The sequence below is a fragment of the Myodes glareolus genome, chromosome 25, assembly GCF_982192425.1.
Source record: "Myodes glareolus chromosome 25, mMyoGla1.1, whole genome shotgun sequence".
NCBI classification, from domain to species: domain Eukaryota; kingdom Metazoa; phylum Chordata; class Mammalia; order Rodentia; family Cricetidae; genus Myodes; species Myodes glareolus.
The window spans coordinates 39825583-39968072 of NC_142050.1; the positions used below are offsets into that span (position 1 = coordinate 39825583).

Here is a 142490-nt window from a genome sequence, read left to right on the forward strand (position 1 = left end):
GGAGAGAAATCATTTAAGGCAGGGAATATTCCTTTTGGTTCATGCATTCAGACCACGGCCAACTCTCACTGTTGCTTTTGGTTGAGTTGGCAGAACATGGCGGTGAAGAAGATTTGAGGGACCTCAGAGTGGCTAGGAGAAAGGAGGGGCAATGACGAGACACTCTTCAAAGGCATGTCCCTAGTGACCATTTTCTCTTTTTAAAAAATATCATTTATTGTTATTCTCATTATTTTATGTGTATAGATGTTTTGCCTGCATGTTTATCTGTGTACTACATGAGTGCTGAGTATTCACAGGGGCCAGAAAAGGGTGTCTCGTACTCTGAGACTGGAGTTGTGGATAGTTGTGAACCACCATTCTGGTGCCGGGGATCAAACCATGATGGAGAAGGGTCATGTTACTTTCATTGGTTAATAAAGAGACTGCCTTGGCCTTTTTGATAGACCAGCCCTTAGGTGGGTGGAGTAGACAGAACAGAATTATGGGAGAAAGAAAGCAGAGGCAGGCAGCCACCATGATTCTCCTCTCCGAGACAGCTGCAGGTTAGAATCCTCCTGGTAAGCCACCACCTCGTGGTGCTACACAGATTATTAGAAATGGGTTAGATCAATATGTAAGAGTTAGCTAATAAGAGGCTACAGATAATGGGCCAAGCAGCGTTTAAAAGAATATAGTTTCCATATAATTATTTCAGGGGTAAAGCTAGCTGGGAGGCGGGCAGCGGGAAGCGGCCCACCGCTCCTTTTACAAAACCGTAGTCCCCTGGAAAAGCAGCCACTGCTCTTGACTGCCAAACCGTCTCTCTAATCCCTGTACTTCCTCTAACCCCATCAAATTATAAACTTTTCAATGCATTGATTCTCTGGTTAGATCATATCCTTCATGATCCAGTCGCTTCTCAGTGATTAGGCCTACAAGCTGGGGGCCAGTTGTTTAAAGATGCTGCATGTACAAACCCTAGCATTAGCTTTGGAGATTTATCTATGCAAATGTCCTGACCATGTTTGAAGTGAGTCATTCGTCACTTGTCGTGGTTGGGTTTTCGAGTTCTTTATGCATTCTGACCATCAGTCGGTTAGAAGGGACATAATCTGCAAATATTCTTCTAATTCTCTAGATTGTGATTTTGTGTCTTTGATAACTTCCTGTGACGCACAGAAGTTCTTAAGCTTTGAAGTCCAACATAACTGCATTAGTTATTTTCTTCAGTGTGTCTTATCTGTTGCATTTTCCCTAATCCAATACATGAAAGCTTTCTCAAATGCTTTCTTCTAACAGTTTTTGTAGTTTAAGCTTTAGGTTTAGATCATTGATCCATTTTGAACTCACGTTGGTATTCAGTGTACAGTGAGGCCCCAACTTCAGTCTTTAACAGATCAATATCCAAGGACCATTTGTTGAAAAGACTTTTTTTTTCCCCATTAAAGCGACTTGGCACTTGTTGAAAATCAATTGGCCACTTATGTGAGGGGTATTTCTGGGCTCTCTGCTGATATTTTAAGGATGGACAGGAATTAAGTCATGGACAAAAGAGAGAAAGAGCTGTCAGGGAGGAGAGATTGATTTGCACAACAGTAAGCCCTGACTTCCAGTTCTAGGTGTGGAGGAATGCCACACTGATGAGTCTCCTTCCCCAGTGCATCTCATACGTAATTAACTAAATTATCCTGGCATGAACGTCCCCTGGGAGAGATTTGCTTTGGTGTCTCCGGCAGGGCAGGGTGGTACTTAATCCATTCTTCTCTGTCTCACAACCACTGTGTCACGTGCATGCCTCTTTTTTCTTTCTAGGAGCCAGCAGGTATCAGAATTCAGGAGAGCACATAAACTGGTTGGTTCTCATATATAGTGTCCAGCAACACTGCAAGGAGGAAGAGCTCAGGTGTCTTAGAATAGCCACATTGCCAGTATTAAAAGTATTGTGCTACTGTGACAAGTACAGCTAGAAAAATTTCCTCCAGGTAATTACATGTTTAAGGTGATAAAGGGAGGGTTATATCATGAGTGGGAATTTAACAAGTTGTTGATATCAGAAATTTCCACAATTTAAAGCAATTATATTTATGATTCTATATTTTTGTCAAGTATCTCTTGCCCATTAATTTGTTTTGAACAGAATTAATGAATAATAGACCTAGTTAAGAAATGCGCTGTTTTCTGATATAGAAATAAACAATTTCACCTCATTTAGTTAAAATATTTTGAGTATCTAAGTATATAGTGTTTTTATTTGAATGTGTTTAGCCACGATTTAAAAAATTATCTCCTACTTCCTCTTAGCTTTATAATAAAGAAAACAACAGTTAATATCTAAGAGAAGGGGCCTTTTCATTATTGCTAACATAGCTACTCAAAGGCTCAGATGAAGCTTTGAGTATATTACTTATAGGCATCTCCTCAGTTCTGTAGACAATTCACTATCATCCTCCTGTAGCTCCTGGAGATGTGGATGCACGGAAAGAGATGGAGAAAAGAAGGAAAGGAGGAGAGGAAATGAGGTGGCAGAGGAAGAGAGGAGGTGGTGGAAAAATACAAAAGATGAAGCTGCTGTTTTACCAAATGTGTACCTGTTACATGCACATGTATGTCTCCAAATCTTAGGCTCAACTGGTTCAACTTATACACTTAATTTCAACAAGAATTCATTTATCCTGTTACTGAAGTTTCCATTGTTATTTGAGAAATTAAAGGGACATGTACCTAAAAAATATTGTCTTGTTTTTTTACATATTTCCAAAAATGTAAGACAACAGCAATTCATTGGTATAGATAATAAAATAAGAAATAGCTTTTCTTACTCACTACATGAAATTTGACAATGCACTGATTTCACCAACTTCCCATAGAAATTATTCTAGAATATTATGCTCCTTAGACATTGCACTGTGCTTGGCAGCTGTCACAATTATGCTCTTTGTATTTTGGGGCTTCTTTGTTACCTCTTATCTATTTTGCCTTTAGATGAATGAATTGTGTCCACTTGTCTTTATCTTTTATCTATGACTTGAAAGGTTAACACCCTATTTTAGAGACAATCTTACATGATTATCTTAAGGCATTAAAATTCTTTTACCCTAATTATGCCAACAGTAACTCCTAGCTTCCTCTGATGGATGTCAAGGAAGTCAGCACTTATGACATCCCGTCTCTGCTATTTCGCTTTCATGTTTTACATTATATTAACCTGGAGTCTAAGATCTTTCTTAAAAAACAAAAATTTCTAAGGCTATAGAGATTGTAACTAGGTGGGAACAAGGATTTCTTGAACAACTGTGAGGACTTGAATTCAGGTCTCCAGCACCCACTTAAAAAACTGTGTGTGACCCTGTGTGCCTCTAACCCTAGTGCTGTGGAGGGAGGAGATGGGAAAATACATGGGACTTGCTGGCCAGCCAGCTTAGTCAAAAGGAGCATGCTCAGAGTTCAGTTAGAGACACTGCCTCAAGGCACAAGGTAAAGCTTAATAGAACAAGATATTTCACATCCTCCTCTGGCCTCCATGTATGTACATACACCAGACATCACACGTGACACATTAGTGCATGCCATTGTGCATGCACATGCGTGCACATGTGTACACACACACACACACACACACAATTTCATTTTTATATTGACATTTGGGTTGTTGCAATTACCATCGTTAAAGTATTTTTCTTCCAAGTATGGGACAGTGATTTTCTGACCTATATTTTGTTTGTGTTTATTTATCCTGTGAGTTTAGATGATTTGAAGCACTTCTTCATAAGCACCTCTTCTTAATCACTACTTCCCTAACGAATATTATGGCCATTCGTCTCCTAGTTTTTCATAGTGTACCTATAGTCCACATTGTTAGAAAATGGTCTTAAGTAGCAAGTTTTTTAAATACTGAAGTTTGAAAAATAACCTTATTGCCTTTTAAAAATAATAATCCTGTATCTGGAGACAAACTATTTGAGTCTGCATACATTAGTAATCTTCTATGTTTTGTTCAACAAAAATTTTAATTACTGTGGGAGAATTGTCTGTATTCTGTCAATCATGTATTTTAATAAAATGCTGATTGGCCAGGCAGGAAGTATAGGCGGGTCAACCAGACAGGAAGTAGAGGCAGGGCAATGAGAATAGCAGAAGGCTAGGGAGGAGGAAGTTCCCTTCGCCATTCCTGCGCACACCACTGAAGAGGCAGCATGTAACCTGCCCAGCTGAGAAAGGTACTGAGTCGTGTGGCTAATGTAGATAAGGATAATGGGGTAACATAAGTTATAAGAGCTAATAAGTATCCTGACCAAATGGGCCAATCAGCTTTATAACTTATAGAGATCTCTGTGTGGTTGATTCTCTCTGGGACTTGCTGGCTGTGGGGTACCGGGCGGAAACAGATACCTCAACAAGCCGGCCGTCATGTTACAAATTACAGGCAGGTCATTCCTCACATTGTGTGTGTGTGTTGTTGTTGTTGGCTTTTTCTCTTAACAGAATAAGTCTGCAGGCATGCAGTTGCTAGTTTTGACTGAGATACCAAAATTGTGCTTCAGCATCTGCCTCCAGGTCTCTGACAGGCAGAATAATAGTCCCCAAGGATGTTCAGACCATATATTCTCAAGCACTTGCTAAACCATTTTTCATGAAAGAGAATTGAAACTTGCTAATTAGCAAACCAGAGGAAGGGAGGTTTTCCTGGATTATTCTGGTAGGTTCATTATACTCACAAGGGTCCTTAAAAACAGAAAAGGGTAAGAGTCAGAGAGACAGCAGGATATAAAGGTTCATACTCAGGAACATCACATCCCTGGCTTTGAAGATACAGGACAAGCCCATAAGGCAATGTCCCTTCTAGAAGCCACACTGGGAAGGGCAAGGAAACAGGCTTTCCTCATAAACTATAGACCACAGGTCCTGCCCACACCTTACTGTCAGTGCCAAGAGAAAGGCTCCAGACTTCTGACCTTCTGAAGCATGGGATAACAGATTTGTGCCGTTTTCAGCTGCTAAGTTCATTGTGACATTGACAGGAACCAATATGATGTCCAAGTAATTACCTAAAAAACAGAAAGAATCTGCCCAGTCAGTGAGGCCTTCTGCCAGAGATTAAATCCTTTCTCAGAAATGCCCCTGGCAGGATTCTGTTTTCTTCTCGTAGACCACAATCAGGCCTTATAACTACTCTTAATCAAGGGAGAACTAGAGAGGACGATTATTTAGCTTTTCAGCTTCAGCATTAGGATTGCCCACCAGAGAGTTGGAAATGGCTTGTCAGCTCCTTGATTGTGCCAATTGCTCTTTTCTGATGAGGACTCTGCAGGCAAAACCCCTTCGTTTCTCGTTCTTCAGTGTCCCCCAAAAGGAATATGTCACAGCTAAATGAAATCTGTGTGTGTGCAATGTTACCAGGTAGAGATAAGAAAGTATTCTCTGGAATGTATCTTAGATATCTACTTATCCATTTTATTTTAGATGATGGGCACAATCTCATGTCTCTTTTCAGTTAGTTCAACTATTTATTAAATATGTGTTAAGAATTTAATAATACACTTCAATTATACTAGTGATTTTCTTACGTTTTCCTTTTCTCTTCCCTTGTGTATTTGACCTTTTTTCTCATGCTTAAATTATTATCTCTCATATTATAATAGAAATTATTATCTCTTATAAATTACATCCCCATCACAGTTTTCCCCTTCTTTCTCCTCCCAGGACCTCGTCTCGAACTCCCATTTCCCTCAGAGCCACTCCTCCTCCATCTTTCTTCAAAAGAAGAGTAGACCTCCCAGGATTACAAGCACAGCATAACAAGTTACAATAAGACTAGGCACAAACCATGATATCGAGGCTGGGCAAGGCAATCCAGTAGGAGAAAAAGAGTCACAAGAGCAGGCAAAAGAATTAGAGACACCCCCACTCCCACAGTTAGGAGTCCCACAAGAACACCAAGCTACACAACCATAGCATATAGTCAGAGGTTCTAGCTCAGACCCGTACAGGTTTTATTGCCTCTTCAGTCTCTGAGAGCCACTATGAGTCCTGCTCATTTGATCCTATGGACTCTGTTCTTTCGGTGTCCTTGGCCTCTCTGGCTCCTAAAATCCTTCCTTCCCTTCTTAATGTTAGACAATGTTAGACATTTATTGTATCTATTATTTAATAAAGAACATGTTTCACATCCTTTTGAGTGGGGTCTCACTATAGTGGTCTCAACTTTAGTCTTGGATTTGAGATCTGCCTGCCTCATGCTAGGATTGCAGATATGTATCACCATGCCTTGCTTTAATATCTCACACACTGAACGTCTTCCAGATTCATTGTATATTTCAGTGGCTTGCTTTTCCTAGAATTTTGAATTCCTTTTCCCCCTGCATGGCAGAGTTTATTTTCATTAATCTGTTTCCTTTTTTCTTTCATGTCTTCTTCATGTTCGCATCTTTGAAAACAGCTTCTGCATCTGCCCGTAACTCATTAAAAAATGAATAAAGACCTTTTCATTCTTTTTCTATTATTTTTAAATTCATTATACATACCAGCTACAATTCCCTCTCCCGCCCCCTCCTCCAGCTCTCCCTCATCTCCCCCACACCCACCCCTCCACCTTTGTCTCCTCCTCATAAAGGATAAGGTCTCCCATAGGGAGTCAACAAAGGCTGGCATATTAAGTTGAGGCAGGACCAATCCCCTCCCCCCTGTATCAAGACCAAGCAAGGCATCCCACCATAGGGAATAGGTTCCAAAAAGCCAGCTCATGCACCAGGGACAGATCCAGTTCCACTGTCAGGACAGAGTCTCACAAACACACCAAATCACACAATTGTCACTCACATTCAGAAGGCCTAGTTCGGTTCCATACATGCTCCCCAGCTGTCAATCTAGAGTCCTTGAGCTCCCAAGACCTTAGGTCAGCTGTCTCTGTGGGTTCTCAGTCATGATCTTGATTTCCCCCCCCCACACCAGGTCATATAATCCCTCCTCCTTCTCTGAGACAGGACTACTGAAGCTCTGCTTGGTGCTTGACTGTGGATCTCTGCATCTGTTTCCATCAGGCACTGGATGAAGGCTCTATGATGTCAATAGAAGTAGTCACCAGTCTGATTACAGGAGAATGTTAGTTCAGGGACCCTTTCCACTATTGCTAGGAGACTTAGGGGTTGTCCTTGTGGATTCCTGGAAATGTCCCTAGATTCAGGTTTCTCCCTAATCCCATAATGGCTTCCTCTATCAAGCTATCTCTTTCGTTGCTTTCCCATTCTGCCCTCTGTCCCTCCCCCAACTTGAAAATCCAGTTTCCTCGTGTTCTCATCCCATCCCCTCTACACCCCCCTCCCCGTTTACCCAGGAGATCTCATCTATTTCCCCTTTCCAGGGCGATTCATGGATGACCTTTTCTTTTAACTTTTTTATCTCTGCTCATTGTTCACTTTATCTTCCAGATTCTTTAATGATGGGCAGTTCTGTTGTTTACTCATTCCTGGTAGTGAATAACTCCACTTAGCTCTTGGTGCTTAAAGTAGTGATACAGTGGATTCTGGTACCCTATGTGAATGCCGAGAGATATTTTACCATTCGGGATGAAGAGGAACTCAGAAGGCTGAAGAAGAATTTCCACCATATCTAGATCCTGAATGTAGATCCCACGGTAATGCAGGCCCGCCTTCTTGCTATGCATTGTGGACATGCTCAGAGGGCACTTACCAAAGCTGCAGGAAGAGGCTGCATCTGCCTGGAGGAGCAGAACTTTCGACCACCTGTTCCACGGGAGCTAGTATCCTACCTCCTGAGTGGACCTGATGTGAAGCCTTCATCAGTCCTGATCTGCACTTGGAGCACGCCCATAATATTGCTAACTGCTATGGTGCTTTCAACTCTAATTGTGTGCATGAGGAATTGCCAAGGATTTTCTGTTTCTCTTCTAACATGGTGTCTTATATACTGATTTTAGTGAGAGGGAGCTCCCAGTACTTCCATTCACTCTATTTACTAACTTTCAGGGGACCACTCTGGATGATATATTGATATATAATGCACTGTTATTAATTTGAGGGGAAATTGTGAGTAAGGATGCCCCGTGAAAGCCCCTACGCTTGCCAATTGTGGGGAAACACATCTATTATTGTGAACATGTGTTTCTTTGTGAGAGAGTTGTTGGTTACTTGACAAATATTCTTTATCTCTTCCTCTCTCCCTATCAGACCTTTAGTTTTACTCGGTGCACCATGAATTTTTCTGCTTCTTACAAGAAGGAATAGCCAGGGAATACAATCCAAGACAGCGGTGTGTAAGCAGTTAGTGAGCGGAGCCCTGGAAAGCTGGAACAGTGATGACACAACTGTGTGTATCTTTGTAATTCTGTTAACTTTTTTTCTGGCTCAGAATTAATGGGCATTGGGAACAGAGCTCTGGCTAATATCATGAGGCCTTAAAAGCAAGCTTGTACCCTAAAGGAGTTCTACTGAGCTGAGAACTTCCTGACATTCCTATCTAACTTGATTACACTGTTGATTTGTGTAGCTAACGTCAACCTCTGAGATAGTGTCCAGTTATTAAAGAAGAACCATTCTCCTTGTCTTTGCACAAACACATCAGCCTTGTTACTATTGTTTAGTGAAAAGCAATATCAAAGTGTAAGACTGTGGTGGGTAAACATTGGAGATCAACAATCAAGAAGTCAGTCAATCAGCTTTAATTTACGAATCAGTTGTCATGTAAGTTTGTCTTTTAAACAAATCAGTACCTTGGTAGAATGCTGTGAAACTCAGCAGTTTTTCTTTGTATAAATGGGCATTTGGCAGGTTTATTAGCAAAATGTTTAGAAGGAACAAACTTCAGCTCTGGAGAAGCAAGAGTGTAGCTTGGGGCCATGGGCTCTCAAGATGATCCCTTGAAGAGCCAAGCATTGGGAGCTATAACTTCTGTCTTCAAATAAAAGATCTGGAAGCTTACAAAGTTCTTTTATTGCTTTTTGCTAGATTTCTTATCACTGAAATTACTCGTAAAGCTGTTTGTTTATAATAACATCAACTTGCATCAGCTTTTCTAAGGGGAAATAAGGAAGTGGAAAATTGCACATCTTTGGGGAGTGATAGATATTGAAGAAAGAAAAGTATAAGAAGGAAGAAAAACATCAGCACAAAAGTGGCGGAGCCAGCCAAGAAGTCATGCCATCTTGCTTGGAGTTTTCTACTCAGGAGACCTTTTAGGCTCCACATTTCCATTAGAGCTTGTGTGTGCCAGAGATAATGAATTCTATGAGGCATATGCTTTATTAAGTTCTGCCTTTCAGCTTAAAAAGTTTAAGTATTGCTCTTCTTTTTTAAAACACCTCTAAACACCTAATTTGTGCCAGGTATTGAGCAAATTACAGCAAAGATTTATAATAACTTTAAATGGAACCCATTGCTCTGCTTTTCTGCGGCTGCAGACTACAGCATCATTTAGCAGATGCAGCCTGTGCTTTCTACCCACTACTGACACCTGGTTGGGGACTGGAGAGATGGCTCAGGGGTTAAAAGCACTGGCCGCTCCTACCGAGGACCCAGGTTTGATTCCTGGCATCCGCATGATGGCTCACAATCTTCTGTAACTCCAGTTCCAGACAATCTGATGCCCTCTTCTGGCTTCTGGGACCAAGCATACATACACGGAGGCAAAACACTCTTACACAATAAAATGTAGAAAAGCCTGGTTTGAAAATATGTAGATTGGGAGATAAGACCAGTTGTGATAATAAATTTAATCTTCTATGCATCCTGCTGGTGTTTTCTTTGAAAACTAGATTCCCTCAGATTTTCTTAAGAAGAAAAAGTAACTAATTGCATAAGTCTGAATAAAAGAAAATGGCATTTGTAATATGTTATAAATAAAAAGAGAACAAATATTTTATTATTTTATTTTAATAGCAATGTGTGGTGTGATGCAAATTTATACTGGAATTGCTAGGCTTCATAAAGAATTAGCTACATTTTAGATTTGTGACTATATTTAAACATACTTTAATTATGCACTTTATTACTCTTTCAATTTTCCAGGCATATTGTTAGTACATCTATGGGGGACTTGAGGTATAGGGTATATGTTTAGTGGGAACATAAGCAGCATGCTAGATGGATAAAAGAAAATACATAGATGTCTGGATGATATGATGATAGATACATGATAGAATTATCTCTTAATGCATATAATAAGGATTTAGGGTTTTTTTTTTCAGTCGTTGAAAGCTTTGGGAAGAGCTGACCACAGCCCTTTATCAGAGAGCTTCAAAACAAATGGAAGAATCAAGCATTATAGACACACCAGTGTAATTGGAGTTTTAATGAGGTCCAAACGCAGGTCATTAAATTTAATCAGGCTTATTAATTGACCTTCGATATTATGAGCGAACAACCGCCTGTCCAAGTGGGGACTCGTTATTTATCTTTATCTTTCTATCACTCATTCAGCCAATTCATTAAAGCCTGTTTCTCTCTCAGTGCCTCAACGAGTTCCATTGTTTGGTTTCTTGTGCATGTTGGCTCATAGTCTATTTCACAATTTTCATTAGTTTCTAAATGCTCTTTAAGTACCAGTTGCGATCAGCCCATATGCAGCTACTGCTTTCATAAGCATGCTTTTGAATAAATGAAGGGGGGCGGGGAGAAGATGGGACAGGGTGATGAGGGGGAGAAGAAAATGGGCCCGAGGAATTTACCAGGTGCCTGTGCTCCCTAAAAGAACCAGCAGGTGGTAGCAACACTTCGTGCGAAGGCTGCAGCCCAGTTCGGCGGGACCTAAACAATAGACCCCCCAATCCAGTCCTCCAGTTTAGAATTGGTTAGGGGTGGGCAGAAACGTTTCTCCCTAGAAGCGCGCCCGCTCTGTTCTGCCCCTGCTTCCAGGCACCGACTGAGTACACCTTCCACCGCCTCTCATCGCTGTGGGGAGATTCTCTGCGGAGCGCGCGCCAGGGAGGTGGCACCCAGAGGTGCAGGGACTTGTCCAAGCCATATCTGAGCCAAGCAAAGACATCAGACTTCTCGGACTCCGCCCCAGGCTCCCCTGTCTTTGAGGAGGATGGAGCGAGGGAGGGAGGTTGGAGTCAGAGGCCCTAACGCTGACCCAGATGCAGGCACAGAAAGAGATACAAGTTTGAAGCCAGCACGGGGACAATTTCCTCCTCAGACGCCCGCACTCTCTCTGGCTGTCCTGCCCTCCCGTGACCCGAGATTCGTTTCTTCGTCTACCTCCTCCTTTTTCGCTTTTCTCTGCTCACGCCCACCTCGGTTCACCCCTGAGTAGGAGCCCCACTGGTTGAGTTCCTAGAGTTAAAGAGGAGGGGAGGAGGAGCCAGGGGCGCTGCGCTTGGGCTTCTGCCCGGCCCTAGCCATCAGCCGCCAGCCAGTAGCGCTTTGCTCCGCCGATGCTCCAGTGCGAGCACCAGGGTTTTAAACACGCCTCGCAGCAGCGCCCACTGATTGCCTCCTCCCGTGGACCCTAACGCGTGCCATCCTCCGGCCCACGTCTCCTCCCCTGGCCAGGACCTGTAGGAGGAGGCCGACCCTGCCCAGCACACGGGCGGGCCCAGGGCGCGCCTGGCGTCTCCACCGCTCGCCACGTAGGGGTGCGGGTACAGGGTACCGTGCACTCGGGTCCTAGGCCCAGAGGGCGGGCTCGGCTCCCGGAAGAGGAGAGAGAGAGGGCGGCCGAAGGGGCCGGAGAGGGGCGGGCCAGGCTGGGAGGGACGAGAGGGGGCGGGCCGGCTGCGTTTGCCCAGCCAGCGCTCCAAAGCAGCGGGCGTCCGAACCCGAGATCAGAGCTCGGCGACTCCGATTGTGACACCGGCCCCAGCACGATTCCTTGGGGGCCCCGTCTCGGGAGCAGCCCCTGCCTGCAGCCTCGGGTCCTCCCCAGAATCCCAGAGACTCCAAGCGACAAGGAGACGCCGGTTCCAAGGAAGCGAGGTCCTCAGACCCGAGAGGACACGCACGACGCTGGGAGAGAGCTGCTAGCTGCAGGTCCAACACGGGGGCCTCAGGGGCGCAGACCTGCAGAGCTGGAGGCCGGCGGGAAGGTGAGCCAGGGATTTGGGAGGTCGAAGGATACTGTGTCTGGAGACTGAGGGATGAAGGTTTGCAAAGTAGAGGATTGCTCTAACCTGGGCCTATGCACAGCGAAGGTTGGGGGAGTCTTCTAGGGGAGTACTGAGTATACCTCTCCAAGGCAAGAGTAGGTTCCAGAAGAACTGTCCCTTCTCTAGCCTTCATCGATGCCCGCTATTCTGGGTATCCTGGGTGTTAGAATTCTTTCATCACATTTTCAGCGACCCTCCTCTGCCTCTGGCTTGGGGTGGGTGTGTGTGTGTGGTAACCTCGCAAAGGTCAGGCTCCGGGCGTTCAGAAAAGGTTTGCCCATGCCTCGGACTCCTGTGGCATCTCTCCAATCTCTTCGCTGCTGGAAGGTGCCAGGGGGCCAATTTACATATCCACCAATATCCCCCACCCCTTAAACCTGGAGATAGAGGCTTGGATTTTGAGCCCCAACCATAAGCACCCCCCTCCAGTTGCAAACAAAGTCTCCTGCCTGCTCCTGCCCCAGCTCCACCCCCTCTATGCATCTGGGTGCTTGGCCCAGCCTGCCTCTGCCCCTGCCCACTGATCTTGGCCGTCTGGCACCCTCTCTCCTCCCATCCCTGGGGGAGCTGGCAGGGGACCAGCATAGCTGATGTTGTAATGTCCCTGGCAGTGCCCATGTAGAGGAGCTGCCCGGCCTGTTCCCAATCAGTTAACCCAGGCCCTCCCTCCGCCCGTCAGGGGAATTTGACTTCGGTGGTTCTAGAAGGGGAGATGATGCTTCTCAACTGAAAGGTCAGTGGGAGTGACTGGTAGCACCGTGGACTGCCCTTGGAAGCTGACCCAGTAATAGGACAGTGAGAGACACTTGCTCATAACAGCTATGGACACTTGAAAGCCATGGGCCTTTTGTCCTGAAGGAAGATTGCCACGAATGCCCCCACTGTACATACCTAATGCCATATAGAAGATTCCTTTTGAGTCTATTGGTCCACTCATCGTACAAGCATATGATTGGTAAAGACCGTGGAGTTGCCAGCTTGCTGGGAATAACATGCTTGGATGACAGAGCATGGGAAAGGCAGGGTTTTCTTCCGGGATAGCATTTCTCCAGCGCATCACCGCCTCCTGAACCTGGCCAGAAGGTTTCCTTGCCACTCTGCCATTCCTCACTGCAGGTGGGAGGACTGTGGTAACATCTGAGGGTGCTGGAAGCTTTGGCTCCCCTTTCTCTGCCCCACGCTTGCTCACTAAGGCACTTCTGCAGAATCTTCTTCCTGGAGAGCAGTGAGGATGGATCAGGGCTCACAGCAAGGACAGCAACTCCTACGGCCCCTGCCACTCATTCCCCAGCTCTTTGTGGCTGCCCACCCCCATCTCATGTACCTTCCCTTTTACCTCTACCAGCCATCCACTGATACATCCACTGGTACTACTCTTGGACCTCTGGGCTTTCTCCCATTACCGTTCAGGACTCCTTGCTCTTGTTCATCCGTGTTTGTCCCCAAACACTCCATTATAAGCTTTTCCAGTGCCATCATCACCCCAGCCAGTGAACAGCCAGCATGCTTCATTCTCAATGGCTGTCTGGCTAGACCTAGACATTGCTTGCATCTTAAATGCCTCTCCTGTCTGCAAAGACTGGGAGTGGGAGGCACAAGTGCTTCAGCGAGCTGCTTCTGGGGGACATTTTTGGAGACTGGAGAACTCCGGGGACATCGAACTATCCTCAGCTAGATGGTCCACAAATTGGCTACTCTGGGCTGGCCAGCAAAAGATCAAGAGTCAGAGGACAGCCATCCCCTCCCTGTCTGTCCTGGAGGTTGCCTTGAAGCCTCCTGGAATCCTTTTCAAGGCACAAGGCCAGAGCACGGACAGCACTCACCAGAGGATCTCCAGGGTGCCGATTAAAGGGTAGAGACTGCAGCAGTAAGCTGAGCAAGGATTATATTGGAATTTCCGGGGCGTTTAACAGCTGCAGAACAGGACAGAGGGCCAGCCTATGGTGCTGACCCCTCCCACGCTGACCCTGCAGCTAACAGGTGTGAAAACCAGCTCAGCAGCCGCAAGAGACCTAAAGCCATTGGCCCTTAGCTTTGGGAATGCTCCCCGTCCCTGCTGGACAGCAGCTGGCCACACCTCATGAAAATCTCTCAAGCCAGGGAGCCCCTCCTGACATGTTGCAAGTACCCAGTTCTCTACGTTCCTCTTACCCGGTCTCCTCTTTCCCTTGGTAGACATAGTCCTTAGCCCAGCATGGGGACAGAGAAGCATGATGACAAGGTCTACTTCTTGGGAGAGAAGCTTAAAGAACTCCCAGGAAGAAAAGTTACTTTGCCTTTGTTGCCGACATCCTCTGCTCTTTTCATTCTCAGCCTTTTCCCTCGTGTCTCATAGCTGAAAATTCCTATATGTTCTGAAAACTGGCAGGTATAAAAGGGAAAACTAAGTACACATAGACGCACATGCTCTATGTGTTTAGTTTCAAAAGCATCCTTTCATATATCCCAGCTTTGCTTAGGCTGTAACTATAAAATTAAGGTGTGCTTATTATAATAAGAACAAAACACTTCAGGTATGTGTAAGAGATAATTATCCCTACTTTGGGTTCTCCATCCCTAGTACCCTCCTACAGTAACCACGTTTAATGATCCATATATCTCCGTCATACCTTGCTTTAAGCTGACTTCTCTTATGTTATTTTTTTAAATTTAGAGTGTGGTGCATAAACTATCAAATAAGCTGGATTTGTTCATGAAGCTATCACATTTAGCATTTCATTTAAGCATAGTTAATTTTTTAAAGCTCTTACAGATTTGCTGATTTAATGTACTTTCCATCCTTTCATTCTCATAGAAAACAGAATTCACAATCGATATCTAATGAGCTTAAATGCTACACATCTCTAGAATTTTACCATTTTCTAAGAGAAGATACAGCCTCGATGCCTAAGACCTGCTTTATTTTCTTATAAAATAAAGCAAGTGTGTCAGGCTTATGATCTAGTGTCTCCATCACATCAAAAAGGAGGAAGTGATAGACCCTAGGAAAGGGCTGAGGAAAAGAAAAATGCAAGTCATATAGAATGTGATTTTTGTCACATGAAGCTGCCCTGTTGGCCCTTTTCTGAGTTAGCGTTTACGTCCACATTTCTGCTGCTTTGGGTATTTTATATTTTTAAGACCTCATGTACTTCTGAAATACAAATGTTTTTCTGATTGGGATCAGTTTATTGCCCTTGCTGAAGTCTGAGGATTTCCAAACCCTGGCCAGTTCTTTTCTTGAGCTGCAGCAGAAATAGGAATCGCAGATAGTCTAGGAGGGAGGGGCTCAAAGAGACTTGAAGCTGATCTCTTCCCCTTCAGCCTCAGGATGCTTGTCTGTGCCCAAGCTGCTCCTCTGTGCCAAATGAGGGGGATGTTGTGGCTACAAGCTGCAAAGCAACCTTTGAAAGTCAGGTGCTAAGCCCTGCCTCCTTAGTATTCCAGACATGAGGAACACTCCTGTCTTGTCTCTTGTTTTTCTACCTTTGGAACTTGCTTCAGAAGAATCTGCAGTGGTATGACACAGTTGACAGCAATTACTCCATATCTCAAGGTTTCTTCTTTCTTTATTTTTATTCTAGCAATGGAGAAACACTGTGAATCTTTATGTATAGATAGGAGACTTGGTTGGTTGGTTTAGCAAAAATTGATCTAACTTTTTACTCTGACTCAGCAACCATTTTCCCCCTGAATACACTTGTTTTCTGTCTTCAATATTCTGGGTCTGAATGTGAAGATTCATTGCCAGCATCAGAATATACTGCTGACTACTGTAAGATTGTCAAGCATTTTTTTAAAACATGAATGTCTTCGCTCTTAGTAAAATTATAAAAGGGGGAAAAAAAGCAAGTGCTCGGATAACAATCTACATTCGGTGTCTATATTTTACTCTTTTGGATTCCTGATGACAGGAGTTCTGTGGCTTTAACATATTTCATCATTGCTTTTGCTATTTTCTGGATCATCTAGAGATAGACCAGCTCTGTGTTATCATCAAGACGCATACTAAGGCTCTACCCTAGCACACCTTATCCAAGCAATTATTTTATTATTCTTCATCTTTTAGAATGTTCCATATTGCACAACTGATATTCTCTGTTTTTTTTGTCTGTCTCGCTTTTCTCTTTCAAACAAAATGATCTATCAACAATGCTAGCAAAATATCAATTATTCCTTCTCCGTGATTGTGTGCTTGTGAGTGTAAGAAGGCTTATTTTTTTTTACTATTTCTTCTTTGTACCCACTCATGCTCTGCCTGAAAGAGAGTATTTTGAGGAGTATCTCCTAGGCATAGTGTAAAGTAGCCTTCACTGTTTAAAAGCCTGCCTCTGGCATCTTCTGATCGCGATATCAAAGTACCCAAACACCGGGGCTCTGGATGGAACCTGGGCCCTTCTGACAAGCCACCTTGTCAGATTACATCTCCAACATGTTTTACTTTGCAGCGTTCACGAAGCAGATATTGATGCTGGAGCAAGCATCACAAAGATTTAGACAGCTGCATAAGCTCTGAAGTTCTTCGCAAGATTTGCTTAATCTGGGAGAGATCCTGGCATCACCCTGAACAGTGCTTTCAGAGATCTCTGCTTCTTACAAACTGTTTTCCTACGTGGAAATGTTCAGTACCTGGCTCTTGATATAGGCCGTGGATTGTCTGTTTCACATGTAGGGCATTAGTGGTGATAAGGAGAAGAATTCGCTGGCTACTTGTTGCTACTCCTCAGTCCCCAGGTGTGTACAGAAAGTGTTCCTCCAGGATGGCTTCATAGATTGACACTAAAGGCCTTATCTTGTCACACACATAGCATCTTTGCCAGAAAAGAAACTCAGATGAGCAGGAATTAAATTATATGTGTGTTTCTGCAGACCACAGTCAAGTACAGCTTCCATTTAGCTTTGCCTTCATTGGAAAATATGACTTTTTCTATCACTAGATGATCAGGCCACGTGCACTCAGGGTGAGGTTGCCCTTCCAATTGGCTTTGGGTTTTGATGTTTGTTTTGCTTGCTTGTTTCCTTCTATGTTCTCTCAGTATTGAGAGCAACATGCCTTTCATTTTTTCCTCAGCAGAAGTGAATGAATCTTGCTATTCTTGTTTGTGTGCCACATGAACGTTTGAGACCAAGTGACAGAGACAGGCAGAAGTACCACCAGTGGTGGGGCTGGTCTTCACCATGGAAGCAGCCATGCCTTGGCAAGCTAGTGGGTATAGAACTGTACTTACCAATGGCTACAGAAGTTTCCTGTAGGAGCTGGAAATTAGGTAAAGCATAGAAATCACTCAGAGGGCATAAGCACTGTCTTGATTCATTTTACTAAACAGTTACTAGTCTCTTTAGTCTTAAAAAGAAATCTTAATTCATCAAGTTCAAAAGATAATAAATACTTATGAAAGGTTATTTTACCATAAAAATTATACATTATTTTACTATAAAAATGAAATAACAATGAAAATATCTCCCCAGTCCCCTTCGTTTTCTTTCTTCCCAAATTTTCTGTATCTAATATTTTTCCACATGCATAGGTATTTATTTGCTTTTTATTTCTAGTGATGGGATTGAACCAAGGGCCTCACATATGCTAAGCAAATGCTCTGCCACTAAGCTAAATATCCAGCCCAGAACCTATTCTCAAGTTAACAAGTAGGAGCTTACTCTACCATTCTGCACATACCGCTTTCACTTGGAAATCGTTTTCAGGTTATTACATACACAGCTCATATTTGCGCTTAGGATGTACCATAATTTCCCAACCCTCTTCCTACTGGTGTTCAGTCACCTTACATTCCTTTCCCTTTACAAACAGTTCACAGTGGCTAAGGACAAAACTTGGAGCATCGCCCCACCCACAGGCTCATGAATATCCACCCTTGTTCAAACAAGTACATGCAAATTCATGATACCTGCAGGACTTCCAGAAGTCAATTTATTAGGCAGATATTGCCAGTTATGCCCCACATGCTGTATACAATATGTGTTCTTCAGAACAATATAGAGAAAAGACCCGTACCATAGCTTGTTGGACTGTGTGTTGTCAATCTCATAGGTTAAAGTGATATTTTAGGCATTTCAGCCTACAGCAACAGAGGACCACCAGTTGAGGAATGACAGCTAATAAGCAAAGGAAGTGTGTTCCTCACCATTCAAAGGATATTCAGAGATGAGGGTACCAGCATGGCTGGGTTGTGGTGAGGACCACCTTTTTCGCTTCAGACTCTCCTCTATTCATTGTGACTTTACAACTTGGAGAGAGAGGGCTACAGGGGTCTCTTCTGAGGACACTAATATATTGGTGTAAATCTTCCTTGCATCACTACCTCCCAAAGGCTCCACCTCTTAAAACTATCACACTGGGGAATAGGAGGGTAACATGCATGCATGGTAAAGGCACCAACATCCCTCTGTAACGAATGGCTTGTCACTGCGGTTTCAACATGCCTTCCTTCAATTATGAGCAAATAAGAAGCATCCTTCCATATGTTCACGCTACGTGCTCCGTTTGCTGTAAGCTGCAAGGGAAAACATGCCCCTTGGGGGAAGAGAACCTTTGTTCCGTGTGAGTGTCAGACCTACATAGCTCTGTCCTCTTCTAACCCAGCCTCATTTATCTTTCAGGGCCCTGATGCCTGTGTTCTTTTTACATCTGTTCCTCCACCTCCCCTCCCTTTCAGACCCCACGGCCATCTTTCTTTGTCCCCTTTGCTTCCCTGTCTCTGTCAAGCAATCTAGAGTCGTCGGGGCAGAACTGCTGGGGCCTAGTGAGAACCCCACATGTCCATAGGGGAAAACTGCTCTTAATGAGAAGAGACTTTTAACTACCATTCAGGTCGGCTGCTGGAGGAAAGGTGCAGAGTAAATGAAGAGAACAGACTGGAATAACTCCGTCCAGACGCAAAGGGTAAGGCTGGGTTAACACTCTGCTGTCCACCCTTTCTACGAATGAGGTCTTTGAGATAGTCACTTAAAGAGGAGAGTACAGGGGCATGGCATGTGTCTCTACAGCATAGTGGAATGTGCATAGCAAACTCACCTGAGTCAGTGTTTACAGGTTCATGCCCACGGTTGGTTTGGGGTCAGTTTGAGACCCATAGAGCAGGCGTGATATGAAGTCTGGGCACCAATACCGCGACTGAACATGACGTCTCCTCTCTGCCTCTTTTCATCCCGAATTCTCCCTAGGAAGCAAGATTGGCTGCAGACCCGGGGTTTTGCAAAAGCTGCAGCCCCGCCCCAGAGCAGGGTGGCAGCCGAGGCGATGGTGGGAGTGCTGAAGATACCTCATGGCTACTGAGGACACTGCTGGGCCAGGGAGCAGAGTGGCGGGCGTAGTGTGCAGTCTGTGGGTCTTGGTTCTGGGGCCCTCAGTTCTGGCCCTGGAAGGTAGGAAGGAAGGGAGGCAGGAGAGGTGTCCAGTGGGAGGGGGTGGGGTACAAGAGTGGCAATATTAAGGATGCTTGTAGAAACAGTGAACAGTACTTGCATCGAGTATTTGAGACTCGGGATCCTCACAGCCACTGAACTCCTGCTGGCAAATTAAATGGATCCGGGAGGGACAGTATTTGGTTTTCCATGGAAGGGAGTGGGAGTAGGTCTTGCCTGCTGGAGGCTTTTTACAGTGTGTCCCATTATGTCTGAACAGAGGTACTGCTGGATACCACAGGAGAGACCTCGGAGATTGGCTGGCTTACCTACCCACCAGGCGGGGTGAGTACCACTGCTCCCTAGAAAGTGGAATTGGGGGAGGAAACCCTGGGTAAAAGCTGTGAGTTAAGACTCCCATCCATTGTGGGGAACAAAATTTCAGGGTACCTTTTCTTGCTTTGCTTGGCATTAATGGTATACCTCAGTAGAACAGACACAGCCCCACCATGTGCCGCAGTCACTTCCCTCTGCAAACTAGCAGTCAATTGTTTCTCCTGGTCCCCTTGCAGTGGGACGAGGTGAGTGTTCTAGATGACCAGCGCCGGCTGACTCGGACCTTCGAAGCATGCCATGTGGCAGGGGTCCCTCCAGGTGCTGGGCAGGACAACTGGCTGCAGACACACTTTGTGGAGCGGCGAGGGGCCCAGAGGGCGCACATCCGCCTTCACTTCTCTGTGCGAGCGTGTTCCAGCCTGGGTGTCAGCGGGGGCACTTGCCGGGAGACCTTCACGCTTTACTATCGGCAGGCTGAGGAGCCTGACAGCCCCGACAGCGTTTCAGCCTGGCACCTCAAACGCTGGACCAAAGTGGACACAATTGCTGCGGACGAGAGCTTCCCTGCCTCTTCTTCCTCTTCCTCGTGGGCTGTGGGACCCCACAGGACTGGTCAGCGGGTGGGGCTACAGCTGAATGTCAAAGAGCGCAGCTTTGGCCCTCTCACTCAGCGGGGCTTCTATGTGGCCTTCCAGGACACGGGGGCCTGCCTGGCCCTTGTGGCGGTCAAACTCTTCTCCTACACCTGTCCTTCCATTCTGCGTGCCTTTGCGTCCTTTCCTGAGACGCAGGCCAGTGGAGCTGGAGGGGCCTCCCTGGTGGCGGCGGTGGGCACCTGTGTAGCTCATGCGGAACCAGAGGAGGATGGAGTAGGAGGTCAAGCAGGGGGCAGCCCCCCACGGCTCCACTGCAACGGGGAAGGCAGGTGGATGGTAGCGGTGGGAGGCTGCCGCTGCCAGCCTGGATACCAGCCTGCACGTGGAGACAAGCTCTGCCAAGGTGAGAGCCTTTCCCACACCCCCTTGGCCTTGTTTTTCTCTCCTGAAAACCACAAAGTTGATTTTGTCCGTAAAATATCTCAAGCCTCCTGAGGAAAGGACCCATTTTTCCCCCAGTTTTACTTTCTAAAGATTACAACAGACTTACTCGTTGAACTCATCTGTAATTTACAGAAATTGCCACACCATGTTTTGAACCTAAGACCATGGACCCAAGAAGTGACACAGAGCAGAAATTGCTCCGTTCTTGGGTTATCTTGTGTGGGTTCTTCTGTGCCCATAGGTAGCTGGCAGGGAAGGGTTTGCTGTGAAGCTGATAGCTAAAGGCAGGTAGGATGTCGTAGTGGATGAGCTAAGAAAAATAATTACATGGAGTTAAGGTATCCTCACCAGGAACGCCTACTTCTGGGCTTGCACTGTCCCCAGCCCCCAATATACCTAGCTATTGATACGTGGAAATGAGTTCTGTCCCCTGACCGACTGAATAGATCTGTGAGCCAGGGAACAGCAGGTGGAGGCTGGGTCTCAGGACCGAGAACCCACTCTGGGGGATGGAGGAATTCTTGTGCACATGGCTAGGAACCTGGGCTGGGTATTTCAAGTAGACGTGACACAACTTTCTCGCCTCTGCCTCCTTAGCCTGCCCGGAAGATTCCTATAAGGCCCTGCCTGGGAATGTCCCTTGCTCACCATGTCCAGCCCGAAGTCACTCCCCTGACCCTGCAGCCCCAGTGTGCCCTTGTCTCCCGGGCTTCTACAGGGCCAGTTCCGACCCACCAGAGGCTCCTTGCACTGGTGAGTCCTGAACTCAGCTCAACACAGTAAATCTGGGAATGGGTAAGGATTTGGGGGACCTAATTTATCAATGGGGAATGAAAGGGCTTTGGAGTTCACTTGAAATGACTTTGTATTTTTTGTTTTTTGTTTTGTTTTGGTTTTGTTCATTTGTTTGTTTTGTTTCCTCCCCTACACGTTCCTCTTTTCCCACCCTCCTTTCTGGCCCCACTTTCTGCCCTCTTGGCCACACCCTCTGACCTTCTTCCTCCCTTAACCACCTTGACCTCACTTTCCCACCCCTGTCCACCCCTTTCAGGCCCTCCATCTGCTCCCAGGGAGCTTTGGTTTGAGGTGCAAGGCTCCGCACTCATGTTGCACTGGCGTTTGCCTCAGGAGCTGGGTGGCCGAGGAGACCTGCTCTTCAATGTCGTGTGCAAGGAGTGTGGAGGCCACCGGGAGCCCAGCAGTGGGGGGGCATGTCGTCGCTGCAGGGATGAGGTGCATTTCGACCCCCGCCAGAGGGGCCTGACTGAGAGTCGAGTGTTAGTTGGGGGGCTCCGAGCACATGTGCCATACATCTTGGAGGTGCAGGCTGTCAATGGGGTGTCTGAGCTCAGCCCCGACCCTCCCCAGGCTGCGGCCATCAATGTCAGCACCAGCCATGAAGGTGAGCCCTTTTCCTTCTCAGCTCCTCAGCTCCCCTCTCCCCATCCCTGCTTTCCAGTCACCCTGCATTAGACATCACATTCTCGAGTCTGTTCTCTCCCCCTTTGGGTGCTGCTGCTCCCAGAGGCTCCAGTGCCCCCCAACAATTTTTCTCCACTCTGCCCCTCAGTCCCGTCTGCAGTACCTGTGATGCACCAGGTGAGCCGGGCAGCCAACAGCATCACAGTGTCCTGGCCACAGCCTGAGCAGACAAACGGGAACATCCTTGATTACCAGCTGCGCTACTATGACCAGGTGAGTCAGGCGCTTCCGCAGGGCTCCCAGGGTTCTCAGCCACCACAACCCCAACCCTGCATGGGCGTTGCTATGGAGTGGGACAAGAAGTACCAAGACACCAGGGAGATCTCAGAGGAAAATGGGGCATAAAATCAGGGACAAAGTGATGAGTGATTGTTGTCCCTAGGCAGAAGACGAATCCCACTCCTTCACCATGACCAGTGAGACTAACACTGCCACTGTGACGCGGTTGAGCCCTGGCCACATCTATGGCTTCCAGGTGCGCGCACGGACCGCAGCTGGCCATGGCCCATATGGGGGCAAAGTCTATTTCCAGACCCTACCTCAAGGTGAGAGGAAGTTTAGGTGGGCATTTGGGTTCCAAGACTGTCTAAGCCACATATCTTGGCTCATTTCCTCAGACCGGAGTCTCTAGGAAAGAAGGATACTGTGGGTGACCCCTGACTTTAGAGGTTGTATGGGTACAGTGGGAGACAGTGAATTAATACAAGTGTGTCTGCAGGAATGGATGTGTATAATGCGAGGCTGTGTGGACAGTTCTTGAATATGCAGGGTTGGAAGGATGCTCAGAAGGATGAGGGTATGTGTGAGGGTGTGCATGTGGTGCTGTCGATGTCCAGAGAGCATCGGAGGCATGTAGACCCGCCTAGCTCACCCCTGTGACTCTGCCACTGATCCCTCAGGTGAGGTGTCCTCCCAGCTTCCAGAGAAGCTGTCCTTGGTGATTGGTTCCATCCTGGGGGCCTTGGCCTTCCTTCTACTGGCAGCCATCACTGTTCTGGCTGTCATCTTCCAGCGGTGAGACCCCTGCCACTCCTACCCACCTTGTCCTAGTACCACTCAAGCCCTGGGCATCCCAAGAATCCTTCAGCCCCTTGCGTGTCCTTCTGCTAGTTCATTGCTAGGGTGGGAAGGAGGGTCCTGGTCGAGCCCCCTCAGTCCTCAGACCCGTGGCTGGGAAGTTGTCTGCTGGGCCAGGGTGGTTGGGGCAGACACAGGCCGACAGAAACAGGCTATTGGTTTGCCTCTCAGGAAGCGGCGTGGGACCGGCTACACGGAACAATTGCAGCAGTACAGCAGCCCAGGTTGGGAAAGGGAGAGGGATTGTGACGGGGATTGCGGGCTTGGAGTGAGGCACATGCCTAGTGAGGGAGAGCCCCTTTCTCACCATCTTCCAGAAGTAGATAGATGGGTGGGGTGTGCCTTGGGTATTTGGGTGCCCATGCTTATAGCACGCGCTCATAACACACTGTATTCTTCAGGGCTTGGAGTAAAATATTACATTGATCCATCCACATATGAGGACCCCTGCCAGGCCATCAGAGAGCTTGCTCGAGAAGTTGACCCTACGTATATCAAGATTGAGGAAGTCATTGGGGCAGGTATTGGAAGCACAAGGGATGCCTGGGAGGGCCCGGCGATGCCTTGTAAGCACAGCTGAACACTTCCTGACTTCTTTCCATACTGGTAACTATTCTTCCAGGTTCCTTTGGAGAAGTGCGTCGGGGCCGACTACAACCACGGGGAAGGCGGGAACAGGCTGTGGCTATCCAGGCCCTGTGGGCGGGGGGTGCTGAGAGCCTGAAGATGACCTTCCTGGGCCGAGCGGCACTGCTGGGCCAGTTCCAGCACCCCAATATCCTGAGACTGGAAGGTGTAGTCACCAAGAGCCGGCCTATCATGGTGCTGACGGAACTCATGGAGCTCGGTCCCCTGGACAGCTTCCTTAGGGTCAGTGTTTCTCGGGTGAAGGAGGGGAGTCTTGGGTTGAGGAAAGCTTACAACTCTCACGTTTTTCCGAAGACAGTCTTGGCTCTGCTCCTTCCCAACCAATCCTCACTCATGGTCTTCATCCTTCATTTCCAGGCCATTTTGATTCCCAAATTTGTTCCCAACTGCCCTCTTGCACCAATATGTGTTTTGCAGTGCGCCTGCCCTACTGATGACCTTTGTCCTTTGTCCTTCAGCAGCGGGAGGGTCAGTTCAGCAGCCTGCAGCTGGTGGCCATGCAGCGGGGTGTGGCTGCGGCCATGCAGTACCTGTCCAGCTTTGCCTTTGTGCATCGAGCACTCTCTGCCCGGAGTGTGCTGGTCAACAGCCACCTGGTGTGCAAGGTGGCCCGACTTGGCCACAGTCCTCAGGTGAGTTCAGGGTCTGGGTGGCTCAGTGCTCTTCAGCATGCTGGAGGAAAATCTAGAATATGGGAACTGCTGGTGGGATATCATGGTGCCTGGAGTTAAAGGCTCAGTCTCATAGCGAGGAGAAGGAAGCCTGGGTTTAGAGCAATTGAGGGTCTGAAGGAAGCAAGGAAAAGCAAGGGAGGACAGGAAGACAAGAGAACTGCAAAACCAGTACCAGCTCCTCCTTACCATCAGCACAGGCGTCATAATGGGCTGAAGAGTCAGCACGGCAGTATAAAAATCCTAAATGCTCCACCCTCAAGCCCCAGGACCTTGTGCAGTTTCATAGGCATGAAGCCTTGATTCCATATCTTTTATCTATTCTGCACAATGGTCAAGGGGATGGAATGAGATGCTGGATGTGCGACTCCTGAGACATTTAAGCATCTAAGTTGCCCAGGGAATGTGACTCTTACTGTGGTTATCACTAGTTTACCTCTGCCTCTCTCTTCCCTTCAGGGTTCAAGTTCCTTGCTTCGCTGGGCAGCCCCAGAGGTCATTACACACGGGAAGTATACATCAGCCAGCGACATCTGGAGCTTTGGAATACTTATGTGGGAAGTGATGAGCTATGGAGAACGGCCCTACTGGGACATGAGCGAGCAGGAGGTGAACTTGACCTAGACCCCACCTGTGCAGTCATATCCTGAACCCACCCTCTTCTGAGCCGTTCCTATTCTAAGATCTTACGATCAGAACATTCCAAACCTTATAGTTCCCTTGCCATCTCAGCCTCGCGCTACACCTGAATTCAGCCCATCCCCACCCCCTTCCTAACACCCTTACTATAGGTAAGGTTCTCATCACGTGTTCCTCTTGACCGGCAGGTGCTAAATGCAATAGAGCAAGAGTTCCGGCTGCCCCCACCTCCAGGGTGCCCCACTGGACTCCATCTACTGATGCTAGATACTTGGCAGAAGGACCGTTCCCGTCGGCCTCACTTTGACCAGCTTGTGGCCGCATTTGACAAGATGATCCGCAAGCCAGATACCCTACAGGCTGAAGGGGGCCCCGGGGACAGGTCTGAAGCTTGGGGCTGTAGCCTGGGAAAGCCAGGGAGGGTAGATATAAACCAAAGAGAAAATTGAGCAGAGAGAGTAAGACGAAGAAGAAACCTGTTTTGCTTGCCCCTCCCCCACCTTAGGCCTTCCCAGGCTCTTCTGAACCCTGTGGCCTTGGCCTTCCCTTGCCTGGACTCTCCCCAGGCCTGGCTTTCAGCCATTGGTCTCGAATGCTACAAGGACAACTTCTCCAAGTTTGGCCTCTCCACCTTCAGTGATGTGGCTCAGCTGAGCCTGGAGTAAGTGGGGTTGATGATGTGGGAGGGGAGACACTCTGATCCCCAGGCCAGGGAGTAGATCCGGGATATTGAAGGAGAGGGCCCAACTCCAAGTCTGATCCCCTCCTTCCTCACCAGAGACCTGCCGGGTCTGGGCATCACCCTGGCTGGCCACCAGAAGAAGCTACTGCACAACATTCAACTCCTCCAGCAGCACCTGAGGCAACCAGGCTCAGTGGAGGTGTAAAGTCCGGTTGAGAATCTGTGAGCCACCAATGCCCAACCCGGTCCCGGACACAGGGCGGAAGAAGTACGCGTGAGACTGAGTCAGGCTTTATTCTGGCCTCCATGTCTCCCACATTAAACCCAGCCCACTGGATACCGCAGCCCCAAATCCCACCTTTCCAACAGCCTCCCCCATATTAAAGGAAAAGAAGGGAATTTACAAGTTTAGGTGTGTCAATGCCTCAGTCGGCAAGGAAGAGATAGGGAGGCCTTGTGGGAGGAGCAGAGCTGCAAGGCAGGGTGGGCCAGGGGTTAAGTTCACTGAAACAGAGGGGGAGCTGGGTGGGGATCGGGAATGACTTTATCGGAAGGTGGCAAGGCTGGTCCCAGCTTCTCCACCCCCACACTGGTGCCTGCATCTCTCCATCACACACCTTCCTAGAAGCTCAGTGTTCTCCATCAGTTGTCTGGAGCACCCTGGGAAGAGTTCCATCCCCTCCCACTTACAAGACCTGGGTGGAGACAGGTGCCCAAGATGGCAAGCCTGTAGTTAAAGTGCTCTCTGGTGTGCAGTGGAGTTTTTGCAAGAGCACAAGGAATGCTTGGTTACGGCAAAGACCCCAGAGTCGTCTCTCCCTTTGCCCCAAGCTGAAGGAGTTGTGGAGACCTGGGACATTTATTCCTAGTGTGCATTCCTCCGCATGCTCCCCCCGCTTCCCCTTGGACTTGGGGGATGACTTCTACTTTTTGACGTTCTCTTTCTTTCTGACTTGACGCTTGGTGAGAGCCAACCTTCAGATCTGGTACTCCCAGCCCTCCCCATCTTCTAGGCCCCTGTTGATTATCCCTCGAAGGTCCCTCCTTAGAGTCCCTTGCCGTAGCCTTTCCCAGTTGATGCTGCTCCTCCGGGAGGTGCTTCGAGACACTGAGGGTGTGGGAAAGGACAGGTAGGCACCAAAGGAACGTGCTATCTCCAGTTTCTCTCCAGAGTCTTTTTCCAAGTCCTCTGAATAGAGGTCGTCGGGTTGCTGGAAGGCCCGGGCATAGCGGCGGATGCGTTGCCTGTTGAGATCTTGCCTGTCTTCCACCCTGGAGGGAGTGGGGAGAGGGATTCAGAGAGGGTGGAGCTACAAATAAGACCTAGAATCAACACTTCTCATTCTGCCCCATTATCGTTGGAGGTTCTGTGCAGCCACCATGGGGACGTGGAACAGCCCCTTAGCAACCAGGTACCAGGAAGCTATAGGCTCTGCTCTGAGGATGCTTAGGAGCCCAAGTTCAAAATGGAGTCCCGTCCTCAGTAACCACACTTAAGACAATTAAGCCTGGGACCTAGGAAGCATACAGACCTCCATACGGCTTCTCGGAGCAAGACACCATGCAAAATGACGGCTTAGGGAATATCACCAATGGCCTACGTCACTTACCGCAGGAACCAGCGGTCTCCAAGCCCATACTCGCGCCCACAGATCCCAGAGCGAGGCCACAGACAGCGAGGCAGCTTCCGTTCCAGCATCAAAGTGGTGGCTACAACCTGTATTTAGGGACAGAAAGCGAAGTCAGAGAAGTCGGGTGCAAACTGAGAAGGGCAGGGAGAGGAGAAGAAGCCAGGTGAAGGGAGGATGAATCAGTAATAAACTCTGGGGTTGTGGCTCTCTAGAAATGGAAAGAAGACCCCAAACCAAGATGGCAGTGTGAACGTGGTAGATCCCCTTCCGTGGGAGCGCATGAATGGAGCTTGAGCCTCACAGTTCTTTATCCTGTGACTTGAAAGCCACGCAAACCCAAGTGTGGTGCAGGTGACCTGTAAGAGTTTTCCCTCAGGAGAGACCTTGACCAAAGGTATAGGCAAGAGTGTGGAAAACATAGATGAGGTTCACAGGTCTCAGAATGCTTTGAGCCTGCATAAATACTGTGATTTGAAAACAAAAGCATCCCACTTGGAAACCTAATATCAAGATATCTTCAAAATTTTTCTCCCAGCCGACCCTTCTTAGCCAGCTTAGATTTTACTCCTTTTCCACACATCTCAGTTAAATGCTTTCCAGGGTTTCATTGTTCCATTTTTATTTTACCTAAATTATTTTTGTTAAGCTAAATTCTTTTCCAGGTATATTTTTAAATGAGGACTTGATTCATCTCATTGTCCTTTATGCCCATCATAATAATATTCTGACTGAAGATAGCTTCGGCAGCTAAAGAAAGTGTTGGTGTTTTTTTTTAATGTCATTATTTATAACACTTCCAATTTTTTCTGGGTCAAATTTGCAGGCTTCGATGTTTTCAAGAAGACTAAATACTTCCATTCTTACTTGGGAGCACAATTTACCAAATATACTTTTAGCCATTTGTTCATTTTATTTCTAGAAAAGACTGCGGGTTTAATTGTTGAGAAAATACATGGAATTCTACCTAGAGTTTCCAGACGTGCTCTTTGTAACTAATTAAATCCCCCTGGAATGTTGCATTATTTTATAACTTGTGCAAAAACCCATCCAAATATACATGAGTACAGTCAGTTACTTTTATCTGAGCATGGCCAGTTCCTGGGCAGGAAGAAGCTATATGCAGTATCCCTGCTAGCCACCAGAGGGCTCACCTGTGCCCTCCAGAGCTCATCCCTCTCATGGGCAACTCTCCAATGAGTGTCCCCCATCATGGCAATGAGGAGGTTGAGCATGAGCAGGGTGGCGATGATGGCAAAGGCGGCATAGGTGATGCTGTACATGAAGGGCAGATCCACGTCATAGTTGGCAGGGCCGTCGATGATGGTGAGGAAGAGCTCAAAAGTGCTGAACAGTGCCATGGGGTAGTCAAAGAAATGGCCCAACTCATCCGGGTCCTCTGTCTGGAAGATGATATAGAAGGCTGCTCCACCCAAGGGGTGAGAGTTACCATGGCAACTGTATCATGACTAGCCCACCACCAGCCATTTGTTGTCTGTTTCCATCCCATTCCCTTCATCTTATATTGCTCATCTCTAAAGAGTACATTTTAAATTATTTATTTTATTTTTGGAGATTATAATAAAATTCTATTACTCCCCCTTCTCTTTCCTCCTTCTGAGCCCTGCCATATACCCCTTCTTGCTCTTTATCAAACTCATGGCCTCTTTTTCATTAAGTGTTGATCTATTTCATAAATTTTATGTATATATGTATATATATACATATTTCCTAAATACATAAATACAATTAGCTCTGTCTGTGTAATGGTACTTGTATATATGTTTTCAGGGTTGACTATTTGGTGCTGGATAACAAGGTGGTATGTTCTTCCTCGAGGAAGACTGTCTCCTTAGTTCTCTGAGTAGGCTTGAGGCCCCCGGCCCTTTCCTCTGTCCACCCCAGCATATCTATTGTTGCTGTCCTTGATCAGCTCACAAACAATACATTTTCCGTATTATACTCCACTGTTTTCTGCAGGGTTTATGTTCCTCTTCTGCCCCTGACACTGCTGTCCCTCACTCCTGAGCAGAATCCCATTCTTAGATATTTCCTGGCCTTTTCCAACTTCAGCCTGAAGGATTATATACCTATAAACTCCCCCACCTCAGCCTTTTCCTCCTACAGCTGTCATCCGGATGAGTGATTTACCTGAAGCAAATCCCAGGATGACCACAGCCATCAGCCAGCAGAATCGCATCAAGTCACCAAAAATCATCTATGGAGAGGAGGAGGCAGAGAACATCACTCTTTCAGGCTGTTACCCATCAGACACAAGCAAATCTAACCCCCAAAGTCATATGCCAGGCTAGTTGGCAAATTATAACTTGCTGGCTAAATCTACCTGCCCTATCTTGGTGAAGATCTTAAACTTGAGATGATTTTTAAGCTTGTAAGAGGAATTCCAATTTTTTCAAAGAAAAAAAATAAGAGGAACATATAGCAAGAATTGTGTAGGGTTCACAACACAATGTACTAACATATGTACTAACCATCCCCCTGGAAAAGTGTTTGCTTAACGTTGGCCTATGGCTCTTTTTTTAGGATGCGTAGGGGAAGCACTGACCTTCTGGATCATGATGGTGAAGGGACCCAGCATTTGGAATCCTCTGGCAAAGTACATAACATTACACCAACCCAATACCAGAGCAAAGGACATAGGCACCACCTCTCCATTTGCATTGGTGAGCCGCATCACCATGGTCACCAGCACCATGAAGGCATAAGTGACACTGGGGGGGGGGGAGAAAAGAAGGAATAATGAGAAAAAAATCAGGTTCATCCTAGGGACCTAGCAGCAAGAGGACAGTTGTAACAGACCCCATATTGTCGCATTCAGTCTCAACATACACAGTACCCTGGGGTTACACATCGTAGAGAGAACTCAGAGCTAAGGCAAAGGAGGGCAACGGAAGCTCTAGTGAGATGAAGAATGAGAGTGAGATGAAGGAGACACTCACATGATGACATGGAATGGCCCCCCAAGGATGGTCTGCCCAAAGAATCGAGTGAACCCCAACCTGAAGATGTCAGGAATCTGGAAAGAAGTCAAGGAGACATAAAGACACTTGCAGACCAGAATGTGGACTGGTCCCTGGGGGCAGACAGTCTCCTCTGGGATCCTATCCACACCTTACCTCCACCAGCAGGATGATCACAGCCCCAATGACGCTCACTAGCTCCCCCACCAGCCGTAGGTTATCCTTGGGGGTCACATAGGCCTCCTAGGAAGTAAAGATGTTGGTAAATAACCTGTCTCCATCCTCATAACAATTCCCAAGTGATGGAGGAGGAGGCCAAGCAGTTTTCTTTATTAATTACCCAATGAGAGTAACACATAGACAGATGACCCTCCTCCATCTCCTGAGGCCACCAGCTCTTTTGAATTCTTTCTAGACCACAAGGTTAAGTTAGACTGACACTCTGCTCTTGGAGTAAGAATGTATACATGTTTCTGAATGTGCATGTTGAGTCTATGCCCCCACTTATCAGCGATCTGGGTGAGAGGTGAGTGATCTGGTGTGGAGTTAGGAAAGAGAGACAATGCTGTGAGGAGAAGATTTCTGAGGACCTATCTGTCGCTACCAGGGTGTCACCTGAAGGAGCTTCTGCTGCAGAAGGGTGTTGTCCCGGGGGTTGGTGCGGTTACTGATCCTGGGCTTGAGGGGGCGGTAGACACAGCACATGGTAAAGCAGATGATGTACAGAACGTAGATGGCACCCAGCACACAGAAGTAGGGCCGCCCGTACCTCTTCCACTTGAGGCTCACCAGCTCCTTCACGGGTGTCTGGTCCAGGATCTGGCGGGCCTACAACAGAAGGAATAGAATTGTATCTCTAAGACCCCAACAATGGAAATAACAGAACAGTATCTCCTAGACCCCAGAAACAGATGGAATAAATGAGTATCTCTGAGACACCACCACCCCTCACCAGGGTCTGAGCTGGGAAGTCTCTGTACCTCGCGTTTCTTGGTAGTAACAATAAGTTCCAGGAGGGATTGATCATCTCCTGTGGAGTCGATCTCAGTCAGGTCATAAAGAGTGGAAGTCAATGGCCCGTACGACCACTGTATGTGCTTCCGCTTCTGCATCAGATGCTGGAACATCTGGAAGAGAGTGGAGATGGTCAGGATCCACAGCTGAAGGCAGTCACAGCCTGGATGAAAAGGACAAGGTGCTGGCCTTCTTGTAAAGACCACTGCCTTTGGAAGACAAAAGAACTTGTGTTACCCAGAATCCTAGATTTATCGTGCCCTGGGACTCATTCCAGAGTCTGGAGAAATGGGGAAATTGCCAAGTCACTCTTCTGAGAAAGAAAAGTGGACTTGGGCATTGCAGAAAATCTCAGGATGAGGTCTAGGCTACATGAAGTCCCAGGATTTCAGTCAGAGTAAACAGGCTAGCAGAAAAAAATGGACCAGTGACATGATATAGGTTGAATCAGACCCTGGTTAGAGCCAAGAGTGGGACCTATGCTTCCTAGGTGTGTTCTGTTCCCTTTGTCCCCAGCAATGTAAAATAAGGGTCATTGAAGACACCCTAGGGCCTGGGTCTCACCACAGTGTTGCCCTCCACTCCAGCCAGCTTGAAGGGGGTGAGTCCCTGGTTGTTGGGCACAAGTTCCAGGGACTTCAGGTGGTCTCCTCCATCATAGGACAGTAGCAGGTTGTACATCTGGCAGGCAAAGGTTTTGTTGGGCTGCAGGATGAGTATGTGCAGCACAGTATTTCCTGGGGAAGACAGAGGTTGGCATCAGGTCCCCTGATGACTCACTCCCTGTTCCCCGTCCTCTCACACACAGCATCCAGCACTTTCTCCCCATCCCAGCTCTTACCCAGGGAGTCCTGGGCCCGGATGTCAGCTCCATGCTCAATGAGCAGCCTGACAATCTCCTCGCTGCCCACACAGGCAGCAAAGGACAAAGGGTGCTCTCCTGTGGACACAAGGAGATAGGCGACAGGAGACAGCAAGATCAGAAGAGAAGAGGGACTTTTGCCCTCCAGTCCAACAACTGCCTCCTCCCCCCAAAACTCAGCTTGGGGTTTGGGATCACTTGCCCAGCAGAAACCTCAGGAAAACACAGTCCAGAGGGTGATAGAGGAAATTGGCTTCTGACTCTTGACTCTAAGTCTCAGAAGCTCTGCCTTCCAAGCTTCCCAGAAGATGCAACCAAAGACAGGATCCTCCTTAGCCTCCCCCTCCTATTGCTATTGCCCATTTTCCACCTCTGAGTCTGGCCCTGGATCTCACCATAGTAGATGAGGTTGTGGGGACTGCGTTGGAAGGCGGAGCCTGTAACTCTGGCAGAGACACTGGCCCCTCTGGCAAGCAGAGCTCGGACCAAGTTCACATTCTGGTTCATGACTGCGATGTGTAGTGCAGTCTGACCTGGCCCAGAGAGAGCTGTAAGTCACATACATGCTCCCAGAACCCTGAAGGAATCCCTCTCATGCTTTCCCATAGTTTCCTTTGTGTGGCCATCTTGGATGAATTGCAAAGACCCTGTGGGTCTTAAAGGTTCCCAGTAGATCCTATTGTTCCTTCCATCCAACTCTGCCCCTCCTCTGGGTCTCTGGAAAATCAGGGACCAGATTAGTAATGACTTGTCATCAGCACTTAGAAAATGAACAGCTTGTGGAATAATAAAACTAAAGATTAGGGATCTTTAAATAACTTGTCCAGTGCCCCCAAATTATCTAGCAGAGATGCAGGAAAACATAGCTAACCACCCATCCCAGGGCCTCACCTTCATATAGTTCAGAGGTCATGGGCTCAAAGACCAGCTCTGGGGCAGCGTCCATCAGCACCATGGCAGCCTCCAGGTTATCATAGAGGGCTGCTATGTGCAGTGCAGTTTCCCCCATGGCTCCTGGCATTTAGAGGGGGGGGAAAGGCATACAATGTCTTCAGGGCAGTCAATGGAGAGAAAACAGACTCTGGGTCTTGGGATCCCTTGGGGAAGTCTGGTGGGGGGGCTGACCCACAGATCATCGCTAGGTCTTTGCTCCATACCTCTCTGGTGCACCTCACATCCTTCAAACTTGATCAGCTTACTCAGAGCCTGGACATCATTTTCTTTGGCAGCTAGAAGAAGAGGTGACTCCCAGATCCTACAGGGAGGTGGAACAAGAAAGGAGGTAGCAGTGAACATACCAAGGTGTAGGCAAGTTATGACAGCTTCACTCAGATATGTGTGTCTCAACAGCAAGGACAGCAAGGTTCCTGACCCAGGCAGATAGGTTCATTACTGTGCAAACTACACCAACCCTCTTCTTCCCACTGTTCAGTTCTTCTAAACTGACTTTGAACGTCTAGCCCATGTCCTGACTATTCCCTGGTGCTGGGACCAGAAGACCCAGGGTGTGTGTGTGTGTGTGTGTGTGTGTGTGTGTGTGTGTGGTGTGTAGTGGATAGTGTGTGTGGTATGTAGTGTAGAAAGGAGGCGTTTTGTTCAGGCACACACTCACCCTGTGATCTGTTCCTGCCTGGAGTGGTCCTATTGTGGACTCAGCAGTGCCCTGAGATTGCCCTGCATGATAAGCCTGGTTTTCTAGGTACTAAAGGTATAAGGAGTTCCTCCCTCATATTTGTGGAGGAAACCAACATGCAGAGACTAGTGGGTTTTCTCCTATTACAAGAAACCTTGCTATTTGACCTTCAGTGTGGAACATTTGATTCCCCCACTTTCCTCCTCTCTGGCAATATCTTCAGGGCTCAGTCTAAAAACAGCCATGACCCATGTGAGAAAGCCTGGCTCCGGGCGGTGGTCATTCCTACCTCTCTCTCCTCACATCTTATTTTTTCAATCCTCTGGCTTAAATCAGGAATCCTGTTGATGATCAGCATCTCATGCAAATTAATAAGAAACTTCAACTCGCTGATGACCCTTTGACATGAAATGTCCGGGTCTGCAATTTAGGAAGAGTTCCAGTGGATTCTTGTGCAAATGAAAGTTCAGAAAACATTGCTCACACCAGGAGTGTGGTCCATGCATGTAAAATTGCTAAAGTAACACATTCAAGGCAAGCTTTGGAATCCCTGTCTCTAAAGTGCACACTCAAAAACCTTAGGAAGTGAAGTCATCCATCTTCCTCATACTCTGTCTAGAGGGCCTTAGGTGCTACTTTATGTCCTCTACTAGGACCTGTGCAGATATAAATGGTGGCCAGCAATGACAGATGAGGGGGAAGTAAAGAATCTAATCTAGAGAATTCATTTATTGAATTTCATGTGAATCTGAATGTTCTCATTTTCGCCTTCCATTTCTTCTTGAGTGTACCTAATTTTGAATTCAGGGTCCTTACCCCAAATCCCAGTCCTTAGTATTTTCTTATTTATTATCTGATTTTATGCATTTTAGAAAAAAAATTATTTCCTGACTCTACAAATCACCTCTCTAGTCTTACTGCGACTAAGAAACATGGTTATGTTTTTATAGAATTTTTCTTTCAGTTGAAGCAATCTGATCTTTCTGCTGGAGTAAATGAAATTATTGTATTTATCCATAGACAGCCAATCACATGGCTCACAAAGGATCTGGAGAGGAGTTCCCATCCTAAAGGGCTGCCAGTGGCAAGAAGCTTATACCAAAGCTGGGGTTAGGAAAGTGATAAGCAGAAGAAAGTGACTCTCTCTTCAACAACTGTAACCCCAGCTTCCTCATAGGCCCAAGGGCAGCAACCAGGTTCAATCGGTCATCTTAAAGTCTGTCTCCATTTAGTTCTTTCTCTTTTTTTGTTACTAAAGTTCATTAATTCACATCTCTATGCTTTGGTCCAGGATTAACAAGACATTCTCTTAGTTTCCCTGCACCCTATTTAACCCTCGTCCATCCTTTTGAATGCTGTCAAGATAGTCTTTCTAAATGGCTGCTGTCACAGCTTACAGAAGGCCGACGGGTCTTTCAATGCCCAAAGACAAGGAACACAGAGGTCCTTCACGGTCTTTGTGCAACCATTTTTCCATTCTCTGATCCTCCCCCTCACTCCTTACACCTGGCATGTTAATCTCACCGCACGCCTCAACCCCACAGAGCACACCGTTCTTCTTGGGCCTGTGCCCACAGGCTGCTTCTTCCTGAATGCATTCTCCCAACCCAGTGATTGTCCATTGTGCATTCTGCACTTCTGCACCCAGCAAAATGCCCTAGTGTGTTGTGGTTGCTCACTATGACAACTGTTGAATGGATGAATCGGTAGTGATGCCAAGATGCCTTTACCGCCTCTCTTATTGTACCTATCGCCCCCAAAGTCAACCTTAAATAAACATAAACTCAGTGAAAAACAATGTTTGGTTCGAAAACATGGCGGCAAAACAAGTTTTCTAGATTCTTCACCACCACCATGACTCTAGCCATTACTCTCTTGCATAGATGTTTTAGAGTCAGCACTAGACTTGTAGGGGAAACAAAGCTTCCTCCAACACACACACACACACACACACACACACACACACACACACACACACACAATCACCACTACCCTATTCCTAGAACATGTTTTGCTCTTTCCTTTGATCTCATTTTTATTATAACATCTTGCACTTGGTGTTGGAAATAGAACATGTATCTTCCTCTATACTTGGGAGTCACAGAATTTCCTTTTGTTCATGACAGATCGCTGAAACTGGCAAAGCTCCCCCACAAGCCTCTATCACCTGTGTCATCCTTCCCCTTTCATCTGCTGCTGGCCTAGCAGGCCTGTGAGAGACCAAAGACTGCCAGATATAGAGTACAGTTACACGATGCTTGGTTAACACCGAACTGTCGTTACATAACTATTTCAACACTATTTCAAGTATTCTTTGAAAATACCGTGCATTTACACAATGTATTTTGATCATATCCATTCAGAACTTCTCTCTCCAACTCTATAAATATATCCTATACAATATTTTGCTTCACGTCCACAGAAATAACTCACCCACAATTCAACGAAAAGTCAAATTGAAAGAGGTGTCCTGTGTCTTATCTGGCAACTTACTCAGACCACACCCCTGGTAAAGAAACAGTGTATAACTCAACTCAATAATGTTGGTAGGAAATGTCCTCCTCTGGTTGCAAACTTCAGAATCCAGGAAAATGAAAAAGGAAAGGGTCAGGGAGTTTTTTCCAGACTACTTTATCACTTGCAGTAACTACATAGGGCCACATGGTGATAGCAGAGAAAGTCCTAACTCCCAAGTTTTGACAGTAAGGACACAGAACTCCAAACTTGACTCACAATCCTTGGTCTCCAAAAGAAGTGTAAGGCATACTGAAGAATCTTGTAGGTTCTCCAATAGCAGCCCACCAGAGAAGGCTAAAGAACAACTAAGGAACAGGGGATAAAGGGACAAGCCAAGGCTGAACATCTCCTACAGGACACCAACAAAGAATTATCCCACTCAACCGTGCCGGGGTAGAGAAACCCTGATTTACAGGTGCAATCATTCATAACTTATGATGAGAAAAGAATTCTTCACATGAACTGAAATTAAAATTCCATAAACACCCAAAAGGTTTTCTAATAATTAAAGTAAGGAAGAAAGAAAAAAAGGTGTGGTGAGAGGAACATAAGAAGGAGAAGTTATGAGAAGATATTTCCAGGTTCTTCAGTATTTTGTTCATCTTTGCAATTGAGTTTAAAGTTGAACAGTCTAGATTCATGATGGCTTGGGGGAAATTCAGTAATAGACTTCTGTGATGCAAAATGCAGCATATTTTTGTTGATTTTGTTGGGGTTGGGGAAGTGAGTGAGTGTTTTCTTGTTCAAGGTCAACGCTGTGTCTCCAAGTGAGAGCCTTTGGCTTCCCTCCTCCATAGCTTCTGCTCCTCCAGTCCTCTGCTTCTGGCTCTTATGAACATGTAAGTCTATGTGGGCCACGTACACGAGCCATGCTCTGTCCTTTATTCTGGGAAACAAGGAATGACCCAAAGAGTTTTAAGGAATGCTCAAATCAGGAGAGTAGAAATTGTGTTTGAATGGAGTCTAACGTGCTCGCGTAACAGATGGAATCACGGGGTGAATACTCAGAAGTGGTTTGTCCAACCAGATCAGAGTCTGAGCTAAGACGAGTGCCTCATTAGCCATTTAGGTCCTTGTTCTTTGTTTTAATCAGGGGTAGAAGTATGTGTGGTGGTGGGGGGATACACGGGAGCTTCCCTGCAATTACCCTCACAGCTGACTGTAGGCGCTGGGTATAGACTGTGAGGGATAATGCCATGTGGTTGCCAGGAGCATACATTTTCATTCTGATTGGATTCATTTCTGTTAGGAGGAAGTTCATAGCCCACTGACTCTTGTCATCATCAGCAGTTGCCTTCTTTATGTTGTGTTTTGTCATAATTCCATGTGCCAAGCAGTTCCCAAAGTAACATCACTTAGATCCACTTTTGCTTTCCACAGCCATACAATACAAGCAGAATAATTCTCCCTGTGTTTTTAGGAAAAAGAAACTGAGGCAGTAAGGTCAGACTGTGGCCCGAGGATCACACAGGGTTAAAGGCAGACTTGCTTACCAAGAGCATAGCCCCAGGGCTTACCACTAGATTATGTGGTTCTTCTAGTTTTTATGGCTCTTCCTGATTTTTCTTGGGGTGGGGGTGGGGGTTAGGCCCAGAGCAATGACCACAGATGAGAAAGGGCAGTCATGTGTGGGAACATGGCCTACACTGGGCACTCATGGGCCACCTCCCTCCAGCTGAGACTCCTGGCCATGAGATGAGGAAGTCAGAACCTGGAGAATGAGGTTATTTCAAGATTTGGAACCAAACTGTTGCTTAACTGCCACAACTCTCTCAGGCAGGCCAGCAAACAGCCATGTGTGCATGTGCCTAGCGAGGCAAGAACTGAAGTCGACAGGAGGTGTCAGAGCTGAGTTTGCACAGTAACGTCAACTCACATATATCATTTATACTGTGCAACCCAACTCAGACATCCAGCATGGCTCCCTGTCCTCCCAGGAAGTGAAAATGTCAGCATAGGAGGGGTGGGAAGTCAGGTTGGGCAGCCTCTGCGAAGCTCTCAGCACACCCCATACTAGCAGAAATCAGATAACAGAAGGACAGTTTCCTTCTCTGCTCCCTCAACATTTGCTTAAACCTTATCATGACCTTCACTGTGCTCACTTTGAACCTAAGTACGGTAATTTTTCCAGAATCTGTAGGACATTGGTTCTATAACGTTCCACACAAGCTCTAGAACCTTCCCGGCAGTGATGTCATATTTGTATGTCATTTATATATCCATCTAGTAGACTTTAAGATATGGCTTTACTATGAGGCCCAGGCTGGGCTGGAACTCACTGTGTTACAACTGTTACTGTGTTAAACTTGGGTTACATGTTAAACATATTAAATGACCCTCCTGCCTCAGCCTCCCAAGTGTTGGGGACACAAGTAACGACCACGATGCTCCACTTACTTATTAACTTTTGAATTTTTGGAGACAAGTCTCACTGTGTTGTCAAAGTTGGCCTTGTGCTTATCAATCCCGTGCTTCAGAATTCCCAGTACTGGGTGTAGGCATGCACTTCCCCCTGTGAACTTTAAATTATCTCTAGGTGATCTATAACGTTTAGTGGGGTATACACTACATATAAATTGCTATTGTGCGGTATTGCTTAGAAATGACAACGAAGGAAAAATTGCTATACATGTTTAACATTGATGCAACTACCACGAGCCTAACTTGGTAGCACACACGAGCAACAATATAGCTTTGTTGTCTTGGAGATTGATTTAATCTGAAGAGATGCGGGGACAGCATAGACCTTGGTACATTTTGTCCATCAGAACGTGAGCTTTTTAAGAAGCTAGAACATATCAAGTAATTTTCCCACAACCCCAGTGGAGTATATATTTTGCTCAGTCAGTGTTTAATACACTGGATATACAGAAATGACAAGTTTTAGGACAGAAGAAATGGGAAAGAGTTGAGCATTCGGCTAATAAGGATTTAAATTAGAAAGCTGCATGATTAAGACTCAAGAGAAGTCTGAACCGAGCGGAAGGTTGCTTCACCTCTGTTCATCCTGCAGAGTTCTTAAAGCTTTGCCTTCTGGTGAGACCATCTTCTATTCCATGAAATCCTTCTTGGTCCTATCCCAGAATTCCTTTCTGGGACTCCCTCTTAATTTCCAGGTCTGATTCATTCTTATGGGCTGACAGAATTCCCCTCCCTCCAAAGCCTGTGTTTGATTTTATAGCAGATAAACTGGACGATATTGCCTATAGAGGATGAGATTTTTTCACAGTTCATAGCTCTTATTTCAGTGCTCGCCCCCGACTTGTCTGACTTCCAGCATGCCTTCCCTGTGTAGAGCTGACCTAACAGTCCAAGAAACTCCTAGAAAATTTCATGTCCTTCTGGGAAGGAACACCCAAAGAAGGTCACTGTCATGGACACCAAGTGTCTGGGAAACAGAGGGTCAAAAAACTGGGTGTTTGTTGAACAGAGAAACAGATCTGAAGATCAGAAAATGGAGAGGAGAATCCTCTGTCTACTGGTGACATTAGATCTTGCTAGCCCAATACACAGAGGAGGCCACCAGACAGTGGGAAGAAATGGGTGCAGACTAGATGCATGCAAGTAGCATATGCTTAACCAGGCTGCCTGCTCAGGCCCAGGTCCTTTACAGGAGTTCTTCCTGCATAGGAGATATAGGAACCTCACCTACCCCTTTCAAAACCCCTGCCCTTTCTTCAGTCTGTGCCTGATGCCCCCAGCAACAGGGTCCTGAGTGGGAAGAGGAGAAGTGAAACCAATGAGGAATTATTCTCTCACAACAATGCCGTTCTGTTGCCTTAAGACATCATCAGCCAGACATGTGCCCTGGCCCCCACTCTCCCAGCCCTGGGGGAGAGAGGTGGGTGGCTGATGTGAGAGGCCAGAAAGCCGCAGCTCTAAGAGGGGGCACATCCCATCAGGGACTACTTAATCCAAAGAATAGGAAATCTCAGGCAGCCCTCAAGCCAGGTTAAGACAAGCCCTGCATTCAGAGATTGAAAAAAAAAGCCAAAGACAAAACCCTCAGCCTTTTCCTCTGTGAATACATGCTACCTGCCTCTGCAAAGCCTGGAGGAGCCCCCCAGAGCAGAACTCCCTTTAGCATCACCAGCTGGGGGAGGGGGGAACTCAACTTACAATCAGAAAGCAGACAGCTACAGGGTGGGTTCCAAGTTCAATGGGTTTCCTATTCTCCCTGCTCCCAAAGTCAACTCTAAGATGGTGTTTGAGGCAGGAGTGGGTGTCGAGTGAGGATAAGGAAGCTTTCAGTGAATGGCAGCACAGTGTGAGATTTCCTAAGGGCTCAAACTCCAGATTCTCTCCCAGACCCCCAAGAATGAAAGGCAACAGGGTGAGCATCTCAGGCATTGTGACCAGGAGGTTGTACGAAACCACCAGTAGAGAGGAAGACACTGCGGGCTGCCACTGAGCTTTGCTGAGTCTTTAAATCCCTCCATTGGCTGAGACAAATCCACAGGAATTATATGCCTTTTCACATTTTTTGCCACATTTTATTATTGCCTTATTCATTCAATCACTCTCTCATTCATTCCCCCATGCTTGCTTATATATAAATGTGTTTCTGCCATAGTCTGCTAAAGGAACATGGAGTACAGAAACATCAGACATTATCCTGCCACAATCCCCTTTGTGGGATAGAGGGTTCCCAAGGGCCAATGAGGTGCCTGGCTACTGGGGAGGTACAAGAGGCCTGCAGGATTGAATGAGACTGTAAAGATAACTAACATCTGTGTCCAGGCTGCCTCCCACCTGACATCCTGGCCAGCTAGCCCCACAGGCCACGACTCAGGAGAAAGTGATAACCAGGAGCCAGCCCATGACCAGGGGCACAAACTGTCCAGCCAGGGGTGCCAAGAAGACTCAAGCAAGCCGGGAGGGGGTGGGGTGTAAGCTCTGCGGCTAGGTAGAGGAGCAGGAGCAGATGGCAAGCTCACCTCTTCTGCTGCAGCAGGTTCTGCTCGTCTCGGCTCTGAGCCCAGGACTCTTGTCTGTGGAACCATCTGCAGAACTTGTTCCAAAGGCAGAATATTAACCCTTTCTCCTTGGGCAGTGACCACCCCATGGGATGGAAGGCTGGTTCCTTGGGGGGCTGAGGCTGATGCCAGACCCCGCCTGGGCTCGGTCTTGGGGCCACATTGGCACCCCCAAGATCCGCCCTGCCCTCGCTCTGTAGAGGTCCCGTCTCCTGTCTCCGGTCTCCTCCTTCTCCTGTGGAACTGGTGAGGCTTCCCGTGGTGGCCCCTGAGTCTGAAGAGGGCTCCTGCTTCGTTCCACTTGGCAGAGCTGGGGATCTGCCGGGCTTGTAGATCTGGAGCTCCTGTTGGGAGTGAGCAGGAGCTGTGTGGGCACTCCCTCCTCCCAAATTACCTGAGATTTAAAGAGACAGGCCACAAAGTCCTGCCTGCTCAGGTCATGCGTCAGCTGCAACTCTCTCCACCCTGGAACTCTCCCGTTGATCATAGGCCTTCAAAGAGATTAAAGAGCTGTCCCCTGGACTTTGGGACACCCAGTGACCTTTTTCTGGGAAGGCTCTCTTGAGGGACTCTTGGCTTTGAGGAGGAGCAAAGCAAGGAAAGGCCTTTTGCAGGATGGAGGGGCTTCTGCCTGTCTCTACTCAAGTCCTAGGGGTTTAAGTTCTCTTGACTCTCAGCGTTAAATGTCTTGACTAGCCCAGAACAGGTACATAAATAACAAAGACTTAGGTCTCACCCACGCTGAGTTGACAGCTGCTTTCTGTAAAGAACCAGACAGTACATGTAAGTATTTTAGGTGTTGTAAGCCTGGTACAGTCTCCGATGAACACTCTTTGCTCTTTGGCTGTGGGTTTTCTATATCACCACTACATAAAGACGTAAAATCCATTCCCAAGCTAGCAAGTCAGAGTATAAAATTTAGCCATGGAAGAACGTGCATCTGGTGGTGGTGGCCTCTATCAGACAAGACACAGGCTGGACCCAGTGAGGGGGCACCTACCTGCAATCTCAGCACTATATAGGTAGGGGCAGAAAATGGAAAGATAGAGGCCAGCCAGTGCTATACAGTGAGACCTTGTCTAGAAATAAAAGGTATAAGAATGCCTAGTTAAATCTGATTAGGGGGATAAATACAATATTTTTTTTGTGCTCTGGTAACTTTCTCATAGAGACACTGGGTCACTGCCACTAGGCCCTGTAATTGAGTGTGTCCACACTAACTCAGAGTGACCCTATGAGACGGTTTTTATCCGTATTTTGCCCATGGAGAAAACTGAGGTTCAAAGTGCTAAAGTGAGCCCCTAAGGTCACAGAAGTGACTGGTGGAGCCCCAAATCATCCCTGACTCCATAGTCCACCTTGTTTATGCTTAGCCAGATATTGGATCTAGTGGGCAAAATGATTTCTGCAGAGGTGAGAAGGTTTGCACAGACGTGGTCACAGCATCATACCTCAGCAGGGTCCACCCAGAGGCTTATCTTGCTCACTTTCCCTGTATGGAAGAAGCTAAGCTCTGTCTTCCTCAAAATTCTGCTGCCACCCAGGGCCCAGTTAGCTGAGATGACACCTGGGTTTCTAAAGCCATAGGTGTCTGCATGTCAATTTCCAACTGCAGCTTGTTTTTTCTCACGTCTCCCTCAAAGATCAGGAAGGCTCAACAAGGGACATGTGAGTGTCTAATGTGCAGGTGGTATGTACACGTGTATGTGGCATGCCTGTGTTCTGTGTGTTGTGTGTTCTGTGTGTGTTGTGTATATGTGATGTGTCTGACATGTGGTATGTCTAGTATGTATATTTTGTGTGTGCCTTTGATCTGTCCTTGGTGCTTTCTGTGTGCAAGCTTCCTGCTGACTACAATACTCGAGGACATGTATAGGGAATCTTGTGTGTATGTATGTAGGATATGCAATGTACGTATTGTGCGTTTGTTGGTATTGTATGTGTTGTGTGTTTCATATATGCTATATGCATATAATGTGTGCTTTTCATGTAATGTGCATGGTGCATGAAGTACGTGTGCATGTGTGTGCTTAATAGGCATATAATAATGGTATGTGGTGTATGTCTAGTATCGAAGCGTGGTATGTATGACGCAGTATGTATTTGCTCGGTGGGATGTGTCACATGTGTTGTGTGGGTTAGTTTGTATGAGCATGCTCAAGCATGGGTAGGAAGGAGGTTCTGGGGAGCAAAAGTGAGGTCTCTCTGTGGGTGGCGTATGGAAGGGCCACCTTCAGCTAGAAACCACTCTTGTTACTGTTCTTGGGCCTAAGGCCAGGCCATACAGCCCTGAGCAAACAATGCAGTTCGATTAGCTGCCTTCCCCACCCAGCTACAGGTCAGTGAGTTCAATCTGGGTGGGGGGGAAATCTAGAATCCAAACCTTGAACCCAGGACCTTTGTGCTCATTAAGCCAAGTGTTTGTCTAATGCTGACCCACCCCCACCTTCCCTGTCCTCTTCAGCTCCAGGAAAAGACCCCTGTTCAGGCGCTAGCGGAAGAGCAGGTAGTACAGCAAGGCTTGTACCCTGCTGGGGAGTGTTACAACAGGAAGCTCGAAAGAAAAAGTAACTTTCTAATACCCTTTCCCCTTCTTCCTCAGCTTCCTGCACCAGGCTTTGCTGTTGTACGGGTGGTACTGCTGGCGGAGCACTGACCATAGCATCAGAGTGAGTAGAGACACAACTTGGTGGCCACAAACTTAGACACCAAAGCTCTCTATCTTTGTACCCCACAGCATGTTCTTAGGGCATGGTGAGATTGTGGACTCGTATCTCTACCGAGGCCTGATCACAGCACCTCCCTCCCTCACTCCCAGTCTTGCAGTTGACCGGTATGTTCCTTCTGGGCTGCTGGTTCTGAGGGGACAGAAGAAAGCATTCTGAAGACAGCTTGGCTTTGTCCCCATGCCACCACTAGGCAATATTGTGCACTTATGAGAGAGAGGGAGGGAGGGAGGGAGGAAGAGAGAGAGAGAGAGAGAGAGAGAGAGAGAGAGAGAGAGAGAGGAATTCATCTGGTAGCCCAGAGAATTCATTTGGTAGCCCAGAGCCACGGGGTATCTTAATGCTGCAGACAGTGTTGGAGTGAAGAGAGCTCACTCAGTGGCAAAGACTGGCCTCAACTTGAGAGCTTTATAGTCTCACTCTAAATCTATTTCTTCGGTGACAAATTTGAGGAGACTTGTGACACTACGCCTGCCAATCATCAGCCCATTCAGTAAGTAGCTTCTTCTCTGTTGGTCAGCAGACAGTGAGGACCATCCTGAAGTCTAGAACAGGCCAAAGTGCTGTGCAAAAGCAGTTTGTTCTATCTGGTTCTTCTTGCTTTGTGCTTAACCTCACCTCCCACTCTATTCTGGGGAGAGGGCCATCAAAACATTACTGGCCACTTCTAGGGGTTGCATGCAGACGGACTAGAGATGTTAATGAAATTCTGTGTTTACCTGGGCTTAAGTTTTGAGGATGGATCTGAGATGCCAATTTCTGTAATTGGCATTGTTGCTGAATCTAGGTATGGTGCATACTGTCTACCTGTGGGACCTCATGCAGGCATCTCCTAACGCTCAGCAGCATCGGAACCTCCAGATACTGGATGACAATAGCCTTTTCTGCCAACATCTTCATGGGGCTTTTACTGAGAGTCACTAATAAAGAGTGTATGTGTGTGTGCGCATGTGTGCGTACATTTGTGTATGTGTGTTATATTTACTTGGCTAGTGAATATGTAAAATTTACTCTGTAGATATATGATATGTATGTAATGTGCATCTTGGTGTGTGTGTTGTATATGTCATAGTGTGTGAAGTGCACACATAGAATGAACTAACTATATGTAGAGGTGGTACACAGTATGCTTGGGTTTTTGTGTTTGTGGTATGTAGTATTATTTATTATGTGTACAGTGTGTATATGTGTGGGCTATGTAGTATTACATGCTATCTGTGTATTTAGAACATGAATGTGTATATGTGCTGCATGTATAGTGTGTTGGTATATGTATGTGGTTTGTACTGCATACATGTTGCATAACATGTTTGTTGTATGTGGGATATACTTATGAATACGTGTGTTCAGTAATGTGGGACATGTATACATGTATATATGTGTTTTATACTATGTGTGACTTATATGCCTACATGCGTTATATGTGTATGTATTGTGTGTTGAGTACATATGTGTTGTATTATGTTATATGCATAGGTAGAGCACAGTTTGTTTGCATGTGTGGGTTGCACATGTGTAGTATGGGCCTATACATCCATAGCTTGAGCTCTGTGGAGTCTGTGGAACTCTGGGTTTCTAGCTTCTTAGACTTCTCCAGCCCCTCCTCTTGCTGGCTCCCGGGACTCTCTGCCCTCCTGGAAGGTGTCTAAGGCCAGTTTGGTGAGCAGAAGGCCTAGCCTGCTGGCGGCTGGCAAGTGGTGGGGTCTTCAGAGATGGAGCTAGGGCAGGGCAGTCAGGGCAGTGAAGTCAGACACAGGGCTTGCCGAGAGTGGAGTTTGTTCCAGTCACTGGGTTCAGAAGCCCTGAGTGCCAGCTCATAAAGCCAGTGGAGGTTAGCGGGTGAGCATGCACATCACATGCACACACACAAACACTACCCACAGGTTTCCGTGTCTGACGTGGAGATGGCAAGCTGGTCTTTTAGTGCTGACTCTGTTGTGTCCCTGTCTGTGACTGGAAGACAATTTGTGCTGAAACCCTTCAAGGTCCCTTTCAACTCGAGTTACTTGTGATTCCGAAGAAATCTGAAGGTGTGGTTTCATGTGTACATAGAGACACTCCAGGTCTCACAAGTCAGGAGGTTTACTTCGTCTCAGAGCTTCCATACGTCTCTCCCCCAAACATGCCTTTGCTCACTTTCCTTCCCCATCAACTACCTTAGCTCATTAGTCTGCTCTGCAGCCTCATTTTCTGCTGCCTCCCACCCTGGCCCCACTGAGCTTTGAGAAGCATGGTAGTGCTTCACACTCTGCCTCTTCAGAAAGTTCTAGCAAAGGGCCTAAAGGAAAGTGGTTAGAAGGCCAAGGTGGCGGCTGCAGGCCACTGGGAAGGCAGAGGCCGTGACAAACAGTACCATGGAGCTACTTCTACTTTCTAAGGTATATGTGTGTACATTTTTTTTTTGGCAGGGGTGGGAGTGGGAACAGGAATTGATGTAGTCTTCATGAGAAAATGGATCAGTGTGCTGTAACAATGATTCTTTTTGGGGGTGTGGGGGAGTACTGTGTAAGTGTGCATATGTCTATTTTCTAGCTTCCTTCAAATGGTCCATACATTTCAAATTCCACCTTGCCCCATGCTTTACAGGATTCATCCAGAGGTCATACATAGATGTATGGATGGGAGCATCTACCCTCCTCTTGTGTCCTGGCTGGGACTGACTACTCAATCTGACCCTGTCACCTTTCTATCCACGTTACCAGCGGAAGACTGTGTGGCTCCACCTTGATGAGACAGGGTGCGTCCCGGGTGCAATGACCATAGACTGGTCCCACCTTGAGAATGCTCATGCTGATGGTGGCGCCTGCCTGACCCCGTCAATGCGTTTTGGCACTTGTTCCTTAGTCCCCCACCCGGAAGATATCAGGGAGAGTCTGAGTGCTGGTTTTGGGAACTTGGCCATGACTTTCTTGGGTTCGTGAAAGAACTTTGTACTTTAGAGGAAGGCTGGGAATCCCAGGGACCCCACAGCTCTGACCTCACTCACTTAGCATCTGGCTAGACGTGACTTAGGTCCCAATAGGGGCCCCCCTGGAGATACGGATGTGTGAAAGAAGGTATCAAAGTCCACAGCCTGCCCCTGGGTGAGCCACTGGTCCTGCGGCCTTGCTTTCCTCAGGCCTGTTTTTGCTCTGCTTCTTCCGTCTACATCTCTCCTACTCACCAACCATGAGGTCATGTGCCTTCCAAAACTGGACCTCGATCTTCTCAGCCCCCCCTCACTGCACCTGTATCTCTGGTCTGCAGAACCAAACAGGAGGAAGACTGCAGACGTGTTCACAGCCCTCCAAGTCAATGAGCTTTGCCAAGCTGTAGGGAATGTGCTAAGGCGGGTCAGCTTCCGAGAAGAGAAAGGCAGAGAGAGCAAGCCATTGATTTTTCCGCTGTGGCAGCTGCATTCCAGCTTCAAAGCTGTGAGAACTCACTGGCTGATTTAGAGAGCCACTGACCAGCAGGGTTCCTGATGTGGAAAACAAAAGATTCAGGGTCTCATGGCCCCTGCTTCTCACTCATTCCTCTGTCCTTTCAGACCACCCCCCACCCCTTTCCTTGTGAAGGAAAGAAGGCTTTGTATTCTCATATGGAGGAGCTTCTCAGACATGGATCTCCCCTCTGCTCATCACAGGTGCTGCGCTAAGTAGGGAGGTAAAAGAGAAGGCAGCAGGGTGAATCTAGGCATACAAGCTTCGAATTCCCTTCTAGCTTTCGGTGGGCAACGGATGATGATTCCCAACCTTGGCAATTTCCAGAATTCCCCAAAATCAAAGCAGAGGTGGAAACAAGGTATATAGCCGCTCCGACCAACCCAGAGTGAGCCAGATTGCTATCCAGGGCAGTGTCTCCGAGTTCCATGTTCAAACTCACCATCTGTTTCTTCTCTGTATGAATCATCTGTTCACTTAGCCAAAGATCTGGGGAGGTGGATGCGGCTCCACTGAGCCTAAAAGAAACAGTATTGTTTGGGGCTCTTGAGATGGTCCTGCATTTCTTTGTGGCTGCTCAAACCCAACCCACCTTGGAAAGTGTGCATTTGATTCCAGCCACAGCCCTCCAGAAGCAGCCCTGCCGGGGCACGTTTTATCTCTGATCTTTCCCCGATTGGTTCCCACCTGCACTTATTCTCTCTTTCTTTTTCTCCCCACCCCAACAAACTCAGTGAAAGGGCAGCCGGTGATAAGAACTCTTTCAAATTCTATTTATTCAACACAAGCACTCACCGAAAACACCCTACCACCTCCGTCATAAAACCAAGCAAAAAAACGCCAGACTTGTAAAAGAGTAGGGGTGATTGTTTAATGTGTATAGACATGTGTAAAACTGGGAGGAGATGGCTTCCTCCTCCCGATGGATGCCGCCGGTGTAAGGGTCCACGGTGGGATGGAGGAGGCATGTCTGAGACTGGGGGAAGATTCTGAGCCCTGGAATCAAGGTGGGGATTATAGCTCAGGCTATGATGAAGAGGAAGCTGGGGTCCACTGTCAGCATGGCCCAGATTGCAAGTTACCACCAAGCTGGGGCACCATTAAGTTACCACCACAAGGGGCTGGATGGGGTTCTGTGCTAGATTCCTGAGTAGGGCGTGGTGGGAGACTGAGAGGAAAGTGGAGAGGCAGATGCCAAGGGGCCCAAGAAGAGGTGACCTGGCGAAGAACAAGGCAGGGCCTGAGGCCAAACAGCACATTCTCTAGGTGACTGTTGGGCAATTCTGGGTCTACCTGGGCAGAGAATGTGCAGTCCCTGGTCAGTCACTAAAATAAAAGGAATCAGAAAGAAGGCAGTGTGGGGGAGGGGAGAAGGTAGAGGGATCTTAGTTATTCTGCAACTCCTGTCCATGCCCTCCCTGGCACCAGGCACAGCCCCAGAGCAAGGGACAAGATGCTGGCCTGTGTGTAGGTCCCTATATACACGAGGATATGGATGACTGAAGAAGCCACTGGTGCTTCTACTGTGCTTGTTCAGCATAGCTGTACTCAAGTACGCATAGGGCTGTCGGGGCTAGGGACAGAACATGAAATGAATGGCCGTCAGCTAGAATACGCAGTGAGCTCTTGATAGGGACCTTGCTGCACAGTCATCACATTATCACAGAGTCACATCCTGTCCGTGGGGAACAATTCTCCTGCATGGCTCCCATTCGCCTTCCTCTCCTTCCTTCCCTTGTTCTGTCTCCAAGCTGCCGCAAGGTCCGGCAACCATTTTTGCTGTCTGGGCTGGTCCATGAGGCCTTACACACAGATCAGAGTGTACAAGGACACCACCAGAATACTGGACCGCCAGTGAGAGTTAACATCCATATCGCTGGCTTGTGAATCTTGACCAGGGTTGTCTGTTCATATGGAGGGCAATCTACTAAAGCACATTGTTTGTGAGAGGTATACAAGGGTCCCTGGGCTAGCATAGCTTCAAAGTCTCACTGGGTTTCAGAATTTGTAGAGAAGGTGGTGACCCACATGCCTGGGTTGGATTCATCCACCTGTCCATACAGATGACAGAGATAAGTCTTTCCAGGAGCCCATAAGCCCTGGATTATCTTCCTACTCTGAACTACTCCGGCCTATGACCTCAACTGGACAGCCTGAGAATCGACTTCCTTGTCTGTAAATTGGAACATTCATCTTTCCCTGTTAACTTTATAGGGCTGTTGTTAGAATATAGGTGATAATGGACATGAAAAGGTTTTATATACTATAAAGTGTGGTAGGAATGTAAGCCACTTGCGTGATCATCTTTGCTGGGGTGGGAGTATTGGAAACTGGAGAATCTGAGACCTGTCTCGTCTCAAGCTGCCATCTTATAATGGAAGCATTGGCTTTGAGGCCAGAAACCTTTTAGTGTAAAGTCAGATTTGGCTAATTTCTGCTTGGGTGGTCTTGGGCAAACAGTCCACCTGTCTGAGACTCAACTTCCTTGTCTACAAAAAGAGCACAGTAATAGTCACTTCACCTTGGGCAAGAAACTCACCTTTCTCTGGCCCTTGATTGCCTGTCTGTGAATGAGAATAGAAGTTATGGGCTTGTAGGAATTAGAGGCAGATGTACAGGGCACCTGGCCCCTTTTACCTGTACAGTAATAGCCTCTGTTTTAAAACCCTTGGTTTTCTCAGGCTCTCTTCCTGTCCCAGAGCCATTTTCAAAACCAGGTTAACTCCCAAGAACAAGCTCTCCATTCCGTTGAGGAGGGAAACAGATCCAAATCTAGGCTGTTTCGCCCACACAGGTTAAGTTTCTATACGGCACATGGCATGTCTTACCTCATCCATCCTGAGGAGCGCTTAACCAGGCCATTGACGTTTGTGGAGGAGAAACTCTTGGCTCCAACAGGTATTCTTTTCATTGCTGCTTTATATCTGCAATTTTTCTACCCTGGTGAATTGTGATGTAAATGTCTGCATTTTCCAACAGTCTTGAGGGACCCCTGTGACTGAGTCGTTCAATCCCTCCAAATGGGATATTTATATGCAGGTTGAGAACTGTTGCCCTAAGTGGCCTAGCCTGTAGCCCCAGCTCGTTCGCTGAAGTGCAGCCCAAATGCTGCCCATTCCGTAGCCAGTTCCGCTGATCCAGGCTCTTTCCTTATTGTGTGTTCTACCTCTCTTCTGCTCAGAGTGCGCGGTGACTTACAACATGAGCAGCCTTCCTTCCTTTGCTATTTCCTCCACTCTCAGATCCCCCAAGGAAGAGGCCAAGCGACACTGTATTCTTCTCTATTCCCATTAGTGCACTTGGCATAGCGTTGACCTATGGTTTGTGAAGAACGAACTGTGCCAAGGGGTTTACAAATCATTTAGTAAGTATATTTGCTTTCCAGGGTAAAGAGAGGTCAGTGGGAAAGAGAGGGTCCAGACTGTGGCAAAAACTAATGGGCAGAGGGATCCAAGTGAGTTGAGGGTGTTACTCAGTCCACAGCCCCCACACAAAGAAGTGTCAGGCCATCTGCTCGTAAAAGATTTATTGTCTTGGATGTGGTCAGGATACAGCACATGGAGTAAAGGATGGGGGAGGCATGTAGTAAAGGCACCTATATCCCAAGCTACTGTTACCTTATCTGATATGAGCTACCTCTTCCTAGGGACCTGCAATCTGGTGGGAAGAGGTGACCCTTGTGTTAGGAATTTTCCTAATGCGAGCGAGCTCTCTGCTGAAGCAAAAATCCCAATCAAGCCAAATCACAACAAGCCAAATTAAAACATATCCAAGTTTAATGGGATTCCTGCGCTCTCAGGTGGCCCCGAGGGGGAACCATGAGGGGGGCGGGGAAGAGACCATGAGGGCATTTTCCAGAGGAGCAGTTTAAATAGACTGGGGGAGTGGTCAAGATTTTGGTGGGCTGTCTTGACCCTCCTCCGGGGAGGGGTCAAGGTTTGGCAAGCACAGGGATGTGGAGGCCAGAGACAAGGACTTACACCTTGATGTGGCAAACTATCACAGTGCTTTAAGGACCCAGTTTTCTCCATGGAGGGAGAAAGAATAAGGCAAGTTCTATGAAAGGAGATGAAGCACATTTAATCTCAGCCCTCCTTTGTAGTTTCTTCCTGTGAAATTATCTTGTTTGAGCTGACGGGAGGGAAAATGAAGGCCTAGGACAGTTTTGGAGTCTAAGGAGTCCCTCGGAGGAGTTAATCATCCACTGGGGTTTAGAGTTTTTAACCCTAGGTCTCAAGAAAGGTCTAGAGGCCACAGACAGTTTCATGATATTTCTTTGATGTGTGTTTTAGTCTTATTCCTTTACTTTATTATTCTTGAATTAGGAGACAACAGGGCACTGAAGGAAAAGAGGGAATAAAAACAGAGAGAGCCAGGCACAGGTCAAGATATTGCATTGCCTCCTTGCACCATAAAAATCTCAGCCTGCACGCTTTCACATGTATGCTGCCCGCTTTCACATGCATGCTGCTATTTTGTGATCGCAACTGTGCCAGGTAGACAAGTCAGAAATCAAGATGATCACTGACTCCTAGCCAAGTTCCCTCAGCTAATCCCATTAGCAGAGCTGGGGGTTGGAACTGAATCTATTCTTGAGTGTATTGTCCCTGGAGGACCTAGCTCTAGACAGGGCTCAGTTCAGCAACAAGAAAGGAGGAAATCGCTTCCTGAGTTGGCCTTCCTTAGGACCTAAGGTGGTCACTCGCCAGAGAAATCCGCCCTGGGACTAGGAGAAGGAACCATGTTGCTGTGATGAACACACGTGTCAGCCTCATAGTTGACTTCGTAGATGGCTGAGCAAGGTGTCAGGAGTGAGGCCCCAGAAAGCAGGGAATGAGGGGTAACTTTATTGGATAAGGTTGGCCCTCAAGAGTCACTAAGCAGGACCCTTCTACCTGTCACTTCTGGGAGGGGCAGACTCACAACATTCTATTTCCAGCTGCTGCCCAGCCTTGCACAAGCCTCTGCACCCTCAGGCCCAATTGGCTCTAATTGCCGCCTCCTCCATTCTGGGCTGACAAAGAAGACTACAAGCAGAGTGGAGAAGGTGTGTCCAACCCTTCCCCAGGTGGCTCCTGCCCGGAGATGGGAGGGGGCACACAGCTTGAACCTCTCCCACTGGGGTGACTCTTACTTATCACCTGGCCAAAGTGTTCCTTACCTTGCAACGTTTTCCCCTGTTCTTCATTAACCTTTAAGGAACAAGTATGTTTGGGAATGAGAGGTAAATAATTCATGACCCCACGGCAAAGTGTTCTCTCAGCTTTTCAGAGTTATCCCTATGGGGGCTAAAGGAGCAAGGCTGGCTCTTCTCTCTAGTTCCTTTTCTCTCCCTGGCCTAGGCCAAACACACTCTCCTTTGGGGTCTTACTAACCAGCCACCCGTTCCCCCTTTTTTCTCCCTCCTTTCTTCTCCACCTCCCTCAGTTCTTGTCCCTCATGTTTTATCTTGCAATTTTTTTTTATGTACACCAACCCCCCTGAAAGCACACTGATCTCTGGCCTTTTAGCTCAGCACTGACGACAGCCATTGTTCAGGCACAGCTCACCCTTCTTCACCAGAACCCAGAGCCTGGTCAAGCCAATAACATACTTTGCAAACATCTTTAAGTTCAGTGACACCTGTAGGAACAAAACATCTTCATCCCTCCCCTGCCTCTGGCCTGTGAGACATGCAGGAGCAAGCATTTCCTGCATTCTCTTCAGAAGGAACCAGGAAGGAGGCAGGGCAGGACGGGAAAGGACAGCCTTACTGGGACAGTTCTGTACACAAGAACAGCAGGGTTTCCCTTACTCTCCCACCCTTTACTTTCTCTGGAGTCCAGGAAGCAGGAAGCATGGATAATCTGCCCCCTGCTTTAACCCTTCAGTGCATGGGCATTTGCTACATCTGTAGGGACTTGGGGACTAGGAGCTCACTCGAATGCTTCTCACAGAGGGCGTCACACACAGGTAGGCACCAAAAGTTCCATCCAGAGATCGCTATGGAAGTCCTCCTCCTTTTCTTTCTCATGTCTCCTCCTCTTTCCTGTAAATTATGAGTTCCTACTGCTCTTTTTCTCCCTTCCTTTCCTCTCTCTCTTTCTCTCTCTCTCTCTCTCTCTCTCTCTCTCTCTCTCTCTGTCTCTCATACACATGTGTATACTTAAACACAGAAGTATTGCTAAGTAGACTAAAAAGTTACCACTAGAAAAGTTCCTCTTCTTTTTGTCCTTTCAGGGCATTCCACTCTCTTTATGTTCATCTTTACTCCAGCCTCACTCAAAGGCAAAATGTAAGGAAGAAAAATAAAACACGTGTGTGTCCAATAAAACTACAAACAGGTCTATCATTCCTAGACCCAGTTAGTGAGTATTTATTCCATAATACATGATAGTAGGAATTGCACAAGTTCTGAGAACACAATAGTGAACGCTATGAACACCATTTTGTCTTTGTGACACGTATCATCTAGGAAGAAAAGCAGATGCTAAATAAAAGTAATAAAGTACAGATCAATAACACACAAAAAATATAATGATCTAGAAACAAAATGGGTGTGTTCTAGTTTCCCTCTAGATCAGGGATTAGACACATACACAGAGACATATATACAGACACACACACACACACACACACACACACACACACCCAGATGTCTGATCTTTAAACAGAGGACAATATGATAAATAATAAAGTTACAAAGGTTGACGGAGAATGGGTAAAGAAAGTAGGAAAATCTGCAAAGTGATATCAAAAGGGATAAGTACTATTCAGGAAATAAAAGTTATTCATTTAATTAATTACATCAGAAGGGTAAGAGATGTTCCGAGAAGCTGTCAGAGTTCAAGAGAGGAGCAGGCTTGCATTTGACAAACACATTTCAGATGTCATGAAGACTAGGGACTGGAGAAGACTAAGACCATATGCAAACAGAGCAGGCAGAAGTATGACCCTGTCGTGCACAGGTAAGATGCTGGTGGCCTGTTTTAGAAGAATGGCAACAGTTTGAAGAGGGGAAAAAGTTTTTCACTGCTTCTTTGAGTTTTGAAACAGGGTCTCACTATGTAGCCCAAGCTAACTTTGAATGTATATGTCTCCTGTCTGCCACTCTCGCCTGAGTTCTGAGACTATACATGAACACCGTTACACCTTGCTTTGGAAGGATATTTTCCAGTGTTGCAAAGATATGAAGTTGGTCTTCACAACACATCTTAAGAGGAAAAGAAAGAGCTGCTCTTCTAATATACCATTCTTTGATATTTTTAAGAGAAATATGCTCATACAAAGGCTTAGTCACGTTGAAGATATCTTTGGAAGTATACATAAAAATTTTTTATTAGTAAATATCACAGAAAATATATATAAGGAATTGAGGCAGTGGTAGAAAAAATACTTTTTGTATTTAATTAGAATTAGTTAATTTAAAGTGAAGTAATGGACTTTCTATCCATTGGCCTTGAGAGTGCTGGATATGAGGTTTGAAACAGTGTTAAAGATGGTGCCAAGCGCTCTGGTTTAGGCAACCTTGACTGTAATCCTGACACTTAACCTTATTGAGAAGACTAATAGAATAGAAGGTTTGATGAGGAAGAAAAACTGCTCAGTTTGGGACATGTTGAACTTGCAGTGTCTATAACATACCCAAGTAAGCAAATCTAATAGTTGAACATCTAATTAGTTCATGCCTGGAGCTCAGAAGACAGATCAGAGCCAAAGATGGACCCTGACGAAGCATGAGCTGTGATGTGACAATCTACAGTAGTCAGTGGGACTGCCTATGCAGTGAGAAAGAGCCTCCTGAACCAAAAGTGTTTCAGGGAGTAGTAAAACCAAAGCACCCCGACTGGTAGGAACGTGAAGAGTGTTGAATAGTTCGGGGTTAATTCATAGAGTCCAACAAAAACTGAGATGATTGAGCGGGTTGACATTTAGGGAGACAACAAGAGTGGCATCCGTAGCCTGGAGGAGACCGACCAAACCACAAAGGCTTGAGCAATCCGTGGAAGTCCATAGACAATGGAACCAACCCTTAAGAAGTTTGACTTTGAACAGGGAATAAAGATGATAGGGCAGCTGTCCAAAGGAGAGGTGGTTTGGAAGGCGGGTTTTAAACAACACAATATCCTTCTGACAGAGCTGTTGGCGAAGGGAAAATGACAGATGACATCTGATAATGCAGAAGAGACTGGATCTTGGATCATTTAGAACACAGATGGAGTTTAACTGCACATAAGATGGAGGTGCTTCTCATTGTCGAAGAGAATAAAACTGAATCATGATGACTTGGCCCTGTTAAGTTTCGTACCACCAAAGGTTTGTGTACATTTTTGTGATAGCTCACTATTGGGCATACAGCTTTGAAAATGTGTATTGGAATGTGCTTGCCTGAAATTTCCCAAGTCTTACTCATTTCTCTACTATTTCCAAAAGCTCTTTTGTTCAGCTTTTGGACTGAGAGGATGAGAGGCATGAGATGAGGCACAGGGGTTGGAGACAAGAAAGAGGGTATATATCATTCTCTGTAACGGGCGCTCTGGATACTCAGCTCAGAGTTTCCCTCCAGTTAGGAATGGTCAGATCAGCATTACTGCTGCCCACTTCACAGCCCAGTATAAAAGGAAAGGGAGAAGACTGTGGATTATGGCATCCTCAAGATCAAAACAGGAGCCTGTGTTTTTAGGATCAAGGATGGTAACTTGCAGAGGATCTCCTAAAGGACAGGGCAGAGAAGATCCTATGGAAGAATTGATTCAAGCAAAGGAAGACATGCTTCACCACTCACAGAACACATCAGGATACAAGAGATGCAAACACCTCAGACTCTTAGCCTTTGAGAAGAAGAATGCAGCACACTGTTAAAAACTATTCCATAAATAAGAACATGAAAAGAGACCCAATATCCTTAGACTTTAGGAAATAGCAAATTGAAACTACAATGAGAGAACATTTTACACCCACTACCAGGATTTATAAAATGTCGAAGGCCATTATGAAAAACTGTATGGTAGTTTATCTGAAGAATTAAGCATGGGGTTATCGTGTGATCTATCTCTTCAATTTCTAGGCATATAGACCCCACCAACACCCAATAATTAAAAACAGGGGCCTCTATAGACATGCATTCTCTTGTTTTCATAGAAGCAGCATTCATAATAACCAGAAGACAGGAAAACCCACAAATACCCTTTGACAGACAGATGAATTTTAAAAAAGTGAGGTATGTGTACATCCAGTCTTAAAAAGAAATGAAATGCTGATACCTTTGCAGAATAGAAGAAACCTTGAAACTATTATATTAAATGAAACAAGGCAAGCACAATGGAACTGGCCTTGTACGATCCCACTCAGATAAAGTACCTACAATAAATTCCTAGGCAGGAAGTGAAATAATGGTTATTGAGGACGAAAGAGAAGGAATAGTGGAGAGGTATTGTTTCGTGGATAGGAATTTCAGTGTCTGAAGATGAATAACGTTTGTAGATGAATAGTAGTGATGCTTATACAAAAGTCTGAATGTACCTTATACTGAACATAGCTAAAATGATAAATTTTATGATGTATGTTTTTTTGACATAAGAGAGAAATTAAAGGTAACAGGACAAGGAATTTTTCTTCTTGTAGTTTTCTACTCGGGATTTGGTTGCTAGTTGGGAGGAGAGTCCCAAGGAGGGTAAAGAAATAGAAAGGACTTTGGTGTCATGATGGTTCTTTTCACATTGAGTTTTGTGGAGTCAGGCAAGTCTTATGACTTACTGGTTTCTGTCTTTTGTTCAAGGCATAAGAAAGATTGTCCAGATGTCAATCAAAGATGTCAGTGTCTTCATCTCATGTCCTCAGTTGCCAGATTCTCAAGATATGAGCCTTCGAGGAACCCATAAGGTATATGCAACAATCGGTGACCACTACCCATCTCTACAAATGCTGAGATGTGAAGGGTTATATATTGTCCCTTAAAGAATAGTCTATATATACCCTTCCACAATTCACAACCATAGGTGTCAGATTCTTGAAACAGCTTTCTCCCTTTTTCTATCCTTCTTCCTCCCCACCCTCCCTTTCCTTCCACCCCTTGGCCCACCTGGGGTTACATGTAAAGTAACAGGGTACTCTTTAGAAATGGGAGATCTCCTCGCCATCCCCCTCACCAAGGTCTAGTCCAAGATTCAAATGTCCCAGGGTGTTTCGACGGAGAATTTCCCAGCCACGGTGGCTACTGCTGCTCAGGGATGTAGTCCTGGAGAGAGGAGGTGTTTGGAGGACCACAGAGCCTCTAGCTAAAGTACCAATCTCAGTCCCAGAAGGCCGCTTCTCAGATAGCTGCTCCTGCACTTCCTCCTTGTCTGAAGATTTGAAAGCTTCCACGTAGCGAAGTACTCGATAAGGATTCTGGTCATGGTGAGTCTCAACCCTGCGAGGAAACAGAAAGGACTCATGGGCCATGGGAAAGGTGGGTCATAGGGAGAATCAGAGGTGAATGTGGAAAAGAGGAGATACCAGGAAGTAAAAGGAGGGGCAGGACAGAAGCAAGAAGAGCATCTAGGATGGAGGGGCCAGAGGGAAATGGGGTGAAAGCCAACCTGAGAACGAGGGGACAGAAGTAAGGAATTCAGCTACAGAGAGTAATGGAAGACAGGCTGGGCTATATATGGCAACAAGACAGAGGAAAAAACTAAGAGATCTGAGTGTCGTGAGGTTTACAGTATCCAGGTCAAAGGGTACCAGTGAGGGGAGAGGAGACCCAGGTCAGGAGATAAGGGGTTGTCTATGGGGAAAGAAACTAGAGTCAAGGCCAAAGTATATTGGAAACGAGGAAAAGGAAGTACTGAGTAAACACAAGCAAAACAAATGGACAGCCCATACCCACACCTGAGCATTTACATGTCTGTGAGCACACCGTTTCACACACCACTGCCCTGTAGTAAACACCAGCTGGCTCTTGTTTTCTAACCCCTTCACCCCCCACCCAACACTTCACCTTTCTCTCTCTCCTGACAGCAAACTAATGCAATCCCATGACATTTCCTGGTGGCTCGCCATCTCAGAGAATCCACCTACAAGCTTCACACACATACTGTCACTCACCGTAGGAACCAGCGTTCTCCAAGCCCATACTCGCAACCACAGATACCAGATCGAGGCCACAGGAAACGAGGCATTTTCCTCTCCAGCATCACTGTGGTGGCCACAACCTGGAAGGAGATAGGGTAGCAAAAATATCTCAGAAAGAGGCACAAGGAACCACCAAAAAAAGGAAACAAAAACCAATTTGCTCAAAGAAGACCCTGGAGGCCAGTAGTAAGGGCCACAGTTCATTCATATCTAAGCTTGTCTCAGAACCATGTTAACCTGGCTGTCTCATCAAAACAGGAGAGAAGATATTTTTAAATAGAACAATGAGTTCAATACCATTATTCATATTCAGAGACGGTGAGTCATTCAAAACTAATGTGATTTCCTTCTCACCTCTCATAGGAGAACTACAGACCAGGGACATTGACTTAAATTAAATGATTAAATAGAATCTGTATGATGTCAGAAACGAAACAAGGCGGCTCCAGTTCAGGGACTTGCTAACAAATTAAAAATCCATATCTTAAGAAGGAAAAGGTTTGATTAATGTCTGTGTACTTGGCAAGGAAATTCCTAGTCGTATGTCCCATGCTCTGTCCTTTGTCCTGCCCTCATTAGCTAGATAGATGAAACAGGCCCCAGGCTTATCAAATGTGCCTGTGACGAAAAGCTGGGCGCGATACGTACTATGTGGGGTGGCGAAAGCAATAGAGAATGATTTCACCAAACCTGAATGCTGTTCTAAAGCCAACAACACAAAAATTGACAGAACAAGATGAGGAGGGGTTTTCTCACATTTAAGTAGTTGAACTCATTCATGAAACAAAAATTCGAGCGTTGTAGTTGATTGTGAACTTAGTGTAGCCAGTTGTACAACTAGTTGGGAAACTGACTCCATTTTACAGTTAATTGACAGTAAGTAGTGTCTCTTCCATAATAGGAACTGCTCCACCATTATCAGGGTTGGCAACAGGAGATTATTGATGTAAAGAGCTCTCAATCCCTAAAATAGCCAGCTCTCAGTGACATGCCTTCTGCTCTCCCTCATCGCCTTCTCTGAGTCGCTGAGTTGTACCCCGTTCTCTCCCACCTTTGCAATTATTTTGTTCTCCTCTGGATAGCTATTCTTCTTTCCTCTGAAATGAACGCTCCAGCTTCTTCTTTATTTACCCTTCCCTTGACTCTTTTACTCTTGCAACAGAGAGTATTTTTTTCGTCTAGAGTATGAGCTAACCACTTTCAGATAACTGGGTAGAGTAGATGGGGCTGCACAGTTAGCTGGTTCTTCCTAACAGACTAGAGAAGCGGGGACCTCGCCTTCTTTCTGCCACTACTTCCTCCACTATCCAGCACTAGACCTCGTCTTAAGTTCAAAAATAAGCATTTCACTGATCCTTGTTGCAATCCCATGGAAATTAGAATGGATTGTCTATGGTCAAGTATGTTTTTCATTTTATCATTTGCAGTGTTGAGAACTCAACCCCCAGCTTTGAACATGGTAGGTGTGATAGTTTGAAAGAAGTCAGCCCCTAAAAGCTCATAAGGAGTGACTTTATTAAAAGGTTTGGCCTTGCTGGAGTGGATATGGCCTTGTTGGAAGAAGTGTGTCATTGTGGGGGTGGACTTCTTGGTTTGCTTTGCTCAAGCTTCACTTAGTAAGATATTCAGATCACTTCCTGTTGCCTGTGGGTCAAGATGAAGGACTCTCAGTTCCTTCCTAGCGCCATGTCTGCCTGCACACCACCATGTCACACCATGAGGAAACCTGACTAAACCTCTGAAATTATAAGTCGCCCCAATGATATGGTTTTTCCTTTATAAGAGTTGCCATAGTCATGATGTCTCTTCATAGCAATAGAAACTCAGACTAAAACACTGGGCAAGCAAGCCACTACCTAGCTACATCTCCAGCCAAAGACTTTCTTTTAAAATCTGCATTGTTGTACAATGTTAAAGAGTCAGTGGATGCAACTTGAATGGGACCTTTAAGAAGTTTATACTCAACCACATTCCCTCAGGTGCTTCAACTTCTTAGAAGCTGCCAACACGGGCTGATTTATCTTAGAAAAGAGAGTCAGGCTGAATGGATAGACCAGAAAACTGACAGGTTGTGTAAGGTAGAGACTGAATTCTAGATATATGTCCAAATCTAGTTTGGTATTTTAAACTTCCCAATTATGAGGATCAGCTCATCCATCTCCAGTTCTTAAAAAAAAAATCCTGTTTGGGATTGGTTTATTTCTCTTTGTGGTCATGCACTCTCATTGATATAAACCCTGACTTGTACCCTTTCTACTCTTCTCCTCAGCTAGCTAGTCCTACCCATCTTTACTGTCTGTCTTAAATATTTCTCCCCAATCTTTACTGTCTGTCTTAATCATTTCTCCCCAATACAAGCATTTCTTAATGTTCTGCTTCAGTTTCTCAGTTGCATCTCTTAGCCTGATGCACTTCTCTGCAGCAATTTTACTTCTTTGAGTTTTTCGACTCCTGTGAAGTGATTTACTTAGTGTCTGTCTGTTCCATAGCTTGGAGCTTCAGCTGGAGGACCCATTATGTCTGTGATGCCTGTGCTTGTGTGCCAGCTCCTAGACACTTCCTTACATATAACAGGCTTTTGAGGACTATTGCTACATACCAACCATGCAATTATGTGAAGGGTAAACATTGGTTCTATTCAAATATTTATATAGTACTTATGTGGAAAGATATGTGCTCTCTAATACATAGGAGGAAAAAGTCTGAAGTTGAGGAGTGGAATAAAAGCAACAAGGGCTTTAGTTCACCATAATGTGGATGCTTCTAATAATAAACTTTTCACAACATGAAAAACTCCTATTCTATGAAACCTTACTCAAATATACAAAATAATAAGGTCACGATTAGACTAAAGAACATACTGACTGATTCTCGCACTGATATATAATTATGCTGAGGAGCAGCTCAATTACTTAGTGATCTTTGGAACACATAGCTCCTAACTTTGGTATTTGATTAGCTTATTGTGATACAAAGAAAAGATAAAATAGGGATTGGGGGATTTATAGACTCTAATAGAAGAGGAGGTCTAAATTTAAGAACTGCATTACATAAAAACAAAACAAAATATTCTTGCTTTCTGTGGATTCAAAGACTCCTGGATCCACTTTTTACCTGTAATGAATAGACCAACTCCATGTTTATATCCTCCATTCTGTCATTCTTCTGTCCCCTCCATCCTTCTACATGTACTTCAGGGTTATACAAATGGAACAGAAACAATAGCCTCTTGGGGCTGTTCTGGGACTCCACTAAGAGTGGTTCACAACAAATACCTCTTACTGCAAGGTTTCCCTCCTGTTCCTGCCCCTTTGCGAGACCAACAGCAATAGACTCACCTGTGCCCTCCAGAGCTCATCCCTTTCCTGGGCCACTCGCCAATGGGTGTCACCCATCATGGCAATGAACAAGTTGAGCATGAGCAGGGTGGCGATGATGGCGAAAGCAGAATAGGTGAGGCTGTACATGAAGGGCAGGTCCACTCTGTAGTTGGCAGGGCCGTCAATGATGGTGAGGAAGAGCTCAAAGGTGCTTAAGAGTGCTGTGGGGTAGTCGGAGAATTCCCCCAGGTTGTCTGGATCCTCTGTCTGGAAGATGATACAGAAGGCTGCTCCGCCCAGGAAGAGGCAAGTGGGAAAGGAAATTGTCACAATAAGTATGGACTTGGTTCCCATTAGTTCTATATACCTCCATCAGTCTACACACAAGTATATACCACTATGCATCCACATTACAGTGACCTTAGAACTGTCTAAACTTAAGACTCCTGACTAAGTTCACTGTTCTGGGTCATGTAACATTCAACCATGCATCAAAAAAGAGTTGTATGTGTACATATAGGCCTAAATTGCCTAGCAGATGATTATCTTTTGGGAAACCAAATATTTGAAAGGTAAGTTATTAAAAGAATGTATTGAATCTCCAATGATTTCAAAGATCAGATCACGTGATAAGGCTAAAGGGAGAGCTTTTTAAAAATCTCTTTAGACTTCCAGACAGCCACCCATTTCTCTAAGGCTTGCTAGGTGAGCTTTGACTGTCATGGAGAAGCTGTCTCACTGATGTGCAGCCTACCTCATGGCAGGCAATTCCGGGCCCTTACAACACCCTGAGGTCCTTTAAATGGCGTCTTTTCTGAATGGGATACGGAGGTGTGTGGCAAGGTGATTCCAAGAGCATACAAAAGAGTCTGTATGAAATACTTGTTTCCTTCAGAAAAACCACAAGTGCAGAATGACCATTTAGGGGACCGGAGGTATAGGACGTCCTCAGGATACAACTGCTGTTCTAATTGCAGACTACCTATGGGGAAGGAAATTTGGGGTACGGAGAAGGAAGAAAACCTACACCAGGCCTCACAGGCTAAGATACTCTATAGAATACTCTACAATTAAGGTAGGTAGGTAGGTAGGTGTGTGTGTGTGTGTGTGTGTGTGTGTGTGTGTGTGTGTGTGTATGTATGTATGTGTGTGTTCATTCTTTTATCTATTATTTTTTGGGAAACCTCATTGAACAGAGCATTCTCTAGAGATAGTGATAGGGTTCTGTAGCGATGGGGGCATAGTTCTTCATTTTTCTTGCTCACCCTCTTCTCTATGGGTGACCAGTTAGAGACACGGAAGACTGAGTTAGAACTGCAGGTTTTTCATGAAACAGACCTGAGCCTTCTTCCTGTGAATATGAACTTTCTTGTGCCTGCCAAAGCCCCTCTATTCTCTCTGATGCCTTTTTTTTATCCCGTTCCGCACTTCCTCTGCTTCTTGGTACTCCCCACTGACCCTGAACGTCCCCATTCTCTAAGTCTCTCACCACAGCTCTTCTCTGTCTGCATTCTCTGCCATGTCCCAGGCTCTCCAAACTCCCATTATGTACCTCCTTTTTACAATCCTTTCCTTTTTTTCATATATATTTTGTAGGGGAGCTAGATTTTATTTGGCCTAGAATCCCAGGTTACACTTCATCAATGTGGGGAAGCCAAGGCAGGAACTCAAAGCAGCTGCTCTCATCACATCCGGTCAGGAGCAGAGAGAGACACGAATGCATGTGTGCGTCTGCTCAGCTTCACTCCTTTTCTTCATACCTTATATGACTACATATAGAAGGAGGGGACTTTCTGTTTTATAGCATGACTTTTATCTCTTCTCCTGAACTATAAATATAGCAAAGTTCAACGTGACATTGCCCATATTTCCCTGATAATATTTAAAATAGCTACAACTCTTCAGTGTCCGATGTCCCTCCAGTAGTCCTTGAAGGAGCTTGTGGCTCAGTTAACTGACATGAATCTTGATGGCTCAGAACATATGAGCCTACCTTCCAGGCCAACCAACCTGGATGGTCCCTTTCAATGGACAAAGGTATGTTTTTAGACCCACTTCAACAGGAAGCAACAGCAATGAAGCCAAGTGACAGTGGGAACCGAGAAGATCTGCATCTCACAGTCTAGAAGCAGTACTCTTACCTGAGGCAAATCCCAGGATGACCATCGCCATCAGCCAGCAGAAGCGCAGGAGGTCTCCAAAAATCATCTACAGGAAGCAAAGAAGAAGAAAGATGGGGAGACTCTTTCTCCATGCCTCTGAGCAGCTGTTGCCAGCAGACCTGAGTGTCCTGGTGCTGCCTCCAGCTAGGCTCTCAGCAGCCTTTCTCTTTGCAGCCTTCCCCACCCTTCCACCTGTGAACGAAGGTCCTGTATCCTAATCAGAGCGAGGTTTGGGAAAGCACTGACCTTCTGAATCATGATTGTGAAGGGGCCCAGCATCTGGAATCCACGGGCAAAGTACATGACACTACACCAGCCCAGCACCAGGGCCATGGATATGGGCACCGCCTCCCCATTCACACTGGTCAGCCTCATCACCATGGTCACCAGCACAAGAGAGGCATAGGTAATGCTGGGGTAAGAGCAGAAAGCAAAAAGTGAGGTATGAGCTGGGAATATTCCGAATCTCCTGCAACATGATGGTGACTTAGCTAGCTCCTATACATTCATTAAGCTAAGTCTTAAACAGCTAAAACATAAATCCAAAGATGCAAATTCACTCGGCAGAAATCCCTGATATATAGACCTCAGCAAGTGAACTGGAGACCTGGAAGATTCTAGGAAGTGAAGTCAGGGTCCGAACAAAGAAGAAGACACTCACATGATGACATGGAATGGTCCCCCGAGAATTGTCTGTCCGAAGTAGCGAGAGGCACCGACTCTGACGATGTCTGGGATCTAGGGAAAGATGGTAAAGCAAAAAGAAAATATCTAATTCAATTCAACACGGGGCCTAGGTGGATTGTTGTATCCCAGACTCCCCTGCTACTCACCTCTAGAAGCAGGATAACCACAGCCCCGGTGACTGTCACCAGCTCCCCCACCAGCCGGATGTTATCTTGGTAAGTGACATATGCCTCCTAGGGAAGGAAATCAGGACAAGAATCATTTCTAATGTAAAGAGTTGTAACCTTTGGCCTACTGTCTAAAGCTATCAAGATGTGACCAAGACAAGGAAGAGCTCTTTCTATCACTATCAGTCATGGTAACTTCCACTCTGTCCAATTTTGTGACCAGGACATGAGTTTACATGCCCAAGATTTTCTTATAATGTTATTTGTTAATGACTTGGTCTACTTCATGGCAATGCTTCCTCCTATATATATATTATATTGTGTTATGATTTCCATATGCATCGGGCAGCTGAGACCACCTTTTGAATCACCAAAATGACCAAATGGAATACTGGGCATGGTGGTACAAACCTGCAGTTCCAGCATTCAAGAGACTGAGATAGAACAAGAGAACACAAAGGCCAGGCCAGCTTGGGCTGCATAGTGAAACCTTGTCTAATGACAAAGTTAAAACAGACAAAACAACGAAGCATGCCAAGTGAGTAAGAGAGCAGAGGAGATGGGGATGATGGTTTCTGCCATGGAAAGAATCCGATTGCTCCAACCTCACTGTGGCTCACACCCACTTTTAAGACATCATAAGCTTATCTCAGAATTCAGGGGCCATTATGGGCCCCAAACTTGCTAAATATAATGAGACCTTGAAACAGTGAAGATGCTTGAACTTATGGCTTCTCATCTGGAAGATGGAAACTCTACTGCTTTACCTCCTGCAGATAATGTGAAGGTCACATAGGTGGAGTGCCTTTGGATCATACTTTAAACCATAAAAGAGTCCTAGAAATATTTATTGTAGTTTCACTGATTTGGAAATACAGACTAGAATAGAAATGGGCCTATATATAGATTTTAGTTTTCTGGAAAGGTTCTGCTTATCCTGAGAAGTCAATGTGTTCCTGGGGTCAAGGTAGGATGAAGGCCATCCTACTACTTCAACGACCTGAAGATTTGATGACGAAATGCTTCATCCATGAGCCTTACCTACCGAGAAGGCATGACCTCACTCAAGAATACAAGGAAGTTTTTGGACTGCTTTTTGGGGGGAAAAAAGTCATGTACAGACAAGAATATATAATATATAATATATTATCATATATATAATATAATAATAATAACATAATTCAACATAGAATTATATATCTAAGTCCAGCAAATTAGAGCAGCTCTGGGGCTGCTCTAGAGTTCTTGCTTGCTGATTATTTGTTTTCTTTGTTTATTTTATCCTCAGTCCTTGCAGCTATATGAACTGTCTTCCTTCTCCCCTGAAATTCAGTTCACAGACTGTGTCCTTTCATTATTGGTCGCCTCGATCGCAGCTATCTTTCTGCAAAGCATGCCAAATCATTTTTAGACCGTGTAGGTAAGTGGAAAAATAAATAGTAAACACATTAACTTTAGAAATAACTTTAAATGCAGAAATCAGACAAGTGAATCAGGTTTTGCACAACATTGTCAAATGTCTTATTAGACCTTTATATCTCAGTGAATGGTTGGTGATCAGGGGTTCCCATTCTTCCTAATGCTATGACCTTGAATACAGTGCCTCACATGGTGCGGTCCCCAACTATAAAATTATTTTTATTGCTACGTCATAACTGTAACTTTGCTACGACTATGAATTGAAATGTAAATATCTGATATTTAGGATGCACGGTGGTCTTATGTGATCCCCGGGAAAGGGTCATTTGATCCCCTCAAAGGGGCCGTGACCCACAGTTTAAGAATCACTGTCCCAGACAACACCACCAACCTTTTCTTGTTTCAGTTAAGAAGAGAAACTGGCCAAGTCTGGTAGTAAAAATTTGTAATCCCAGCAGCCCCGATCTGGAGGTAGAAAGATTGTGAGTCAAAGGCCAACTCCCAGCAACTAAGAGGTGGATTCAAGAGAGTCGGGAGTTCAAACCCACTGTTTGACCATGTGACTGACCTATTTGAATCCGATCTGGACAAAGGTAGACCTCCTTGGGAAAGAAGAGGAGCAGAAGATAGAAGGTGAAGATCAGAGTGCCCCTAGAGGCCAGGGAAGCAATGACGGCACCTATGCTTTAGACAAAAATTGGGAACTTGTAGGCAAATCGTGACCAATCTCTCTTGCTGGGCTCCCCACCCAACTCCATCAGCCCTTCTTTTCCTGTTCAGCAGATTCCTTTACATAGAGGCGTTTCCCTGCACAAATTCACCAGGCAGACAGGCATTTAGAAACTTTTGTTACGCCTTTGCTCGAGCTGCAGGTATTATATATGTCTGCCTCTAATCAGGCTGTGGACTATGGGGTCTTCTGTGAGCCCACTTCTTTCTGTTCTTCAATACCAGCAAACAAACAACAAAAAAGTTTTTGTTGTCTTTAAAAAAACTATTTTCCGTGTGAATGTGTGTGTGTGTGTGTGTGTGTGTGTGTGTGTGTGAGAGAGAGAGAGAGAGAGAGAGAGAGAGAGAGAGAGAGATGTGTCATAGTAATAACTGTTTCAGCCACTTAAAGCATTGGCCTTTGATTGTAGTGTTTCATACTGACAAATTTCTTTTTGTTTAGAATGGTCATTGTTACAGCGCTAAGAAAATGGGTCCTGTTTTAAAGATGCAGAGACCTTGGATTTCAATGACACATCCCTGCTGTCTCAGGAAGATATTGTCCCACTTAATCAACTCTCCTAAGCTTTCCTAGCACTAAGCCCAAACAAATAATGAACTTACCCTTTTAAGCTTTAGAATTTTATCCTTTAGGAATTGTTCTCAAGACATTGTGCCTAAATAGATCAGTTCTTTAGATTTGTGGTTCTTCAAAAAAAGGTTTGGGGACCAAGGTTGTGTTTAGTAACCTGGGTTTAAGTTACCACAGCCACTCCGTCTCAACTCCTGCTCGTTCAACCACTTCATTTTTTCAATGTTTCCTTTTCTTTCATTTCATGGGACCAAATGCCTTCAGACAAACACACTGCTGTCCACCATCTTCCTTACCCTGCATCTTTGTACCCCACTCTCCTTCAAGTTTCAAGACTAATCTTTTAGAAATATGAACATTATCATGTGACTTCATGCCTTTCTTAGCTGTCCAGTGCCTTTAGGATAAAATCACCGATGGACTAAGAGAGCGTTCCCTAAATACTTATCGGAGTAGAAAGTTGCTTCATAGTGTCTGGATAGGATTAACAGAGTTAAATACAGGGGATCCTCCGAGAAAGGGTAAAACCTGGTTGATCCCCCAAGATTAGACATGAAGGGCGAAGACCAAGAGCTGTAGGCCAGGAAGCAACTGACGTTTTGTTTGATTTGATCCTTTTTGTTTGTTTTTGTTTTTGTTTTTCCTAAGACAAGGTCTTACTATGGTAGCCCTTGGCTGGTCTGGAACACATTGTATAGACCAGGTTAGCCTCAAGTTCATGGTGGTCCTTCAGCCTCTACCCTGAGTTCTAGAATTTCAGGTATGTATAATCGCACACAGCACTGTCCTTTGATTTTTGAAATTGTGTGTATGTGTTCGTTTAACTAAAATTGATCGTGAGGGAAGAATCAAATGGAAAGCCTAGATTAAGTAACGTGATTTACAAACTCACTGTTCTATCCTCGGTCTTATGTTCTTATGCTGTGTATGGGCTGAAGACAGACCAGCGGTATCCTGATAATGATAACCGGGTCTTAAAGCACGATGTACTTTTTTCTTAAGAAACCTCTGACACCACATCTGTCTAGTACACCGTTCCTCATGCTTCAGGATTCAGGTCAGGGCAACATTCGTCTGGGTTCTCCTTGAATGCCCTTCTGCAGCTAGCTCAGATGTGCCCCCTGTGGGCGTCTTGTGCTACCCTGATCATAGACCACAGCTAGAGCACCAAAGTGCCCTGTGCTCAGATATCTTTGAGCACCCTGGGGACATTAATATCTTACTCCTATTTTTTTTTTTAATCAAGAGTTTACAGCAGTGTGAGAAAGTATTCAGCAAGAAAGCCAAGGAGGAAGGGGGCCTGTGGAAATACAGAGAGACAGCTTTCACTGAAAGCTGCAGACTGAAGAGGGAAATAAATCAGTGAGTGGGGACAGAGGAATCTCTTTGGAAGCAAACCAATTGAAAAGATGGCACCTGACTGAGTTCTTCTGAGACTACCAGCATCCTTGCTCAAGGTTACCTGAAACCTAAAAGACACGCCACTCTACTCCTTTGAAAGGAAGTATTTCCTACAAATAACCAGGATTTTCGTCATGGCCATATGGCTTTGAATTTTAAGAATTGTTAACAGACTGGAAGTTTAGGAGTTGTCATGACCTGGAATTTAATTGGTATTCATAACCAGATCCCTGGTCACTCGCATCTCATTGGCAAGCTGTTCTAAGAGTGACTGTCCCGGGTAAAACACTCAGGCGAGGGTACAACAGAACGTGAAGCAGCAGTGAGGTGAAAGCGTTGTGTGCGCACCGTGTGGGGAAAGGAGAGCAGTACTGACCGTCCCAGAGCACAAAAGGAAGTTGAAAATCCTACCTCAAGCTTTGGGTTTCCCTCCCCCCAGATCAGACCTTGCAAAGCGCCCCACCGACAGTTGGTGGAGGATTGCTCTGATTTCCTGAATTGAACAGAGAGTTTCCTGAACAGGATGGTCAAGCGTTTATTGGCAAGTGTTTACCACAACCCAAAGGCAAAGCAGGATCTCAGGAGAGTTCAGGTCCCCTCATTGTTTTTCTTCAAGAAGACCTACAGGTCTTCATTGTTTGTATTCTGTATTCCATATCGCGAGGTAAGGATTGCTGGCCTCAGGAGCGCATGACCCCGTTCCCAGGAAATGTCACCTTCTCAGAGTTTATGACCCTGCCTCAGGAAGGTTGATTGGGAAATTTTTTTTCTCTTCCAAGAAGTCATTAAGTAACAGTGACCACTCCCTTGTGAGTTTTCCTTCTAAGGTTTTGCCCCCCACCTCCACAGTTTTGTTTCACTTTGTTCTGATATGCTTAGCTTTTTTGTTTGACACAGAATCTCACTATATAGCTCAGTCTGACCCAGGACTCACAATCTTGGCTCACCCTGGCAAGTGCTGTCCCACATCCTTTCCCTTTGCCCTTTGCCCTTTGCCCATCATCGAGTCTTCTTCATTTGTCCTTAGCTCTGCATTTCAAGTGTGTGGAACTGCGGGATTCCCTGAGAACTTTAAATCATAAACAAGCAGGCTGTCTGTGTGTCTAAAGAACTACAGAAATTAGCCCCAGAGGTTAAGATCCATTCAAATATTTTGATCAGAAAAGAAGTAAAGGAGGGAAGAGTGCTCTGGATGATACAGACTCCATGTAGCACAAAAAAATGTCACCCAATACATAGTCTTCTCGCCCTGCACATTACACATTTTCATAAACTCTGGTACCTGAGCACCTCGAGAAGGTTTTGAGATCAATACCTCCCTCATCTTCCAACATTGAATAAAACTGGTTTCTAAGTTGGTCTAAGACCAATTACACCTTTCCAAAGAAGTATGATTTACTCTCTATCTCATAGGCTAATTACATAAAATCATAGTGGTGATTATGAGAACCAGCGATCTGAGAGTAGCTCAGAAGCTGGGAGTGGGAGGTATTCCGTATCTGGTCTTCCTCCCTCACTTAGGGTATGCTCACCTTTACAATATTTCTATATAAAAAGTGAGGGTGGTGGACCTGAGCTAGTTCCAAGCCTAGAGACACTGATTTTTCATGCAATGCATCGACAAAGAAAAAAAACCCAGGAGATAGAATATGACTTGGGAGCAGGAAATTGCCTTTTTCTGTAGTTATAATTCATGGTTCTAAGATGATAGGCACTTGAAGTCTACTAATGCCTACACTACCTTTGCCAACCAAATGTCTTTGTCGAAGTGCTTAATATCTTTTAGATTTGTAGCCACCACGGTTTCAATGGTGCTCATTTTATTTATGAGTAGAGGAACTTTAAATGATAAAATGCTTTGACGTATAAAAGGCGATCTACAAAACCACATCATCCTTACCTGTAGCTTAGTAAAAATAAAACATTATGACCTACCCCAGCTTTATTGCCAGAAACTTCAGGTGAGCTGAACAGGGTCTCTAAAGCTTGACAAGTGTGTTCAGGGTACATATAGTAAGTACTTGGGAGAGGATAGTTTTATCTCCCGGGCTCCCTGTTTTTCTTCTTTCCTCCCTTGGCTTTAATTGGGATGCTTGTTCCACAGGGAGCTGATTGGAAGCCTTGAACAGGAATTGTACAGAATTGGAGATCAGGTGGGTTTTTATAGGGCTACGGTGCCCGGCGTTGTCTGGAACGTTCCAGAGAGAAGGGCATATGGGATAATCATATTGACTATGTCAAATCAATGATTTAAAATAGATAGAAAGCCATTTATAACTCCTGAAATTGTTCTCCCCCTCACTGTTCACATTCCTCACAAAGAAATGATGATTTTTACCATCATTAAATCTCCTGATGTGAACTCTTCCTCATCACCTCCCTGTGAGATCATTATGCAAATTGACCATTCTCTCTCCCTTGGTAAACTATAATAGGCACCTGATTGGTATCCCCATAACGCCTGTCTTAGTCATTTCTAGTCTGCTTCCTATCCTGGTACACAATTTGGCATGAGGATTTTTATTAATGCCCATCATTCCATCCAGCTGGGATGGGCAAGGCTCTAGTCATAGCACTAAGAAGGCAGAGACAGGAGGATGGTCAAGGGTTTGAGGCTTACATAACCTGTGTAGAGAATAGCAGGCCACTTTGAATGAGTTATTTTCATATTTATAATTCCAAGCATCCTGCAAATTTGACAATGAAGATTAACCCCAAATACATACAGGAACATGCCCCACAAACTGAGGAAGATCTGCCTTCACAGCCTCATCGGTGGCAACTTGCTCAGTTCTCTGTGTTTTGATCAGTCTTATTTTCCTAAGCCCTGAAGAGAATTTCCCTGCCTTAGGCTCTGTGTATATACATTCTCCATGCCTAAAAGTCTCTTTTCATTTTGACCTCAGCTCAGGGCACAGGATTCTTTATAATTTTTTTACTGTCCCTCACAGAAACCAGGCTGTTGCTATAAACTATCTTAACACTGTGTCCTTTTTTTTAACTCTGGGTAAAATTTTAGTGCTAAGCAACTTGTAACAAAACATATTTATATGCTGATTTTGTTAATGTACGTCAATCTACAAATTCTTAAACAAGAATTCTGTCTACATTGTATTTTGCTCAGACCATGGTTGCTGAATTTCTAGTATCCACACTAGTCTTTAGCTTTATTTATTTCATGAAGTTTTGAAATATTTCTAAGAAAAGAAAAAAAAAACAACAAAAGAGAACTTGACAGAAATTTTTCTAGGAGATGAAAGGGATAGGTAGGTAGATAGATGGGTAGATAGATAGATAGATAGATAGATAGAAAAATAGATAGATAGATAGAAAAATGATAGAAAGAAAGACAGGAAGAAAGAAAGAAAGAAAGAAAGAAAGAAAGAAAGAAAGAAAGAAAGAAAGAAAAAAAGAAAGATATATAGATAGATAATCTTACTGAATAGCTCTGGCTAGACTATACTCTAGACTAGGTACTTTGTGTATAAAATCAAGCAAGCCACTTGAAAGCTGGAAAAGGGGCATGCCTAACCATAACCATGCCTGGTGATAATGATGGGCATTAGTCAATATTCTCATGACAAACAGTACACCAAAAGTCAAAGCAACCCTGTGACTGGAAAGTTAGAAACAAACCTCCAGGATGGATTCTGGTAGTTCTCAATCCTACCTGAATATCAGTTGCTTGAATTTCTTTAAAAGACCATAGCCAGGTCTCTACTTCTTAAGTTCTGAAATTTTAGTTCTGGTTTGTAGCACAAGGACTTGTGTTTTTCCTAGCTTCCCAAGCCTGTAATGTGTAGTCTTACAATACATACATCTAGAAAGTCATACAATTAACTAGGGGTCATCCTACTGTTTAATTTCAGAGTTCTCATTAAAATCCAAGAAGCCTAGCTCTGAAACCTTGAACTTCTCAATTACTCGAAAACTCTGTGGTCACTCTGACACCCCAACATTTGAGTGGAGTTAAATTGCCTCCTCCTTTACATGGCTCAGTTTTTACGTGCTTTATGCTGTCTCACAGAAACAGAGGATTTCCCCCCTTTATTCCAAATGTCCAGCATGGAGCTACTTGACTGTTCACATAAATTCCCACACATGAAACTAGAATAGTTCTTTAAGGTCCTGATGCCCAGTGTTTTCCACAGACCCTAAGAGATCTACAAAGGCAGTCCCAGAGTTACTGAGAGCCCTGTGTCTCCAGCATGACTAATGTCATTGACTACTAAGTATTCATTTATTTAAGCAAAAGCTCCCCAAAGTAACTAATTGGTCAGCAATTGAAATAAAGTCTAGACAGCGTGTTTTTAAACCTTTGTGTTTCTCAGGCTTTCAAGTAATATACACATAGAAAAAAGAGAGAATTTCATATTGTTCAAGGAGCAATGCGATGTGAAAGTAGACTATTCCAAATTATGGTGATAAATTCTCATCTTATCTAAACTGACTTAGAACCAGAACGTTCTAGAAACTCAGAACCAAGGCTTAAAGATTTAATACCAAAGAAAAGGGACCATTCATTTATTTATACTGTTATCTAAATCCCTTATTGCTGTATCTTTGACCTTCTTACTCCTTATTCTATTTCCAAGGAAATAGTATTTAATAAGAATCTTCTATTTTGTTCAGAATGGCTGACTTAAGCAAAAAAGAGTAAGACGTTAAGGAAAGGAGTAAAGATGTTAAGGAGGAAGAAAGAAGGAATGAGAGAAATGAAAGAAAACGGCTGGGGCACTTAGCTAAAATTATGCTATTTTTTTCAGTCTGGAGATAAAGGAAAAAGATCTTTCAAACATAATTTAGACTACCTGGGTCAAAGAAACATGTTTATGCTTCATTCACACTGCCCCATTGAGAACGACACGTAAGACTTAATTGTACTTAATTACTCAGCATCACCAAAGTGCAGCTAGGGTGGAGCCTCATATACATTGCCAGTGTGTAATCTCTGCATGGGTGTGAGACAAAGGTTGGGGGAGCACATGGGAGCACACAGGGACAGAGCTAATGGGAAGCCTGTCTACTCTGTTTGCTCATGGTTATACTTTTTCCCCATCGCTAGTCACTCTCTTCAACCTCTTAATTATCGTTAGTGTTGCTCTCTTTTCCTAAACGTCTCTTTGCTTGTATTTGGCCAGAACTTCCATGCTCAAATGGAGCCATGGGGAGAAATTTTCCTCTGAGCACCTATATCTAGCTCTGATAGTCTGGCAGTATCATCATTTGCTTTGTGTTTTGAGATAAAACAATCTCCCCCTCCCTCTCTCTCCTCTTGTTTGTCTTTGCTTCTCTCCTCTCTTCTTTCTCAGAATTACTTTTACAGTTGAATAATATAGCATATTAAAGTCAAGTTAATTATGCATGTATCTTATTTTATATCTAATATGTAATATACATAGTAAAAACATAAATGCAACTCATTTATTTTATATATCATATGTTTTGTATATGTATATATATACATACATACATATATGTATGTATATATGTAGATAAGTACATATAAAAAAGGAGAGAAAATATAAAAAATTAGAAATAAGAAAGGTGGAATATCTTCACCTAGTTTGGGGTTCTCCTCCCTGCTTGTGTATTACTTTTATCTAACCCCAGTATTCAAGGCTTTGCTTTTTGATTACATGAAATTTATCTTCTCTTTGAGACACAATCACCCCTTTCTTATCTGGGCTGAAGTCCTATGGCTAGTCTGCACAGACCGGTGTTCCGCAGCCTACCTCATGCTGTGATCCTTTAATACAGTTCCTCACATTGTGATGGCCCCAACCATAGTATTATTTCCTTGCTACTTGACAACCATAATTTTGCTACTGTTATGAATCCTAGTGCAAATATCAGACACACAGGGTGTCTCACAAGTGACCCCTGTGAAAGGGTCATTTAACCGAGAGCCGCTGGTGCAACTGGGACCTCAGCACTCAGCGCTCAGTGCTTCCTTGGCTTACATATCTCTTTCTTTTCTTTCTCTTTTGTCCTTATCTCCTTGGGGGACGATTTTAGGGCACCAGCACAAAAATTTTAGGGTTTCATAGATAAACCCCTCAGATGGTGTTCTACTTGTTGACCACATATTCCAAAGCTACTCTTCCAAATCTATGCCTTTTCTTGCAACGAAAGAATTTGCTTTATTTGGCATAATTTTTAATCTATTCCGCACCTTTATTTTTCCCTCGTTAGCTCCCCAGAACTCCTCAGGGCACCATGAAATGGCAGGTTCTGTAGAGGTGATTCATACTCAACTGCTGCCCCCTTCTGAGATCTGAGATCTTTCTACAGAGTCTCCAACAGAGATCTAGACAACCCACCACAGAGAGGAACTTCTTGGTAAATTAAATGGAATTTCACAAACGTGCAAGGTTGGAAACACCAAACACTTTTTAAAAAGTTGTGTGTGTGCAAGTATGTGTGTGTGTGTGTGTGTGTGTGTGTGTGTATAAGAAAGAGAAGGGGGAAATTTTGTAGCTTCTTGGACACCTTTCCCACTGAGGCTCCCTCTGTGTCCTCCTAGCTCCTCTCTAATTCCTTCATTAGTAACAAGGTGCTGGCAACTTCCTGGGCCTGCGGCCAGTGTCTTTTCTGGAGTGCATCAACATGGTCTCCAACACCATCGCTCCATACCACCATTCCCTTTCACCCCTTTGCAAAAGACTTACTTGTAATGTTTTCTGTTCCATGATGGTATTATCGCGAGAATGCGTGCGGTTGGTGTCACGGAACTTGAGGGGCCGGTAGACACAGCACGTGCTGAAGCAGATCATGTAGAGGATGTACAGCGCACCCAGGAGGCAGAAGTAAGGCTGTCCGTACTTCTTCCACTTCAGGCTCACCAACTCTTTCACTGGGGTCTGTTCGAGGATCTGGCGAGCCTGTCAGAGAGAGGACAGTGCATAGTGAACAGCATGGTGATGCAGAGTTGAGGGTTGAGCTGCGGTCCAGATGTCAGGGCATCACCCAGTCAGTCGTTGCTTTGACAGGCGGCTAGGGATTTCCATTCTGTGCTAGGTTTTGCACTAGTGCTTTGGAGAAGTACTTGCTCACTGTAGTAAACACAGTGCACACAGCAGCACTGAGGCTCCAGTAGATGAATAGTAGCCGGGTGACTAAAGGGACAGTTAGGCAAGAAAGGAAGATCTGAGAAGCCACTGCCCCTTTGCAGGGAAGACGTGCTTGGGACTAGGAGAGCATCTGCGGAGATTCGTGGGTGGAAGTGGCCTGGGAGAAATAAGCAACAACTAAGATCGCTGTGCAGACACCCTGCAGACATCACAAGAGGGAGTTTGATTTTTTTTTTCCTAAATGTAACAGAAAGAAGTTGGGAATTCTAAGCAGGACAATAGTTCAGTTTGCACTCGGTACGGTGAGACCGGCAAAGAGCAGTACAGGAGACGGTTAGACTGGCAATAGTGTAAGCCAGATGGGATGGCGTCTCTGAGAGAGGGAAACGGCAAGATGCAAAGGGGAGGACAACGTGGATGGGGTAAGGCAGCTGAAAGCCAGGAAGAGGCAAATTCAAAGTAAAACATAATGGATTGGGCAGACAAAGAAATTTCCCTTGAGAGTGGAGGAGGAAGAAAGGCTGTTTCCAGATATCCTCAACCATCCAGGCAGGAAGCTGAAGGAGCCCCCAACCAGAGAATCTATTTTTGCCAGAAAATAGAAAAATCTTGTTCTTCAGATGGAACTAAAAGTGACAAATGCAAGCAATAAAAGTGGGAGCCAGACAGGTGGTGTTAGAGAAAAGTAGCTGGTGCAGGCCACATAAAACCCAGAGGAGACCGCAGGTGGCTAATACCTGGCATTAAAGAGTACAGAGTGTGGCTGCAGAATCCACATTATCTGTAGGGGTTTGCAGTTCTAAGAAAACATGCTCAAACTTTAGGTACTTCCAGGATTTCCAGAACCATACAAAGTAGATGTTCATTTTTTCTTCTGTTCAGTAGTTAGAATAATCTTTCAAGATTTGTGGTTCTAGAAGGGTTCTTAGGAAATTGTCATAGAGCAGACAGTCAACAGAAACCCAGTTTGACCCAAATCAATAGGTTCCTGAAGATGGAGGCCTTTTCTCCATTCTAGACTCTTCCTTTCTGTCTATTTAGTCCATTATATCTGACTGTCTTTGCGCAGCTCCATCTCTGGAAAGTTTGATGCAAAACTCAGGGGTTTGTTGTTGTTTGTTTGCTGTTTCCCTTCTTCTTAGTGACACACAGCTCCCCCTAAGGGGCCCAGGGGAAGGATACACTTCCTCTCTGAGGACTCCTTCAACTTCCTGTCTGTGTTGGCAAACACATCTGGAAACTCTTCCTCCCTCTACCCTCAAAGGTTAAAAAAAAAAAAACCCTTCTGCCTATGGCTTTGTTTGAATCTGCCTCTTCCTAGGTTTTCAGCTGCCTCCCCACCTCATCCATCGCCTTCCCTCCTCCGCACCTGGCTGTGGATGTGTTTCATCCCATCCAGCCCGAATTGTTCCCACCTCTGCTTCGCTGCTCCCGTGAACAGTGTGCACTCCTGTCGTGGAACAGATCAAACTCAACTGCAGTTTATGAGAACAACCCAAATTGAAAGAAGTTGGCTGGAAAGATATATGTTTTTGCCTCATCTGTTTCCTTGGTTTCTTGTGTATTGTCCGGGACAATACAGCAGGTACTTAACATGCTAAATGATGGAAGGAAGGAAAAGAAGAAGGGAAGGAGGGAGGAAGGGGGAGAGGGAAGAAGGGAGGAAGGGAGAGAAGGAAGTGATTCCAAGTTAGATTCTTAATCTGAAAGGTTAAAATGAGATGAATAAACTGAGAAAGTAGAGCCCAGAGGGGAAGTGATCTCAGAAGAGGAGTGTTGGATAATATTTGTACCTATGGAAACTATTTTCTCCTATACATGGGGTCTCTATCTATGCAAGGCTGTAAGGTGTCTTTGGATCAAAGTGTCTCAGTAGATGAAAAAGCAAGCAATATCTCAAGACGTGTTTCTCACATGAAGTTTCTGGAACCATTATGACATATACCTCCTTCTTCTTGGAGGAAACCACAAGTTCCAGAAAGGACAGCTCCTCGCCCCAGGAGTCAATCTCCGTGATGTCATAGAGGGAAGATGTTAGTGACCCACATGACCACTGGATGTGCTTCCGTTTCTGCATCAGGTGTTGAAACATCTGGCGGAGAAAGCAAAGATTTGAATGGTGAGTGTGTTAGAAGATGGTCTAGAGGCTACCTATGGACCAAGTCAATTACCTACGCCAGTGATGGGGTAGGAAGGGAAAGGTCATTGAAGACACCCTAGGGCATGGGTCTCACCACAGTGTTGCCCTCCACTCCAGCCAGCTTGAAGGGGGTGAGTCCCTGGTTGTTGGGCACAAGTTCCAGGGACTTCAGGTGGTCTCCTCCATCATAAGACAGTAGCAGGTTGTACATCTGGCAGGCAAAGGTTTTGTTGGGCTGCAGGATGAGTATGTGCAGCACAGTATTTCCTGGGGAAGACAGAGGTTGGCATCAGGTCCCCTGATGACTCACTCCCTGTCCCCCGTCCTCTCACACACAGCATCCAGCACTTTCTCCCCATCCCAGCTCTTACCCAGGGAGTCCTGGGCCCGGATGTCAGCTCCATGCTCAATGAGCAGCCTGACAATCTCCTCGCTGCCCACACAGGCAGCAAAGGACAAAGGGTGCTCTCCTGTGGACACAAGGAGATGGGAGACAGGAGACAGCAAGATCAGAAGAGAAGAGGGACTTTTGCCCTCCAGCCCAACAACTGCCTCCTGCCTCCTCCTCCCATAACTCAGCTTGGGGCTTGGGATCACTTGCCCAGGGAACCTAGGGAAATACGGCACAGAATGCTGTGGAGGGAATTGTCTTCTGGTTCTAAGTCCTAGAAGGACTGCAGCCTTCCAGCTTCTCTAAAAAGGGAATGAAGCAAAGGCGCCTATGTAACCTCCCTCTTTTTGCCCAACCCAGCTCCCCATCTCCCCTTTCTCTGAGCCTGGCCCTGGCTCTCACCATAGTAGATGAGGTTGTGGGGACTGCGTTGGAAGGCGGAGCCTGTAACTCTGGCAGAGACACTGGCTCCTCTGGCAAGCAGAGCTCGGACCAAGTTCACATTCTGGTTCATGACTGCGATGTGTAGTGCAGTCTGACCTGGTCCAGAGAGAGTTGTGTGTCACGGTTCTGTCTGGGGCACAACACCCCATAGCCCTTTACAGAAGTTCCCTGAGGGCTCCTCACACAAACTTCTGCTGTAGACTGTAGAGTAGCCAGGGAGAAAGGGCTCCCAGGTCAATGCAACCATTCTTCATTTATTGAGGGATTGCTATACATATGGACAGTCTAAGGTTGCAGAGAGAATGAGAGAGAGAGAGAGAGACAGAGAGAGAGAGAGATGGAAGGAAGAGAGAGGGGAGAGAAGGAAGGAGGGAGGGAGGGAGAGAGAGAGAGAGAGAGAGAGGGAAGGAAGAGAGGGGGAAGAGAGGGAAGGAGGGAGGGAGAGAGAGAGAGAGAGAGAGAGAGAGAGAGAGAGAGAGAGAGAGAGAGAACTATGGAGTTATGGTCTGAGGGATCCTGAGAAAAATAAAGGGAAATATAGAACAACTAAAATGGAACCATGGAGGCTAAAACTCACCATCTAGAATCTTGTCTTTATCTCAACTCATGAGGCACCTCCACCCTTTCCCTAAGCCCACCCTACACAGATGCATTGAAGAAACAGTAGACCACCCACCCACATCAGGTTCAGGTTGGAACTATTGTAAAGCTGCCTCACCTACAAATGGCTCACACAGTGTGGACTCCGTGACCAGGTATGGAGCTGCCTCCATCAGCATCGTAGCGGCCTCCAGATTGTCATAGAGAGCTGCCACATGCAGCGCTGTCTCCCCCAGGGCGGCTGGAATGAAACAAGGCAAGAATACCAAACATTTGCCAGTCTCTCTCCGGGCAGAGGCTCCTGACTCCAGAAGCACGTCAGGAGCCTCTCCAAGCAGCCCTTTCCAAAGCCACCTCTGTGCCTCTAACTCGAATCCCACCTCTTTGTCGGAAGTCACAGCTCTGGTCAAGCTGAAGTTTCTTCAGTGTGCACAGATCATTTTCCTTGGCTGCTCGGAGCAGTGGAGACTCCCGAATACTGGCAGAAGAAGAGGAGAAGTTCATTAGGGATCATCACGGAGGAGGCAGAGCCATTCTCTAGGGTGGTCACGACGCTCACGGTACACAGTAACAAATCAACGTTGTTCTTGAGTTATTCGTTGGTCTCAAGGGATGAGAGGACACGAAGGCAAGATCTTATTGTAAGGCTCCTCTGACTTCCTTTGCGGACCCTCTCACTGTAATCCCTCCCAGAAAGTGAAGGCTTGTGTGCGGCCTGTGTGTTAGCTGTAAGTGAATAGACAGACAGGACAGTTCTTCATGTGGTTGAAAACATTGAACTTAGGACACAGGTCTCAGATTATTCAAGCAGGATTTAACCTGAAAGTCTCCTGGTCATGCTCTGTCTTCCATAATACCAGTAAGTCTTCTGAGAGCTGCCAATGGACAAAAACAATTATGAGTCCTGTCCAGCTGTGACACCTATGAACCACGACACTGACCAACATGGCAAGGTATCCCGAAAGGTGCCATTATGACTTGTCCTATCTTTGCAGTAACCCACAACTGTCTAATTGGACTTAACGTTCAATTACCAGGATAGAAATCATGTCTGGTGCTAGAAACAGCCAACTGCAATGGGCCAGTGACGTCATATATCTTAGAAGAGCGTCTACTACCACCACTGTGCTAGATCAGTGGGATTCTTAACAATACTCTAGTAATTATCCTTACACTCACATGTAAGTACAGCTCTCAACTCTCATTAAAGATTTTCCTTACAGCAAATAGAGATCCTCACAGAAAAGCCCAACTGGACTCCATGCACTGATCAATGGAACATGGGGATACAAGCCCCAATGAATACATCTTCAACACAACTCCCACTCAGAAACACAGAAGAAGAGAAGGCAGAAAGATTGCTAAGAACCAGAGGGCCAGAAAGTCTGCTGTGAATTTACATCCCCGATAAATGACTGCATAAACAAGACCTGATAAGTGGCAATATTGATAGACTTGTTAACTTGGAATAGAGAAAATTTCAGAGTCCTGCCACTAGACAAAGAACTACAGACAATTAACAACTGCTGAGAGAGGGAAAAACAATCTGTCCCAGAGAGGAGCTCCATAAATGTTTGTCTAACACATTAACTTGAAATCATTTATGCACAATGAATGAATGTGTACTCAGCAAGTTTTGTGTGTGCTTGTGTGTATGTGTGTGTGTTAAAACAATAATAATTAAAAAAAAAGACGCCATCAATTTGGGGGTTAAGGAAAAGAATGAAGAGAGGAAAGGAAAGAAAAAAGTGATATAATTATATTTTAATGAAAAACATACTAAATAAAAAATAACAATTGAGAATGAAATATAAGGGGTTGTTCCTGAGGAATGAGAGTCTGGGGCTTACAGTGACTTTCAGGGTATCCTTGTGGGAAAAGAAAAAGGACCTTAGGTTGGGTGGACTTTATCTACGCCAGATAAGTAAGTCAGAACCCTGAAAGGAGACGAAAAGAAGGAGGCATTTATGTAACATCCCCAGGCTTCCAGACCAGCTAGACTGGCTCTCTGTAGCCAACGGGAGTTTGGTGACCAGCCAGTGAAGGATGTGGGCTAGCCTTAGACCTTACAGATTCTGTGAAGCTGAGCCCTGGATTCTTGTATTTGTCCCCATTCAAGTTCTTATCACTCTTTTGTAGGGTTGTTCAAATGCACATCTCAGCAATGAATAGAGTGTGCATGAAGTCCATAGGCCACACCTTCCTTCCATACTTAGACCTTAGATGTAAGACTCCAGATACTTTGTTTTCAACCAAAGAGAAATGAACGCTGGGATTCTCAACTGCTTGAGATGGTCTTACAAATGCCCCTGGGTTAATCTTTGAATTTGACTTTGCCTGGATATAAGTGGAATAGAAAATGAAGCTGAAGCCAGTCTTCCTAGATATCACAGTCTAGGCTCCAAATGCAAACATGGATCTAACAATTTGGGGGCCATAGGGAAAGCATAGGAGACAGACAGATGGCTATTTCTTCTTGATGTCTCTCAGTCCCTGATTCTCTTTTTCCATTGTCTCCAGGGAGAAGGAACTTTGTAGTTAAAGAATTGTTTTATCAAGCATAATGCTCCCAGGAGGAGCTTGGAGTCAGAGGTCAAACCCTGCCCTAGCTCACCTAAGTTCTTGGTCCCAGCTGAGCCTTGTGGCCCTGACCAGCCCAGAGTGGCTAGGGCTGGATTCCAGAGTTTCCCCTCTGTCTCGAGGCTACGATATAAAACTCTGTTCATCCTAACCCTTGACCCCACTGCACCTTTACTTAGGAAAGTTTCTGAAGCCAAATGAACTCAAAAGACTACCCTAGGTGCACTCTAGCGCAAAACGCGGAGAAGCCGAAGTTCCCATTGCGTTACCTGGGGAGGAGCTTTGTGAATAAGCGGAGTACTCACAGGACTCCATATGGAAAATAACGCAAGACTCCGTGTTCACAATCATTAATACTTTCAAGATGCGGCGAACTGGAAACTGAGCCAAGCACAAGAATCTTCTGAAGCAGGCATTCTGCTATCAGTTCATTCCATGCGCCAACCTGCTCTCAAAGAGAAGCCAATCGCACAAACATTCTGGGTCCGGAGCTTGCCTGAGGGAGGCTCTCTGGTCCCTTGCCTGGACAGTTTTTCGACTTCTGGACCTCAGAGCTCATTCCTGCAATGATCTTTCTGGAGATGGGTCAGCAACCCGGGACTAAAGGCCTTCGGTTATCTCCCTGATCTCCGGCAAGCCTGACACATTAAAACGGAGAACTGAACTCAGCCCTCCGTTCTCACCTGAGCTGCCTTGCTCAGCTGGTCACCTCCAGGCATCACGCAATTAAACCTCTGCTCCCCCTTTCCCAGGTCATCAGCTTTCTTTCTTCTGATGATAACACCTTGATCAAGCTTTCCTCGAGTCCTCTAAACAAAGACTACTTCAAAACCTGCAAGATTAGATCTCTTCCACACAAAACATACTCCCCCGCAACCTTCTCTGGCTTAGCCTCTCCACCAATTTACCTGTCTTCTACTTTTACATCTGTATTCAAGGTCTCCATATAGACAACACCATCCTTTCTATTGCCGCTACCATGGGCCAGCTGGAGTTTTATACCGGAGAGACTGGAAGGAGTGAATAATAGGCAAGAGCCCAACGTGGAGTTTAAGTACTGCCTCAGGGGAAGGACTGTGTACACAAGGACTTGAGACCCTGTGTTGTGACTGGGTACCCTCAGGAGCCTACCTCTTCTGCTGCAGCATGTGAAGCTGGTCCAAGTGCTGGTGCCAGTCTTGTTCGCCGAGCCACCAGCTGAGAAGTTTCTGGAGTTGGATCCACGGCCCTTTGGCCCCCATATCTTCTTGCAAGTGCTCCCAACTTGTGCAAAGCTGATGGAAGGAGTCAGTCTGGGATGACAACTAAGTCTGCTGAGTGGAAACTCAGGTGAATATATCTCCTGTGCCTGTGGTGGGTGGCTGCGGGGTGTGAGTATGTGTGTGACCTGTGCACCGAAGAACTAGCCACCTTGCTGGGAGAAGGGGAGGAGACCCTCCCTCCCAGAGATGAGCCTGGGGGTACAAAGCAATCTGGAGGAGGGAGGGGGAAAGGGGAGGGACATTCTTGGTTCACTGAAGTGGGCTGGGCAGCTGAGACTGGGAGAGGCTGAGGGGTTGGGCCAAGGAATTTGGAGGGAGAACAAGGCTAGATAATCATGAAGGGGAAACTGGTACCCTGGGGTGTGACTCTTAGTCTCCTAGGGGCTCTTTCTTTACTCCTGATGTCGGAGAGCAGGTACTGAGAATGACTAGAGGGTAGAGATATCCTGGGACACTTTCTAGGAGTGAGATAGGAGGAGGAATGGGTGATGATAAAGTGGTGTTAGTTTATGAAACAGCATCTTGCATTGGCCCTCATGTCAGTGGTATTGAACGTACTCTTTTTATGGACCTGTGAGCAGTGGAGACACGACAAGAGCTGCTTTCGAATGAGATGACATTGTACTGAGAAGGAGTGTGCTCCCTCAGCTCCTGGGCTGGAGACAAAACTAAAACACACTTTGAAATGGGGGTCTCAGCTGCCAGTTCATTGCTTACTGGGCCGTTCTACTTCTTGGGAAACTTTTGAGAGACCTGGGAAAGATAGGAGAGACTCAAGTGGGATCTCCTGAGACCCTTCCTTAGAGAGCCTTGGATCACTGGGATTGCCCCCTTCTTTTGACATAAGCAAGAAAGGTCTGATCCAAAGAGTAAAATAGCCCCTAGAGCAGGGCAAGGATGGAAAGGAAAGAGGTACCTGAGACCCGGAGAAACTGTTCTTACCCAGGGAGAGGGGAGGGTCACCTTGTGGGGCATTTTTATGCCTCAGTGGGGGGTGGGGCAGTACAGGTGCTAATGGTCTCTAGGACCTGTGGACTTCTAGTCTAAGGAGATGGAGGGAGCGATAAGACTGAGGTGAGGGTTATAGATGCAGATGCGCTGATAAGTGGAGGGGGAGTAGGTCATGAAGGGTGCTTTTGCCAAGGAAACGCTGAGCCCATAAAGTTGATCCTTGAGGGGGTGAGGAGGAGGGGCTGCGGTGGAGAAGGCTGGCTCAGTCAGGGACACACAGAGCAGGTGCAAGGACATTGGCCGTAGGTCCCTGAAGGAAGAGAGGGAGTAACCACCCATAGGTCTGCAATCTCTTCTTGCCTCTCTTGCCTGAACTAAGTTACTCAATTGGATGGATATGAATAAGTGACTTGGGTGGAGACCAAGTTGTTCCTTGTCTCATCCCCTTCCATTTTCGTAGGTGAAACAGAGTTTTGAGGCTTTCCTCCTTTGACTTTTCTCTTCCTTGTGATAATAGTCCATACTGTTCTGTTGTTGTCCTTTTGTCTTCTCTTTCTCCTCTACACCCCTGCAACTTTCTGCATTGAGCGCCACTGTAGCCCCGTCCAGAGAGCGGCTTCCCCAGTTATAGTGCCCCCAGCAGGGCAGCTGCATCTTAGTGACAGGTCTACCATCTCGTCGTTGGAATCCAGGGCGTGTTTCCCACCTGCTCCTCTAGGAAGATATAAGCACTATATCGGGATAGCACGTGAGCAGCAGTTGTCATTAGATGGCGGGATTGTTAGGGCTTTTGGTTCCTTTGCACTTGTGTGTGTTTTCTACTTTGCAAGAACAGAAAAATTAAGAAGTTCCTGATTTCTGCCTGATTCACTTCTTCTGCCACCAGGAGTCAGGCAGGTGAGTTAGTAAAGAGGGAGAAGTCATTGCCCACGAGCCCAAGTGGGTTCTTTCCACTCCACCCTGGCCCTCCCACTACTGCCATCCCCGTTCATGTCTCCAGAGCCGTAGATTTCTCTGCATACCAGAGACCTAAGAAGCTCCTCCTCCAAAAGAGCCAGGAGGAGATTAGTGATTTCATTTTTTCCATTCATTCATCATTCTCTGGATCTGCAGGTCAATGGGTACAAGGCTGGGGTAAGTGAGGTCACTGCATTTTTACACCTTTATGCCACCACCATAAAGTGCCTTTCTACATCATTTCCCAGTCTCCTGGCACCTGGTTTGGAGCTCAAGAAAGTCCGAGCTGGAATGAGTCTGGCAGACTCCACAAGAGTGTGCCTGCTAGCACGGGTTACCTCCATGGGAAGGAATTTCGTCTCTTATCTTACGGTCTCATTTCTCCAATCCATTCTTGCAGAAAAGTGTATCTTCATGTACATACCCTGGCGCCTGTGTTTGCTTGTAGTTTCCCAGGAAATGTGTAGATGCAAGAAAGAGTGTTATGGATGAACCTTCCCTGTCCCTGTGCCCGGTTGGCTGCTCACAGCCCATGTCTGTTTCACACTTTTCCAACAAAAACTTTTGTACTGTATTCCCCACCTACAACACTCGAGTCCTCTCTGCCAGCTAGCCAACCTGTCTTACCTGTGGAGAGGACAGGCATGGGGGCAGGGCCTCTCCAATTTCTTTATTTGGTATCTTTGACCCCTTGCTGCATTGCCTTCTCTCTATAGACTCTCACCCTTCTACCAAGCAAGGAGCTGTCAGACACTCTTGAAACAGCTTCTTTGTGTCTCAGAGTACAAGAAGAAACAAGGGAAAAGAAGGTACTTCAGCCTAGATGTAAATAACAGGATAAAGTCTAAGAAAAATAAGGAAAGGACTTTAAAAAAATATCCTCTACTCAGAGACAAGATAATGATCTCTGCATCTCTTTCCTCATGCGTTCATTTGTTTTTGTTTTATGTTTTGTTTTCATTTGTTTGTAGTACTGGAGATTGAATCCAGGTGCTTGCCCATGCTGGGCATTTTGCCACTGAGCTACATCTTCAGCTTTTTTAAAAGTAAACTTTTATGAGTCAGGGTCTCCCTAAATTTCTCAACCTTGACTGAAGGCACTCTGTAAAACAGGCAGGCCTTGACCTAGTGATTTCCTGCTGCTTCCTCTCCTCTGGGGTAACTGCAAGTGCATGACTGTTCCACAAGGCTAGTCCTCAACCTCTATCACTATGCATCTCTGTGCATGAAGTTTCGTCTCTGTCTCTGTCTCTCTGCCTCTCTGCCTTACAGGCTGTGTGTACTTTCTCCACCAGCACCTAGTTCTTATTCCCATATTTCAGCAGCCTTCAAATTCCATGCAGCGCACCAGGCACATGTGTGGACTTAAGGACACTGGTGTGTAGATAATTGTTGGCCTCATCTGTGCCAACCACTTCACACAGAGAAAAGCTGCATGGAATTATAAGTAGGTGTCATGTACAGACGCAGAAAATGCTAAAGGGAAATCCTACTCTGCCCACTGATGGTTGTGATCTTGCATGGGAGATGTATTTTCCCAGTGAACCTGCCTTTTCGTCTAAGTCATGCTTATGAGAATGTTGTTGCTTTGGAGAACAGGCAGCTGTGGAGATCCAATGGTGTAATAGATGTGATGGGACTTGTCAAATTCTGGAGTCCCCATGGGTTGTGATCTGCAAGGCGACTCAAACGGTCGTTTTAGAAGCATCTGCTGTTTCCCCCCCTTCTGTCTGGAAACGAAACGGTATAATGTTCTAGAATGTGGGTTAGACCCATGGCAGTGATGTCACAGAACACACAGAGTCAGAGGTCCTATGGAAGAGAAGGAGGAAAAGCGATGCTGGCATGGGGTAAGGACTGAAACAGACACAGGGTGGTTCTGGGACCTGTGGACTGGCGCGAAAGGCAGCGTGGGAGAGGAGGCCCATCCCTTTCCTATGCTCTCAGCTCCACAGGGCAACCTTCCTGACAGCTGTCCTGCTGCTGCTACAAGTGAAAGGGGTGAGGACTCTGAAGGGCAGCACAAGCCTGGAGGATGAAGGCAGTCAGAGAGAGAAAATGTCCTCTGCAGGTAGGTAGAGGAGAGAAGGTGTCCGCGGGGGGGTGGAGTGGGGAGGGTATGCCAGTAAACACAGGCTTGAGTTGAATTCAGGCTCCAGCAGCTGATTAAGTCAGGCTCAGGTGGGAAGGGCTCGGTTTTCAGGAGTTAACTCATGTTCTCTATCACCATACATACGAAACGATTGGTAAACTGTCTGGCACGAGGCAGTCTTAGGCCTAGTGCATGAAACGAGCATGAGCTCGTTTCAATTATCCAAAGCTCTTGAGGAAGTAAAGGATTTTCCTGGAGAGGTCGAGCTTTGCCTTCACGCCTGAGGGTGTATCTCACTTCCCAGAGAGTGAAACAGTATAAAGGAGGGCACTTGTCTGAGGAGTGGAGGTCGTAGGTGTTTGGGATGGGACTGTGGTTGAAGTGGGGTCTGAAAAGCCTTCTAGTTGGAGCATTGGCTTGCAGGTCAAGGCCAACGTTATAACTGGGAAACTGGCACTCGCTTGTCGCTCTATCCTTGACCCACTCCCCATCCTGGTACAGAGCAGGACTGAGATTAGGGCCGCCCCCTCTTCTTATTCCAGACCAGGGCCAAGAGCAGTTCGAAGAACACTTTGTGGCTTCCTCAGTGGGTGAGCAGTGGCAGGTGGTGGATATGGCCCAGCAAGAAGACGACGACACGACAGCCCAGGCAGCAACCCTCCAGGACCACCACTTTAACCTAGCCTTCTTCTTCAACTTGGCCAGCCTTGTGATTTTTTTATGAGAGACTTTGAGGTGGAGGCAGTAGTCTGGGTCCTTCACGAGGACTTGGACGCCTACCTCCGCTTTGTGATTGCCCAGTGACCTCTTCTCTAAGATACCTCCTCAAAACTCACCCCGCACTCCCCCGCGTCTGAGAAGCACCTGACCTTAGGGTGCAGCCACAGAGTTTTCCCAACTCTTTCATTGCCACTACCTGATTGCCACCCCAACCCAGAATTTCATACCCCACAGCCAAAGACACCAGACCCACGCCCTTCTAACCCTTAAGCTTTGTCTTAAGCAGCAGATTAGAGGGAGGAGGCAGTGACAATAAACTAGCAATAGCAATAAAATCCTGAAAACAATTGCAAACGGACTTTCTGGTTCTCTCCCTGGTCTGTTGAACGGCCTGGCCTTTAGCCCACATCTCACCAACTGTGGCTGCTTTTGCAGTGTCCACGAATCCTTTCTTGGCGCTTTTCCCTCTTCTCCTTCCTGACTTGTAGGAATGGAGCACATCGAGAGATGACAGAGTGGGCTGGGGAGATCGCTCTGGGGGTTACGTGATGGCAGCAGAAGTGCAAGGAGCTGGCGTTAGATCCCCAGAACCCACTTAAAGTCAGATACAGTCATCCACATGAGTAATCTCAGTACGCTTCCAGTGAGACACACTCAGGTGGGAGGTGGGGGTAGGGGAATACCCGTAAGCTGGAGGAGCAGTCATCCTGGTATTAACACTGACTTATACACCTGTCTCAAAACAAGGTGGAAGGCAAGGACCGATAGGGAGTGCTGTCCTCTGACCTTCATACATGAGCTGTAACTCACATGTTCCCATAGTGCGCACGTAAACACTGAAAAACACACACAGAGACCTAAAGCTAAGTACACGCTTTTAATTTTGGAACAAAAAGAAAAGAGACATTTGGTTTTTTACTTCAAAGGTGGGGCCAGTTCCCCGCGCATCTGCAGCAATTTCACTGGTGGCCAAGTTACCAGAGTTTACAGCGGGCAGAGGGGTTCAGAAGGGTACCATGTGGGCAACGGAAATGTTTGGCAAAGGCCGGGGTGTTGCTGAGGGGTCCATGGACCCGAAGACTGGGAGGACTGTAGATGTCCTGAGGGTCTTGTGAGCTCGACTCTCCACACATCACCTGAAGAGGAAGAGGGTCAAAGAATGGTAAGGAGGAGAGAAAGTCTCATAGGATTATAGGAAAAGACTGGATACAAGGGCTAGGAGATCAATATACAGAACAAGAAGAAGGGTCAAGGTACTCAGGAACCACATGGAGAACTTACTATGTGTAAATCAATCAGTATGGCACTAGCCATGTAGAAGAAGCTTGGCTATATAATGCCACCATTTATAAGAGACTGAAGTGGGGTTTAGTAGTTGAGTTTTGTAAGGGAGTCATCGGTATGTTGAAGAAGTGTGGGCCATGCTGATGGCAGAGCACAAAGTCCTAAAAGGAGTGATATCAGTTTGGAACTAGCCCCAGGACTGAGGTCTCTGAGCAGTGTGGTCAAATGTCTAGCCTGTCGTTGGCTTCTTCTAAAATGGTCTGTATTTCTGAAGCATGAGAGGAGGGAACAACAGGTTTATCTTATATAGCGACAAGGATGACTCAGAAGGGACAAGTGGGGATCCATGACAGCCGGCTTGTGAGTATGGGAGCAGTGTAGTATGGGACAACCGTCCTTTTAGCTCCCGTGACAGGGTCCTGAACTGAAATGAATTAAGCATAGAGAGAAATGGTAGCTGCTCACCTGGGCATAGCTTTGGAAGAAGAGCTGATAGGGGCTGAGGTCCAGGGTGGGCAAGGTCATCTCCCCGCTGTGTTCTGCTATCCTCTTGCTGTATGCCTAGATATGGGCATGGGATAGAAATTCCTGTCAGGCTTCAGATCTGTAGGCACTTAGAAGTCTGATGCCAGTTACATAGCCTAGTACCCCAACAAGTTCCTAAGCCGTCTTATCTAACTGTATGCTACTGTACTGGTCTGAGGCATGAAGAAAGGGTACTTACCAGCAGACCTACAGTTGTTCTAGAAGGTAGGGGATCTACAGAGTAGGAAGGGGGTCCCAAGTTGCCCTCTGTTCAGTGGGAATGTGAAGGGCAGAAAGCTATGCAACTAAGTTCTCATGAGGGATAGTGGAAGGAGAACAGAAGGACAGGGACCTTGGCAGACCTGGAATGCAATGGCCAGGCCTCCTATATCTCCAGCATTTTCCAGGAGTGTGTGAGAACCATTGAAGGGGGCCATTTGGGGTAAGGGGAAGGCAGCATAATGGCGCTCCAGGCATAGAAGTGCTTCCTGTAGGACACGGGTGTCACAGGCTGGGCAGCCCCCAGGGAGTACTGTTGGAAATGGAACAAGAGAAAAAAAAATGATAAAAATCAGTGGAACATGAGGGATACCTCAGATGGGTACCTGTGGAGCCTTTATATAACCTTCCTCTTCCCTCAGGTCTCCTTTGACATCCTCCCTAGTGATCCCTGTAGCCCTCCCTCCCAATGACTCATTACTCACAGAGCTGGTAGAAGATACGCAACAGCTCATGGGCCATGATGCTGCCAGCAGCGCCAAAGTTCACGGCTCTAAGGAGATAAAGTCTTCTTTTACTTTCAGAAACCTTCAAAAATATGTATTGCCATTTTCCATCTCCAAGTCTCACCCATCCTAACAACCTCTTAATCCCCCTTGGGGTCCCCTACCAAAAGACTCACCTTCAGAGAATGGTCCATACCTGGGGTAGCCAGGGTGGAAGAACGGAGGTTGAAGAAGGCCAGCTGGGAAGACCACCACGTGGTCAGATACTGAATAGTAGGCCTTGACTCCCCAGGGAGATCCCGTCCATCTGTGTGGAGAGTGAATGCAAACACAGCTCCATCATCTACTGTCTTTGCAAGGTACGTGCAGTCCCTCCCAACCATGGTCGTGAACTCTGTGACTGTTGTCACTGTTCTTAGCCCATCTCTGGGATGGGGTGTCTGTTTTCATACCTGTGGGAGGGAAAGGGCTGCAAGAAGTGCCGCACATTTCTGCCCTGGAGGGATCGTGCACAGCTCAGGAAAGACTGAAGGAAGTTAGGACCAAGGTGTATCTGGGAAAGAGGCAGCAGGTCGTTTAGATGCACCAAGATGAATACAAAAGGAGGGAACTGGGTGCATTTAAACCTAAACATGAAAGCCCTGATAAACATGCAATCACATTTAAGCAAAAGCCACCCTGTGATATCACCTTATGTTGGGACAAAGTTGACATGCACCGTCATGGAGATAAACATAGACACATCACAGAATGCTTGCGTGTACATGCATGCATCTATACATAAGAGCCCTAGAAAATTCCATTTTGTTTTGTCTGTGAGATCCCTTCAGCACCAGGGCAAAGAGGAGGCTGGCTCAGAATTGCCCATAGAAAATGGATTGCTTTTCACTTGGGTCAGAGAAGTCAGAAGTCAGGGACATAATGGGCACTGAAAAGGACAAAGACCCACATCACTATATTCTTCTTTGGCTAGCTCAGGCTTCAAGTCCTGTTTGGGGGCCCCCATCTCCACCTGCAGCTGGGTGAGCTGGAAAGAGATACAAAAGTTTGTAAGCAACAAGGATACCCTTAGAAACCCTCAAGAACCATGAACTCTGTCACCCACATTTGTACTAGGTGCCCCTTTCTCTCTCCTCCATCCCCATCTCTTAATCCAGCGATCAACTATCTCCTAAATAGTCCCAAACCGGCCTGTACTCCTGGCCTTACCTTGTTCAGGGCCTCTTTCAGGGTCTCCTCACTTATCCAGGAAAGTTTTTTGAGGCGTATAATTACTGCATCCTTGATCTCAGCAAATAATTCCATGGCCTGAGAAGATGAGGTCAGGAAAAGGAAAGCGGTATTAGGGTCAGTCTGAGCTCTGGTCCTGCTGTAGTGTGTAAAGAGATCTTGGCGCTAAAGAACCTACTAGGTTCCAGAAGCTGCTGGAGAAAGGGAAAGAGCTCACAAAAGAGTCTATTTCTCAGAGTACCACAAACACCCAGGGCATGAAGATCTGTGGGGCTGGGCTACAAAGGCAGTGCCAAGCACAGAGAGGGTTATGAGTTGGTTGCCCTAAGAAGGGGCCATAATGTCAGTTCTTTGCTACTGAATATCTGAGATTGGTGAGTACTTTTTTCTGGGGGGACAGACAACTCTCTCAGAAAGCAGAGGACATGGGAAGTTACTGTTTCCATCTTGATTTCAGGGTCTATGTGTTCCCACCCTCCCACTTAAGACATATTTCCTATCTCCTACATTCCTTGGCTTCTCAGCAGATTGGAGTCTTCAGGGTCACAGAGTGTGAGCCATATCCCTCGTTTCTCAAATGCTCACTGTCTTAAATACTTTTTTTCTTGGTGGAAGGAATTGGGTGACAATATCAGAAATGACTCTGGCTTCACACTGACTGAGTTCAAATGCTGACTGCTATTTGGTGTCTCCATGACATTAAGTAACTTGTTCAGTTACTCTTGGCTCATTCCCCTTTCTTATTAAATCAGGAAAATAATGTCAATTTAAAAACATTACACGTAAAATGCTCACGAGTCCCCTTCTCACCAAGTCCGCCACTTATTCGGAAGTTACTCATTTGCCCTCTATGAGATTACATAATCCTGATCTCATGGTATATCATGTGTTCTTCAAAACTCTTAGATAAACAGGGAGGAGTCTTAAAGGTCAAGGAGTTTGATTTTTTTTTTATGGTTGAAGAAACACAATACCAGGAAAGTCCAGGGAGGTGTTCAAGTTAATTGATGCTGTGGTTACTTGTGTCCTGTGGCTAAACTGGACTTGCCCAAGAGACTGAGTAAGTCTCTGGGTTTCTTCTTAGTTGGATTTCTTTTCTGCCTGATTCCTTCCTTGTACACCACAAACAAGGGCACATTCTATAGAAGCAGAGCAAGGTGTGTTGGGTGGGAAGGGTGGAGGGTTGTAGACAGGGAAAAGCTCTCACATACAGCACTTCGGATGCTGGGGCCAAAGGCTTCCCGAACAAACAATGCTGCCAAGGTAGGCTCAAAGAAGGTTCCTGTGTCTTCCACACACTTCATCCATCTTGGGTAGGCTGGCTGCAAAAACACATTGGAGTGAGTGAGACCTGGCCAGGTGTCTGCTTTAATCACATCTCAACACTAATCTTGCATAGATTTTCATCTCAAAGGATGTTCTCTTTGATGGTTTTTTAAATTTTTGTGTCCCAGGAATGGGGAGATGACTCAGGCATTAGAATGCCTGCCACACAAATATAATGACTTGATTTCAGAACCCACATAAAAAGTCAACCATGGCGGTTCATCCCTTGGGTGGGGTAGAGGAAAACAGACTCCTGAAACTAATAGACTGCCATCCATTCTATCAGAATCAATGAGTTTTAGGTTCTGTGAGAGATACTGCCTCAAAAACTAAAGGTGGAGATGGATGAAAGAAAGATACCTGGTGTCAGCCTCAGGCTCTATCTGTGCACATAAGAGCATTTCCAATACATACATGCATACACAACACATATAGACAACAACAATCACAAACACACATTTTCATTCATCATTTTTCTCTGGCAATGCCCACTGTTGTTCAGCAGAAAGAAAAAGGCTCCCCTTTCTCCCTCAGGACTCATACTTGTTGCCTGTTGGTATGAAAGCAAGACCTCTGTGAGGCATTGCTCTGAGAAACAAAAGACTCTTGAGAAGGTGAGGAGGAGTATCCCACTTGGGCCCGAGCCCACCACCGAAATGGTCAACACACCCCTTCCTCAAAGACCCCTATTTTTAAACTGTAAACTGAAAGGAGAAACTCCCTTTCTCTACCCAATCTATGCCTAGTCTCAGTGTGTGTGTGTGTGTGTGTGTGTGTGTGTGTGTGTGTGTGTGTGAGTGTAAAATTCTACAGAGCAGTAAATGTGGGCTTTAAGTGATAGTTTGCTTCTAGAAGAGGTAAAAGCAAAATACTAAAATAACAAGCATATTGCTAAGATTAGAATCCTACCTGTCTCTCCAGACAGGGAAGGGTGGAAGGTACTACAGAGTTACAGAGAATATGGGAAGAGAGGAGGAGAGATCTCTAGAATTCAGACAGGGGAGGGTGGGAAGTGCCTCAGTATTATAGGGAATGTGAAAATAGAGGAGGGAGAAATCTCTGGAATATAAAGGATGAGAGAAATACTCCAAACCCAAGATAAACAACCCCCGTGGATTCATTTCAGGGCAGTGAAAATGGGTGCATATGTCTCCTACCAACCATGAATTATAATATGCAGAAATGATAGAAATCAAGAAAAAGCCCAAGAGTATGTAAGGACTTCTAGATAAAATTCTCTAATGAATTGTTAAAGGAATATTTTTTGAAGGCATGGAAAATAATGTGTGACTATCAAAGGCCAGGGTAGGGTCACCAATGACCAAAAATGTCACAATAAGAAAAATGTATCTATTTAAAGGACTCATTAAACTGGGGTGCAAGAAAGACTAGGATCTACAAACACATATAAGAGTCCCCTAAAAACACAGATAAAGGCTTCACAATAACTAAGAGTCACATATCAGAAGCACAGGACACCGAGGGGCTGCACTAAACTGGAGAGTGAACCCAGCAGAAATGAGGGTTGGTCCAGGACTGCTTGCTTACACAGATGCACACATGCATATCTATTAGAATGCCATCTCCTAATTTTTAAATGTAAATTACTCCAAATATCCATGAAATCTGTCAGTAAACTAAATTTGTCTTTAAAGACTTCTATCATACAGTCCTTAAATACAGTATCCAGAATTTACTAATGTGAACTATTAACATAAATCTAGGTACTTCAGGTAGACCAGCTGTACAAACAAAAGCAATGTCTGCTCTACCTTCCTCTCAGATTTGAAGATCGGGTGACATAATTCCTTAAAAGCACCCTGTTTATTCTAAATTCCACTGGAATTCCACTGGCATTACTCTGTAAATTCTATTGCCACTCTGGTGCCATTATCTTAGCATTAGGAAAGAATCTGGTCAAATCACAAATCACGCCATACTAAATGAGATGAAGAAATTGTTGTGGAATGATGGTGCAATGTGAGGGGACTCTTGTCTGATTGAACCATAACTAAACGTCATGAGAATGACTCACAGCTAATTTGACCTTTTCTGGCCTGCCTACTGATAATCATAACTGCTCTTTCTCTTGCATTCTTTCTCTTTTTTTAGTGTTTTGCTTTTCTTCCTAACACCACCCAGCAATATAGTTTATTACCTCTTTTTACTAAACTAAAAATATCCCAAGGCAGCAATGCTTTTTTATTTCATTCATTGCTACATAATGGGCACCCAGAGAAACACTTTTTTATAGTTGGTACTCAACAAATATTGTCACATACCCCCCATGCCATCTACAGTTGAGGGGCTGAGGCAGGAAGACTAGAAGTTCTAAGACAAAAAAAATCAAAAACAACAAAAATATCATATAAATGAATAGATGAATCTATAGCTAAATAAAGCATGACTTAATACTTTCCTAACAAGCTATTAGTAATATTCTGGATTAAGAAACATTGAGAAAAATTGCAGATGACCTAAGAGCCAAGAAAAAAGACAACAGAAATGACTTGCTTAAACAAATTTTAAAATGTCTAAATAAATTGGGATGATGGGCTGAATATAAATAGTTCTCATTGCATAGGCACAAATGTGAAATCTTGTTTTCATTGCCCCAAATCCAGCTTTGCAAGTTTTATAAAAGAAATACCTTTTTTAATAAAAGAAATGGATAGACCTCTCCATTGACCATGTACTCAAAACCAACCAACAAAAAGGGTCAGATATGCCACTTACTGGTATTTCAAACTAAGAGCATACATTAGAATTTCTCAGAGGGGTCAGAGGTCTCCAATTAACAACCATTGTCTGGAACTAAAAATCAATCCCAGAATCTGGTACTGCCTCTTAAAACACAAGCCAGCAAATTCCATTGCTTATCTCAAAATATAAACTGAAAAATTTTATAAATGTCCTGTTTCATGAAAAGAAAAGCAAGCATCTTTACAGTAACCAGACCCTCTGCTCTCTGATTTCCACCTCAGTGCTCTCCTTTTTGCTGACCGTTCTCAACCACCCACGAGAAACTTCAGCAGCAGCACTAGGTCCAAACTTGCATGCAAAGTCCCAGTGTTTCTTTTCAGCCAGAGTCATGAAGAGGACCCTACATACTAGGCCAGTTTTTTTTAGCCAGTCTGCTTCATGCTTTGCTCTTATGACATAAGGCAAGGCGATGTTTTTTCTCTAAACATTGCTTCAGTTTTACCTGCTCCTAAGGGTTCCTCTCCTCCTGATACTCAAACCCTCTCCAATCCGCCTGCTCTAGGAACCACCAAGGGTATCTATTGTCTAAACTGTGTTCTTTAAGAGCCTAGCTCTGTCTTTTGGGCCACTACAATAGTCAAGTGCTAGCACCATAAACCATATGGAACGTAAAACCAGATATACTTAGCTATCTTGCCCTTTAAAGAAGAGTTTGCTGACCCAATGCTGTAGCACCCACATATTGCTCAATCCTGCCCGGTGTGTTAAAAATACAGATTCTTGAGCCAACCAGATTTGTTTTGGAGCCTGTTTCTTCATTTAAGAGCAGTGGGGTCTTGAGGAAGTCATTTCTCATTCTCACACCTCTTTCCGCATCTGGGAAATGGGAACTAAAGGCCCCGGAGCATTTAGTGAGTGGTGTTCACTGCTGCCTGGCAATGACTTTGAAGTCAGATGCTGTCACGTTTTGTCCTGTTCTGATCATCGAAGCTGCTTCTCCAAGGTCATCATGTGACTATTTGTTGGCAGAACATGATACACATTCTGCAATTATATACCCCCAATGAAAAGGATGGTGATTACAGGATTTGTAAGCCTTCCACATTCTTTAAGCATGAATCTCTGTGTTGACATGTTTATGCCTTCCAAGACATGACCTCATGGCACAGTGCTGGCATTTACAGGAATCTGTTTTTGCCAGGAAGTTTGCAGTTGGTGTTATGCTCTACTTCATCTGATCAAGAGATAGGCTGCCTAGTAGCTTCTTGTGATTCTGTCCCACACCGAGGGACCATCCTAAAGGAGAATCGTCTAGGGCACAATGAAGAAACAAGCTGGCCTTGAAGCCAGACAGCCAGAGAAGATCCCTGTTCTAACTTACTCCTATAGCCATGTTCCTTCAGAGTAATATATTCATTGCTCCGTCTCTAAAATAAACATAAAAAGTGCTGGGTGGAGTGCCACATTCCTTTAATCCCAGCACTCACGAGGCAGAGGCAGGCAGATCTCTGTGAATTTGAGTCAGCATGACCTACAGAGTGAGTTCCAGGACAGCCAGAACTGAACAGTGAGACTCTGTCTTTAAAAAAAAAAACAACAGGTAAGTAAACGCAAAGCAAACATGTAACGATATTTGTGCTACCTCATAAAAAACTGAGGATTAAGCCAATAAAGGAAATTATCTAGGCTTTTGTAGACCATAAATAAACAATGGCTACACTTCCGTCTTTATGAGGACATTTTTCCTTTATAAATTTGGGGATGTGGGTAGCGGGGGAAGAATGTATATTATTTGTCATGTTTGCATGTGTAGAGTTCAGAAGACCATGTCAGGTGTTAATCTCCCATTTCCATTTTGTTTGAGACCTTTTTTGTTTGTTTGTTTGTTTGTTTTTTGCCATTGTATACATGAAGCTACCGAGTCCCAAATGTCCAGGGAGTTTTCCTATCTCCATCCCATCTTAATACAGAAACTTATTACAGTTACAGTCACCACCATTGCAATTTACATCAAACCAGGTTTTCAAACTCAAGTCCTTACCCTTGAGAGGCAAGCATTTTAGCTACTGAGCCATTTCCCCAGCACTGAATAAATATTCTTAAAGATTTTATTAAGGTAGAGAAATTGCCCACAAATTTACAAGAAAAAAAAGTATTTTCCCTCAAGACCATAAACTGAGACCTTCGCCAAGGGGAACAGGTGCCCAGTGCTCTAGACATCTCCACTTACATTTGAACTGATCTGACAGAGGATGTCAGGGAATTCTCTGAGGCAGATCTGTGTATCTCAGATAATGCCTCTGACTGGTTGGTTGGTTCTACACATTTCATATCCACCTTTCTCCTCAGATATATGAAGATCTGACCAACCAAGTCCATTTGTACCCCCCCTTCAAAAAAAAATCTCACTGGGTCAGAGATGAATTCTGTGATGCACATTTAAACACCAAACATGGACTCTTCTAGGTGGCCACTCTGTGCCAAATATCATTCATGAGGATAAATCTTAAGCTTTAGGTTCAGGTCTTCAAACCAAAGAGTTCAGGAAAACAGCATGTTCTTCAATAGTTAAGTTCTCTTAATTTCACTTTATTATTGAAATGCTGATATTCAGTCAAATGCCACTGAAGTAGCCAGGCGGTGTCTTGATTCTAAAAATAGACTCTGCCTTCTAAACCTGCCTAATTCCACAAGGTGGGAGTTCTCTACCTATGCCTTTTCCCCCCCTCTGGAAATAAATCAATATATGCCCCAATATAGAAAAGATGTCACCTTCTCTCCTTACCAGGGGTGGTCGTTCCTTCAGTTCTCCTAGTTTTTGTCTCAGTTCTCTGCGTGCTTCCCTGAATTTACTGTCCAGGGCTGGAGAGAGGGTATCCACCAGCCCCAAGATCATGTAGCTCTGTATCATGTCCCTGTGGAGACACAGTTGTCAACCTAAACATGCCCAGTTGAAGATCCGCTTCAGTAAATCACCTTGGTCTGCCTGTATGCAGCCCTGTCCTCTATATTTGCAAAGAACAGCCATAGCCATATAAGCGCAAACATCAAGACCAGTCTTTCTTGATTTGACTTTGGGGGTGACAGAGGAATCAAGTAAAGATGTTGCCTTGTGAAGTTACAGGGAGAGGAAAGACTTGATTCATTTACTTTCACAACTAGGAAACCTCAGCTCATCTGAAGACAGATTGCTATGTATGACCAAGGTGGGTTGTGGATTGCCTTGGTCCCGCTGGCATCTGTCTTTCCAGGCACACTTACAAAATTGCAGAGGCACATGCTTTGCCTCCCCTATAAAGGATGTCTAGACAATGTCACCCCTGAGATACTATACAGAAGAGCTGGGTCCATGCCTTTGAGAGTTGGACGTTCAGGCATTACCTATCGTACGGGAGCTCCTTACAGGTTGATGTTGCATTCCTGGCAGACACATCACCACTGTGTCCTGCATTTCATGCATCACTTGGTCCTCACATTCCAAAGCCTTACATTGTTCGTGGCTTTTATGCTTTCTTTTGTGCTGCCCACTCTTCCCTTTTCTGTCTCCCCCGTAGCAGACGCCTCTCACTCAAGATGCCTCTGAAACCTCTGTGTCCTCACTCTCCTGCCAGGCCCAATATCTGTCCAACTCAACCTGGGCGAACCTGTTTGTCAGCAGCTCCTCTTCTACCAGCTGTGACATGTTTCTCAAGTAGTCTAGGTCACGGACCACGAGGGTCTGGTTGGGATTCAAGGACATCGGTGTGAAGGTGGCTTGTAAGCAGGACAGCCAGTCGACGGCAGGGGCCATTTCCTTGAGAAAAGACACAGAGGTGAGAGAAGGAAGCACAACAAAAGGAACAGGACAGAGAGGGGAAGGAGAGGGAGGGGCTTGCTAGGGGAAGGATGGAAGAAGACTAGAGTTACAGCAAAACAGAAATGGAAGGAAGTAAAGGCCCAATAAGATGGTTCAGTGGTTAAAGGTACTTGCCACAAAGCCTGAGCACCTGAGTTCACTCTCCCAGCCCATATGATGGAAGGCAAGAATTCAACTCCTGAGAGTTGTTCTCTGGCTTCCATATGCACACCAGCACCCCACATCATAAATGCATGCATTTTTTTTTAAAGTGAAGAAATTAAGGATACAAGGAGGATGAAAATAAAATAGAACGCTGTTGAGAGGCCGTCAAGCATCAAGCCCTCAAGACCTCAGTTCTAGGCACCTGCAAATCATTAATAGTAACCACGTGGAAGAGCTTGTCTTGGGCCTCCTGCTGCTCTAGGGGTCTCAGAAACTGGAACAGCCGTGAGGTAAAGTAGATGAACCAGGCGGCGTGTTGTTGCACTTGCTGGGGGTTGCCTCCCAGTAAAGTTCCCAGCCGATTCAGGTAAGTCAACTGTTCCCGCAGGATCTAGAGAGGGGAACTTTAGAATTTTAGTCACTGAAGCTAGAAGCCTTTCGCCTGGGGGCGGAGGCGGGGGCATGCTGTGTGGACTCTTACCTGGGCATAGATCTTCTGTTCCTGCTCTTTCTGGAGAAGAATGTCAAACTCCGGCTGGTCTATCTGGACATAAGAGAGACTGGAGAGAAATAGGAGCGTAGAGGGTGGAGAGCGTAGGTGTGGGAAGGTGGGGGAGGGCCCGTGCGAGATGGGGGATTGAGACTAAGGAAATGAGAGAGAGAAAAGGGTCTACAAAGAAAGACAGAGACTATGGGGGAAAGTCTATGCATGTAAATGCTGACCTTCTCAGCAACAGAGGAACACAGAGATTTGTTTAGAGGAAGCTACTCTTTGTGCCCATGTAGATCTAGGGACAAGGATGAGAGACACCCATGTCAGGTGCACTAATGAAGAAGTACTCAAACTCAGTAACAAGATGCACATTTTAATACATACTTCTAAAATAAAATTAATGCAGAACGATCCATCATGAATAAAACATCAAAACTTTGCTTGTCATGAATTTTTTAAAATAAGTTCTACGTTAGGCACTTGCAGCAGGATTCTCCAGTAGAGTACTTGCTTCTCACAGATGATGCCTTGGATTCAAGCCCTAGCACCAAATTCCACACTGTATTTATTCTATTTTAAAATTATAACGTGTTTTTCAAAGAACCATAATGGTTTTGACCAATTTTGAAAAAAAAAAGTATTGTTAAAATTACAAATAAATGAAAATTGGATAGTCTGTTCATATAGATGCTGCATTAACTTATATTTTTTAAAAGTATTCAGGTTTAAGTACCGTTTACATTGATACTGAATGTAGGGGATCTGTTAAACTTGGTACTCTAGTCAAGTGTTCAGGTCCCAGTGTACTTAGATTCGGAGAATCCTTGTGTTCACAGTTTCCTTTCCCTCTTCTAAGTTCAATCCCCCTCTCCCACTCTGACCTCTATACTCTTATTTCATCTTGAAAATAATCTTTTAACTGATCTTTTTATTGCATTTTATGTCCAAAGTTTAGAGAGAAAAAGGCATCTTTGCCCATTGTTTCAGTTTCTTTACTGTCTCCTTGAAGTCCAATTACAATCTCTGTCCATTCTTAGAAAAAAATTTGTGACTGGCTGCAAATTTTCAATGGTGTCTTCCAGTTCTCTACTCTGCATGTGAGGGAATCCCTGGAATCTGTAGTTTCGTTCTGTAGCTTCTCCCTTTTCCCTTGTGATCCCACCCATGGGGGCCCATCTTCTATCTCCGTGATCCCATGCACTCTTCCCTTCCTCCTGCTTAAGTTTCCCATGGGCTCCGCTGTCGTCTATTCTTTCTACCTAAGCTTACTCAAGAGACTATTTAGACTGGAGCTGATAACGTGACTCATTGCTTCCTGCATCTCCCCTTTTAATTTTTCACCTTGGAAAGTCTCTGGGATCATCAACAAGGTGTTGAAACTGACCATTTCTAATGCTCAGTTCTTAGTTTCCATTTTTGCTCTTATTGCTCAAACTCAACTATGTTAAGTTAGACTCTTCAGCTGTTTTAGGTCGCCTTCAAAGCTGATTATTCCTGATCTCTACAGAGCCACATATTGACCTCTGAAAGAACTCAGTAGCTCCTCTTTTGTCTACAGAGCCACATGTTGACCTCTGAAAGAACTCAGTTGCTCCTCTTTTTACCATAAGTTAATAGTTATCAATTCTTCTTGACTGGGTCAACAATGATTTCTGGTGCAGTTTCATATTTTCAGTCTTACCCAACCTCCAGGCCAGTCTCTTATTGACCTCGTGCAGAGGCAGAAGTCCCGTCATTCCAAATACTTCCATTAGCTCGGAATTTCACTGTAACCCTTTTATGGTGTCTTAGAGCTTCATGCTAGCCATGCCCCAAGTCTCTGTTGATGTCCTCCTCTCCAAATCTGTCTTTAAGCATTTCAGATCTTAGCTAATCCAGCCAAGCCATAGCAGCTCAGCACATGAATCCGTGTGTTAAATTACAATCTTAGAATACCTATAATGGTCGTTATGTCTTCTTGAATGATCACCCTGTATGAAGTTGTGGGATTCAGAGACAAATATAGACAGCTCCAGTCCTCACACCAGTACTTAGATCAGTGATAGCTCCATTATTTATTTATTTACAAACAGCTAATAGTGGCCACTGGTTGCTGAGAAGAACCCAAGTTTGTTGAGGCCACAGTCTTTCAGAGTATTAGATGCTGATCGCGTTTAACAGATGACAGAGGGACCTCACCCAAATCGTAAGTAGTATGTTGGGGCAGACGTACTGAAAGAGACTCTGAAAGCTAACATCTGAAACACGTAGGAGTCTTCTAGGATTGTTACAGGCAAGAAAGCGGTGTATGTAAAGAGAAGAAGAATATTTTTGGCATTGCATGTGAGTCAGCAGAGCGTAGAGTGTCAGGGGGAGACGGAATGTAGCAGGAGATAAGCGTAGGGGTTAGATCACAAACTTGCAATGCTTTGCTAAAGATTAGGGTCTGTATCTTGATGACTGGGTGATCTATTAAAATGACAAGCTCTTCGCTCTTAAATTTAGAAAGGTGCCTTGGGAAAATAAAGAGTAAATAAGAAAAGGGCAATTCTGGAGATAGGATGACAAGACTACTAAAGAGGTCCAGGAGAAATCCATGTTTTCAATAAGGAAGGTTAAAAGTACTCTACTCTTCAGAGCTGGCCCTGATACACCCTTTCCCAGTCACACCTAGTAGCTCTGATCCTTGTAGTTCTAATTTTCCCTTAAGATAGGGCTGTTCCCTACTTTTCACAAATGTCTTATCTCCCAGTCTGACATCTCTCTTCTGAGCAATGATAGCCTCGAGACAGAATCAGGTGCAGCTGCGATTTTGCCAGTTTATCCCTCACCTGGATGACTGGTGTGTGTGGAGGGGCTGGATGAGGTCGCAGGTAGGCTCTGAAGAACGGGAAGTGGCCATACTGACTCATCAGAAGCCTCAGAGTTCGGTTAAAGTCTAAGGAAGTCCAGTTGCCGGAGATGTTCCAGCCACCAAGCTAGGAAGAAGAGAGACAGAACTGAATATGGGGACCCATGAGAGCCGGCTCCAAATGTGTAAATCTCTCCTTCTTCTCACAGCCACTAGCTCCAAGTTTCTGAGCCCGTTGCTCCCTCTCGGCCTCTGCTTCCTTATTCTCACTGTGAGTCTCGATTTTTCAGAGAGTAATTTCATTTCTGTCTCCCTCCTAGAACCTGGAGTCCCTGAGAAAGAGACCTGCATCCTAGAAAATCATGGCAGTCTGCAAGCTTGCCCTGGTCATATGAATTACTCAGAAATGCTGAAACCCCAGTTCTTCTCACCTCCTCAATAACTTGTTGGAGGGGACCTGCCCCTGCAGATTCAATGGTGTCTGTGTCCATGCAGGAGTTATAAAACTGGAAGGCTTTTTCCTCCCCAGATCTTAGGTGCCAGGACCCGGGGGTCTCTAGGAAAAAAGCATGGAAAAATAGAATGAGTGGATAATGGTACAGGGGCAAACGAGATAGAAACGTATAGGAACATTCAGGAAACTTCTCTGCAATAATATGGAAGAGGATAAAGTAGAGATAAGGGAGCGGAGCTCCCAGTTTTTTATTGGTTCAGCTTGACCACCGGATAAGAACAGAGAGAGTGCAGACAAAAAAGATGATGAGGCCAATAGAGAGATGCAGAAAGGGAAACAAGAAAGAAGAGAGGGGGAAGCAAAGAAAAAGACTAAGAATAAATGGGATGGGAATAAAGGAGACTGTTGGGCAGAGTGGAGGAGCAAGAGGAAAGCCCTGCAGAATTTAGTGCTATCAAGATCACTGGAGACTCAGCTCTCTCCTTGCCCAGAGAGTCTGCCAACCTGTGTCCTCACCCAGGAGTCTCCATAGCTGGCGCTTGTTCTCGTCTGTGAGAGTCTGAAGAGAGTTACTGGTCCCGTTGGCTTTTGCACAGACAAAGCTGAAAAAGTCAGTGCAGGGGTCTACACTTCTGTTTCCAGAGGCCAGGTAATGGGCCAGGAGGTCCAAACACACCCGCGTCTTGCAAGGACCTGTGAAATAAAAGCTCAGAGCTAGAGAAGAGCAAACTGAACAAGGGCTCTCTCAAGGGACTGGCAAAGGATGTCTAGTGAGGAACTGAAGAGGGACGACTTAAGAAAACAATGGTCTGAATGGTGTCCTTTGGTGGGATTCAGGGTGAAAGCAGTCTAGACCCTCAGGGACCACGAGGGTAGGGGCAAGGAAGTTACAGGGCAGGAGCCTCCGGGGTCAGAACCAGGGCGTTTGAGGGAGGGCTGCCTAGGTCGGGGGTGTTCCAGGATCTCCTTACGAGGACCACAGTTCCGGAAGATGTACACCCAAAGCACAGAAGACCCAAGGAGCAGGCCACAGAGCAGCACACCTAACAGCACTCGTCTGGCTCTTGTCCACTGTCTGCTCCATTCAGTGGGAAGCCCCTCACCTGGAGAACTCTAGTGGGTGAGGGGAGAACCAAGAGGAAAACAAATGAGACAAATTTGGGAGGGACAGAGATAGCAAGATGACGGGAAGGGGGCAGAGGGAAAAGTTAGTGTTAGCATCCTTTTTTTATTATTGATTTTTATTGAGCTCTACATTTTTTCTCTGCCCCCCTCCCAGAATCCCTTTCTAAGGAAGTAATTCTACTTATTCGTTCTAAGATCCAGCTCTCTTTAGACCTCTAGTCCATGAGAGAGCAATTCTGTGAAGAAGGATCAAACAGGATGTGTAGGACTTCGGAGAAAGAAGAGACGACTCTAGTGTCTTAGCAGAGGCCACTTACCTCCTGGCTCCAGGGACGTCCCATTCTGCTGGCCTGGCTCTGTCCCATGAGCTCCTCCCCACTTTCGTCCTTCTCCTCCTGAAGCCAGTGGAGGAGGGAGGAGGAGAGAGAAGCTGGTTCAGAAAGGAAGGACATGTTAAAGATCGGTTTGTCAAGTCACAGTGACACTCACCCTACCCATGTTTTCATCTCAAGGAAGTTGCCGCAGAACAAACCTCTTCCCTGGGCGTTCAACCTTCCCCACCTCTCACCATCACCGGCCTTGCCTTTCCTTTCTATTCTGGAAGCTCCTTATTCCCGCCTTTGCTGTGTGTGTTGTGGGGATAGGATATTCTGACCTAGCCACCCTAACCCTCACCCTAGGCTCTGGCTCCAGAAGCTGGAGCTTTCTTCAGGACTCTTGCCATCTGTCTGTGCTTCTCTCTGGCTCCCAGAATCCTCCCTGGTTCTGCTCCAGGTGCTGTATCTAAAGCCACTGAAAATAACCTCTCTTTGGCCCCCACTCCAGTCGTTGTGGCCCTGGAGAAGGGGCACCCCTTCCACTCTATCCCTCTGTCCCCAAATGTGTTCTGTTGGCCTCTGGGTGGAGCCTGCTTATCAGAGAGGAAACACTCAGGCCTCACCTCCTCCTTTATCTCAGTGTTTCAGGGGGGGAGGAGGGAGGTATCCTCACTCAGCAAGCAATCTTGCACTTGGTCTGCTCCTCCTGTTTGGCTTTGTAACTTTGCTCACACTGTCTCTTTATTTCTAGAATATCCTTCCGTTCTCCACTTTCTTTGGTGATTGAAATCTCTCAGATTCTTTCCTTCCTGAGTTAAATGCCACTTGCCAGGGAGGCCTCACAGCCCCAAGCCCATTCAGCACAGTTCCCAAGCATGCTTCATTGAGCCAAGGCCCTGCTGGTTGTAGTCAGAGCCACACATTATAAAGGATCACCCCACTGGCAGACCCTAATCTGCTAATTATTAGCTTTATAACAATAAACCAGCCTCTTGCACTCTCAGGAAGGCAAGCAAGTTTTGTCATCTGGAAAATGAAGGTAATAGTTTCCAATACCTGCCACCCAGGGTCGCATGCCTGCCATAAAAGAACAAGGCCCTTTGGAGCATCCTTCTTTACTCTGTATTCCATTGTCATGACGATTTGTATCTTTATCTCCTTATTGGCTGAAAGTATTTTGTGGCAGGTATGGTATTCCTTTCCCGTCATAATTTCTCAAGATGCTTCTTAAATGTATAGTAGGAATGGATGGCATATCAAGACCAAAGCCTCTTTTTTTTTCCCCACATTACCCTGGGCCTCATAAGGAGTCTGTCACAGTGCAAGCATGTGTCTGTTCCCTGTTTATTCTTCATAGGCAAAATGTGATGTATTAGGATGGTCAACCTAAGGCACGAGAGCAAAAGTTCCTAATTGTACCCTCAGTTTCACTTCGCTGGGAGGGACATGGAGGCAGCGGGGTGGCTGTGCAATTTGAAAAGTAAAGCAAAGCTCCAGGGTCGCTTGGGCCGTCGTATAGTACTAAGGAAGTCATGAGGAGAGGTCCAGACTCCAAGCAAAAGAAAGCAAGCTAAGCTATTGGGCACAAGGAGCCCAAGGAAAAGTGTGACAAGACAAAATAATCTCTGAGGAAGAACAGTGTGGTACTGCAGGTTTGGATGGATTGAAGAAAAAACCACGGAAGACAGTGGCTGTGCTGGCACTGTGCGACGATGAAGCAAGATCTGGCCCAGGCTGGTGGCAAATGACTGAGCACAGAAAAGATTACGCAGGGATATGGCACGGAATCTGATTTTAGGGAAAGGGGCTTATAACAAAGTCACAATTGGGATTTGGTGTGGTCTTTGGATGGTCAGGAAAATGGCGAGGCCAGAAATGGAAGTAAAATTTTGGTTAGGGGTGGGAATAAGAATCAGACTAAGGGAAAATACTTGAGGCTATCAAAAGACCAGAGTCCGGGTCCCAGCAAGATGGCTCAGTAAGGAAAATCACTTGTGTGCAAGCGTGACATGGGTTCAGCCTCCAGAACCCATGACAGAAGGGGAAGAGTGACTCCCAAAGGTGGTCCTCTGTGGGCTGGAGAAGTGGCTCACTGGTTAAGAGGACACACTTTCAGAGGCCCTGACTTCAGTTTCCAGCACCCCGATGGCTCACAACTCCGTATGACTCCAGCACTAGGGAATCTGGCACTCCCTTGTAGACTCCACAGGTGCCTGCACTCACATGTGGACACACATGCACATATGCACACACACACACACATACACACACACACACACACACTAAAGGGTCTATTCTGCTCCACTATACACCAAAGGTGTATTCCTTTCTCAGGAATGGGCTCACATACTTCCACTACATTTGTCTCCTCCCTCATTTGCTACCAGCCTGTCTCTTTAGTTGGCCATTCTCTAGGAAAATGATCGTAAGGACAGTTCAGACTAGAGGAGTGTCAGCTTGTGTCCCGTGCCCTCAGCTGCAGCATGGTGGCGACACATGAGAGCAAGTCGAGGAAGCAGTGTGCTGTGTGACAGCAGCCCTGTGGATAGCCTCCACAGACTGAGCTTAGGTTCTCTCCGTGTTGGGGAAACCGAGCCAGTAACCATGATGGTACAGTAGCTATGATGATGGGAAGGAAGTGGCTTGGCCCCTCCCTACCAGGATGCTGCTGATGGTAAAAGAACCTCTGTTCCTGGCGCTGCCTCGGGAGTGAGGCCTCGTTATCTGCTGTGTCCTGCTCTGCGTGACTCATCACCACCACAGCCATGCCCAACACATGTGCAGAGCGGCCAACTCATGGAGCTGGGCAACAAGGAGAGAGAGCTTCATGCAGCAGCCATGTTTCTCTCTGCAGACGTTGCTGCCCGCCTACTCTACTTCCTCTCTGCCGTTGATTCTCATTGCAAGACCTTTTTTCCTGAGGCTGTCTCAGCAGAGAGTAGCAATTATGATGGCATTGGCGGCTTTCATCTACAGACCACATCCTGTTGGTAAAGAATTTGTAGACTAATTCAGTTATACTTTTATTCTATCAGCCTTCACAGCACTTTTTTGGGGGAGATAAGAGTTATTCCATTTTTCAGAGGAAAGTGGAAGTGTATAGAGACATGTGATAAGCTTATGCATTGTTATGAAATCAACAATTAATCATGGTTGGGAATTGAACCAAAGCATTAAACATTCTTTAGTGGATTTTTAAAGTCAGAAGGCAGCTGTTTTTCACTTTTAAACTGCCCTTCATATCCTTGTGTTATTTGTGTGTTGATCAGGGTGGGAATGGTGATCTGTTATTCTCCAAAACCTTGTTGTCCACGCTCATGGTCTAACCCAGGGCATATGGTAGGCTAGGCAACTTCTCCATCACTAGTCTACATCCCCAGCAACATTTTTCAAATTCCTGTTTTATATTTATTTTTGTGTATAGTATATATACATGCTCATACAGGTGCATATGTTCAAGTGTGCAAACATATGTTGAGGTCATAGGCTGATATCTTGTGTCTTGGCCTCCCCCGTTAACTTTGAGACTGAGTCTGGAGCCTACCAGTTAACAGTACTAGCTGGCCATTGAGTTCTATAGAGCCTCTTTGCTTCTCCAGAGCTAAGATTATAGACCCTTGACACCATATTCTGGGTTTTTTCCATATGTATTAGGGACTGGAACTCAGGTCTTTATATTAGTGAAAAAATTCATCAGAACTAATTGCACTGGTCCATTCGGAATTGGGTCTAATGCACCTTCATGAATAGCTTCTCCATTGTCAGTGTAATCAGCTGATCTCAGAATTGCCACTGCTGTGCACATCTGAGGGCCATGACATGTACATAAATGTCCTTCACTTTTGAAACCCTAAGTACTATAGACTACAGCTAATTATGGGTCGACAACAAAGACACTGCTTTCAGAAGGTAAAGCTGAATACTCAGGAAGATAACTTGAGTATCTTAATGTGTGTGTGTGTGTGTGTTCTGTCATGCCTGAACAGCAGAGACTGTTTTTGTAAAAAGTCACTTCACTATATTAAATCAACAGATACTTTTAAAAATATTTTAATTTTCAAGTGCATTTTTCTTTTCTAGATGTACTACTAGAGAAATACTACATTTAAGCATCTCTATTTAATTAAACGAATAAGTAAATTTAAAATACAGTAAGCCAGGTTTGTTAATACATGTGTGCCTTTAATCCCAGCATGCAGGTGATGAAGACAGAAAAATTGTGAGATTACGGCCAGTTTACTCTAATGAGTCTCTGTCCCCATATACATGCATATGTGTGCATGTGGATCTATACCTATACGTCTATATGCAAGTGTTTATATATGTGCACATATATGTTTAGATATATGTATATGTATCAATATATAGTACATAACATATTCTTAAACTTTTAGTTTTACTTTCTGAAGACTATGCGTGCACGCACCCACCCACCCACCCACCCACACACACACACACACACGGTGGGTGAGGGGAGAGTTTGTTCTTTGGTATGGCAAACATTATTAAAGGTAGTGCTCAAAAGTGGAAAATCCGATGTTCAAAGACACATCTAAGAGGGACGATCCTTGCTCTATTTTATGATGTTATCTACGCCACCATTCTTTTCCAATCCAATAACTAAGACGGTACTCTGGATACAGGAATCTCTAATAACATGTCAATTCAAATTATGATTCCTCAACAAAAGTTTGGATAAGACTTAGCTACTAAATGCACTGTCTTAGTCAGCCGTCGCCATGGTAATGATTTGAAATAACTACCCCAGCTCAATGGCACAAAGCAGCGTTCATTTACATGTTCAAAGCTCCGTGTGCTAACTCATGCTCTTCTGAGCCCTGCTGTGTTCTTCCGTGTGACTGTTTGTATTCAGAAGGATTTAAGTTCAGGATGGTAGCTCATACTGACTTATCTCACATGTGTTTTTCTAGGCTAAGCTTCTGAGATACAGAGCTGAGGTTGAGCAGTCATGTCTTCCCGTAAAGACTCACCGTAGTAAAGACTGAAGATAAAGCACGTAAAACTTTTACAGCAAGGACTTCACCAACACTCCACTGGCCAAAGGCAAAGTCAATAGACCAGAATTGCACTTTGCTCATAGCAAGAGGGCAAAGTAAAAGAATATTTGCCAATTAATGAATCTGTACCATCATTCTTACTTTATTAAAGGGTTCAAAACCTCTCTAGTGAGAATCGGGGAATTTAGTCATTATATTTGACATTATAATAATTGATCCCTATATGAAACCATCAAATCTACAAAGAAATAAAATATCAAGAACCAGACAGGATCATCCTTTTTATGAAGGAAGTGTTGAGAAAACACACTTATCTGATGAATGGTGAGCATGTTTCATGTGGTCTAGTACTGTAGCACATCTTGGAATGCATGGAAGAGTAACAAGCCCACACCTCTAAACCTTTAAACTATTTCACCTACTCATGGTCAAAATGCTGTTAGCTCTTGTGCAAAATAATTGTTCTAAGACTCTGCTCAATTTTTAATTTTAAAAATTTAAGCTTGCATTTGTGTGTATGATGTGTCAGTCATGCATGGATATGTGCATGTGCACATGCTTGTGCGTGTGTGAGCATGTGTGTGCCATAGCACGTGTGCAGAGATCACAGAACATTCTTGCGTGCTGGTCTTCACCCCCCACCTTATTTCAGACAGGAGCCCTTGCTGTTCACAGTGATGAGATTGGTACTGCAATGAACATGTAGGTTCCTGTGAGCATACTCAATTGTGATATTGCTGTATCATTTAAAGGTTCTGGTTTCTGGTGTTTTGAGGATCCTCTAAATCAGCGGTTTTGAACCTGTTTGTTACAATCCCCCTTAGGAGTTACATATTAGATATCCTGCTTATAAGATTATAAAAGCGGCAAAATTACAGTTATGAAGTAGCAACAAAATAATTTTTTTATGGCTTGGGGTCACCACAACATGAGGAACTGTATTAAAGGGAAACATCATTAGGAAGGTTGAGAAGCACTGCAAAATGTTTTTCACAATAGTTGTGCTGATTTACGTTTTCGCCAACATTGCGTGAGTCTTTCTGCATGTTCTTGTTGACCGTTGTCATCTTTCATTGCTTTGTGCATCTATGTTTAAGCAGGTGTGTGTACCAATCAATATGTGTGCTCACGTCTATAGGAGCATATGGATGCCAAAAGGCCAATGTATGTCAGGTGTCATTACTCAAAATCCAATACCTTATATTTTTCATTAGGGAATCTTTAAAGATTTGGCTCTGTTCCTCCCTCTCTTTAAATCGATGTATCCATTGTCAATTTTATTCTGGTGTGTACCACATTCTATATATGGTTAGCCACCCATCCTCTTGAATCTCTCTCCCACCTCCACCAATTCCTGCTCTGCCAACAAAGTCCCTGTCCCATTTTTGTGTCGTTTTTGCCTTATTTTTATTTTGTGGTCTATTGGGTTTCACCTTTGGCCATGGATGTGGAACCAGCAACTGGAGCCTAAGGGACTTACAGTCATTGCATCACTGAGGTCAGTGCATTTTCCCCAAAGCAACTATAGACAGTCAATAATTCCTCTGGGTGGTGCTGAACCCCAAGAACCGATCCCCATCAATGACCAAATGTTTATAGGATTATAGACCTTGTGAAGACAGCCAGTCAGTTTCAATTTCTGTGAGTTCATAAGTGTCATAACGTTGTCATAGCCATAAGACATTTTTTTTAAAAAAAAAAACACTTCCTATCGTCAGCATCTTGCATTCTTTCAGGATGTTTTCTGAGCTTTGGAGGCAGTGATACAGATACTTTGCTTAAGGCTGAATGCTCAACAGTCACTGGGTCTCAGTATCTTAACTAGTTATGACGTTATACATTAACTGGTTTACACCACAAAGAGAAGTTTCTTTGATCTAGGCTAGGGGCAGCAGGAGTTTATGGATATAAAGATATTTAGGTGGCTATTCAAGAATATATCCTCTTAGCAAAACCGAAGCCATAGGTTCACTCTTAGTGCTTGTGACTTCCACAGCAATGGCCACTTGACCAGGACCCAGTAATGGACAAAAGCTTCCGTGGGGCAGGACTCAGGTCCATTCAGAAATCTGTCATGCCATTATTGCAAAGTATGTGGGCCTATTTTGTGGGCAAAGTATGCAGGCATACTTTGTGGGCAAAGTATGCAATGCTCAAAGCTTGGTAGTACCACCACGGGCTTTTCTTCCCAAGCTGTTTGTACAGTGACTTCCATTGCTATGGAAAACTAGGCGCAGGTAAGAAGATGCCAGGTCAGTTCCAGCATGGCTATCTGCATTCTCCAATCAACAAAAAGGATTGATCATTCATTTCTGGTTGGCAACCAAGAACAATGGTTTTAACTTACGTAGTTCAGGGAACCTCTGGGACTGTCTTGACCTACAACTCTGAGGAACACATCCTTTCTCTGACCTTGGAATTTTTAATAACCCACAACATTTGGAATTAACATTACCCACCCATGTATGATACTTCTGTTCAAACTCTTGTTAACTGTGATTTTTAATTAGCTTATAAAGCGGTAGATTTTGGTGTGGCTTCCTCATATATCCCAGGTTTTGGCTAACCACTTTCCATACCTCTTTAGATAACGTCTCTTACTTGCCCAGTCTCACTTTACAAGGTAGACTCGTGGTTCAGAAGCCACAGAAATCTGCCTGTCTCTGCCTCTCCAATGCTGGTATGATCAGAATGTGTCACCACATCTGGTGCTTTGTTGTTGTTGTTGCTGCTGATGCTGCTTCTGTTTATGTTTTTGTTTTTCTGAGGATTCTGGGAATGCAACTCAGGTTCCTCGTGCTCGCTTGCCAAGCAGGAACATTCCTAACTCTGTCTTCCTCGATCACTCAGATAGCAGTCATTCCAGTAGGTCAGGGGGTGGTGTGTCATTCATTTTAATTTGCATTTTTTTCTAACAATTAGGAAAGTTGAAAATTTATAACCATTTGTATGCCATACTTTCAGAAATATCTTATTATTTGCCTATTTTTATTTGGGTTGTGTTGTTTGTTACTGTTTACTTCCTAAGAGAGTTCCTTATGTATTTTGTGTTTTAATTGCACATCAGATGTATTAACTTCATCTATAGTTTATTTCTTTATTGATTATTTTCTTGACTGTACAGAAACGTTTTCATGTGATATTATAACATTTGCTTATTTTTGCTTTTTTTTTGGTTTTTGAAACAGGGTTCCTCTGCGTAACAGCCCTAACTGTCCTGGAACTTTCTCTGTAGACCAGGCTGGCCTTGAACTCACAATGTCTCTGCCTCCCCAGTGTTGGAATTAAAGGTGTGCTCCACAACCACCCATCCTTATTTTTGCATTTGTTGGCTTTGTCTTTACTTTAATATTCAGACCATGAATACAGAGAATTTGTTAATCCAGAGAGTGGTAGGTAACACTCCAAGTGGACCCAGAACAAAGATTGCAAGGGATGGAGATACTTTATGGGAAATGGCTGAACTAACTGAAAAATATAAGCTGCAATTAGCTATTAAATTATTAGTGAGAAATACTGATTTTAATAAATAGAATTAAAAGCCAATTGTGGTTGTACATGTCAGCAAGCCCCAGCAATTAGGAGGCTGAAGCAGGAGGATTATGAGTTTGAGGTTAGCCTGCACTAAATGGTAAATTCTAGATTTTCCTGGTCCACACAACAAGACTCTGTTTCAAGAAAAGTTAAGCTTCTAAATAAATTAAATAGAAATGCACTAACATTGGTGTGGGTGGTAGAGAAATTAGTCTGAAGAGAAGGCATCTAATATTGGTACAGTGACGAGCTTGTATAGAAGCTGGGTTTGGTCTGTCGGGAATCAAAAATCACACTTGTGCCTGATCTTATTTCTGAGGTTGAACTATTTTCCCAGCAGTATTTATTAGAGTGTTGGCACAGAACAGGAGATGTTTTTCTGATGGCAAGGAAGTGACAATGAATGCATCTTAGACTTCAGAATAAGGTTAGGAAAGTTAGTGTTTTTTTATTATTTCAAAAAATGTAAGTCCTTAATATCCTGTAGCAAAGGAATGGTTAAATAAACAATGATGAGCCTTGTCTGTTTGGATGCCCACCTTCCTGGACCTGGGGTAATGGGGAGTACCTTGGACTTCCCATAGGGTAGGGAACCCTGACTGCTCTTTGGCCTGGAGAAGGAGAGGGAGTGGGGGTGGAAGGGAAGGGAAGTGGAGGGGAGGAGGTGGAAATTTTTAATAATAATAAAATAAATAAATAAATAATGATGAATTCTAATATTTCCAAGTAAAAGACATACTAAGTTAATTAATTAATTATTATTATAAGTAATTGAATCCAGTCACAGACGGATAAATACTGTATGGTTCCACTTAAACAACACACTTGAAACAGACAAATTCACACAAGCAAAAAGCAGACAGTGGTTTTCAGTGGCTAGGGGAAGGAGAGCATGACATTTCGTATCCAAGGAGAGGCAAGTTGAGACATGAACAAATGAATAACCTCTGCAAATGGGTGGGGTAGGTTGCCCAAAAGTGTGGATGTATTTGTCATATGTTATGTTTATTTAGTTATGGCTAAAATTTTAAAGGCCGTTTTGAAAGAAACTGAAAACTACAATCGTATTTCCAACTCTAGAAGCTATGGCCTTTACTTTGCCTTTTCTTTGATCTCTCCACACTTGGGAGGGAGGTGAGGAGTGGAAGGCAGGGGTGTTTTATTTTTGAGAAAATGTCTCAAATATGTAGGCAATCTAGCATTATTTTCCTGCTTTACCTTCCTGGTGTTGAGATCATACACACACGCGTGCGCACACACACACACACACACACACACACACACACACACACACACGGGGGCAGGGGAAGACAGAGGGGTGAGGAGAGAGAGAGAGAGAGAGAGAGAGAGAGAGAGGGAGAGGGAGGGAGGGAGAGGGAGAGGGAGGGAGGGAGAGAGAGAGAGAGAGAGAGAGAGAGAGAGAGAGAGAGAGAATGAGCCTCCTGATTTATGACTTTCTAACTCACTGTCTAATTTTTAACCCTTTTTTTCTGGAATTATTTTGAGACTGTATTGATATTCTTTCTTTACCCCTTTATTTCTCTATGGCAGGTCAAGCCAGGGGTACCTCTACTGGCCATCTATTCCCCACAATCTAGAACTTCTACATCAGTTTTGGTTCTCCCATTCTTCACTAATGTGCATATATAATGTATATGTGAGTGTAGGTATACATTTATTCTCAGTAAATATATTCAGTGGATCTAATGTAGTGAGTGGGGATTTTAAATGCAGGCAGCCTGTGCTGTTATTCACAAAATCCTAGGAAATTCTCTTGACTTTTTCCACTTTTAATTTCCTCATCTGTTAAATGATAATCATGCCTTCTTCAATATGATTGACACAAGGATTGGAGCAATGTGTGCTTTTTCCACTGCTTGACATATTTATAGGCAAACAACAAACGATAATCATGTTCCCCCAAATGTGGTTGCTCACGTTTTATCGGACTCTCCAAGAGAAGTGAAGAAGTATCAGAGGATGAGAGCTTGAGAACCTTGCCTGTCCAGTCTAGATTTGCCTCAATTCTCAGTAGGATGTTAAATAAGAATAGGTGAAAGTTAGAGATCAGTGAATGTGTACCATATAAAGAACTGGAGGACATTATGGCGTTTCTTTTCCTCATCTTAATAAACTACTCTCACATCTCACTTCAAGTCAAACGAGAAGGTTCAGAAAGCTTGAAATGGCAAGGATCACATGACTCATACTTGAAAACCATAAACTCTTAGATGGTGCTGGAAACCCGCCCCACAATGTGACTTTACAAGCACCATATTAGATTATAAGATACACTTTCATAGATACACATTTTTGTACGTTTTGTGTTCTGTATGTCCTATAGGAAATAGTTGACTTACACAATATTCAAATATATATGCTGAGAACTTTCTGACAGGAGAAAGATGAGGCAGGAATCGTCTGGGCATACACCCTTAAATAAAAATTCAAGGTAGGATCAGCAAACCAGGAAAATGAGATCCAATTCTGAAGACTTTAGGTATAGATTCCTGGGGAAAGTAACTCCAAATAATTCACAAGAGCATCCCATAAAACAGAGACAACTTGTGGATATTTGGTCTCTTTCAGAGAGCTCTTGCATGAGACCAAATATAAAACCTGTTTTATCTGTTATTTCCTCCTTCTCAGAGTCTAACTTAGAAGGAACCAAAGCAGCTTCTCCTGGGTAGAAAACAGGCTGATAAATATAGGGAGAGATGTTGAGTGTGACTTGTATTTTCTCACTATGGCCTCCATGCCTGAGGTGAATATGAACTGGAGGAGAAAAGCAATTTTGAAGGTGCTAGCAATCCAGTGTTTGGGTAGGAGATTTAAATGCCTTTTATTACTTGTGAATGGCTGGAGGACAGCATATTGCCTTTTAAAGCACCTGCAAAAGCTACTGAACTTGCTTGAGATTTCACCCAGAGTGCTGAACAAGCTGACAGAGCAGGTTCTGCAGGAACAGTTGCGTGAAAGAATAAAATCAATTCTGCCAGCACCCTGTTGGATCTAGCCCCATTACCAAACCAGTCTCATTAACCACATGACCAGGGCCGAGGAATTTATTAGCTTTATTTCATCATGAGAGAAAATAAGAGAACTCTGCTTAAACATTTAAAAATTAACTTTCTTATTAGCACACGTATGAAACATTGAATACTGCTTGGTCTACTTAATTTTCACTACATGTTCTTTGTTGTATACAGTAGTAAAGGCAATAAATTTTCTACTTAGAAAACAAAACAAAGGAATAGATTTAATCGTCACCCTTTGTGGCCTCTTTAAAGAACACGGGAAATACTGACCAAACTCAGAAAGAGCACACTAGTTCTTTATTGGTTGTAATAAAAAAATCATCAATAATTTTGTGTTTGGGTATTTTGCCTCCCTGTAGAGATCAGAAGAGGGTCTTCAATATTTTGGAACTGGAGTTAAAGGGACAATTGTTAGCCCTCATGAGGATGCTGATAATTAGACCCATGTCCTCTGGAGGAACAGTCAGAGGTTCTTAACTACTCAACCATCTGTACAGCTTCAATAACAATCTACGACTTTGATACTAACCTGCCTTATATAGGTTTTCTGCTCTACGGATTGTTATCTTGACTGTAGTTAGTATACTATTTCTATTCATTGAAGTTTATGCTTTCATATGACATGCTGAACAGGCTGACCCTGAGCTGGCCATCCCAGGACAGTCTTGCTTGCGTGTGACAGGTAAGACTTTCTACTGAAGCACATCCTATCACATTCAACAGGCTAACTGACCTAGTACCCAGGACAGATAGTTTCCAAGAGAACAACAGCAGATACTGCAAGGCTATGCAGACCTAGGCTTGGCAGTCATACAATAGCAACTTCTGGGAGGTGATGGAACCTTTATAAGGTAGGGCCTAATTAGATGTCTTCAGGTTAAAGAGAGGTGTATCCTTGAGGATGTATCTGCATCCTGACCCAACCTTCTGTCTCCACTTCCCAGCTGCCATGACACGAACAGTTTCCTCTGTCACGTGCTACTGCAATGATGTCTTGCCTCACTGTTACCCTGGAGACGACGGGACCAACACCCTGAGTAGACGGAAACTGAGTCCAAATAATCATTTTCTCTTTTTAAGTTGCTTGTGCCCGGTATTTTGTTAAAGTAACAGAGGTCTGACGAAAAAAATGAAACACAGTGCCTTATAATACAGACTGTTACAGAAAAGGTTAGATATCAACAGACAGACAGGCAAGTGATAGGCACAGGGAATATTATGAAATATTGTGAATGAAAGTATATGGCTCGTCTATAAGTCTTTGATGTACACAGGACTGCTTCATAACCCAGATCATTAGGAGTCATTTAAAAGTTATTTAAAGCTGAGCTTTAAAGCTCTCCTTTCTCTGCTACATAACTCCAGATTCTTCTTTTGTTTGTTTGTTTGTTTTGTTTTGTTTTGTTTTTCAAGATAGGGTTTTTCTGTGGTTTTGAAGCCTGTCCTGGAACTAGCTCTTGTAGACCAGGCTGGCCTCGAACTCACAGAGATCCGCCTGCCTCTGCCTCCCAAGTGCTGGGATTAAAGACACGTGCCACCACCGCCCGGCTCCCAGTTTCTTAATAATCATGTTTTCATCTAGACACAGCATAATTGGGGTAGACAGCGCTAAATTCCCGAGATATCCTACAGCAGCCGTGACAATGATAAGATCCTTGCAAATACCTCTGTCGATAACAGGAGTCTGCTTATGGAGAAAAGAAAAGGAGGTGAGGGCAAGGGCAGGGGATTCGAGCTTTTGTTCAATTGACATCACAGTTATTCAGAGGCAGCAATGAGACAGGGCCACATTTGAGCTTCATGAAACTTTCTATTTTAAAAAAAATGGCCTGTGATTTTCATTTTTATACAATCACATGTGCCACTAAAATCCCTGGGAACTGTGTCTGAAATAAACACTCAAGGGTAGAGAGACGAAGCCAGTGACAACGGACTCTAGGAGTACAATGTGGTGACTTCCCTGATTTTTTACTTTTGCTGTCCTATAACTCAGGTAAGTCGTCCAACAGTTCAGACACCCTACGCTTTTCGTGAAGAAGCCAGGAAAGGTAAAGCCTAGTAAGATGTTAAAAGTTACAGTAATGGCTAATGGCTATACATCCTGGAAAGCACAGCCAAGGCAAGGGAAGAGCCTGCACTTCCTTTGAAAGGATATAATAAGCACTCAAACCGTCACGTGACATGCAAACATAGAGATGGAACTGGAGAAGTCAAGTAGCGATTGCCATTGCTATGTAACTAAGAGACCCCCTCCTGCCATAGTGGACCTGCAGAAAGGACATTCGCTGTCAGGAACTGGTAGAAGGGGTAAACTTCCTCTCCAGAAATAGTGCCATTGGAGGCCAGATAGGAAGCACTTAGCAGTCACTCCTAACTCTCCCACAAGAAAAGGTTTCAGTAGCACCCTACTAGCATGCAACTATAGTGGAGAACCTCAAGTCAGTTACGAAATCTGAACTTCTACCTACAACTGCTAGTACAAAGAAGACAATATGAACAGAGAGAAAATAGACCAGAGAGAGAGGAGCAGAGCCCCAAATGAATAGTAATTGAAAACTCCTTGAATTTTGCAAGAGTTGTATACTTACACACTTAAGAAGCTAAGAAAATTCCAGAGAGACAAATTTTAAAAAAAGATTTATAATAAAACATATCACAGGAGGCTGGAGAGATGGCTCAGTTGTTAAGAACACTGTTTACTCTTCCAGAAGACAGACGTTCAATTCCCAGCAACCACATGGAGGCTCACAACCATCTGTAACTCTAGTACTAGGGAACCTGACACCCTCCTCTGACTTTCACGGGCTCCAGGTGTGCACATGGTGCACAGACAACATACAGGTAAAACACCCTTTCACATAACGCAAATAAATAGATAATTTAAATACCGACATTTAACTTCCGAAAACAAGAATATTGTAAAACAATGAAAAATTTCAAATCAATAAGAGAGAACCCTCATGTGGAGGAAAGAGAGACTGAAAACTCAAACTCTGGTAGATTTCTCAGAAGAAATACTTCAAGGCAGGAAGAATTAAAAAAATATTTCTCAAGTGCTGAAACCAATAATTCTATATACTATAAAAAATGTTGGGAATGAAGGAAAAGCCAGGACATTTCAGAAGAAGCAGGACTAGAAGAATGTATTATCAATAGAGTAACCCTAAAATACTGGTAAAAAAAAAAATTCCCAACACAAAGAAAATAAGAAGTTTGGAAAATCAAAATGACAGAATGCAATCTGTAGAAATATCAGTCCATACAGCATGGATAATTTGGGAGTTTAAGTGTGATATTTGATGACAAAAAGAATACAAGCCTAATAGTATTCTATAAGCATACTGACTGCAGTCACTCCTCCCTCCTCTCCTTCCACTTCTCCCACCACCTTTCCCTCTGTCTCCTCAACCTACCCCTCATTCATATTCTCTCAGAATGGGGCAGGCCTCCCCTGGGCATCAGCAAAATATCTGTCAACCTGTCATAAGACCAAGCATTCCCCCCCCACCCCATATTCAGACTGGGCAAGGCAATCCAGCATGAGGAATAGGCTCCCAAGAGACAGCCAAAGAATCAGGGACAGCCCCTGCTCCTATTACCAGGAGTCCCACAAGTAGACCAAGCTACACAATTATCACATATATGCAGAGGGCCTAGGTTGATCCTATGTAGGCTCCCTGGCTGTTGGTTAAGACTCTACATACAGAGAATTTTAAAAGATCAATATATTAGGGGTGGGGAAAGGGGAGATGAGGAGAGAGAAGGGAGAAGGGGAGGATTGGAGAGAGCTTGCGGTAATGGGATGGTTGAGATGGAGGAAGGGTGGATATGGGAGCAAGGAAGAAGATATCTTAATTAAGGGAGCCATTTCAAGGTTGGCAAGAGACTTGGCTCTAGAGGGGTTCCCAGGTGTCCAAGGAGATGTCCCCAGCTAGGTCCTTGGGCAGCAGAGGAGAGGGTGCCTGAACTGGCCTTATCCCATAGCCACACTGATGAATATCTTGCATATCACCATAGAACCTTCATCTGGCGATGGATGGAGATAAGAGACAGAGACCCACATTGGAGCACTGGACTTAGCTCCCAAGGTCCAAACAAGGAGCAGAAGGAGAGAGAACATGAGCAAGGAAGTCAGGAACATGAGGGGTGCGTCCACCCATGGAGATGGTGTGATCTAATGGGAGCTCACCAAGGCCAGCTGGACTGGGACTGAATGAGCATGTGATTCAACCAGACTCTCTGAATGTGATAGACAATGAGGGTTGACTGAAAAGCCAATGATAATGGCACTGGGTTTTGATTCTACTGCATGTACTGGCTTTTGGGGAGCCTAGTCTGTTTGGATGCTCACCTTTCTAGATCTGGATGGAGAGGGGAGGACCTTGGACTTCCCACAGGGCAGGGCACCCTGACTTCTCTTAGGACTGGAGAAGTAGGAGGAGGGGCCATGGGGGGAGTGGGAGGGAAATGGGAGGAGGGGAGAAGGTGGAAATTTTTACTAAATAAATACATTTTAAAAAGATCAATATATTAAAAACAAGGACGTTAGGGCCAGTGAGGGATGACTCAGCAGGGAGTGGTACGTGCTGCCAAACCTGACGACATGACCTTGATCCCTAAGACCAAAATGATCTAGTTATCTTCTGTGTTGCAAAGATGTACCATAGCAAGTGCATGCATGTGTGCATGTACATACATACTATAAACAAATAGATAAAAGGATAAGAAAAATAACAGATTTTTTATGATTAGTTATTATATAATATAATAGTAGATGAATCATCAAAGAACAATTAGAATGTAAAATAAAAATACGTGTATATAAATTTGAAATAATGGACAAAATTTTAAATTAATAGAAACAGATAACAGGATTTGAAAAATGCTTACATAACTCACAGAAAGTCATAAAAATTAAGAAGACAAACATACAACCAAAAATAAATAATATATTTTAATGTGCTAAAAATTTCATTTTTTTTGATGTTATGAGACAGGGTTTGTCTGTGTAGCTTTGAAGCCTATCCTGGAACTCGCTCTTGTAGACTAGGCCAGCCTCAAATTCATAGAGATCCACTTGCCTCTGCCTCCTGAGTGCTGGGATTAAAAGTGTGCGGCACCACCACCCAGCTTCTAGTTGTATTCCAATAAATAGTGCAATAAGTCAAGTAAAAGACAGAGATCCGTAGAGTAGGCTACAAATGTCACTCACTAATATGGTTTTGAAATTCATTTCAAATGTAATGGTATTGGAAAGCTTAAATTAAAGGCTGGGTAGTGACACGTTCTACAAATGTTAATAAACAGGAAATGGGCATAGTCATATTAACAAATGAATTCAGATCAAAGGAACTGACAAAAAAAGCTACCTAGTGACACTTTGTCTCAAGAAGTACAGAAAGTAAACTGAGACTCTTCAAATGTGATCCCTGATAGGCTGCCAGTGCTGTAGTAGATGGCTCCACATCTATTTATGCTGTGACAGATGGCCCCATACCACCCGTGTTCCAGTGACTGGCCCTGCACCCATGCACATTAATGGTAGCATTAAGTGGACTCAGTGGGTCTTTCAAAATTGTTTATTTTTTTGAGATTATAAAATAATCATATAATTTCTCCCTTTTCTCCAAACCTACCCATATACCTCACTTTGTTCTCTTTCAAATTTATGGCCTCTTTCTTCATTAATTATTGTTACGCATGTATATGCATTTGTATATTCCTAAATATATAAGTACAATTGCTCAGTCTATATATTATTTGTATGCATGTTTTCAAATTGGGAGGGAAATGTAGTAGGAGATGATTGGGTAAAGTTGTAGATAAAGGAGTCAAAGTGGATTTGATCAAAACACATAATATTCACATATGAAATTCTAAAACAATAAATTAAAAAGGCAAAACCAAAACAGTAAACCCCAAAAAACATATGTATTAGAGATCTTTTGAGAAAAAGAAGTGTTTGTGTGTGTGTATGTGTGTGTGCTCATGTGTGCATGTTCATGCACATACATTCTCTGTGATTATGCATGTATACAATTTTTTAAGATACAGTCAAGGATACCATAATGTTAATATATGCATAGAAAAAATAAAGGTAAAATGCTTAAAAATCCAAAACCAGTGGGAAAATCAGTTTACCTGCTAGCAGATGTTATATAGGCATGACAAGTTCACATTCTAATTAAGATGCAAAGATCAACAAGATAAGACAAAACACAGAAACAGGACAACTGAATTTTAAGTACAAAAGCAATTCATTGGAAGAAAAAATCATTGGAAAATGATAGAAGAACAGCCTGACATTCATAGAGAAATGAGTCTTGCCCTAAATCCTACATCTTCAGCACTCAAGTAGATCATTAACTTAAAACTTAAATATACAGAAGTCTTACAAAAATAAAGGAAAATCTTTGTCACGTGCAGCTGATAAACACAGTAAAAGAGTCATTACTAAAAGCAGCATCCATGAAAAGAAGATTTGATAAATTGGAGTTTATCAAAATTAACATTTTTGTTCTGCAATCAACCATGTTACGAAGATTAAAAGACAGATGGGAAGTTGGGAGGAAATATTTGCAAACTCCATACTGGAGAAAGCACTGTGTCAAGAATATAGAAAAGATTCTCAAAAGTTAGCATTAGAGGAACAATCTAATTAGTGAAATAGGCAATAGACACAAAGAGCTATTTCATCAAAGATATAAAGATGGCAATTAAGCATATTGAAAAGGTTTGGTGTTATGTGTTAGGGGAATTAAAATGAAAACCCCAGGGAAGCCCAATGTGGTGGCGCAGGCCTACAACTCCAGCATTTGTGAGACTGAAAAGGGAGCATCTGGAGTTCAAAACCTTCCTAAACTACACAGTGAGATGCTATCTCAATAAAAAACAAACCAACTGAACTGACAGCCAGAGAGCCTGCATGGAACTGACCTAGGCCCTCTGCATATACGATATAGTTGTGTAGATTGGTGGTCTTGTGGGACTTCAACAGTGGGAGCAGAGGGCTGTCTCTGACTCTTTCATCTACTTGTGGGACCTATTAATCATACTGGGCTGCCTTGTGCAGCCTTAAAATGAGGGGAGGTGCCTACTCTTACTGCATCTTGATATTTCATGTTTGATTGATATCCATGTGAGACCTGCCCTTTTCTGAATAGAAATGGAGGAGGAGGAGGAGCGGAAGGGGGAGAGAGCGGAAGAGAAAAGGAGCTGGAAGGAGAGAAGGGAGGATAAACTGCAGCCAGGATAATAATAATAATAATAGTAATAATAAATCATTTTAAAAGCTAATAATTAAGTACAATGAGATATCACAATATACCTACCCAAATGTTTAAAAATGGCGACAAATAAAGGCTAGGAAAAATTAAAGAAAATTGGTCATTCATGCATTATTACATGTGGTACAGTTTACAGAGATACAAAATTTATATTCTTGCAAACTCTTTTTATAAATAATTTTATCAGATTTATCCATAAGACACAATCAGAAAAAAAATTAATTTTCTCTTCCATTTATGTATACCCTCTTTATTTCTAATTTTACAAGTAGTATCTACTATAAAACAAGTTCTTACAGCAAACTTAAAAATCTCCAAAAGCATGCCAGCTCATATTTCTTCAGTGAGTGACAGGCACATTTTGGAGATCCACACAATGATGTATTATTCAGCAACAGAAAGCAGTTGATGCAATGAGTATCTACAGCTTGCGTCAGTATCCAGGAGATTATGTAAGTGTGATAAAATCCCATCCTGTCTCAAAAGTGATGTGCTATACCATGTAACTTATATAACATGCTTTATATGCACAAATATAGAATTGGATAATAAACTAGTGGTAACTAGGAGTCGAGTTTGTGTTTCAGGTCATAGAGAAGCAAGTTTGTCTAGAATAGAACAAGTTGGGAGATCCTTGTAGTGGTGATGTTAATATCCTGACTATGAAATTGTACTCTAGTCTTGCAAGATGATACCATTTGGGGGAACAAAGAAGGGAGTATTCATCTCTCTGTGCTATTCCTTACATCTGCCTGAGAATCTTCAAAACTTAGATTTTAATGAAAAAATGATTTTCAAGTTGCAAGGTCATTATAATTTTTCTATGTCATGAACTAGATAAAACAGAACAGAAAATAATTTAGAAAGTTCTGTCAGGAAGAAAACTGATTTAGTAGTGTTTAGAAGTTCGTGATATCTGGGAATGACAGGGATAGAAGAAATAATCTATGCAGGCTAGGATCTCCCTGTGTTCTAGGCAACACATTGCACAGGCACCATGGCTCTCTTCTGAGTGGCCGGAGAACGCTTGTGGAAGCCCTAAAATACTTTTGATGAAATTATTTCTCCTCCATTTTCACTGTGCAACTGAAGATTGGTTTAGGTCCACCCGAGAGAAAAGCCTGGGTGAGAGGCTGTCACACTCTGAGGAAGATTGGGAAAAGAGGCTCTTTTTTCTCTCTTAGACAACTGGTATAAAAAGTACAAGAAGTTCTGCAGACCCAGGGAGACATTGAGAAGGCTCTTGATGATCACAAACACAGCAAAGTCAGCTACAGATTGAAGGTCATGCTTTGCAACAAGTAGACTTGTTTGCTCTTGAAAACCTGACCTGAACACGTCAAGCCAATGAGAGGGCTCAGCAGGTTAAGGGGCTTGCTGTGAGCCTGGTGGTCTGAGTTCAATGGAAGGAGAGTCAGTCTCTGACCACATTCACACCATGGCATCCCCCACCCCCACACAAACACATACTAAATAAAAGTAAAGAAGCGCAATGAAAGCTATAAAAAATAAAAATGTCGAATTCTGGCGAGTAGGGCAGTTAGAGGAAAGTAGTTCGAGGCTTTGATAATTCACCTATTTTCTCCTGAAATTCTTGGTACTCTTTATTTCTTCATTGTACAGTGAGTGCCTGCTGTATTGTTTTTAGAAAGTCACGTGTTTTCACTTTATCTTTCCAATTGTAATAATATATAATTGTACCTAGCATTTCTTATTTAGTTTTCTCTTCCATTTATGTCTACCTTCTTTATTTCTAATTTATATGTACTATCTATCTATTATAAAACAAGTTTTTACAGCAAACTTAAAAATCTCAAACGCACGCCATGAGAAATCAACGGAGCTACAGGACCCAACAATAACTGTCTCATCATCTATTCCAACCATACCTCATTGGAAAGTACCCATGCAATTTCTATGTAGTTAATTCTACGCCTGTTACTGGGTTACGCCTGTTTAATCTAAGCTAGCCATTGTGATTTCATTTTTAGAGACAACATGATTAGTTCTGAATAAATCATATGGTGGTGGATGAATGAAAAATGTCCCCCCACAGGCTCAGATGGTTGGACATTTGGTTCCCAGTTGGAGGCATTGTTTGGGGAGTTTGTGACACCTTGATGGAGGATATTACTGGGTGCAGGCTTTGAGTGTTTGTAGACGTGCTGTACTTCCGGTTTACTTTGTGCTTCTGGTAAAGGATGCAAACTTTCAGCTTCCCATGTTTGCCGGCACACCTGCCTTGCTGCTGTCCCTGTGGACAAGCTCCTAATCCCAGAAACCCATTAAACTCTTCCTTCTTTAAGTTGCCTTGTTCACCTGATTTTGCCATGGCAACAGGAAAGTAATATTCACCGCTCATATCTAAGCCCATCAGTGGCCAGCACCCACCTTTTCATCTTCATTGGCTCAGGTGTAAAATTCAGTTTTCAAGTAGTTCAACATTTCTCTTTGTTGAGACGAAAAGCTGTCTTCCATCAGCATTCTTCAGGCATAGGAAGAAAGCAGTTGGTCCCAGAGTAACTGGCAATCTAACCAAAGACCAGAATGGGTTCTCGGGAACAATTAAAACAGAAAAACTGTCTTGATCCCAACTTCAATGTCCCTTATACCAGTTTCCCAGAGGTGTGGTAGCAGATGACTTCACTTTATTTCTTCACTTTTACTTACTAAGCAAGATAACGCTTGCCCATATTTATAGCTAGACAATATGCAAATGTTTAGATTGCCTCCGAATCTACTCCAGATACGTTTGTGTAGCTGACTTAGTTACAGATAATTGTCTTTTGGGGACTTGAAATTTCCCCCCGGCAAATCCTATTTTTAAGGGAAATGTTCTTACTTTGCTTTCCAGATTGTCCTCTCAATTTTCTAAAGCCTGAGGTCCATAAATATAGAACTGGCGGATGCAGCTTGATTTTAGTGCAGCAGTCTGAGTTTTGATGCCAAGGCTATGCTGAAATGTAAAAGTGTTGTTAAAAGTGTTGACTATATATAAAAGATTTTGGGTCACTTGAACTTAGAATATCTAACCATTTTTGATGAGTGTTGAAACCACTTTCTATTAGCTCCCCCAATCCCCCACAACCCATGACCTATGCTGTCTAACTGAAGTTGTAGGATAGTCATTCAGGTCAGGCAATTAAGGTCAATCCTACTAAATCTCACTGAGAAATGCTATCTTCCCCTGATAAAACCCAAAGACCCACACACTGTCACAGTGAACTTCCAACATTCTCCCAACACTTCCTTATACACAGCACCTGAACATGGAAAAGTCATATAAGGACTCCAATCCTTTGATTCACTTTCTGTGAATAGAGGTGAATTCAAAATCAAGAGCTTTATTCTTATCTTGTGATTCACCCTGAGAAATAAAGAACGCATTCTAGGTTCACCATGTCCATTTCCATTCTCATATTTATTGATAGGTGGCAGGTACCATCTCTGGGCCTATCCTCATTTAGGAGACATTCTATAACTCCAAAGTCTGAGTTATTAATTATTATCAATTCTATGCAAAACAATAATCTCCAGCATCCACTGAAAGCTTTTTGTTTATTGTACTTACATTTGATCTCTATGTAGACATACGGGGTCTTTTCCTCTGACCTAAATACGAAAGGTTCTTCCTCAGTTTCAGACAATGAATGGCCTTCTCTGGGGACTCCACTCCATCTTCTCGCTTAGATGATTTTGAATACATAGAAACTCAGGTGGGATAGGGCAGAGGAAGAACACATACAGTTTTCTAGCATGGTTAAGAGAGAGGTAGGCAAGCAACAAATGACTATATCAATAACTCATTCCAGGGAATGGTATCTACTGTGAAGAAAAATAATGTGGGAAACAGGGGAGATAAAGGAATAGAAGGGCACGGTAGTGAGATGCCCTCTTTAATGGGATGATGCGACATTTGAAAAGGGTTTAGAAGCTAGCAGGAAATGGTTTGTGGGAAGACTTCGTAGACTTCCTTATGTGGTGAGAAGTCGCTGGATAGTTTATAAAGGATTGTCGGGACTCCTATGGGAGTGGTCATATATGGAGGCAGAAAGGCTACTTGGGAGACTGTTAGAATCTGTTAGAAATAAGTTATAGACTGTTAGAAACACAGGGTCCATATATGAAAAAATAAAGACCTGAGTTAAAGAGATAGTAAGAAAACAGAACATGGGTGAATGGATAATTAGATAGATGGTAGCTCGCTAGAGTCATAGATGATAGATAGGTAGATAGATGTAATGATTATATATGAGTATGTATGCATTACTCAAAGTATCACATTAAAGCTAGTTGATGGGTCCCATGCAAGATGAAACTGGGGCATGGCTAGATAGCACACTGCCAGGGTGCTATGACTGATAGTCATCTCATTTTTTTGGGGGGGGGGAGAAGAATTAGTTGTGAGTGATTCTTTTCTGAAGAATTTGGTTTTTAGATGTATAAATTTGAGACTGCTATACAGTGAATAAGAAATATCCAGTAGTAATCTAAAAAAATCATAAAAGGGGGAATATGAGCAAAGTATCATGATATTCAAGTGTGAAAATATAGTAGTGAATCCCATTTTCTTTTTTATTAAAAATATTTGAGAATATCATACATGAATACTGTATTTCCATCATTTTCAATATTACCTTGCTGCCCTCCAGATCCTCCAGTACAGAAACACACACTAGTACACAAACACACACTACTGAGTCCATTTAGTGGTGCTCATATGTATATGTGTTTAGGGATGACTACTTAGGGGAATTCCATTATTTTATACACTAAATACTTAAAGAGATCACTTGTCATTTCCAGATAAATGAGACAATGTATACAAAAACACCTATGATAAATTGTGTGTGTGTGCATGTGTGCATGTGTATATGTGTGTGCTTAAATAAAGTATCTGTAGCTTATTGAACTCAAGAAAGATCAAGGCTGGATACAAACAGCTTGGAAGCCTTAATTTATATACAATATCTTTAAGATCAAAGGATTAGAGATGAGGACAGAACATGGGCTTCAACAACGCGATAGAGAGACAGTGAGAACAGAGACAGAAGAGAGATAAATCTGAGAGTGTTAAGATTTGAATCTTGTTTATGCATAGTGCATGTATGCGTATATACAAGTGTATATTGGTGGTTTTTAATTGGAGACAAAAATTGGTATGGACATTTAATAGATAGCTTTATAAACTAGATTGTTATCACAGATCTATGAGTTTTCCTTCTTTTGTCATATACTAAGCTTTGTTTTTATATGATTATGCCATTTATTTTCCAGCTTATCATTTTACACTTGCATGCTGTATTTAGCTTTTCCTTGGATTAGTATGTGTTCTGTTCCTGAATTTATAGTATATTAGCTTTTCTCGTTAATGGTTCTTTTTTCCTTCTTATTAAAGACCTTTAAGTGAGTACATTTTCTTCTAAACACTGTTTTGGCCACATCCCATCACATTTTGATAATCAGAGCTGTGTTTATTATTACTTTAAAATAGATTTTTATTGCATTCCTAATTTCTTTCCTAAGCCAATTTTTACTTATAAAAAGTATTTTAATATCTCAGGAAATTAAGCAATTTGCTCATATTTTCATTATTCTTTCTTAAATGTGTTGTGGTTAAATCATGTGTTGGGCAGAATTCCTGCTCCTAGGATAAAATAGATGATATTTCAAAAATAATTTTATGACCTATTTAGGACAGCCTTTGCATGACAGTTAATATACAGATATATTTAGATTTTTGTTGGCTAATTTTAAATTTGTCAGATTTGCTTGAGATTTGAATTGACCACATTTTTTTTTAATTTTTGTGATTAGCTTCCATCATCTTAATATTCATCCTTGACTGTCGCACTCTTTAGAACTGCCATTTTCTAGGGGTAATTGAAATCAAGAAGAATGATAGCAAGGACCTTATCTTTTTGGTAGAAGGAGTTGGTGGTGAAATCTGTTGTTTCTAATGTATGTATTGGGTGGGTAAGTCTCCATGCCTCCCTAAACGCTACCATGATGTCTAATGCCACAGAGTTCTGCCTTGGTTTCTGCCTGTAACTTCTCTAAGGCAGACCCCACCTCCAGTATCCCATCACTGCTTCCTGGGAAGTCTGATTCTCCTTCCTGATCCCCTGACACTCAGCAGGATGAAAGGATGGGTCACCTGCAGCTATTCCTCTCCATTTCTGCCTGGTGTTCATGTTTTCTGCACTCATCATTCGCTATGGATTGAGATTTCCTCAAAACTTTGAATTCTACCAAAATAAAAAGAAAAAAAATGTAAGTTTGACACTAGGGAATGGAGTCATTATGTTGTTAAGCCTAATTCTGACTCTCTCTCTCTCTCTGACACAGGAAGTGTGAAATATTGACATTCTTATGTGTGTGCTGTATTAGTTACCTTTCCCCTTGCTGTGCCCTGACACCTGACAAAAACAAGTAAATTAAGGGAAAAAATTGTTAATTTGGGGCTCATGGTTTAAGGGGATATAATCCATCATGTGGCAAAGGCTTAACATGTGGAAGCAGGCAACTCCATGGCAGCTGGACTTGTCGCCACATCATGTTCCACTGTGGAGTCAATATGGAAGCAGGGACAGCTTGGGGTCAGATATGGAGTTTAGTTATAGTCCCCAAAGCCCTCCACACTGTGACCCATATCCATCAATTAGACCGTTAATTCTAGAGATTCCATAACCTCCATCAGATAGTTCTTTAGCTGATGACAATGACCCAAAACACATGATTTCACAGGTGATATCTCACACTCAAAGCATAGCATCCATTTCCACTTTTCACAGGTCCAATTCACAGTCACAATTCACAATGCACAGTCCATTCAGTTCAATGCAAAAATTCCCTTAGTCTTACACTTCCAACACTGCTGGACAAAGTCCAAAGCACAGAGTCTATTGGATACTCTACGAATTTCTTAACTGTGAACTCTGTTTTTCTTTAAAAAAAATCAATTTACAGACTGCTATCATGCAATGTCATAGACTAAATGGCCCCATCCTAAAAAAGAAGAAATGGGAAGTAGGAAGAATGGCTAACAGTTAAAAAAAAAAACCACTAAAATTTTCACCTATGACATTTGGTTATGATGGCAGCATCATTTGGGCTAAAACAAGCTTGGGTATTCCTGACCTTACTGCTTTGCCAGTCTGTTTCATAGGTGACCTCACTTGACATAGCTCTACTTCCTGCCTGAAGATTTTCTTTATGGATTCTTCAGGTTTCTGGCTTCTCCAATGTCCTGGGGTCTCTATTTCAAACTAGGTTTCACTATCACAGGTTCCCACAATAGCCTTCCAGGGTCAGGGCCTCTCTTCACATATCCTACGATCAGTGACTGTCTGGAACCTTGATACATGCCTCCATGATTCTGTAACTCTTGGGTTTTACATACCTACAAAATCAGAACTGCATGGATGATCCCAGGTTTGCCATCAGCTCAAGATCTACCCTTGCTCTTCGGGCATCTTCCTGGTTGAACCTTAGAAGATGCTTTCCTAAGCTGTCCTACATCGGCGAACACTTTCTATGTGAGGACTGCATTTTCAAATGAAAGTTTCCAATGAGTTTGCATCTTAACACCTTTGAACTCTCCATGGATAGACTTTTCCCTAGATACAAAGTTCCTATGTTCTCTTGAAGGGCACTAATCTCTAAGAATTACAGCTATTTCGTTTGCATAACTATTGTCTACAACTTTGATTCCTTGATCTCCCCCCAAACCTTTCTACTCCTCTTTTTGCTTGGAATCATCACCACATACCTTACTGGAAGCAGTTAGCAGCAAGCATGCTGCATGATGGTATACTGTCTTGAAATTTACCAACAAATTAGCTCATTATTTTTAATTCATCTTCATTCAAGTTTTCAGGACATATGCTGAATGCATCCAGATTCCTTGACTGAATACAATAACATATATGAGCCTTAGTCTGGTGGTTGACAAAATCCTTGTTGGTGTCTGAAACCTCGTGATCCCATCCTTCACCGTCTCCATCTCTTTCTGGTCCTTCACGTTCCTACCAGAGTTACTCATCAACTCTGCTTTTTTCTGGAACTTCTGCGGCCTGCAGCTCCACATCCTTCTGTATTTTCCCCACAACTCAGTTCCAAAGGTCAAAGAGCTACACGGTTAGGTTTATCACAGCAATACTTTACCTTAGTACCAATTTTCTGTATTAGTGAGTTTTCTCAGTTTTATGACCCAGTACTTGGGAGGCAGGGGTAAGAGGATCACCACAAGTTTGAGGCCAGCTAGGTCTACACAGTGAGACCCAGTCCAGCCAAGGATGCTTAAAGACCATGACCCAAAAACAAAGACAAAAATCAACTTATGGAAACATTTGTTTATTCATTCATTCATTCATTCCTTTATTTATATATTTGTTGTTTTTTTTTTCAAGACAGGGATTCTCTGTAACTGTGTTACATGTTCTCCAAAAATGGATGAAGATAATTTTATTCAGTTCTACTATGTAAACCATGAAAATGTTTTCAGGTATGTTTATAATTAAACAGGAAGCATAAATTTTCCATTTTTCTTTTCTGACATCTTATACTAATTGATTTATGCCTGAATGTGTCTCTCTTTAATGTTTTTTTCCTTTTGACAAAGTTAGAAACTTTATTATTAAAACTATTTGCAAATAAATCTATACAACTCTGTGAAGTTCTACATGGTTTGAATAGGCATTCAGAACTGAAACTGCGTTACACTTTCAGTATTGAATGTATTTTTTGCACTTATCCACCAACGGCCATTTTCTTTGCTAGTCTCTTATATGGGGCTGAATTCATCATTATGTTGATTATGTTATCAATCCAGTGGCTGCCAGAGTTCTCAACATCATCTTTTCAAGGTGGTTTTCCAGCCCTCTAAGCTGCGAACATATTTCCTTTAAGTGTTACTTAGAAATGAGATATGAGGCCAGCAAGTTAGTTCAGGGACTTGTGAAAAACTTTCTCCCTTTTTCTTTCCAAATGAATGCTCTGTCCGCAAGAAAAAGAAAGGGGTGTTTAGAGGAACAGAAGAATAAGATTCGTTTGTTTTATTAGTTTGTTCAGGCTTTGGAAGCAGTACCTCGCTGTGTATCTTCGCTGTCCTGATCTCCCTGCCTTGACCTCTTGAGTACTAGGATTAAAGGTTGTCTTTAATGACTGATACCAGGATTTCATTTTATTTATTTTTTCATTTCAGGATTTTGTGGTTCGGAATCTAAAATTTGCAGTCACTCCAGTGTGCCATTATTGAGTTTAGATCATATCAAATGAACTATCAGTTCATAGTTCGACTGAGATATTATTACAATGCCATTAAAAGGTAGGTAGGAAAAACAGATATACTGTATACTTCTTGTTTTCTCTGCTAGCAAGCCTGTGAGTATGTTTCTGATTGTGACAGATACTGTAGTCAAAAACAGACTCATTTTGTCAAAAAACTATAGAGAGGGAGCAGTGGGGTAGAAAGGCCTCATATTACAGCCTCCAACACTGGCTTGCTACCTTGCCCCATCTGGCTTCCTCGACGTATGTGTAGAAATTCAAAGGATGCACCTGTGAGTCCTACCATAAGAAGAAAAAAAAGACTCTCCTCCAAGTCCAGTTTCAAAAATGCCAACAAATGGCTAGGATTGTTATTTCTTAGAAGCCCCACATTATCACTTATGCTGGGAAAAAGGATCTATGTGATTGGCCCAGGTTAGGAAGAGTAAGCCTATTGTCAGGTCTGGTAGGAGTACAGTCTTTAAAAGATAGCTATGTGTATATTCTGAGACAAATACATATAGAAAGGAAGACATATATAACAAAAAAAGGAAGTATTTCTTAAAAGGAAATGGCCTGGTCAGAACAATCCCCAGTCAGAAAGTTTTTAAACATGTACGTTCAATTGACAACATTTATATGAGAATTCCTTTTAACTCTAAGACACAAAATTATATGATGATCTCAAGTTCTGTCATTTTTAATGCTTAATTTTAAAACAATTATAGCTCAGTTTTGAATTTTGGGTTTGCCCTACTGACGAACTTCTCCTGATTAACTCCATTCTTTTTTGTACCTTAATTATATTTTATTATATTTAAGAACTTCCTGGAAACTGCTTCTGCCTTATAGCACATATATGTTCATTGGCATCCAAAATGAAATTTTAGGAAAGCGTATGAACCTAGAAATTATTGTATGAAATGTGGTTACCCAGACTCCAAATGGTAAATATCATTGCTCTCTTATATTTGGACCCTAGTTTTAAATATTTATATGTATGGATACGTATGGATATGAGTGTTAGTACATGTCGTGAGAGCAGAAAGGGAACCATGACAGGGGAGAGAAAGAAGGTGATGAAGAAAGGCCGGGGGGGACATGAAAGAACACACATGACATCCGAGTGGAAGAGGAGCCAATGAGAATTAAAGTGAACAATATCATTCTCCAACATTAAAATAGAAATTTCAAAAATCAAATATTTTTGTATAGTATAAAGTAATATAAAAGTATATGATCTAGTGTCTGTTCAAATCCTCCGTCAACCGCTTGGCTCGTAACTTTCTAATTCTTTTTAGCCATATCATAATACACACAGAATTTTATTTATTTATTTATTTATTTATTCACTTATTTTTCCATTCAAAAATTTACACTTCCTCCCTTCCTCCCATTCGTTTCCTGCTCCTCCGCTCACCCTCCTCCCTCCCCCTCCCTCCTTAAGAGAGGAAAGGGAACACCCCCCCACCCCGCTACATCCAGGCCTAGGACGCGTTGCATCCAAATAGACTAAGGTCCCAAAAAGCCAGTACATGCAGCAGAAACAAATCCACACCGCCTTTATCAATGACTTCTCAGTCAGCCCTCATTTTCAGCCACATCCAGAGAGTCCGGTTTGATTGCATGCTCATTCCGTCCCGGTCCAGCTGGATTTGGTGAGTTCCCATTAGAACAGGCACACTGTCTCAGTGAGTGGACCAACCCCTCGCAGTCCAGACTTTCTTGCTCACCTTCTCCCTCCTTCTGCTCTTCAACTGGACCTTGAGGGCTCAGTCCATTGCTCTGATGAAGGTCTCTGTCTATCTCCATCCATCGCCAGACGAAGATTCTGTGGTGATATTCGAGATAAACATCGGTGTGATAGTGGGGCAAGGCCAGTTCAGGCACCCTCTACTCTGCTGCCCAAGGACCTAGCTGGGGACATACCGTGGACACCTGGGATCCCCTCTAGAGCCAAGTCTCTTGCCAACCCTAAAATGGCTCCCTTAATGAGATATCTTCTTCCCTGCTCCTATATCCGCCCTTCTTCCATCTCCACTCTCCCACTCCCCCAAACTCTCTCCAGTCTTTCCTTTCTCCCTTCTCTCTCCCCCTCTCCCCTTCCCTCAACCCTACCCCTTCCCCCAGACTCCCAACTTTTGCCCAGCAATCTTGTTTGCCTCCAATTTCCAGGAGGATCTATATATGTTTTTCTTTGGGTTCACCTTGTTATTTGGTTTCTCTTGGCTTGCGAACTATAGTCTTAAAGTCCTTTGTTTATGGGTAGATCCATATCTATCACCGTGCACAAAACTCAAGTCCAAATGGATTAAAGACCTCAGTACAAATCCGACCACACTGAACGTGATAGAAGAGAAAGTGGGAAGTAGACTGCAACACACGAGCACAGGAGACCACCTCCTACGTATAAACCTAGTAGCACAGACAACAAGAGCAACAGTGAATAAATGGAACCTCCTGAAACAGAGAAGCTTCTGTAAAGTTAAAGAACACTGTCATTAAGGCAAAAAGGCATCCTACTGAATGGGAGAAGATCTTCACCAACCCCACATCAGAAAAAGGTCTGATCTCCAAAATACATAAAGAACTCAAGAAACTGCACATGAAAATTCTAATTAACCCAAATAAAAAAGGGGGTACTGAATTAAAAAGAAAATTCTCATCAGACGAAGTTCAAATGGCCAAAAGACACTTAAGGTCATGTTCAACCTCCTTAACGATCAGGAAAATGCAAATCAAAACAACTTTGAGACACCATCTTACACCTGTCAGAATGGCTAAAATCAAAAACACCAATGATAGCCTTTGCTGGAGAGGATGTGGAGTGACAGGAACACTCCTCCATTGCTGGTAGGAATGCAAACTTGTGCAACCACACACAGAATTTTTTTAAACATGCATAATTCTTTGTATGATGGTCTACAACTTTATCTTTTCCTTGTTATAGTCAATTTTATATTTCAGGATGTATATAATATTTTCCCATCTTACATAGCTTAGGTAGTACTCCATTGTATGACTATAATGGAATTTGTTTAATTAGTTTCCTTCTATTATACATGTAAGTTGCTTCTAGTTTCAATTTTTTCAAAGCAAAGGATATGTGTGTTTCCAACAAGTACAGACATATCTTTGTATATATAGCTCTGCCCTTGTGCAACTGTATCTGGGGAAACAATTCGTACAAATGGATAGCTGGGTCAAAGAGTACATCAGCAATGTTCTTAATTACATTACTGCAGTTAATCATTATGCTACCATCTCTTTGATTCTAACCTGTTTAGGATTAATGACTTCTGGAATTCCTCCCATCTCTTTCCTAACAGATATTATCCCTTCTTTACATTCTGACTGTGAATTCTAGGACCATTAGATGGCGAAGTGATACGTTCTATCTGAGCCTCTGTGTATTATGAAATTGCTTTCTTGTGCTAGAATAGTTTGGGGTTGGTTTTTGTGAGTGTCAGGGGCTTTCATTTGTTTGTTTTTTTTTGACATATCTCCTGCTAGTTTTCAATGTTTTAATTTGTCAGACCCTTCTATTGATGTTTCATTCTATGCAAGAAAAATATTCTGGCATTTTGGGTGAGGTGTTCAGTTAAGCATTTTCAAAATAGACACAAATCACTTACAATCTGAAAAGTATCATTTTTCAGAATGCCTGAGTTTAGAATTTAGACAACCTTCCCTTCCTCTTCCCCTTCCTCTTCCTTTTTCTTTTCTTCCACCTTTTTCCTTTTTTTTTCAGTCTCAACATGCTACTAGACATACCTGGATGTCCTCTTGGTCCCCCAGAGCCACATTAGGTGTCACCTTCATAAAGCAATGACTAAAAGAAGTTGCAGTCTTTGCTCTAAGGGAAAAAAGTTTAAAGATCTGGGAGATCCTGCAGAGCTTCTTTCCTACAACCTGCTTCTCAATTGTGAACTGTTATAGCCCTTGGTGTTCAAAGAAGGCCCTGGCCCTTCTTGGCAATATCTATGAGTGAATCCTTTTCTCAAAACTGGGCATAATTATCTGCAAAATACAAGCAAACTTATTAAAGGAAGTCCAACTGATGGCATGTGAGTGAACTATCTAAACTTCACTTGGTTCATAGGTCTTGGGATTTCTACTTTCTCTTTCTGCAGTTTTATTTTGCTATTTTATGACTGTTTTCTATGTTCTTGAAAGATATTATGCTTTATTTTTATTTATGTATATAGTATATATATATATATGACTGATATGTGACAGCTATAAAGATAGTATACATATGCACCTGTTATGATAAAAATAGTTTGAAGACCATACTGTCTTCAGTGCAAACGATTTAAACAGCCCAAATATCTAAGGAAAATATTACCAAGCTTAAATATTAAGGAATCAAAGCATCAAATCATATAAATCAAAAGAGAAGAAAAACTATATCATCTTTTTTTTGCCTAGTGCTATGTGACTCTTCTTTCCCAATATTACACATTTTGTCAAACACACTTATTTTTAAAGATAAGTTTATGCATATATAATCCTCTTCATGCAGCTTTTTCCCTTTTGCAACAAATGATAGTGTGGTGCAAACATGTCCTTCAAGACTGTCTCCAGCCTCCAGTCCTTCCGTTTCAGACCCCCGAGTGCTAGGATCACATGCATGTACCATCACGCTGACACCCTTTCGCATTTTAATGGTTGCAGACTATTTCTCCGTAAGAGTGTGCTCTTATTGATGGGACTGCTCCTTACCGATAAATATTTGCTTTGGGTCTGTTGCTTCTATGCTCAAAGATATACTTAGTAATCAAATACATACTTATTTTCCATTGCCTGAGTGTCTGAATTACAGTCCTTAGAAGGATCCCTGTACCAAAGGATGACTGTTTGCACCTTTGATAGATATAGTAAAAGAATCCTGCACGCAGTCTCTTCAACTTTGCGCTATTTTCCCTCGGTGAATTATGGAACTTGTTGGCATTGGCAACAGAGTAAGTTGAAGGAGACATGTCAGTGCCGTTTTAATTCTCTGCTCTCTTTACCTATAATGAAGATGATATTCTCCTATCTTTTAACCTTATGCCCATCTTTTCATTTGTTGTTTGAACTTTTTTCTTATTGACCTGCAGAACTTCTACAAACTGTGGGTCCACCAATAGAAGCAGTAGGTTGCAACTGTTTCCCAGCCCCTTTGTATGTTGTTTAATTTGAAGTGGTATAAGCCATAATAATTTAAAACATTCTTAGGTTAAATTTTTCAACCTTTGCTTTTGTGTTTTACTTTATCCTTTGGAACCGCTTAACCATTCCTGCATGAATTATTTTACTTGTCTTAAAGAGCGAGGCATATTTTTAACTCCCGGGCAGTGCTGATTTATGAAAAAGCCTGCTACTGTTTTTCCCGTGAAGTGAGACTGACTTGATTTGCCATAACAGGCACCTACACATCTTCACCTTGCAAATGTGACTTCAGGCTGGAGTCATGGCCGATTATTCCCACCCCCCTTTTTTTCTCTTTCACAGCTTTTACATGGCTGCCAGAAATCACGGCATTTGCTCTGAGTGCTGTCTTCTATGCCGTCTCAACGCTTCCTCACCAATCTGGGGAAATCAGATGTAGCAGAGTTCAGCCTGTCACCAGAGTGCCACCACAACGTCCCCTGAGTAGGATCTTCTAAATCTCATGTTAAATTTATGAGCTTTTACATTTAAAAGCTTCACACGCTTCAGATTCATTCTGGTGGAATATATGAAGTAGAGGTTTTAAGATATTTCTTCTAGATGATTACCTATTTTGACCATTTATTGAATAATTCATTTTTCCCTACTGATAATGCTCAAGTGTTTTTATTATAGCTATATAATCTGCTTTGCAGATATAGTTAGAGTCCTTTATATTCATACTACACATTGTAACATTGCATGGGTCTACTTCACTTTTATTTGTCTTTTGGGGCTTGGGAGCTTTGTTTTCCTTTGCTTTGCTCTCCTGAAGCCAGGGATTTGCATATGTGAGTCAAGTACTCCCTAACCAAGCCACAGTCTGGCCCATCATTGGGTGGGGGTGGGAGTATACTGTTCATTTATTTTTCTAAATTACAATTTAACCAGTTTGTGGGTCAAAAAAAACCCTGTTAGTATTTTGAATTGATTGTATGGCTTTTGTGGGTAGGTTTAGAGAAGTTCCTCTGTGTTCTGAAGTTCACTTTTTCATTGGTTCAGTCTTCTGAATGTCTAAGGGACACCTTGAAGCATCCTTATGGGAGGTGTTCCTTGATAGATCAATCTATCCCTACTGTAATTTCTTTGTAATAATACAAATAATGGAATTGTATTTACAAAAGTTTGCTTTTGTAAATACAATCCTTTTCTGCTGTTCTACTTTCTAACTGTATTTGTATATGAAATCTTTTAATCCTAGATGTAAATTTGGTGCTCAGTTATTTTACTAAATTATTTTTCTTTCTTCTCTTGAGTTTTCCAGACACAATATTATTTGAAAGCAAGAGTAGTGCCAGTTCTTGCTTACCAGTGTCTTACACTTGCATCATGTCCTCTCTTGTCTCACATGTCATCCTTTTAAATAATTTCCTTAAGGGAAAAGTGTATAGATTTATGTGGAAGAGCTCTCATTTTAGGAGATACATAACCTGAGATGATTTGTTAGAGATTGATCTGGCCTCTCTCTGGGACCACAAGCAATTGCTGAGCCCTGGGGAGAAAACCTGAGAAACATGTTGGAGTCTGGGTCATCAAAGCCTTGCATGACCTCCAAGAGGCAGAAGTCCCTTCTGAATCCATTGCCTGTTCATGAGAGAGTGAAGGCTGATTTCAGAACCTTTGTTGACCTCTTAAGGGCAAAATCTGAAGCCAACTAACAGCTGGCAAATTTCTGTTTTATCCTTTGAATTTACGTAGCACCAAGAAGCCTTGAGTCTTCCTGGATTGTGTATCTACACCTCCCTGACAAACTTTTGGGTACTGATGGATTCTTCAGTACCATGGGGATAGATATTGTCTTCAGTGTATATTAGATATGAGTCCACCTAGTCCCAAGGGATGACTTCGAACTCATGATTGCATAGATGACCCTGGTTAAAGTCAGGGAACTACAAACAAAGCAAAGAGACATGAGTATGAGGTAGCGGTGTCTAGGAAGGTGTGTGTGTGGCGGGGGGGTGTAAGGACAGGATAGAACAGCAGAAAGTGGAATGTGAACATAATTAGGGCACATTTTATATGGAAATAAAGGGGCTTTAATCAGTAAACAAATGGTTCAGAAAACAAAAACAGAAGATTTCTTTTGGTATCCTAGAAATTATGCTTAATGTCCACACTGGTTTCTTTTTTAAACCTCTGCACTCTTTTTGCCCCTCTTTTATAAAACACACAAAGCTTTCTTTTCCTTCCATCTGTGATTTTTGGCCCTATATCTGTATCTACAACTATGGCCCCCCAGTTGACTTTATATCTAAATTCCAAACTCACATCCTACTTGGAAATAGGACCACTGGGAAGTAACCTCCTTTTTGGGCTGCAGCAGCGTGGAAGGAAAAAAGGGAGAAAGGGAGGAAAAAAATCTCTTGCTGGGCGAGGAAACGGGCAGAGTGCCGAATGAAGAACAGTAGCTGCGTTTGGAGTTCAGGAAACCTGGCAGGGAAGGAGAGATAAGATTGGACGGTGAGGCAGCAGCTCCGCAAGGATAAAAGGAGGATAATTATTCACCCACTCACTGCATAGACTCGAATGACCTGTCATATCCGGTCCTACTCCTACTGATAAGAAGTGGAAATGACTATCAGGGTCAGCTGCCTGCTCTGAACTCCTTCACCTCCTTCCATTGAGCCTTGCCTCCCATAAGCCATGCCCGCTGTGCGTGACAGAGGCCGCTGAAAATGGTGACATAGGCTCAAGAACACCTCAATGCCTTCCACGCATTTTGTTAGGATCTCCCTACAACCTCACACTCTTTCGTGGAACGGAAGTTCCCCCTTCCTCTTCACAACACCCACACTTGAGTCAGGATCTGAGGGCCCTCCCTGCCTTCCTCCCTCTAGACTCCCTCCCCCTTCTCCTACCTAGGAAATCTCCCAGGCTTTGAGTTGATTTAGTGCCTGCTTCTTTGAGAACCTCTCCTGGCTCGGGTTGGAACTGCCTTGAGTGAATTTGCCGTTTACAAATGAAGGTGGACACAGAGGACTTTACTTCTCTGGTAATGGTCGCATACAAATCCTCTGGTGTTCTGTTGGCCAACCCGGGGTCCTGCTGCCTGGTTACTCCTTCTTTTCCCTTCTTCTCTAATAGGACCCTTGGCTTTCTCTGAACCTTTAACTTCACATTGAGCTGTCAACCTAAGCCCATTAAAGGCTATTGAGGTTTGCTCCCAGACCTGAAATACCGCTTATTTTGTGGTCACCATGGTAAGATATGAAAATGAACATTTTTTTTTCATGTTATAACAGCACTAAGGTCAAAGCTCAGGAACAGATGTTTGGACTAATAAATGCTGAAGGAAAATTTCCAGAGACAAAGCAAGATTACATGACCACTGCCCTTCATTTCTCCACCCATTCAGGTCAAAGGGCTGAGCAGCATGGTTCAGCTCTACTTTGCCTCCATTCCTCCATGCACGAAAAGGCATCTCCACAAGGCCCCGATGTGTGGCTCTCCTATACAGACGAGCTCTAATCTCTCCTACCTACAGGCTCACCCTGGTGGTCCCAGAAGAGCAGCATGAAGATAGTCCCAGGAAATATTGGACACCTGTCCTCCACTTGAGAAAGGAAAGGGCTCCCTGTCTCTTCCTAGAGAGGATGGCAGGGAGCTTTCTTGCCACTGATACAGATAG

The 142490-nt window shown here is 44.2% G+C and overlaps 5 protein-coding genes and 1 long non-coding RNA gene across 12 annotated transcripts; 3 read left to right on the forward strand and 3 right to left on the reverse strand.

Annotated features, from left to right (window-relative positions):
- Positions 1–11698: 11698 nt before the first annotated feature.
- Positions 11699–26401, forward strand: Ephb6 (EPH receptor B6). The gene is made up of 18 exons (XM_085683836.2): positions 11699–12019; positions 18888–18959; positions 19241–19441; positions 19701–19765; positions 19993–20755; positions 21394–21549; positions 21848–22198; positions 22367–22491; positions 22661–22823; positions 23178–23292; positions 23527–23579; positions 23757–23876; positions 23978–24225; positions 24462–24635; positions 25134–25283; positions 25502–25695; positions 25819–25974; positions 26092–26401. Exons 3-18 carry the CDS (start codon positions 19342–19344, stop codon positions 26198–26200), a joined length of 3042 nt encoding a protein of 1013 aa, XP_085539962.2. The 5' UTR covers positions 11699–12019; positions 18888–18959; positions 19241–19341; the 3' UTR covers positions 26201–26401.
- Trpv6 (transient receptor potential cation channel subfamily V member 6) lies at positions 26271–41986 on the reverse strand. 2 transcript variants are annotated; one of them, XM_087901819.1, is made up of 15 exons: positions 41568–41986; positions 33638–33735; positions 33372–33494; positions 32876–33013; positions 32460–32558; positions 32183–32355; positions 31585–31731; positions 31220–31432; positions 30761–30847; positions 30584–30660; positions 30190–30355; positions 29775–29841; positions 28778–29046; positions 27606–27712; positions 26271–27267 (listed from the first exon to the last, which is right to left on the reverse strand). In XM_087901819.1, the coding sequence occupies exons 1-15, from the start codon at positions 41693–41695 to the stop codon at positions 26973–26975; spliced, it is 2187 nt and encodes a 728-aa protein (XP_087757945.1). In that variant the 5' UTR covers positions 41696–41986; the 3' UTR covers positions 26271–26972. The 2 variants fall into 2 exon arrangements, with proteins under 2 accessions (XP_087757945.1, XP_087757944.1); XM_087901818.1 differs by lacking the exon at positions 32876–33013 and having other exon boundaries at positions 41568–41841.
- A 2216-nt stretch (positions 41987–44202) lies between these two features.
- Positions 44203–83024, forward strand: LOC148117898 (uncharacterized). Of its 2 annotated transcripts, XR_015736626.1 has the most exons (8): positions 44203–44275; positions 50549–50652; positions 55871–56049; positions 56875–56953; positions 57512–57615; positions 77696–77959; positions 78336–78493; positions 82470–83024. It is a non-coding gene; the product is annotated as an uncharacterized LOC148117898 (long non-coding RNA). The 2 variants fall into 2 exon arrangements; XR_015736625.1 differs by lacking the exon at positions 56875–56953.
- LOC146889627 (transient receptor potential cation channel subfamily V member 5) lies at positions 54086–83788 on the reverse strand. Its single transcript, XM_087901666.1, has 15 exons — positions 83661–83788; positions 80330–80427; positions 80068–80190; positions 79308–79445; positions 78886–78984; positions 78609–78781; positions 78320–78466; positions 75973–76185; positions 65161–65247; positions 64989–65065; positions 64574–64739; positions 64307–64373; positions 62184–62452; positions 58819–58925; positions 54086–58144 (listed from the first exon to the last, which is right to left on the reverse strand). The coding sequence occupies exons 1-15, from the start codon at positions 83768–83770 to the stop codon at positions 57847–57849; spliced, it is 2172 nt and encodes a 723-aa protein (XP_087757792.1). The 5' UTR covers positions 83771–83788; the 3' UTR covers positions 54086–57846.
- On the forward strand, positions 83719–88859 carry Sofu1 (sperm-oocyte fusion factor 1). Of its 2 annotated transcripts, none has more exons than XM_085683504.2 (3): positions 83719–83858; positions 87647–87770; positions 88334–88859. In XM_085683504.2, exons 2-3 carry the CDS (start codon positions 87758–87760, stop codon positions 88513–88515), a joined length of 195 nt encoding a protein of 64 aa, XP_085539630.1. In that variant the 5' UTR covers positions 83719–83858; positions 87647–87757; the 3' UTR covers positions 88516–88859. The 2 variants fall into 2 exon arrangements, with proteins under 2 accessions (XP_085539630.1, XP_085539629.2); XM_085683503.2 differs by lacking the exon at positions 83719–83858 and adding an exon at positions 87391–87549.
- A 510-nt stretch (positions 88860–89369) lies between these two features.
- On the reverse strand, positions 89370–106108 carry Kel (Kell metallo-endopeptidase (Kell blood group)). 4 transcript variants are annotated; one of them, XM_085683976.2, is made up of 19 exons: positions 105882–106108; positions 105524–105636; positions 105053–105194; positions 104586–104774; positions 104059–104183; positions 103608–103754; positions 100786–100848; positions 100507–100695; positions 99949–100097; positions 99090–99219; positions 93487–93597; positions 92255–92353; positions 91995–92072; positions 91498–91598; positions 91242–91352; positions 91025–91092; positions 90673–90852; positions 90261–90356; positions 89370–89647 (listed from the first exon to the last, which is right to left on the reverse strand). In XM_085683976.2, the coding sequence occupies exons 2-19, from the start codon at positions 105569–105571 to the stop codon at positions 89496–89498; spliced, it is 2178 nt and encodes a 725-aa protein (XP_085540102.2). In that variant the 5' UTR covers positions 105572–105636; positions 105882–106108; the 3' UTR covers positions 89370–89495. The 4 variants fall into 4 exon arrangements, with proteins under 4 accessions (XP_085540102.2, XP_085540101.2, XP_085540103.2 ...); XM_085683975.2 differs by having other exon boundaries at positions 90683–90852; positions 105790–106108; XM_085683977.2 differs by having other exon boundaries at positions 90683–90852; positions 104598–104774; positions 105882–106107.
- Positions 106109–142490: the final 36382 nt, after the last annotated feature.

Bases quoted from the DNA above. Each gene is read 5' to 3' on its own strand.
- Ephb6 (XM_085683836.2), top strand. From the start codon at position 19,342: ATGGCTACTGAGGACACTGCTGGGCCAGGGAGCAGAGTGGCGGGCGTA. The intron at 23,877-23,977 runs GTATTGGAAGCA...CTATTCTTCCAG, and splicing joins TGAGGAAGTCATTGGGGCAG to GTTCCTTTGGAGAAGTGCGT. The intron at 25,975-26,091 runs GTAAGTGGGGTT...CTTCCTCACCAG, and splicing joins GTGGCTCAGCTGAGCCTGGA to AGACCTGCCGGGTCTGGGCA.
- Trpv6 (XM_087901819.1), bottom strand. From the start codon at position 41,695: ATGGGGTGGTCACTGCCCAAGGAGAAAGGGTTAATATTCTGCCTTTGG. The intron at 31,433-31,584 runs GTACAGAGACTT...CTTCTGTTGTAG, and splicing joins TTACTACCAAGAAACGCGAG to GCCCGCCAGATCCTGGACCA. The intron at 30,661-30,760 runs GTAAGGTGTGGA...ACTTCTTTCCAG, and splicing joins TGATCATCCTGCTGGTGGAG to ATTCCTGACATCTTCAGGTT.
- LOC146889627 (XM_087901666.1), bottom strand. From the start codon at position 83,770: ATGGGGGCCAAAGGGCCGTGGATCCAACTCCAGAAACTTCTCAGCTGG. The intron at 64,740-64,988 runs GTGAGTGTCTTC...CTCTTACCCCAG, and splicing joins GGACCATTCCATGTCATCAT to CATTACCTATGCCTCTCTTG. The intron at 64,374-64,573 runs GTCAGTGCTTTC...TGCTTCCTGTAG, and splicing joins TCACAATCATGATTCAGAAG to ATGATTTTTGGAGACCTCCT.
- Sofu1 (XM_085683503.2), top strand. From the start codon at position 87,514: ATGGAAGAGAAGGAGGAAAAGCGATGCTGGCATGGG. The intron at 87,550-87,646 runs GTAAGGACTGAA...CTATGCTCTCAG, and splicing joins AAAAGCGATGCTGGCATGGG to CTCCACAGGGCAACCTTCCT. The intron at 87,771-88,333 runs GTAGGTAGAGGA...TTCTTATTCCAG, and splicing joins AGAGAAAATGTCCTCTGCAG to ACCAGGGCCAAGAGCAGTTC.
- Kel (XM_085683976.2), bottom strand. From the start codon at position 105,571: ATGGGACAGAGCCAGGCCAGCAGAATGGGACGTCCCTGGAGCCAGGAG. The intron at 100,849-103,607 runs GTGAGGGATAAA...TCTTATGTCCAG, and splicing joins CACACACACCAGTCATCCAG to ATAGACCAGCCGGAGTTTGA. The intron at 92,073-92,254 runs GTAAGGCCAGGA...ATCTCTTTCCAG, and splicing joins TGAAAGAGGCCCTGAACAAG to CTCACCCAGCTGCAGGTGGA.